Source organism: Artemia franciscana, chromosome 5 (assembly GCF_032884065.1).
Source record: "Artemia franciscana chromosome 5, ASM3288406v1, whole genome shotgun sequence".
NCBI lineage: Eukaryota > Metazoa > Arthropoda > Branchiopoda > Anostraca > Artemiidae > Artemia > Artemia franciscana.
In genome coordinates, this window is record NC_088867.1 from 34,873,018 (window position 1) to 35,017,196 (window position 144,179).

The 144,179-nt window shown below is 35.5% G+C and overlaps 2 protein-coding genes across 4 annotated transcripts; both read left to right on the top strand.

Moving 5' to 3' along the window:
• The first annotated feature begins 7,681 nt into the window (after positions 1–7,681).
• Positions 7,682–58,868, top strand: LOC136027324 (uncharacterized). 2 transcript variants are annotated; one of them, XM_065704451.1, is made up of 9 exons: positions 7,682–7,746; positions 28,543–28,629; positions 30,772–30,867; positions 34,390–34,455; positions 38,535–38,719; positions 43,853–45,435; positions 50,803–50,937; positions 54,411–55,127; positions 58,541–58,868. In XM_065704451.1, exons 1-9 carry the CDS (start codon positions 7,732–7,734, stop codon positions 58,600–58,602), a joined length of 2,946 nt encoding a protein of 981 aa, XP_065560523.1. In that variant the 5' UTR covers positions 7,682–7,731; the 3' UTR covers positions 58,603–58,868. The 2 variants fall into 2 exon arrangements, with proteins under 2 accessions (XP_065560523.1, XP_065560524.1); XM_065704452.1 differs by lacking the exon at positions 50,803–50,937.
• Positions 58,869–62,901: 4,033 nt separating this feature from the next.
• On the top strand, positions 62,902–94,111 carry LOC136027325 (uncharacterized). Of its 2 annotated transcripts, none has more exons than XM_065704453.1 (2): positions 62,902–63,039; positions 87,978–94,111. In XM_065704453.1, the coding sequence occupies exons 1-2, from the start codon at positions 63,013–63,015 to the stop codon at positions 89,427–89,429; spliced, it is 1,479 nt and encodes a 492-aa protein (XP_065560525.1). In that variant the 5' UTR covers positions 62,902–63,012; the 3' UTR covers positions 89,430–94,111. The 2 variants fall into 2 exon arrangements, with proteins under 2 accessions (XP_065560525.1, XP_065560526.1); XM_065704454.1 differs by having other exon boundaries at positions 62,992–63,094.
• The last annotated feature ends 50,068 nt before the right edge of the window (positions 94,112–144,179 follow it).

Consider the following 144,179-nt stretch of genomic DNA (forward strand, 5'->3'; position numbering starts at 1 on the left):
CTCGATGAAGATACGCTTCTTTGAATCAAATGTATGGTTTGCACACATTTGTTTTGCACAATGTTTGATGAAGATAAGCCTCTTTGAATCAAATGTGTGGTATGCGAGCTTTGAGCAAATCAAATATGTGTACTCTGTTTTGTCCAAAGCTCGATGAAGATACACTTCTTTGAATCAAATTTGTGGCTTAAAATGTGCTGCACTCTGTTTTGCACAAAGCTCGATGAAGATACGCTTCTTTGAATCAAATATATTGGTTCAAAATGTTTTTTACTCTGTTTTATGCAAAGCTCAATGAAGATACGTTTCTTTGAATCAAGTGTGTCGTTGAAAATGTTTTGTAATCTGTTTTGCACAAAGCTGGATGAAGATACGCTTCTTTGAATCAGATTTGAGAGAGAGACAAGCAAACAACTGCTCAGAAACACAGGCAAAGAGAGAGAGATATGCAAAAACACCTACAAACACACAGAGTCAGACACACAAGCACACAAAGACAGACACGGGGACAATCAAACATCCACTCGGACGCACAGGTACAGTGAGAGAGACAAGCAAACAGGCAGTCAGACACACCGGCACAGAGAGAGAGAGAGAGAGAGAGAGAGAGAGAGAGAGAGAGAGAGAGAGAGAGAGAGAGAGAGAGAGAGAGAGAGAGAGAGAGAGAGAGAGAGAGAGAAGCAATCACCTACACACACAAACAGAGTCAGACACATAAAGACAGACAGAGAGACAAGCAAACATCCGATCGGACACACAGGCATAGAGGGAAAGAGAGACACAAACCCATACAAACACACAGATTCAGACGCACAAACCCACTACGCCAGACACGGGGAAAAGTAAACACCGGATAAGGCACATAGACGCAGAGAAAGAGAGACGAAAACACACAGATTCATACATACAAACAGACAAAGACATACACAGAGACAAGCTAACACCCATTCAGTCACATAGGCACAGAGAGACCGCTTAGACATACAGTCGCAGAAAGAGAGAGAGGGACAAAAACACATACAAACACAAAGGGGCAAACACAAAAATACACAAAGAGAAACAAGGAAACACCCGCTCAGACACATAGGCATAGACAGTGAGAGGGGCAAAAATACATACAAACGTACAGATTCAGGCCCACAAACACATCAAAGACTGACACGGAGACAAGCAAACAGCCGCTCAAACGCACAGGCACAGAGCGAAAGAGACAAAACCATCTACAAGCACACAGAGCTAGACACACAAAGACAGACACGGGACAAGCAAACATCTTCTCAGACAGACAGGCACAGAGAGAGAGAGAGAGAGAGAGAGAGAGAGAGAGAGGAGAGAGAGAGAGAGAGAGAGAGAGAGAGAGAGAGAGAGAGAGACGAAAACACATACAAACACACAGAGTCAGGCACACAAAGAGAAAGAAGGACACTCCCGCTCAGACACACAGGCACAGAGAGAGAGAGAGAGAGATAGATACAAAAACTCATACAGAAACACAGATGCAGACACACAAAGACAGACACGGGGATAAGCCAACACCCGCACAGACACACAGGCACAGAGAGAGAGAGAGAGAGATAGATAGAGAGAGAGAGATAGAGAGAGAGAGAGAAAGAAAGAAAGAAAGAAGCAAACAGTTGCTCAGGCACAGAGAGAGAGCGACGAAAACACTTACAAACACACAGTCAGACCCACAAACATACAAAGATAGACACAAGGACAAGCAAAAATCCGCTAAGACACACAGGTACAATGAGAGAGACAGGCAAACAGGTATTCAGGCACACATGCACAGAGACAAAGACAAACAATCACCTACAAACATACAAAGTTAGGCACACAAACACACAAGGACAGACAGAGAGACCAGTAAAAAGCCACTCAGACACATATGTACAGAGAGAGATAGCCAAACACATACAAACACACAGATTCGGACACACAAACACACAATGACATACACGGGGACAAGCAAACACCCGATCAGGCAAATAGGCACAAAGAAAGAGAGAGATAGAGACAAAAACACATACAAACACACAGAATCAGACCCACAAACACACAAAGACAGACGCGAGGATAAGCAAACATCTGCTCAGACACACAGCCTTAGAATGAGAGAGACAAAAACACATACAAACAGACAGATTCATGCACGCAAACAGACAAAAACAGACATGGGGACAAGCGATCAGCCGCCCAGACACATAGGCACAGAGAGAGAGAGACAAGCAATTGAGTCGCTCAGACACACAGGCACGGAGAGAAAAACAGTGACAAACACACAATAAAAGCAACAATTGAAATTAAGGATTAAAATCAAAACTTAAGGCGAAGAAGGCTACCCCTTCCTTGACTCTTGCTCCTTACACGAAAGTCTTCAAGTTCTTTAAAAATAATTCTGATTTAAATTCAACGGCCGTTGTGTTTGCGCAGTTATTCTTAATAAAATTGTGATGAAAATCAAATTTTAACCAAAGAATTTCAGCCATAAAAAGCCAAATTTGATGTTCGAAGAAGGGACAGCTCTCCTCATATACGGAATAATTTCCGTTTGTATTACTTTTAATGTTGCTTCCTACTTTTAGTTGAAAAAAACGTTTTTTTGCTTAATTTCTAACCATTTTTAAAATCATGCCAGGAAAAGCTTTCCCTGGGAAATTCCCCCATAAAATATGCTCCCCATAAAAATCCACTCCGCTGCGAAAAATCCCCCCAAAAAATCTGAAAATTTTCCAATAACGAACACTATATGTGAATATATGGAAAATTGCGTAGCTTACAGCCTTTTCCACAGGGACCGTGGAGGTTTATGCCATACCCAAAGGCATAGTTCTTGCACCTTTCAAATACGGTGAACCAAATAGTTATCTCAAAATTTTGATTGACTATCATTGGGGAAAAGACGTATGGGGAGAGTTGCTCTCCAATCTTTTTGGTCACTTAAAAAGGACGCTAGAACTTTTATTTTCCGTTCGAGTGAGTCCTCTTTTGATCTTCTAAGACCATTGGTTCAATACGGTCACCCCTGGGAAGAAAACAAAAATAAATATGTTTTTGTTATCTTTCTTCTTGAAAACACATAAAATTTCATATTTTTTAAATAGGAGCTTGGGACCTTTATGTAAGATTCCCTCATGTTTTGAATCTCATGGTGTGATTTTCGTTAAGGTTGAATGACTTTAGGGGGTGTTTCCCCCTTTTTCAATAATCAATCAAATTTTCTGAGACTCGTATCATTTGAGTGGTAACCTTAAATTCAATGAATTTTATGTATTTGGAATAACTATAAAACTCCGATTCTTTTGATGCATCTATTGTTTTCAATATTCCGTTCTTTAGTTCTTCAGTTAGGCTACTGTCGAAACGAGTCGCTCCTCACTTACGGCCTGTTACCAGGAACTGTTCGATTACTGCTCATGCTTTCATTTGCAGCCTTAAAATTTGAATTTTTCAAGGTAGCAGGGAAAAAAACATTTTTTACTTCTAGTACATTAGGAGTAAACAAAAAAGTAAAACATTTTTTACTTCTAGTACATTAGGAGACAAAAATCATCTTTTTTTAAGTTGTTTTCTCATTTCTTCGTTTATGTGACATAGACCAGCTTTCATTGTGCAATTAACCCCCCGTTTGGTGACATGCGCTGAAACATAAGCTTATACCCAAGCTAAGACAATTGTAAGACCCTTTTGGAAGTCGTTTTTTAGACTCATTTCTGTATTTGAGGCTAAGTTTTTAAAATTTGAACTGATGAAAGCTTGAAACAACATTTTCTTCCCCATTTTGATTTTTCTATTCTGTATGGAAGTGTTGCGTTAAAATACAGGAAATCTATATATACAGATATCGGCTTTTATTGGTCAACATGTAACTGGCGGTGAGCTGAGAACAACTAATAAATTCATAGAACATCAATAACTGTTGAAATGACATTGCCAGCTCCAATAGAATATATTTTGACTCTTTACCACAATTCTGCTTTTTAAAACAATTAAAAGCTTTAGCATAAAGAGCGAGGGATTGCGGAGGGGACAACCCATTTCATATACGGAGTAATTTCTGTTCGTTTTAAGTTTTAATGTCGCTCCTTACATTCAGTTAGAAAAATTAGTTTTTTTATGTAATAAATGAAAAGAATTTGCCTTGCTTGTTTTGCTTTTCACTATTGATCAATTAATCACCTGTCGATGCCAACTTATAATGAATGACATTGTTTTAGTTTGTCAAAAATGTTTCTATTTTGACTCTTTTTTTTCTGTGGGCTATTTCCACAGCTTGCGGTCCTTGTCCCCGGGATTCTTCTAATCAGGTCACCCCTGGGGGAAAATTTTTCATCTTTGATCTGATTTGGTTAAAGTTGCTGTCTTAAAATTCTGATCGAATGCAATATAAAGTCTGGGGAGGAGAAAGCCAGAGAAGCATGGGGCGGTAAGGGATTTCAAATTGCCCTTGAGTTCATTTCAGCAGATAAAACAGCACTGGGGCTCTGAATTAATGATTGAATGAGTCCTTCCCTAATTTTCTTATTGACATTCATTTTAAATGATGACCCCCTGGGGAAATACAACAATCATAATGCATGTGTGACGGTCATGTGTTAACTGCAAGTAAGGAGCAACATTAAAACTTAAAACGAACAGAAATTATTTCGTATATGAAAGGGGTTGTCCCCTCCTCAAAGCTTCGCTCTTTACGCTAAAGATTTTTTATTGCTTCAAAAAGTAGAGCTGTGACAAAGAGTCAAACATTAGTGTAAAGAGCGAGGTGTTGAGGAGGGGACAACACCTTTCATATACGGAATAATTTTTGTTCGTTTTAATTTTTGATGTCGCTCCTTACTTGCAGTTAAAAAAAACTTTTTTTTTGTTTAATCAGGATCAAAATCCATTTATTAGTCATTATTTAAACTGGGATTGGTCATAACATGTTAGGAAGATAGGAACAGGTAAAACTTAATAATTCAAAAACAAATAAAAATGAATAAAAAATCCTTTTTTTATTGTTAAACTTCAAAATAGTTTTATTATTATCTTCTTCTTGAAAGCTACTGTAAATTTAAGTTACAAAATATGCAAATATTTATTACAGAAATTCATGGATTGATACCGAGTCGAAATAATACTGTTTTAAGTGATCACTGTACGTCTTTTCTTTCTGGGTAGAATATGTGTTGTATCCTTAAAGACTTTCACTTTGCTGATACTTGTGACAAATATAGAAGGGGGCGGGAGGTGGTAATTAAAATTATGTATTGATTTTAAGAAATTTAATTTTTATTTAAAAAGTGGATCTAGGAAAATTTCATCAAGCCATCCAAATGATTTAAATGCTGAAAGTAAAAAAAAGAGAAAAATTCGGCAGGTAATCTAAAACCGTGAAAGGTGGTCCTTTGGATTTTTAGTTTGGTTTATTCAATGGGAACCACTAGCGCAAAGGTTGGTAAACTACAACCTACCAGCCACCAGAGCATTTTACACCGACTGCATAGAAATATTACATGCTAGAATCTTACGTCAATTTCATTTTAAAAACTTTTATTATGCTTGAGATCAAGATCTTTAGGTTTTTAAAGCGCTAATACTTGGATTTAAGATAAAGATGTCCATGTTATTGAAATTAGGACTATAGAAAGATTTCCACGTGTTTTAATAAGGAACTAAATTAGCTAAAAGAATTTGAAGTCAGCTTCTCTGCTATGTCTCTATGAGTCGTTCCGAGAAGCAAAATGTTATAAAAGTAGCATCTCTTCAGAAACAGAAGCTCCAGGTCAGATTTTGAGCTTTCATTTTCATACGTTGGCTTTGTTAACAGAGCGGATAGAAGAAAAAAAATCCCAGATACAATGGAACTTATCCCCTTCTCTTTATTTTTTACCAAAAGTTACAAATTTAACACCATTACTTAATATTCTCCTAAAATGTAACTTTAATTTGCAGTATTTCTTCTTAAAGACATGCCAAAATCATTTTGTTTTAAGAACCACAGGAAAGGCAATGAGAGACCATGGAATCAAATGAGGAGGAAAAACTCTCCTTGACTTTTTTATGCTGACGATTTAAGCATCCTAGATGAAAGTGTGAGCAAAATGAATGAACTATTAGAGGTTTTGCGAGTTCAGGGTGCTAGAATAGGTTTGAAAATTGATGTTAGAAGACTAAGTCCTAAGACTAGGAATAAGTGAAGATAGAAATGTTACGCTGGGCAACGAAATAATTGATCAAGTGGACACATTTACTTACCTTGGTAGTATTATTAGTAAAGAAGGTGGGAGCATTGAAGATGATAAAAGTAGAATAGCCAAGGCTCAGGGGTTTTCTTGGCAGTGAAAAAACGTTTGGAAGAATAGAAAGATAAGTGTACAAACTTAGCTTAGAATATTGGAAGCTACAGGGATGACAGTTGTCAAGTATGGTTCTGAAGCATGAGCGCTTCGAAAAGCAGATGAAGATTTGCTAGATGTTTTCAAGAGAAATTGGCAACGGATTGTGCTTGGTACCCGGCTGGCTGGTGACCGTATCCCATTTTCAGGATTTAACGGATGAAGGATGATAAATTGTCCTTTTCGGCAAACCGTCTAGGGTTTAAACGGAAAGCAGGTTGTCTGTATTTGGGGTGGAAGGAAGCCATAAAGAAAGATTTGAAGAAAACGGGAACCTCCTGAGAGGGAATAAAGAGGGAGCCTTTGAACAGATTGGGATGGAGGAGGAGCGTGCACAGCTGTGTTTTCCTCAGGCAGCTTGGTGCTTTGGTGATTTGTTTATAGTAGTAGTAGTAATAGCACCTCAATCTGAATAATTTTCTAATCTGAAATTTTACCAGATCTTATGTAATCATGCATTACATACAATAATATATCATTATTATATTGGTATTATATAGGATATTATTAATATAGGGATTATTTTATTGAGAACAGAGAGGTTAATACAGATGGTCAAATTCTGGCTAAGGTTATTGTGTGATCCGGAATACAGGCTAGCTAGAGCTATGTATGACGAATTACTAAAGCTGATTGTAAAATCATTCCAAATAACTATTGCTTTACGAAAGTGATCTCTCCTATTTATGGAATAATGGCCAAGGCCCCAAAGAAAGAGAAGATGTTATTCTTAAAAATTTAAGGACTAGGCAAGAAAATCCAGATATACAACATTGAACTGCTGGCGCAAGTGCTTCGACTGTTACTTTTTCTATATAAGTGTTAAAGAAAGTTTTGGTGTTGAATATTATTTCAATACCAATTAAATATGTTAGAATTTCGATCAAGATGCGAACTAATTGTCCATAACTTGTAACAAATTGGAGGGATATTAATTCTCCAAATAGAACATAAATTTGCCCGCTATGCCATATTTTGGGGGATGGATTGGGGTATTTTATTTTTAGCTGCAATGACATGACAAATCTCAGATGAGATTTGGTTAATGGTGGAAGTTATGAGCTCTTACTGGGGATCATTAAAACGACGTCACCTAATTATAAAGTGGCTAGAGGTAATTTTATTTTCGATAGTCTAAAGGAGTTTGAAAAGATGGTCATCGAAATTCTTTCTTCAATGTTTTATTTGACAGAAATATTAATTTTTTGACAAATACCAGGGCAAGCATGAAGCAAGCTACGTAAGTAATGGAAGTTTTATTTTCTTCTAATCTAAGCATTTTGATTTAGGTAGCACTAGTTATAACACGAACACAAAATCTTTCTATGAAGAACTACCACAATCTTCTGTCGGAATGGATGTTTTAAATGTAGGCTTAAAAGATTCGAACTATTTCTTATTCACATTTGGCCTATATTAGAAACTTATGTATATATTACAGTAAAAATGTCTGATAAGATGCAAAATTTCTTTTCTGCAGAGTAATGACTTGGTTTCTCATAGGCCTACTGCCGTAATATATACCCTAGCCTATTAAAAAGTCATCCTTATGACGTTTTTTGGCTATTCTGTAATAATCAAAGGTAAAAAGTCATCTGTAAGACTCTATTTAGGACAATATGCAAATGCATCATCCCTTGCTCTTTGTATTGAAGTTTAGGTAAATTTATGGCAGTTCATATTATTGATATCAATATGAGGTAAAATTCTAGTTAATTGACTTCTTGCTATCTTGGAAAGGGTTTAGGCTATCTTGGAAAATTTAGGAAGTGTATTTGCATATCTTTAAAACTTTATAAAATGGAATTGAGCAGTTATGAAGCTGAAAAAAAAATGTTGTATTTCAATTAAGCCAAAGATCTATTTTGCAAGATTTCACTTTTATAACACACATATTTTTAAAGGTCATCAAAGGTTAGGGCCCTCTAGAGAGAGAAGGAGTAGAGGTAGCCTAGTTGCTTCAAAATACCTTCCTGGGAAATACTTTAGTCTGAAGACCCATCTCTGAAAGTTTAATTTTCCTAACCTAAACCTTTCTGAGATAGCAAGAAGTCAATTAACTAGAAGTTTACCCCAATATGGTTATACAGTAAAATTCTAGTTAAGTGACTTCTTGCTATCTTGGAAAGGGGTTAGGTTAAGAAAAGGGAGATCATCAAAGATCAGGGCCCTCTTGAGGGAAAAGGAGTAGAGGCAGGTACTTCAAAATACCTTCCCCAGACACACTTTAGTCTGTAGAACCATCCCCTAAAGTTTCATTTTCCTAACCATACCCCTTTCCAAGATAGCAAGAAGTCACTTAACTAGAATTTTACTAATTATACTATATTATTAATACCTTTTATTACCTTATATTTCTGATAACTGATATTATTACCTTAAATTACCTTAAATTGCAGCTTGGAGCAATATAAGGATTATCCATCCTTGTGATGCTCCATGAAAAAAAGAATTCATTTGGTGTAGATTGTGGTTGTTGATCTAGACTCTTGTGGAAGACTCTACAGCTTCCCAATTGTAAAGGAACTCCTGTCAGAGCCATTCCCTATCAAGGTGGGACTTGAACATGTCAGTTGAAGTAGCAAAAACTGTTTCTTCAGAGAGCTGGTTCCACATATTGATGATTCTTTGGCTGAAGAATTGGCTTCTATGTCTACTTGTGGAACACTGCATGGAGAGCTTCAATGAATGTCCTCTAGTACCAGAATGCAAGGGCTGTGCAAAGAGACCAGGAAGGGTATTTTTAGAGAGGATTTTTTTGGTTAAAATAATGTCACCCCTTTTCCATTGGTATGTCAGCATTGGCAGCTTCAAACAATGTAGTCTTTCTTCATATGGAAATTAATTCATGTTGCTAACCATCTTAGTGGCATGATGCTGGACATCCTCAAGCAACTTCTTATCTTTTTTGAAGAAAGGGGCTGCCAATGACATTCTTACCTCCAGGTGTGGACATACAGGCACCTTATATAACTTCATAAGAACTCTAGGGTGTCAGCTGGAGATGGTTCTTTTTATGAAATCAAGGGTTTTATTTGCAAAAGATGAAACAGACTTAGCATGGCTGCTAAACTTAAATTGGGGATCTACAATAACCCCAAGATCTCTTTCATCAGAAACAGCAGAAAGGAAGTTGTCTTGAAGTAAATACTTATGATGCTTGTTGTGTTTGCCAAAATGGATTACATGGCATTTGTCAACATTGAAAGTCAGAAGCCACATCTTATATTATAATATCTTATCTATTATAATATATTATAATCTTATATATTATATTCTTATATTATAAGATTATATTATTTATAGCCTACCACATGATTACCAATAAAGTGAATATGCCACTTGATGCTCATTTTATGCTCTTTATGAATATAATAACTGCTTCTATTGCAAATTCAAGCACTTTTTGACCCAACCTTATGTTGTTGAAAACAACCAAGAAAACAGCAATGAGAAAACATAGCCTAGTAGTCAGAGCACCAGATTCTGTATCGTGCACCCACCCATGTTGGAAGGTATAAAAATTCTGAGGACAGATCCTAGGGTAGTCGACCATGCTGAAAACAAATATCATAGGGCGCATGTTCGCCGTTGGGGCGTTTTTAAGATATAGGCCAAATTTAGCCTATAACTAAGTGTGACAATTCAGGATTTTTTTGCAAGTTATTGGGTTGAGGAATCCGGCGTAATGTTATATCAATCAAAAGAAGAGATCTAGATCTAAAAGAATATGAGTTTTTTTTCTATTTACTGCAGTTTCAAAATAAGTGCTGTAAAATTCGATAAATATCTCAAAGAAAGGCTAAAAACTTGAAATTTCTTCAAGGTAACAAACTTTTTTTCATATTCAGAAAGAAAGTTCATTCAATTCTGTACAATGTGAGCTAAAAAATATAAACTATTTTTATTTTAAAAGGTCTACAATTTTTTTTGTTGTGTCACTGAAATGATCACTAGCGGTATCATGAAAAGGGACATAATTTTTTTTCTTCCTAGGGTAGGAATACTTTAAACTTCCTAACTGTTTAAAATTTTCAACTTTTACTTAAAAATAAAAATAGGTCTGACTAAAAAAAATGTTGATTAAAAAATGTGTTTTTTTGTTTTGGAATGGACAAATATGTTTTCTGGGGTACTAAGGTGTCTACAATTACCTTTTCGGGACCTGATTTGCCACTGATATGACTGAGATATTTACTACATGAAAGAATTCTGCTTTAGATGGATTCAGTTGGCACACTGGAGTTGTCTTACTTGGCCTGCCCGTAAAATTGGGTAATAGTAACAGATTAGGGACCTGTTGTAATTAAAAGTAAAAGGTATCAAATAAACTTAAAAAATATTCCTCATTTTCTTCTTCCAAGAATTCAGATGGGGCAAGGACTCCCTGCATGCCCTCCTCGTTCCACAGCAGGAGCATAAGCTGCAGCATCCTTTCATTTTTGAGCAGCTACAGTCTTTCCTGGATCTTCCACTTTTGCATCTGCAGTAAGCTTCCAGGCTTGATGCTTCTTTACAGCTTGAGACGACCACATCTACTCCCCCTTCAGCCATCTTCCATCCATGGAGGAGTAGATCTGGAATGCTTGGCTGAGCCTGTACTGATGACAAGGTTATCCATGTAGGGAATGGCTCTTCGTATGCGTGGCTTGAAGGTGTCATCAGAAGGTGGCAGTCTTCTCACATCTTGTTTCTGGCACCAAATGTAAGCCCTTACACTGGCCAGTGAATTGAATCCAGCCTGTTTACCGTACATTTCAATGACCAGGGATTTTGATAGGTTGTAAACTTCTCTAAACATGTCAACTGAAAGCTTCCCTTCTGCATCCTGGATCTGCTCCATCACAGACACCATTTTCAAGGCAAAAATTGTAGACGCCATGGTGTTTAAGAAAGAAGCTTTCCTGATGCCAAAGAAAAAGTTTGTTGTGTCACACCCTGACAGACAGTGCATAAACGGTAACACAATCTGCTCCTCTTTGGACAAGTGGTCTCCATCCGCCTGCTTGTGTACTTGGATAATGTAAGGCAGGAACTTCAAGAAAAGTTAGCTAAGTCCTTCAGCTTGAAGCTCTTCAAAAAAATGAACACAAGCTACTGCCACTTCTGTGTTGTTGGCATGCACATAATGCTATAAGTGTAATGGCTAGCGTGCTTGGCATGTGTTGTAAGGTGTTGGTCAGTCTCTTCATGGCTTGAGGACAACCATTCCTTGTAGTCACAGTCTTCTGGTAAAGTTGGACTGCAGCCATGCTTGACTAGAGACACTTTGAATCTCTCCTTGAACCCACCTGAGAGAAAAATTTTGAGTGTGTCCAGGAGCTGATCACCCATCTGCTCCCAGGTTTCATACAAAATTTTGAGGAGCCAGCTTTTTAGATGCTGAGCTTGCAAGTAAGGCATTCATTCTTCAATTGTGCTAAGAGTGAAAATCTGGAGGTTTTTCCCTTTCTCTCGTTGGTGTCTGCACGCTGATTTCAAGGAGATCAACTCTATGGTGTCAGTGAGCTTCCCAAACAGCCCGTTGTACCAATCTGCAACAATGTGGACTTCAGGAATACCCACTGGAAGATCATTCAGCAATGATAGAAGCAATCTTTCTGCAAAGGATTTGATGATTTCAAACCTTGCAGGCTGATATGACCTCATCTTCAACATTAGGTTAATGTTGTGTACTGTAGCTGATGTTGTTTCTTTGGATTTCCAAGTCGCCGGCCAAGCTGCAAGTCCTCCTTTTTTCTTAGCCAGTTCAACAGCACAGCTTTGTTCCCCGTCCTCATTTTCCAGCCAGAGGAGGTCTTGGTTGATTGTTGTGGAAGATGTTCAAAAATGGATGGAGGGAAAAGAAGAATCTTTTTTGTGAGGATCTTTGCAACTGCAATCTCCTTTTCTTTGCTGTAGCTTGACTGAGCAGTAATGATTCTCTTCAAGGCTGTTGCTTCAGAGCTCAGGAGATTGGTTCAAGGGACACCCTTCACTTTCTGAGTTTTTCTCTCTGAAGGGAAAGTTTGGAGTGCAACCTTTTTCACATTGTCTTTCCTGTTGCACAGAAAGTCCTTAACCACCTCTTTTCCTTTTGTGGCTATGCAAGTAATATCAGAAACAATCTTCTCATCGTCTACAACTTCTGAAGTCACAATATTCACTAGGTCAGAGTCCACTCTGCTGAACTGATTGCCACTTGTAGTGAAAATGTCTTGAACTCTATCTTGCAAAAGTTGTAATCGCGTCGTTGTCAACTGAATGTCTTCGTGATGTTTCAATGTCTTTGTGGATACATTGATTACTTGCAGGAAACCATAGCTAATGGCAGCAGAAATTGGCAAGGTGAGAATCCAAGCTTCAGTCTGTCTCTCATCCATTTGTTCTCCTATTATTCCAGCCGTCGTTTTCGCATCCTTGTTCACTGTACATTCCAGTATCTGATCAGACCAGGTGGCCATGAACCTGGTGTGCATTCTCTTCACTGTGAAGTATCCTTTCATGAACTTCTTATGTACATCAGGAAAGGTTTGTGGTAAACTTCGCATGTCTGATAGGTACTTTATGAGACATATTGTATACTGAGGATGGTCAGCTGCCGCCAAGTATGGCAACATCCAACCAGTTACTGTCAAATGAGACTCCCAGTCACAGTCTCATTCAGCATGAATGAATTGCATTGCTATTTCAAGTATTTCCAAGAACTGTCGCCAGAAAGCAAACTTGGGCGATGCATTTTGCAGGGTGTTGAAGGCATTCATTATGGGAGCCAAAGTAATTAAGGTATCGTTTGCCTCCTGAAGTGTAGTTTGCGCATTAGCACCATTTGCCAATGAAGTCCTGAATAACTCAATGACACTACCCAGCTGGTCCAGATGGGATAAGTCTTCTTGTGCTTCGGAGTAATACTCTTCCAACAACTCCCAGTAGAGGGCTAGCAAGACCTCGTACAGTATGTAGTAGGCATTGATAGCTTGGTAGTAGCTTTCACATGAAATACCTTTTCGCAAGTACCAGGAAGCAGCAGCTTTGCCTGCACTATAATCTCTTTGAGTCTGGAGCTGTCTTTTATCTTACCAACTGCCTTGAGATAGTTGAGCAGGAGGTGGAAGCCTCCCATCCATAGGATTACGTTTTTGAAGTCATCTGGGTATTTGCTTTTCACTCCCTGGCTAGCTGATAAATGAAGAGATTTTGCGTGACCACCATATCATCACATCCAACAGCTTTACTTGTCACCATGAACGTTCGCAGAGATTTTTCGACTGTTGCATGGTTGTTTGGTGCTTCATGAAGGAAAGGCAAGTAAAACACGTTGCTTTTAGGAACATTTTCCTTTGAGACTTCGAGACCATTTTCCTTTGAGACTGTATTTCATTATGAAATGATACATTAGATTCATAACTAACTTTTGTTCTTAAAACACACATTTCATCTGTGGAACATGTATTGCATTTTTTTAGAGTAAACACAGGTCAAAAAATATACATCAACTGGTCAGAGGTACAGCATAGATCATGTACCTTTGGCCACTTTGTGTTGTAATTTTGACTACTTTCATAAATAAGTACAAAAACAAACAGGAACACATTTACTACTTGTTCTCCAGCCAGTATCAACTATTCTAGATTATATATTGACAAATCAATTTCAAATCACAGATCTTCTGTTTGAGAGGCAGTCCCATGGGTTTTCACTAGAACTGGAAGTTCCAATACTAAATCTGATTGATCAATGTAACATGCCTTTTGATCAGTCCTTATAAATCTAAAGGAGTCATTATCACCTAGTTTCTTGTGATATTTAATTTTGTAAATTACTTTCATTAAGGCTCTTATTTCTGCAAAAAAAAAATTTACACTCCTTTTGCCAGCCTACTTTACAACACCAAAAGTGCTTTTAAAATTTCTATTTCTTTCAATTTTTTTTATCTTCCAAATTTGTGTCATATTCTTCATTATCATCCATCAGCAAATCAGTATTTGCGTCAGAATCACATGTTGAATCAACCTGAAGTAAATGTTTTTGTTTGTTTTTTTATCTTGGCCTACCTGATTCACTTTTCGTTTTCATCTTCTGCTTAGCTTATCAATCAGCTTCCCGCCAGGTAGCAGGTTACTAAACAAAATTCCTATTATCAGGTACACTCGCTAAAAAAGTTGCAGACCCCCCAGATGCAATAATTTAAACTTTTTTTCTTAGCTCAATGTGTTACCACTGATAACCAATCATCTAATTGGTTATCAGAAGCGGATATTCCTATTATATGATATTCCTATCTCCAATATCCAATGATGATAGCCTGAATGAAACCATGATTACTGTCTCTGAGTCCCCAATCCCTGAAACTGATAACCTGCCAAATGAGGATTTTCAGACAGTGGGCAGAAAACAGAAATGAAAAAAGCCTTCTATGAGTCCTCCTGAAATAATTCGACTCTCAAACTCAGTCCCAGCTGTGGAGATAAAGGACAAACCCATTATCCTTTTTACTCCAACAGTAAAAGATCAATCTTTCTCTATCAAAAATATTGTTAATATTAGAATGGATCTTTTCCAAGCTTTTAGATGTAGCTTCACTGTGAATGTGAACAGAGATGGTTCACTAACAGTTATGTCTCTAGACAGAAATGAAGCCTGCAAAGCACTTAGCTAACAAAAAATTGGCACTATCCCTGTTACACCTGAATGGTGGAAACGAACCCTGAAAAATTCTCAGAAAATAGTGCTGTACAACATACCCTTAGAACTGTCAACTGATGACTTGAAAAATGGTCTTATGAACAACAAGGGGGAAATGCTGGAGGTTCTGGATGTTCATTGTATGGGCAAGCTAGATTCTAAGGGAACAAGAAGTAGTAAGAGTGTCCTCTTTATCTTACCTGCTAGTTCCCAATTTGACTCGGTTTTCCTTTTTTGGTCAGCAAAAAGCTCATAAAATATACCAAGAAAAACCTTTCCAATGCTCAAAATTTTTTAAGCTTGGTCACTCATCTAAGTATTGTTCTTCTTCTGAACCAGGGTGCCCTAATTGCCTTGGTAATCACTCCTTGTCTACAGAAAGTAGATGTTCTGAAGTGCCTATATGTACAAACTGTGATGGTAGACATCAATCAACAGATCGCAATTCATATCCTAAATATGTTCAACGAGCTAAAGTTTTAAGGATTGCTCTTCAAGAAAATGTCCCTTTCCCTATAGCTGCAATGGAGCTGGCCAAGCTCTCCAAAGTACCATCAGGTCCAAGAGTTAATGAGGCCAAGGAAGTGAATTTAGCCCTTCCTCAAAAACCTTGGCTAAAGGTCCACAAGAACAACCAAAATCAAGCACTCATACCTCCTACTGAGACTTTTTACCCTCTGTTGGCTAAGGAGCATCCCAAGGTGGCTGAAGCTAGTCCATCTTTCAACAATCCTAAATCTTGGTCTGAAAGAGTGGCAGCTTTTCCTAATATTTCTACTCAAGCCATCACTATGCAAGATAGAGTCGGACCTCATATTACTAATTTAATTAAATATGTTGCATCAGTGGACTTAATCTTACAATCAAATATGGCTAAAGATAAAAAAGCCAGTATAACAAAAGAAATTGCAGAACACTACTTTTCCAATTCTATTTTCAATGAAATAGGAACAGAATTATCATCCATTCTCTCAAAGTATCATGCATGTCACCTATTCAGCTCTTCCTATGTTAGCTAAGCTGCAGATCCTACAATGGAATTGCGTCTCTTTAAATTCAAATAAACTTGCTGATCTTATCCAATGTGCAAATGATAATAGAATTGGAATTATTTGTCTACAAGAGACTAATCTTCATCAGTACAAGAAAATCAAAATGCCTGGATACAAGTGCTACAGGAAAGATAGATCAACTAACAGAAAGGGAGGGGGTGTGGCAATCTTTGTTCATGTTTCAATCCAACACTCCCCTCAACCCTTAACTATCTACAGAGATGAAATAGATGTAGGTATAATAATTACCTTAGCCAATAGTAACCATCTTGCCATAAAATCCTTTTATAATCCATGTGGGAGTAAGGACATCCAAAGTATCTTGGAAGCAGAATTATCAGTTAATAATACCTTTATTTTTGGTGATTTTAATGCCCATAGTCCTCTCTGGGAACAATCAGCGGGTAGCAACAAAGCAGGAAGAGGAATATGAGTACATATTATCCAATTTTCCAGACACCTTGATTTTCACTCCGTTTGACTTTCAGACCAGGTATAATATTTCTTCTAACTCTTTCTCAACTATAGATTTGCTTCTAGGTCCTTCTTCATATTATGATCTAGTTCAAATGGTGAAGGTGTCGTCTCTTCAATCTGATCGCTGCGCAATTCTTCCATCATTTCAAGATTTATACTACACTCCCAAACCCTATGTCCCTACATCTATTAACTCCAAAGGTAATTGGTCCCTTTTTCGTGAGATATTAAATGAAGTAGATTTTTCCTTTGTTTCTCCTAATTATGATATTAATGCCATTGAGTCTAATTTGAGATCAATCCTGCTGGAGTCAGCTAAATTGGCAATTCCAATGACAAGGGTGCATTTTTACAATGGCTCCAAAAGACCCAAAAATTGGTGGAATGATGAGTGTAGGGTTGCAGTTCTGGCAAAAAGAAAGGCTCGTAAAATGCACCAAAATTTCAAAAGCACCCATCTCAGTCAACAGCAATCTCTTATAAGCAGTCATGTGCTAAGGTGAAACTACTTTGCAGGAGAGCTAAACAGAGTACATGGCTGAATTTCAGCTCAAGTATCAGTTTTAGAACCCCAATTTCAAAGGTTCACAATTTCATTAGCCAACTAAATACTGGAAAGCAGGCTAATGATGACCCTAGATATGATATCATTCAGGATGGATATCCAATTGTCTCAGATAAAAAAAAAGACAGATCTGTTTACTGGTATTTTTAAAAATGATAGCTCAGATTTTCATACCATCCGACTTCCTTTTTGTAATCTTCCTCTTACCTGTTCTTACAAGGGTACTCTGATGAAACCTTTTTCCCAAGATGAATTTTGTGTAGCACTTAATTCTCTTAACATCAAGTCTTCCCCAGGTTATGATGGTATTTATATGAAGTGGATTCTTGAGTCCCCAAAGGTGGTTCATACAGCCCTCTTAAGTCTTTATAATCTTATTTGGTCAAGTCAAAAGTTCCAGATGCTTGGAAGATTGCTCAGGTATTTCCAGCTTTAAAACCTTCTTATTCATCTAGTGACCTTAAGTCTTACCGTCCTATATCAGTATTACCTTCCTTTAGTAAAGTTCTGGAAAGGCTTGTCTTATCAAGAATTGAGTGGTTTTCTGAAGTCAACAATCTCTTTCCTAGTGAACAAACAGGTTTCAGAAAAGGACATTGCTCTTTAGATAACATTACCCGGCTAGAAATTGATGTTTGTAACTCTCTTAAAATAAGACATGTCACAATGGCTGTTCTTTTTGACTGGTCGAATGCCTATGGAAACGTAGTCCACAATAAATTATTGGAAATCCTAATAAATCTTGACTTCCTGTATTCTTTTATAAGTTTTATAAAGTCTTTTCTAACTGATAGATATTTTTATGTTCAAGTAAATCAGTCTAGAGGTGAGCAATGTCCCATTACGAGAGGACTTCCTCAAGGTGCAATATTGAGCCCTCTTCTATTCAACTTGTATGTTTCTGAATTTCAAGTATCTCATGCATCATTTGGCCTTTATGCAGATGATTTGATTATTTGGAAGTCGGGAAGGGATATTGGCCTTCTTCAAAGCCTTATTCAACAGGATATAAGTTCAGTCCAGAGATTCTCTTTAGCATTTGGCTTCCCAATCTCAATCAGTAAAACTAAAGCCATTATATTTACTAATGGTACTGCAGATCCTCCTAATCCACTGACAATTTTCTCAAGGGAGATCCCGTATTGCAATTCAGTGAAGTTACTTGGTTTATTAATGGATTCTAAAATGCAGTGGTATGAATATATTAATTCTTTGAAATCTCTGATTATTCAGAGACTTTGTATTTTAAAGAGACTTGCTGGAAGTAAGTGGGGATGTCACCCAAAAATTATTTTGGATTTTTACAAATTATATATTCGTTCAAATATAGAATATGGGATTCAAATTTTTTCAGCTTGTCCTCCATCCTCATTCAAAATCCTTGAATCTTTACAAAATTCTGCTATTCGAATAGCTTTGGGTGTGCATAAGCATACTCCTCTGTCAAAGTTAAGAATACTGTCGGGATTGGTGTCCCTAAGTGAAAGAGCATCCAGTCTAAGGATAAAATATTTCTCGCAAATCCAGGCTTATGGAGCCAAGCATGCTGTATATGCACATACCTTTGCTGAGAAGTCAGCCTGTCCCAATGCCCATTCATCATGGAATCAGTTTCAACTGGAGGTCTCAAACTGGAATCAACATTCGCTTTATGCATATCCCTTTACTGAGTCCCCCCATGGGAAATGAGTCCTCCAAGCTGGCAAGTAGAACTTATTTCTATTAGTAAAGATTTGATTCCTAATTACGAGATCCAGACTATTTTGGCTGAACACATCTCAAAGGCTTACCCCAACTATAGAAAAATATATACAGATGGATCTGTCCAGAGGGAAAGAGCTGGAGCAGGAGCATGTATCCCATCCCTGAATTTGAACATCTATTCTCCTCTCCAATTGGGATCTTCTATCTTGTCTGCTGAATTATGTGCCATCCGCCTGGCCTTGGATGCACTTATAAATTATAACATGGAATCTGAAAATATACTCTGTCTCTCTGACTCTACATCAGCATTACTATTGATCCAAAATATTAATAGAATTGCTAATGACAAGGATTTATTTAATATTAGAAGACAGCTTCTTAATCTTAAGATCAAAGAAACTGAAGTTTATTTTCAACATGTTCCTAGTCATAAAGGTATCAAATATAATGATATGGCTGATTCTCTAGCAGCAAAGGGTTCCATGTTATTTCCTAGTCCTTCCTCTGACCTCAATTCACGAGATATTATCAGGCAAAGATCCAAAGTTAATCACAGTAAATTAATGTTATCTCCATTTCATACAAGATTAAATACAGTGCTATATTACCGGCTGAAATCAGGTGCCCTACTTCTAAATAATTTGTTATTTAATTGGAAGCTACATCATTCCCCTTTATGCCGAATCTGCTTTTCAGCAGAGGAAACAATCCAGCATATATTATTTGATTGCCAGGCTCAGAGTGAGGAGACTGTTGCTCTTAAGCGTTTATGCTCCTTGGCTAAGATTCCAAATACTTATACAGCTATCCTGGATTCTAACCTGCCATGGGAAATTGATCGTAAGATATTTAAGGCAGCAATTGATACCTTAAAGAAGAGAAATATTGTTTAATAAAGATTAAAGCTTGAAGAAGTCAATTTTTAAAAGGACGTGGTTTATCCATAGTTTTTGATTGTGCAGAAGAGAGCGGAAATGAGTAGGAAGAGCTGTATTGGTACCGGCCGGCCTAGTGGCCTTAAACTGCTGGGGAGTCAGGTAGCTCAGGTACTCGCACTTCCCACAATCAATAACAGTGTATTATTGTTCATTATTGCATATATTCATTGTTTGCAGACTGGAGGAGAATAGCGCTTTCAGTGGCTAGTTATTCTGGAGAAGAAGTCAAAGAGGTGAAAGGACTTGTTGTTAGTCCATATACCTCCCTACAATTTTTGGAACTGGAACTGGTGTTCGGAATTAAACGTGCTTCCTTTTTTAATATAAAAAAAATACTTTTTCTTGAAAAAATTTTGAGTTTAAACTTTTCTGTTAGAAATTTGTTGACAAAAATCTAATTTTTTCTGAAACTGCAGTAAAAAGTGTACAATTTTTTTTTATGAAACAAAAATCATGTTCGTGTAGCCCCAAGTCTCTTCTTTCTATTGATATAAGAGTACGCTGGATTTGACAAATCTTATCTGTAAAAAAAATTTTGAATTGTCGAGCCCCATTATAGGCCAAATTTGATGTTTTTGGCCTATATCTCAGAAACGCCCCAATGGTGAACATGCGCCCTACGATATTTGTTTTCAGCATGGTCGACTACCAGGGGATCCACCCTAAGCATTTTTGTACCTTCCGGCATGGGTACTAATCGAAATAAGCGAGATACAGAATCTGGCGCTCTGACTATAGTATTATTTGTATGGCTGATAACTAATATTTTAATTAGAAATTTGTCATTTTTAAGAGCTCAAAAAGTGCTTAAATTTTAATTTGCAATAGAAGCAACTATTATATTTGTAAAGAGCATAAAAAAATCCATCAGGTGGTATGTTCACTTTTATAGTAAGTCAGTAATATGAACTGTCATAAATTCACTGAAGTTTAATTCTCATTGCAATTTTTCAACCTCATTTTTCACACCACAAATCTTTAAAACATCTGACACCTTTTTTGAACTAGATAACCCAGACTTCCTTTAGTTTAGAATCAAATAAAATGCAGACACCTGTTAGCATAATTAAGAGAATAAATATTCCACAAAGCCTAGGCTAATTGAAAACAGAATATAATTTAAATTGACACATTAATAAAATCTTAAAAAATTGATTGATTGCTTGATTTGACTATTGGATTCACCCCCCATGAAACTTCAGTGTTTTTGTAAACTATTATGCTTATGAAGCTCATTTGTTCAAGCTCCTTTACAGGGATTCTCATCAGGGGGTCATTGTTGACCTCAGCTGGATTTTCAAAAATATTTAAGTAATTATCATCTTTTTTCTAGAAATAGAAATATATAATTACACACCTACAATGTATTAAAAGTCATTTGTATGACTTTATTCATGTTTGTTCTATAAAAATGTGATGTAGGCTGTAAAAAGTTGTCTTTTTGACTTTATTCATGTTTGCTCTGTAATAGTATGAAGCATAAAAAGTCATTTGTATAGCTTTATTTGCATTTACTCTATAATAGTGTGAGGTATAGAAAGTTAGAGAAATCACGATATTGTCTTCTGTTTAACTTTATACTGCATTCTAACTAGTAGTAGGCTAATTGATAAGATTCTAATGCTGAAATATGAACATTTTTTCTATTAAAAAAAAGTCATCTGTAAAACTTTTTGTTGTTTTCTCTATGTATCAGTGGGTTAATATGATTTCTTCTGTATGACATTTTAGTAGATCACTTAAATTAAAGGAGAAAAACAAAAAATCATCTGTATAACTGTATTTAGGTTGCTCTATACATGAAATCATATGGGCATAGGCTATAAAAAGTCATCTGTATGATTTTTTGTTTTTTTCTCTATGTATCAGTGGAGTAATATAATTATTCCTGTAGTAGATCATATAAATTAAAGGAGAAAAACAAAAAGTCATCTGTATAATTGTATTCATACTTCTCTATAATAATTTGATGTTTGAAAAATCATATTGAAGTCATTTTAAAATTCTCCATGTTTGGAGGAAACATAATATTGTCTTTTGTTTGACTTTATAGTGGTTTCTGTATTAGAGCAAATGACAATATTTGCTGCTTAGTACATAAAAGACCAATGACTTTAACAGTCAAAGGTTGCTCACCTGTTTCCCATTCAACACTCTTTCCAACCATTTCCAGTTCCAAAAATTGTAGAGAGGTAAATTTGTCTATCATCAAGTCCTTTCAACTCTTTAAATCCCTCCTTCAGACAGACTAATACATAACACAGACTTAACATAACAGCATTGTTAAACTGCAATCTAAGTCAAATCTGACATACATTCTGAAAGGGATTGATCTATCATTAATAAGCTATGCAGACGATGTACTTAATCTGAGCTGCCTCCTTTGTGGTTTAGAGGAGAATTTTAGTTTAATGAAAGAAATCAGTTTAATGAAAAGAAATCAGATGTGTTGTTGTTTAATGCTAAGCAAGGGTCTGCTGTTGATGTCAGGCTGGGTGGTGCTACTGTTCAGCTTGCCAAACACATAGTTTATTTGGGGATCCTTATTGGTTGGTCTATGCTTGAAATGCATCATCTTTTGCAGAGTCATCTGCAGAAATGGATCTCTTGAGCATATAGCCATGTTGTAGTTTATTGGCAGATTTTGACCCATCTGTATAAAGCAATGGCACTACCCCATTATCTTTATTTACGTCCCTTTTGGAGGATATTCCAAAATGAAGATAAGAATGAATTGTGGTCTACATATTATAAATATGCAAAGTGCCACTTACAGCTTCCACCATGGACAAGTAACCGTATTATGACAAGTTGGTATGGGATTATGAACCCTAATGAAGCGATAATAGCCCAGATCGCCGGATATAACTCTAATATTGTTACTCATCCTTGGGCAATTGTTTTGAGGAAATAGGTTTTGTTTTTTGTAGTTAGATATCCATTTGTTCTTTATTTTTCTTGTGTTTGTGTATTCTTTTGTAGTGTGTTTTTTGCTTTTTTGTCTTATACTCCATCTGTTTCTTTTGACGGGAAATAAATTTATACATACATACATACTAGCCACTGGAAGCACTATTCTCCTTCAGTAGCAAACAATGAATACACACTATTATATACAATAATATATTATTATTGATTGTGGGAAGTGTGGGTATCTGAGCTACCTTTCATCAGTATTTTAAGGCCACTAGGCCTGTCAGTACCAATACAGCTGTTCCTACTCACTCCCATTCTCTCCTGCACAATCAAAATCTATACATAAATCATCTTCTTTTAAATTGACTTCTTCATTCTCTAATAATCACTAAGCAATGTTTCTCTTCTTTAATATATCAATAGATGCCTCAAATATCTTACAATCAATATCCCAAGACAGGTTAGTATTCAGCATAGCTGTATAAATATTTGGAACCTTAGCCATAAAGCAGAAACGGTTTAAAGCAATAGTCTCCTCACTCAGAGCCTGGCAAACAAATAATACATGCTGAATCATTTTGTCTGATGAGAAGCAGACTCAGCATGAAGGGGAATGATGTAGCTTCCAATTAAATAACAAGCTATTTAGAAGAAGAGCACCTTATTTCAGCTGGTAATATAGCACAGTATTTTAATCTAATATAGAACAGGGATAAAATTCGTTTATTGTAGTAGATATTAGATCTTTGCCTGATAATATCTCATGAATTGAGGTCAGAGGAAGGACTAGGGATTAACATGGAAGCCTTTGCTGATAGAGAATCAGCTATATCATTATATTTGATGCCTTTTTGACTTGGATCATGTTGGAAATAAATCTGATTGCCTTTAGTCTTAAGATTAAGAAGCCGGCTTTTAATATTATATAAATCCTTGTCATTGGCAATTTTACTAATATTGGAGCAATAGTAATGCTGATTTGGCATCAGAGACACAGAGTATATTGTCAGATTCTATGTTATAATTTATTAGTCAATCCAGGGCCAGTTGAATGGCACATAATTCAGCAGACAAAATAGAAGATACTAATGGGAGAGGAGAATAGATGTTCAAGTTCAGGAATGGGATACATGCTCCTGCTCTCTCCCTGTGGACAGATCCATCTGTATACATTTTCTATGACTAGTCTATGCCTTTGAGATCTGTTCAGCCAAAATAGAGGGTGATGCTCTAATAATTATATCAGCTGTTGAAAAGTGTCAAACCTGCCAAACAACCCATGCACAGCTAAGAACATTTGAAGAGCAAGAATCCCATCAAATAAAGACGGAGATAGATGCTATCCAAAAATACAGACATCCATTCCAAAAGTCTGAAGGTACATCAACACCTAGGAAATATAAGGAGTGCTATTTTTGTGGAGGAATGTACTCGCCCAGCCAAGTTTGTCCTGCAAGAGGCAAAGCGTGCTCAAAGTGTAAAAAGCTAAACCATTTTGCATGCGTGTGTAAAAGCAACAAATCTGTCAAGGCAGTAACAGAGCTCAAGGATAACCCAACCAATAACTGCGATGAAGATGACAATGTCTTTTTATATGCCATAGAAAACGAAATCCATAATGACATTTTTTTTTCGATTTTTTTTTTGAATAAAAATTTTATTCAAAAAAATATTTTTGAATAAAAAAATTTATTCAACAAAAAAAAAAAATTTATTCAAGAATAATTCCATAAACATAGGTACAGGGGAATTTGGATTGAATTCAATTTATGATAATTTACTGAGGTCAAATAAAGGAAATATCTGAATATGAAACTGATCATCTGAATATCTGATACTGAATATGGAACTATATTACAAAGAAATAGAAAGCACCTATCAAATACACTATTCTCAACACTCATATAGGAACAGACAGTAGAGAGAGCATGATATATTCACAACACTTACAAACAATCCGAAGTCCATCACATCCCATGCAGATGCTTCACCACCTACCACATTATTCAGTACAGCCTCACCAAACAAATCCATTGCTGGTACCACTGATAGCCCACCCCAGACGAAGACATTGAGTCAGAGGAGAAGTCAGTGACCAAAACCGGATACTGACGGCAAATCAAGCCACCAAATAAGCTAAACCTGTGAGCTTATGAAAACGTGTAATTAGTGCCCCAGTTTTTCTCAGTTCCATGTTCAAGCAGTGCCATAGTGGAGCTCATCACATACATGTTATTGGTTATGTGTTGATTATAGAATTTCGAGAAGCAATCCTAGCGCCTTCTCTGTTGGCTCTTTTATAATTAGTGATAATAAGTGACAGTGGCTCTAATATAGGTGAAGGAGGATGTAATATCATGCCTGTGGGTTATGCTAGCGCCAGCTTGCTTTGCTTGTGTTGCTTGCTTGCAGTGCTTTATTATGCTTTTTGTTATAGGTGCCCGGGGTCAATAAATTAATCATCCAGTAGAATCATACAGTCCTGTGGTGAGTTTACTAGTAGCAGTAACAATTCAATGGAAAACTGACAAGCTTATCCATCTGGCTAAGCCCAGAAGTTATTCCATAATGAAATAAACTTTCAGGAATAGATTTAATCTACATCAGGTTTTTTCTATTGTTACAATCATGACACCCAAGTGTCTTTGGGCCCATGACATGAACAGCTTTGTTAAATTCAAACATGCAAGATACAGAGGTAAATTATTGTTTTTAATAGCTAATTTTGCATTGAATCAGCATAAAAAAGTACTCCCATTAGAACCAACCAATGATTAAAGGCAATTTCATTTGAGTCAACTTTTTTATGACTTCTGATAAAACTAACTGAATTGCATTTTCAAGTGATATTGTTTTTTTTTAATGTGGGCTAAATCAAATAGGGTTGGTTTATAGGGGTCCGAGTTGCAAAAGGGTTGAGTTAAATGAGGATGGCAATGCACAGGGATTGATTTGAATAGAAGTTGAGTTAGATACAGGTTAGATTGCACAGGAATTGAGTTTAATGAGGGTTGAGTTGTAGTGGGGTTGAGTTAAAAGGGGGTCGAGTTGCATGAGAGTTGAATTGAACAAGGTTTCAATTAAATGGGTTGACTTAAACAAGGGTTCAGCTGTATGGGAACTAAATAACGCTTCCAAGAATGGATTTGCAGGCCAAAGTGTGTTCTAAGAAGGTGTACTAAAGTTTCTACATCTACAACTTTCCTTCATGTATAATACTGAGAAGGTCGCTTCTTGTTCTTTCATATTTTATCCTATATTGATGCTAAAAAATCGGTATAGTCTTGTCTTAACAAATTAAGCTTTTTATGTTTGAAATAACTTACTAGTAAAATTCTGGATTTGACCTTTAACAAACTCTGGCATACTTTTTGTTTGTAGCAGACTTGAACCAAAATTATGGTTTAATTATTTTTTTAAAGGCCAAATTACTTTTGACTGTCTTCCATGCAATATGCTTAGCCTTGGAAATGGAGAAAGAGTAGAGATAGGAGCTTGAAAGAAATTCCTTGTGGAGCATAATTTAGGGTCTGAATTCATTCTGGAGTATTCCATCTCATAACTGAACTGATTTTTTAGATGCTGGGAAGCACATCATCTAGAACTTTGATGACCTCTTGCCAATGTATTTATATAGAGGTGGATAACACCGAGTCCCCTTCTAAATTAGATGCAGTTACAACAAAATTCTTACTTTATTCTTATTAGAGAAAATCTATTTAGTTTTTTTTATGTTTTTATCCCCGCTCCTCTCAAGGCTTGAATAAAGCCTTAGTATATATTCAAAAGCCTTTCATTTTACTTATTTTCTTTCTTTTTTTTCGCATTATGGCGTTGTTTTCAACAAATTACATTATATGACAAACTTGTGTCTCTTGCAGAACGATTTCCAAAATATTATTTAAAAGTATCCATGTACCTGGATTACCAGGGTATAATGGACACTTGGTACTGGTAATCTTGACAATGGTGCACATGATACCCTTGGTTGTTCAAACTAGAAATAAAAGAGTAGATAACTGAGTATTTGTTTGGTTTATATTGAAATTTTCACAAATATATTTAAAAAATAGGTTTGGTCTGACAATTTAGTCAATATTTTACTATAGGCCTAGTGTGGCCACTTTGAGCAATTGCAACTGTTTCATATCAAAGTGGTGCAAGTTCTGTTGAGAAGCAAGCCATTCTGCTAGTTGAATAGTGCCACCAGGAAAGGATGAGGCTCGTTTTTCATTTTTATTCTGGCGTTGTCGAATATATGGTTCTGATCCATGTGCAGGAATTCCATGAATGGCACAACTCTTTTCAAATAGAATATCCTGTAGTAATATTCCTCCTGTGACATAATTCTGCCGACTGAGTAGGTGGGAATTTTCCCTGCTTTTCTCTTAAAGACAAGGACTTTGTCACCAGTTTTATATCATCGTATTCGAAGTTATCTGTAATCTCTGCATGCATGCCTCAATTATACAAGCGACCTAGTTTGGACTCTTCTTCTCTTTTTGTCAAAACTCGAGGCTTATTTACCTTTTTCTTGGTTTGCTCTGCCTTCTTATATCTCATCTTTTTCTTTTCCTTGGTCTTTTCTGTCCAATCAGCAAAGTTTTCATCAATTGATTATTTACAGACGTGTCAGCAGCTATAATACTTTCGGTCCTATTGTACTTGTTAGCATTGCTTATGGTACTGATTCTAGGATAAAGAGAAGTCTGTCTAAGACAGACATTTGCACACACAGACATATCTCCTGCTTATTCTGGACATGGAGAAGAATATGTGTTTGGTGGAGATAGATTTTCTTTTTTCAAGAGGATTTAAACTTGGTGGAGCTGATTCTGTTTTAAGGTTTTGGTTGACCTTAGATAAGTTCTTGCCATTTGAAACAGAATTATATGTTATAATCTAAGTGTAGAGCACCGCATAATCTCGTCATCTAGTCAAATTGTTCTGTGGTAGTTGGGGTTAGAGTCAGATGGTTTCTGGTGACTGGCGTACTGAAAAAAAGGTTTGCTGAAGTCCTTTATTATGCCTTTATAATTTTTTTCGCATGGTTATAAAAATGAATTTTCGTGTAAGCATGATTTTTAGGAAACAGTTGTCATTAAAACTATTATAATGGGGGTGAAGAAAAATTACAACGGTTGAATAAAACATTCAAATGATCTGATTAGTTTACTATGGAACATCCTTGGTATTTGTTAAGGTGATAATCAGACACATTTCTCTTGGATCATTCAAGGGGATTGATACATCATCAATTTTGAGTGTAAAGTCACATTACAGTGTGGCATCATTGTAACTTTCTCATGGTTATAAGAGTAGATTTTACATAATCATAAATGTTGAGAGGAGATCAAAAATTTTTAGAAATTGCCAAACTCTGACTCCATGCTGTAAAATTGGCCAGCTGTTAAGCAGAAAAATAGACTAATTTCTAACAGACTTGACATCTTGCCTGTTGTACTTATTTGTGTATCATTACCCTATGAGTTAAGAGGATGTTAATATACCAAAATCTACATACAAGCCATTGATGTGAGCATAAATATACAATTATGATGAATAATATACAAAAAAATATATACAAAAACTATATAATAATAAAATAAGAAATATATAAAAAATATATAATTAAGTATCAGCTGTATTGACTCATCAGTACTTTGAAAATATTGAAAAGTGGAACTGGACGCAATTTACGGAACCCTTTTTTTCTTGTTATACATAGGCAACAGCTGATTACTCACGGATGAATTTTAGGTGACAGTCTGTATATTTTTCTGTTTAATTTCAAAATTGTTTCAATTTAACAGAATTATATCTATTAATGAATTTTGTTTTTCTTTTAGTTATCTAAAGAAGAAAAGGAAAAGATAGTCAATGAGAGAATCGAGGCAATTAGAAAGAAAAACGAGCTTTTAAAGAAGCGTTATGAGGTAAGTCTTTTTTCTTTTTTTTTTCTTTTTTTTTTGTGAATATACAATTTTTTCGCATGCCTTCCCTAGGTTTGGTTCTAGAGGCAATCATAATTTTTTCAATTTTTCCCTTTATTCATGGAAGACAAATATGGACCTTGTATATCATTGGAAAATAATTTATATCCTCCCTGCTTATGGGTTGGTTTTAATGGAAGGTATGATATTATTTTGTTAATGTATGAGCAATTATAAATATTCCACAAAGCCAAAATAGGTCTCAATTAATCTGTTTTCTTTTATTCCAGTTGTAAGCTGAGTTTTAAAATTTACCAAGCAATTTAATTTTTTGTGTTCAATAGACCCTATTCTGGCCTGTAGAAAAGTTCACTTTATTTTTGTTTTTTTCACGGGGTTATTAGCAATGTTTTGCAATGCTTAATTTAGTTTCTTTAACCAACTTACGTTATTTCTTCACGGTACAAAATGTTGAGCCTTTTTATAGAAGCACAATCAATAGGTAAATAATGATTTTCAGGATACCCTGTTGGGGAGGGTGGAGTTGATGCCCTCCTTATAATAATGTTTGAGATTTGCTTCGAAGCTTAAAATTTTCAGAATACACCACTAAGAAAAAAAAAAAAAAAAACTAAAAGCAATATGAATATATCTCTTTTATTAACACTTGTTGATAAAGTGGATGTGGAAGATGACTGGTACCCCTCATGTTTGACACTCTAGTGGAAAGAGTGATTTAAGTGTTTTGAAGTCCTATAAGTAGGCTGTAAATAAAAAGCAAAAAATAGAAATGAGGATGCGATAATATCACTGAAGTAAGCAAGAAAATAAATAAGTGATTAAAACGTAAGTATGTAAAATAAAAAAGCAGTGAAAAAAGTAAGTAATGTTTTTAATTAAGACTCATGAGAGCCATTTTGATTTCATGCAACCTTAAATTGTATATTTTTAATAGAACTTTGTTCTGAATTTTTCTTCAAACTTTTGGAAATTCTATAGTAGCCTATTAAAGAAGTCTGGAATTTTTTAATTCCTGTATTAATTATTTATGTTCGCTACTTTGAATTTCTTAATGAATGCTTGCCTTATTGATTACTAATTCATTAGTTTTTAGGAGCATTAAGACCTATATAGAGATTCGGCCAATTCAATGAATTACTTTCCAGTGGAAATTTTACATAAGGAGAATTTGCCAGAATTCATACACGAAATATGTTTTATTTGTCTTTCTTTCTCGTTGGCGACTTCATTTTACATGTGGAGATGCTCTAGGGAAATTTTCAGCGAAGTTGGAATTCTCTGGAGGATTTTTACGCCAGGGGGATTTCCCACGGGAGAAATTCTCCATGGGGGAAATTATCACCAGCAGAAATTACCCATGGAAAATTTTTCCACGAGAGAGACTTTCCATTCGGGGGCTGAGGGATTTCTAGGAAACATTTTCCACACAGGGGGAATTCTGCCATGACCTGAAAAGCGATCAGAAACTAAATAAAAAAGGAGTTTCTTCAAATGAAAGCATGCTAAGGAGTATTTTTCAGGCAGAATCGTAAGGAAGAAATTTTCAGGGGAAGGAAGGTGATTCGTAACGAGGAAGGAATAGTCCAGGGATAATATCCAAGGGGGAGAATTTTACGTGGGAGGAGCTTTCTATGGAGGAATTTTTCATGGAGAGAAGAATTTTCCACGGAGGGCAGCGGATTTTTTTGGATTTTTTTGAAAAACGATCCGAAATTAAATAAAAAACAAGTTTTTTCTTCTGAAAGTAAGGAGTAAAGTGGAAACTTAAAACTAACCGGAATTATCTTTATTTGATGGGTCTCCTCCCCCCTCTTAATCCTGAGGTTTGACCTCTTGTCCCAATTCTTTAAGGACGATTCCTAAAGCACAAGAGCCGTGTAATTAGAATCGAAACCTTTTTTAGAACTACTAAAAAAAACTTTAGCATGAACAGAGGGGTATTGAGAAGGTCTCCCCCTCCCATCATAAAAAGCATAGTTTTGTTCGTTTTAAGTTTTAATGTTGCTCGTGACTTTCAGTGGGAAAAAATCTTGTTGTTTTTACTTAGTTTACACCGTGGGCTTAAGTGGCCAAAAATAGGATTAAGAGGTTTAATTAATATTCACATTTTTTCTCATTTCACAGGAAGTCCAGAATGATAAGAAACAATTTGACTCGTCGAAAAATATTGAACGTAACGGAAGTCCTGATCAAGGTGGACAATATAAAGGAAAGCTTGAGGTAAGAGAAAGAGAAACATGACAGGACTCAGGGATATTTGAACCTTAAATATGCAACACCTTAAATAACTGACTTAGGTATGCACTTGGGGCATATGAAATTTGCGAATATGATTCCCTGTTGCCTTACTCTTTTTATCTAAAAGCATTTGAACTTCACTCCCTTTTTGTCCGTTGTGAAAGACTGTGAATGGAACTTGGTTCAACATCCTCCTCTGTCCCATCTAGAACCCTTCCACTCCCACCTCCCTTTTTACCTCCCCTTTTCCTACTCTCCATCCACCTTTGTCCACCTTTTCCACCTCCCTTTGTCCCTATTAGATCCGAGCCCTGAGAGAAGTGGCTATGGAAGTTCCAACTTACTCAAGGTTTACTCAATGGGTTTACTCAAGGTTTACTCATGGTTTACTCATCTGTTTACTCAAGGTCACCATGTTGTTCTTGAAGCTTTGTGCCAAGTTTTGTTTGGGCTTTTAATAATTCGTTGCTTGTTTGTTTTGATAACTCATGTGCTCGTTGACAAATTTTTCTTGTATTGACTTTATTTGAAATATTTTTGTTTTTTTATTGTTAATTTATTGATTGAACGATGCCATATTTTGGCCATGCCTATGAGAGTTTATGCTGTTTACAGTAAATGATTTGATTTGACATATTACCCTACCAATAACTTCCAAAGCGTAATGATTAGAAATGTGGAAAATTCCACTGATTTCTGATTTTAAAATTCAAAATATTTGTTTTCCAAAGTTTCAGTGCAATTTCATTAACTTGACGAAATGATCCACTATACCACCTCTCCATTATTCAAGTTTTTGTTTGCTTGGTTCGACGTCCTTTAAGGATAGTACAACGATGTCATTCGATTGTAATTTGCAGCGGTATTCAACCAGGGACGTCGGACCAGGGAGGAATATTATACAGCTAATGGTGAAACGAAGGAGTATTGTTGTTTTCTAAGCACTTACAACAAAAGTGTTAGCAGTAGTTTTTCAACTGAGTTTGGCTCAAAGACTTGTTAGCTTAAATATCATATCATCATAAACTGTTAATTATATCATAATATTAATATTATATCATATCATATGATTCAATATCATAGAGTCAATATGATTCCCTTTTTAGGCATATTTACTCTAGGATTGTCTTAAAAATATTTCTTTAGTCTTAAAATATCCACTCTAGTCTTGGATGTTTAATCCCGACCAAAATTTTCTTGTTCTTCTGTTTTATCAAGACTATGATGATGAGATGCTCTAATTCCGCAAAAATTTAATATTGACTCTTTAGTGTTTATCTAAAAGCATAATTATATCATAATGTTAATTAACATCATAAACACTTTAAATAACTGACTTAGGTATGCACTTGGGGCATATAAAATTTGCGAATATGATTAGAAAAAACTTACCAATTGAGGTTTTGTACATTTAAAAAGAAATCTATGGACTGATTCCATTATTGTAAGATTACCGTCTCAACCATGTCCTGTGGCTAACCCATTTCTTGAATTAATAGCACATAATGTCTCAGTAACACAGTATTGATTTAGAAACTGTTCTGACTCTAAAGAACTTCAAGAAAAAGTGCTGGCAGTCTCTCTTCAGGAGAAACAACGAAGGACATTATTTCACACATCATTTCACACAATCACACGATCATTATTTCACACAAGTGAGATAAGACTATTTTGTCATGCCAATTTGGTAATAAAAACGTGTAAATTTAACACGCTTAAACACAAAAAGCTGAAAGGACCGACAATTCACCATGTACTGAGCGACTATTTAAAGTTTATCAATGGGGAATAACTTTTCCGGAAACAGAAAGCATAGTTGAAATAAAATAGGTTTCTTATTTCCATTAAGTGAAATTGTTCTTCTTACAACAAGCTTCGTCAAACGTCTTGGGGTGGTGTTGCTTCAGCTAGTGCTGGCTAATTGGGGCTGAGTGTTTTCACAACGGCTGTAGGAGGAGAGAAATCGGCAGACCAGGTAGGCATATTTACTCCAGGATTGTCTTAAAAATATTTCTCTATTCTTAAAATATCCACTCTAGTCTTGGATGGTTAATCCTGACCAAAATTTTCTTGTTCTTCTGTTTTATCAAGACTGTGATGATGAGATGCTCTAATTCCGCAAAAATTTAATTGCAGCATAGCTGAACAGAGACCAGAACCTTTTTGGGCACAGAGGGCATTTAAAGAAGAGTGGGTCAAATGCAAAAAAAAAATAAAAGTAAATGATCAGTTTCTTATTTTGTGAGGGTGGTACCCTTCCCGCTCATCCCTTATAAACTGATGACTCAAGGATTAAGGTAGTTTAGTATTTACTGTGTCTATGGTGGAACTAGACACTTGCTAAAAACAATTCAATGAATTGTGTAGGAAAATGGGATTTTTTAGCTTTTTTCTTACTTTCGTTTTGCTTTCCTTTTTCTTTGAATGAAAAAATAAGTTTATTAAATATAATCATCAAACGTTTGATAAGTTCAATTATCAAATTTGCTTCAGACTATTCTCTATAAGAAAATATTTTGGTTGAGGGAAGAAACCTAACTGTCAAACGTCTTCGCCATTTTTAGACTGACACTATTTGTTTTTATTATTATTCTCACACTGACACTTTATTCTGACACTTATTACTCTGACACTATTATTCTTAACACTATTTTGAAACTGGTGCTTAATTGCTTGCCTACTAGAACAAGGTTTTCTGCTATTAATTAAAAAGTAGAAACCAAGCTCGAAGTATGTGATAGTTAATGGCAGCACATTCGGGCCCATTAAGAAATGATCCTTGTTGGATCTCTTAATTCTGTTACCATTCTAAGACGATATTTTGAGGGTGGAGCCAAGGAACTTTCAAGCATCTCGAGTATTTTTAGACCCTAATCTAGCTTCAACTTGAACCTGGTGCCAGATCTCCTGCCTGCTAGAACGGAGCTTTCTACTAGAAAGCAGAAACATGACTCAAACAAATGATAGCCCGTCAGAACTTCTAATAAATACTCCTCTCTGGTTTAAACTATATAATTCCACTTCATGTCATCCATTGTAGACTGTTCCTTAAGCACAAGTGAAAACCTTGCAGGATTTATGCACAGCTGATCCAAAGTGTAGTGTCATGTCGATCAACCTGGATTGAGGTCCAAGTTTCCGATAAGAACTTCAGAGGTTAAAGCCTTACCACTTTCTCGTAAGTAACTGGAATTTGAGGGATAAAAAATAGCATGTACAAAGAAACAAAAAGAGGGCAAGACCCAAGCTTTGCTCATACAATGTAATAGCCCAGGGAAAAATGCGTCTAGAGTTTGATTCTTCGAGAATTCTAAGGTAAAACTAAAATGTTCTTACACTAAAGCTGTGTTAGATTGTTATAACACGTCAGATTAGGTTGCGTCATCTTAGAGGTGTGTTGATAATATTTTGCTATTTTTTTTTTAAAGTGATGATAAGGAAATTTGACCTTGGGTAATTAACACAAGATACTTATGTTTGATTTCAACTATTTTCATTTTTCAGAGCGACAGAGCTTCAGAACCCCTGAAAAGCGATCGAGCCTCGGAACTATGGAAAGGCAAAGGACGGGTAAATTATCCGTTTAATTTTTTTGTTTTTGAAGGTGTCTTCTCAGACACAGCTCATAGGCCACATTCTTAAATTTGTATTTATTTTTTTGTAATTTAGTCCGAAGTAAAAAGAGTGCGTATGTATATGTACAAACATCTGAATCTTGGCTCAATTTAAATGTTTTAGTCTTCAACGCGTGTTTCAATAAGATGTATTTTTACGTACGTCAACAAGACTGCTTTGTCGTATTTTTCTTGGACTACAAAAATACAATGAATACTGCCCCTTCTGAAAGTAATTGTTATCCATATATATACAGAATTGGAATAAGGAGTGTGAGAAATATTTTTACAGGCTTAAAAAGGCCAAAAAAAAATATGTCAAAGTTGCTGGAGAAGTGAAAATTTCCCTCTTTTTGCCAAAAATTTTTGAAATTGAAGCGAAATAACTATATTCATATGCTTACCTGTGGGGACTGTAATCTACCCCTTACCCCTAGATAAATATTTGTTTAATCTTCAAAAATTTAATACCTGAAAATCCAAAATAAAAAGAGTGAAATCGAAAGAATAGGAAAGCATATGAATATAAAGAATAGGAATAAGAAGAAAAAGGGACGTTGATTCCTAGCTAAGTTTAAACCGTGACATATAGACAATACCTAGAAAGCGGATCGCAGATTTCTTTAAAAAATCATTATACATCTTAATTTTTGTTAATATATAAACATTTCCTGCATTACATAAATGTGCATAAATGTCTGCAGTTGTTTCATTCTGGAATAAAACAATTATGATCATACAAGCTCTGGTGCATTAACAACATTCTTAGGTCAGGTTTGTTTTTATCATCTTCTGGTCATCGTTTTAGTCTCTTTTTTGAAAATCTCTGTTTGCGTTGACCCATCGAACATGGGGCTAAAATGCGTCCAACACCCCTCCTCCTAACGTTTGGATTTGATTATCAAGGCTATTTAGAGGAGCAAAAACACTAAACCCATTTTGAATATCCTTGGGTATACTTTAGAATACTATAGACAACAGGTAATCCTGTTGGAGGCACTCCATATTTTGGGGGGGGGGACTTTATCCTTAGAAATCAGTTCCTCCAGTGCCCCCAAAGGCACACAGGGTGTTAGAAAGTAGCTTTCAGTCTTTGACATGATGAACTGATGCGTCGATGATGTCCCCCCAATATGGGATGAAACTTGTTTGAAAGGCTCTTTTGTCACGTTTGTACGTCCTACGAAGCATCCTTTCACAGCTTCTACGAACAAACATGGCAAGCTAATAAGATAGGCTCCTAAAATTCGTTTCTCTCTAATAAAGTACAAGGCAAATGTATAAGAATGGTAATTCTAAAAAAGTTTTGGAGAAAAAATAGAAAAAAAAATCAGTTTAGTATTGTGCTGCTAAAAAGTCCAGAAAAAACTTTAAAGTTTGTTATTTGTTGTTTTTAGCTTTTATTTTGAATTTTTCAGAAAGTAAGATAACTGGTTTTGCCAAAAAGGTATAATAGCTATGTTTGTGTACACTCTTTAAAAACTAACCTATGTTCTGCATATTGAATTTGACCAAATCATTATACATTCAACAAAATGGATTTAAAACAGTAAGTCTGCTTATTTTAAGAATGAGGTCTGAATAGGCTTAAAAATGCAGTTCAATATAAATGTTTATAAGTTAAATTTTAGTTTGGTTTAAATCTCTCCAATCCTGGGGTGTAGTGCTACACCGTCATGGCCACTAGTGATTTTGAGTTCTACTAAATCAATTGTTGAGCACCCGTGTGACCTCTCTTATTGATTTACCAATTAATATAAAAAAACAGCCAAGAGAATAATGAGGTGGTGTTCACTTGCGGGTTATATATTGAAAACTATTGGAATGATACCCCATTACATCTGAAATTCTGTATTTTTCAGTGTAAGTATCAACTAAATTATTAGTTTTCTCCAACTATATACTTTACCTACTCTACTAACATAAGCCTTTTGTTGTACCTCCTGTGTTCTTTAAGATCTGAATTTTTATCCCCTGTTTACTTGTATTTGAGAAAAGGCACAGGTTATTAAGCCTATCTCGGTGCCAAGAACACGCTGAAACATATTCTGCCACTGTCTTTGATCTTCTCTGGGGGGAGGGGGGCGAATAATGTTTGACCATAATTTACTCTTTATGTGTCCGTGCTTTTGTGGAATCCCGAAAGCTTCGAAGTCAGTCTTCATTTTTGCATGCCAAGACTTAGTTTGACCTCCTTGCTGTTTCTTCCACTTGAATGGGGGCTTAAATACATGGGGCTAACGGATCAAGTTCTTATTTGGGTGCCACTTAATGTGCTTGGAGAAAATGAGCCTTCTGCTATTGGCGATCTGCTCTTGACTAATTACATTTGTAGATACGTAACTAATCATGAGGAAGTAAGGGAAGTAATTGCAACTCAAAGTCTTCAATATTTTTAGCTTCAGGATTGTGTGACTGAATTTTCTATATTATATATCAAGATGTTGCCATCTTATTTATCCGTTCATTTATGGTTACATATCTTTAATTGCTTTTATTTAACATGGTTTGTTTAAAGCAGTGACTCTCAAAGTGGGCACTACCACCCACTATTGGGCACTTGGGTAATTTAGGAAGGCGGTGATAGCTACCGGTGCATTTTTCGTTATTGCAAGCAATGCATTGCAAATGGTGAATCATTTGAAACAGTGACTCCCAAAGTAGGCACTACCACCCACTATTGGGCACTTGGGTAATTTAGGAAAGCGGTGATAGCTACCGGTGCATTTTTAGTTATTGCAAATAATGCATTGCAAATAGTGAATCATTTGAAACAGTGACTCTCAAAGTGGGCACGACCACCCACTATTGGGCACTTGGGTAATTTAGGAAGGCGCTGATAGCCACCGGTGCATTTTTAGTTATTGAGAGTAATGCATTACAAATAGTGAATCTTGGTGATTTGGGATCACCTATGATAAAAATAGAGCCGGTTACTAAATTGTTAACAGTACGTTCATCCTCAACAAGGTTATTTCGAATGTTTCAACTTTTTTTTGTTTTACTTTTCTATTCTGAGTTTCAGTAACTTCAATGTAACTCGTTTACATTTTTCTTTACTATATTTTACAAAAAAAAAAGAAGCAGAGACATTAACACTTATAGGCTTCTTTGTATTTGCTGTTATAATTTAAAAAGAATTAATTTCTAGGGGTGCTCAGTAATTTTATTTTCTGGAAAGGGGACGGTAAGCTTAGGAATCATATTTAGTATCATCTTCATTAGGGGGCTAGGAGTTAAAATATGGCTTGAAATTAATATAAGATTGAATATTTTTTTCTAGGAAAGGGATCATTTTATTTCGCATACTAGGCAGTGAAAAGCGCTAATATAAAGTAACAGACCTTTTACTGGTAGTTCCATATGACCAGCCACTACCTTATGCCTGGTTCTACCTAGTCAGTGGTTCTGCCAACCACTGGCAATATAAGTGCCTTTTTGGCTGTTTTCTTTTTTCAATTTACTTCTTTGCTAAAGTTTTTTGTAGTTTTAGAAGTCAACCGATTTCTTCTGTAAGATTTCTGCTTTAAGGTCCTATGGAACTTATATATATGGTTAAGTAGTAAGTAATAATACAAATCAAAAGATACTTTATGCTGCCAGGTTGTCAAAATGGTGCATCTGTAGCATCTCAGGAACAGCTTAGAATATTGAAAGTTTCAGGAGATTTTTATGAGGGCGAGTGAACGTTGAAATATGACTTGGGGAAAAGGGTAGAGCTAAATTAGAACATATTATGTGCATCCAAGTTATTGAAATACCATATTCGTAGTATCCCGGGGGATGGGAACATCGCGGGCAAACCACAGCTTTAGGACGAGCGGAGAGCTTTCATGGACGCCCTGTGTGCCATCATTGGCTCTCGAGGTTTAAGTCCCAATGGTAATTAATATCCTGGGAACGTGGATGTGTTTTTCAAACTGGAAATCTAAGGTTCTAGTGACCTTTTTTGAAGTGTAGAGTGGTTTAAGGGCAGCCAGCCCCTTAAAACCAATGAGCCGGTTCTCATCTGGCATTTTACCTAAATTTTTTTAGGGTCGAGGAAGGGGTAAGCCAGTGTACAATCAGAGAGAGGCTGTCATTGGTCGTCAATCAGGGTCTGATACCTACGATTCTTGGCGGGCTGAACGTGAAAGGATTGACAAAGAGCGCCTGAATAGGCAAAAAACCACAGATGGTAACTGGAAGAGGGAATGGGATCAGGATAAGATTATTCAAAGGTATGTCAAAGCAGTGTTGCCGCTACCATACGTACCACTATGCTATACACTATGAATCTGACATTTTAGATGATGTACCACCAAAGAATAACGATTGTAGAAATAAAAGTAATATAGGAAAATGTGGGGTATATGCCTAGGGTTCAAGCAGCACATAAGTAAACATGTTGGGAAAACAATTCTTACTTCATAATATGCAGAATGATCTTAGTTAACATATTTTGCAAATGAAGAACCTTTTCCTTCACTATATTCCTTATATTTCCTGTTTTTCTGTCGCATTTTTAAATATTTGTGTCTATTCTCCAAGTCTTGAAAATCGTTTATAAAAAAATATCCAACCGCCATCTAAGTAATTTAACCTGATTCATCAGTATTAGTCTATGTTTTTGTGAAAAATTATTAGATGGCATTCTTGGTGTTTAGTTAAATATATAGTCTATATAATATTTGAAAATGGAAAAGTGCGGTTGAATCAATCAATTATTTTATTAATACTAAAAACTATTATAAATGTAAAAAAAGTTATTCGGTCCAAGAAGCTTTGCTTGTTATGGGCCATACAACACAATAATAGAGCACTAAAAGAACCATAAATAATACCCCAAATCAAACAATATATATGAAATAAAGATGAAGGAGAATAAACACCAGCATACAGTATAAAAAAAATTGGTAGTAATTATAATAATAGAAATAAGTAGTAACCAAGAAAGTAGAGAAACAAGAAAGACGAAATTGGGATTAGAACATCAGAAGAAAAAAATCAGACAAAAGACAAATAAAGCAGGACTTTAAAAGATAAGAAGATACCTGAAAACAATTTTAAAAAGAATAGGAGAGAGATAAATCAGTTGGGAAAGAATTCCAAAAAGGAGAAACAATAAGAAAAGAGAAAACAGGAAAAATAAAAACAAAGGAGAGAGATAGAAATCATTAAACTGGAAAGACCCGACGAATAACGGCCTTTGCAGAAAGAGCTAGATGTACATTGCATGGGCAACGTGAGGTGTTGCAGCAGCCTTTGTTCGGCTTCGCCGAGTAAAGTGTTGCAAGAGTAATACTTTGGTTTTGTTTCCTCGCTTCGATTAAACGCTGAAGTTGTTAATCTGTAAGGATCTTAAAATATATACTATGTACACCAACTCGCAAAAGTTGCAAACTCCTCATTACAACTAGCAAAAGTTGCAGACCCTTCATCGCTGAAGATTATTGTAGCCTAACAGCCGATTATTACTTACAAGTCCCCTACATGTCTTACCACTGGTCCCAAATTGGTCTTACCATCAAATACACCGGAAACAAATAATAGGTACACCAACTAGGCGAACCCCTCATTGCAGAAGATGATTATGAGCTAACAGCTGATTGTTGCTTGAAACTCCCCTATATGTCTCACAATTGGTATCGGCCTATTTTTGGTTTCACTATGTACCTTACTACTGAAGTTGTCAACCCCTTTAAACTTTCAAACTGGTATATCTCATGAAGGAATTTTTTACTAAAAAATGGATAACCTATATTTCGATCAGCTCATAGAGAGCTATCGACTGCCGTAAAAAAAAATCTATCTGTCTTAGTTCAAAAGTTGACTCTTTTGCCGTAGGCTAAGTTTCTAACGTCATCACTTAGAAAGGAGCAAAGGATAAACTCTTTTTCGATTTCTTTAGCAATGAAAGAACTTTTAAAGTTTAAGAGACACATCTGCTACCATTTCTCTACCGCAATCCCAAGTGCAAAAAACTAATGATAAACTCAGCTGAAATCACGAACAGAAATGGGTAAAAACAATAGATTTTTGCCCTGAGGCAAGATTTCTACAAAGCTTTCCAAAATGCAAAGTCATATTCATCAATCCAGCCTAAGGTTCACACTTTCTGTAAGAGCCGCAGAGGTTAGACCCTTACCACTTTCTAGGAATAATCTGAAATCGGGGCACTAGGAAAAAAAAACACGACAAAACCAAAGTGTTGCTCTCGCAAAACATATAGAGGGACATCCGGAGGGATGGAGTTTCATAGTAGAATTGATTAATAAACAGGAGACCTCTGGACTGCCGTAGATGATCCTTTGGTTAAAATAAATCTTGGAGAAGAACTACGTAAAAAAGAAGAGCACCTAAATGAGCCTGTTCGGGATAAAAATTGCTGCAGAGGTGGTGGAAGTGTACCTAGAAAAGCAGAATGCGCTAAATGAAGATTACTTTTACCTACTATACAATCTAACGGATCTATTGCAGTATCATTATAAAGATCAGAGGAAGGGTGAAGCTGAGGGGGAAGAAAAGTAGCCTTCACTGCCCTATTTTGGGCTCTTTGAATCCATGTTTATCTTTCAGGATTTTGTTTTAAATAATTGTACAACAGTAAAAGACGTAAAGATAAAGGTTCTTCTCCTGCAAAATATGTTAACTAACATTATTCTGCATATTATAAAGTAAGAATTATTTTCTGAACATGTATCCTTATGTACTGCTTGAGCCATTGGCTTATATAAAATATAGAAATAATACAGTAATTTAAAATTTAGATTAATAAAGAAAAATAATGATGTAATAATATAGAAAAATAAATATGGTTGTAGAAAAAATAACCCCATTGCCTTCAAGACGAAAAACTGAAGATGCCTCTTTCTATGCTAACTATAAGATGAATTATTAAATATACTTATCTGATTCTAATTTAAATAGTTATACTATGTAACTATTTATTAATATTCTTTTTAATTATGGTCCAGTGCTGTCTTGTCTTTGTGTACTTAAGATTTTGTGCTTTGAGTGACCAAATTGTGGACTCTTTAGACCGATCTTTACGGAGGAGGTGGTCTGCCCTTCTCTAAATAGGTCTTCCGTGTGCATTAATATTAGTATATGACCAAAAAGCTTTCGGATAAAGTAATTGTTGCGGCAAAAAAAGATGTTTTATGGAAAGTATTTCCCAAAGGTTTTGAAATTCAGTTTTGAAATATTTGTTCACCTGAGCTTAAAGGAGAAAAGACGAAGAAAGAATTGAGTCAGAATTACGCCAGAATATGAATTAAAATTAGTTTAGAATTAAAATGAGTTTAGAATTAACAAATACTGAGTGTTCGAAGTAATTATTATGCTCTTTGTACTCTCTGCGAATATTCACGTATTCATACTTTTCTTTTCAATTCATGGACTTACGCAAGGGGGGGGGGGAGTGCCCCTTTTCCTGAAATTCTAAATTACTTTAATTTATGGGCACTCTTATTCAAACTATCAAATCAAATTTATTTTGTATTTTCCCTCCTCCGATTTTTTTTTAGTGCCATCTCCTCTCCGAATTTTGTATTATTACACCATCCCAAGAAATAAAAGTTCTTCCGTACGTGCCCGCTTCATTCAATTCGGTTCTGAAAAATTATATCACTTGTTCTCTCAAGAGGATAGACGAAGAAGGACTTGAATCAAAATAATGTCAAAATGCAAAGCAAAATTAATTGTAAAAGAAATTAAATTAAAATTAATAGAAATAGGGAAGTTAATCCTTCAAAGTAATTTTTATGCAGAAAAAAGGGTAGAATTAGAAGGATCGGGTAGAAAGCTGCCGAGAAAATGCCGCTGAGAAGTTTAAACTTTATAAAGACTGAATTACCAGAGTAACGTTAGGTTCTAAAGCTGTGCTTGCATGTAAAACAGCTGTGTTTTGCGTATCATATCATGTTTAGGCCATCTTTTGCTATAAGCTCTTGAGTATTGAAGGTCTTGTAACTGTGTTGAAGCACTTCAGATGAGCTGTTAAAATTGTCTATCTTTTAAAAACAAAAGGACCTTAAAATCCAATTTCATTTTCCCAGTTTTATTCTTTGCATATCAACGGAACGTGTCTAACCCCTGGTTCCCACTGCTGCGTCAATCCAGACACGAATTTTTTCTGGCGGAACAGACGTTCGACAGAATCGGATGGAGGTTCACAAAGAAACGTAGACTTTTGCGTCGCTGCGACAAACTCTAGAAGAATTCAAATCAGGTTCTCAAACTGATTTTTTTTTTTTTTTTTTTTTTTCACTTTTCATTTTTTTTTTTTTAATCAGAATAACGCAGGCGATTTGTCGTTTGAGTAGAAATTATTCAATGCATCCGACATTGCAGCAAAACGGACGATTTTGCGTCGTGTGTCGCACGATTTGTGTCATTTGTCGCACGTCGCAGGATTTTGCGCGAAATCACAGCAGTGGGAACCAGGGGTAATACGAAAATTTTATGTTTTTGTTGCATCCGTATCATGGGCTGTTTAAGATCAGAAAAATGGTGGGGTGTGAACCTAGGGTAAGCGAACATTTGATAAAAAAAAATAGTTTTAAATAGATAATGATCGGGAGCCAGAACATGTATAGGTAATATTCTTGTCGACATAAACCCTTTGGAATAGGGTGCGTGGAGAAGGGATTAAAGGGGTTCTGTTACTGCAAGCTCCAATCGTCGTTAAAGTTGCATTGAAAAATCAGAGACGGGTGTATGTTTCTCTTGAAAGAATGGGCATAACGGCTTTTTTTAGAACTAATGTGAATCCGGGAAATGACGAGGCTTCGTCTTTAAGTGGGCATGTGTATGGGTACTGGACAACATGGCACAGTTTTTACCATTTTTTGTACAACTTAAAGATCTAGTTCGGTGACCTATTTTTACTCCAAAATTTTTTTTTTTAAGGCAGCCGAAAAAAAACTAATTATTAAGCAATCTAGTTTCAACGAAGATTCGATGTCTTATAAAAATAAACCTTTAAAAACATCAAAATTTGTATATAATCATATTTGTTACGTTTTGACAAACATTGATTCGGACAAGCATTTCGGCGGGGGGCGGGGTGTAAACCACCTAACTTCCCCTAGATTCGGCCTTGTTGGGAACAATCAAATGGTTTGTTGACAAGTCGATGATTTTTCACAGGTACACTAGTCATTCATGTATTATGGAAGATTTGGTTTTAAAGGAGATAGTATTTGAGAATTTCAGTAACCACAAACAGAATCCATGGGTCAAATAATTATTGCAATTTTTTTCAATAGTACATCGTCGCGACAGTGATTAGGGATCATGTTGCTTGAGGGAAAAAGGAATAATCATTGGCAAATCATTTCTAGTTAATGTCTTTCCCAATCTTTTTTTAGGGAAGACTATAGAGAGCCTCAAGGATTTAATGGAGATGACAGATATCAAGAATATACTCGCCGACCATCAAGAAACAAGACATTGGGGGATTACATGCCACAAAACAGAGGCGAAGAGGGTGGCAAATCGTTTTACCGTCGAAGACAGCGCAGCAGCTTCGAAGACAGTGAACCTATCTCACCAGAAAAGGATAATGAAAGAGACAAAGAACTAAATGAGCATGATACACGTGGTCGAAACAGTGACCTAGCTGATGAACGAGGTCCAAGAAACAATAGACGTTGGTCTAAAGAGAGACACGAAAGATCTCCTCGTAAAAATAAAAAGGTACAAGGAAGAGAAGATAAAACTGTCAAAATTCCGATGACTGATTTACGTGATAAACTGAATAAAATGAGATTGAACAAGGAGGATGATCAGGTTTCAAATGTCTTAGAACGACAAGAAGTTGCACGAAAGGCTGTGAGAGCAAAAATTCCTAAAGTAAGCAAGGAAAAAAGAAACGAAACCACTAAATCTAAAACCACTCCCCCTCCTGCACAAGCCACTCCTATTTTTGATCTGAAATCTCCCGTTCAGAATACCAGTATGGCTATTGATCCACTTGTAGCTGTGCTACACAATGAATCTCTCAATTGTTTTGAAGAGCCAGTGAGCTTAAATGGCACAGAACAACCTTCTAGTATTGTTTTTGAAGGGGAATTTTTCGAAGATGACTATTTGCATGAACATTTTGGTGATAGTTTTGAAGATACTTCCAAGTCCTGGCAGACAGAGAGTGATGATGAATCTGAAGGAACTGATGATGGCAAAGCGAGCATTCCAAACTTAGTCGTTAAATCAGCTGCCCAGACATCAAAGGATCGTCAGTATGATGAATCAATTGTCTTAAAATCTGTTAAAGAGATGATGGTTGACACCTTTAAACAGTTTGGAGGTGATACAACTCAAGTTTTGCAGTATGGTGATTTGATAGGTTTAAAATCCCCAACGCTGTCCTATGGGTGGGGGGCTCATGGGGTCGAAGATATCCAAACATTGCAACATTTCATGTCATTCCCATTTTTCTATTATCATTCGAAGGATGAATATACTCCAGAAGGAAAATTTCCAACTGTAATCAAGCAGGAAATGGCTTTGAGTTTGGTTGACTTTAATCAAGCATTTTATGTAGATAATTTAAAAATCAAAACGGAAGTGACTCGAGAAGAAATTATGAAGTTTGCTGACGTTGCTGCACAGTGTTTTTCTATTGGCTCAGATGTTGTCCGACCACTTTTTGAGCTTCTTAATAATGGCTATATTCTCGGCTATCAGCGTGGACACTTAGCTGGGGGTGTCGTATGTACAGTTATTGGTGAAAGTAGTATTATATACTTTAATTCAGTGCTACCAAAGTATAGAGGGCAGTCTATAAGTAAAGCTTTAATAGCGGAAGCTGTGAGACTGGCTAAAAAACAGGGCGCTAAACAGATGGTACTGTTGTCAACAGAGATGGGTGAACCTGTGTATAAAGCTTTAGGGTTCAAATATGTCAGAGAATGGACAGGAAGTTTAATAAATCCAATTCAAGTGGATTCAGGTAAGATTTTTTCTTTTCCTTAACCTCTTTGTAATGTGTTAGGGGTCAACCATGTCAAAGAAAGGACAGGAAGTTTAATCAATCCAATTCAAGTGGATTCAGTTTGTGTTTCAATTTTTGTTTCTTTAATTTTCTTCTTTTTCTTTCTCGCTTTTTATTTTTCTTCTTTTTCTATGATTAGACTGTACTTGTGTCAATGTTATGCTACTGTGGTGACTGGAGTGGTGTTATGCAAGACTTTTGCAAACACTAGATTTGCAGTCCAACCCCCAGGGGTGAATCTAAAAAAAATTTTATAGGGGGGCAAGAGGGGTCCATATCCTGATAGTCAGGGGGCATAGGACATGTAATATTTTTTCTCCACATTATTGAGGGGGTAACTGCCCCCTTCAAACAACACCCCTACCAACCCCCATTCTGTCAGTTGGTATATTCCATTTTTTCCTGTCTTATTTAGCTCTCAATGTATTTAGAACTTTCCAGATGTTCCTTATAAGATTTTTTTTATATCACCAATATCACCATATATTAATTTGACTTGTGTTGTATCATCGAAACAAAAACGAAAAAGATATATTTTTTCATATTTAATGTATATTTAATGTTCAAATTTTTTCTTTTTAACGTTTCTCTTTTATTTAATGTGAAACTTAAGTATCATATATAGGTATGTAATACTTAACACATATTTATTTCAAATCTAATCAGATTCATTTTTAATACTTGCTACATCTTAAACGTGGACCTTATATTTAATGGTACTTATCTATTTAACGTATAATGTAGCCTATGTCTTTTTGCACGGAAAACTGAATTATATCAATGTTTTATCGAACACAGTGATCCAAAAGGTATTATGTCATCAAGGTTTTCAGTTATTTTGGGGGGGGGGTTTGTCCCCTAGATTGACTCCCCTCTTGATCTTGAAGAAAACCTTTTTTGTATTTTTCTTTAAAATTTCACTTTTTGTACTTTCGATGAAAAATTGAACAAAACAAATTCCCTCCTCCCCTTAACTGTTAAAAATTATATTTTGTCCCCTCTCCTTCATTTTATGAATTGACACTACGGTATGGGACGGAATTTTTGTACAACCAACATATACAGCACCTCCCCTTAATCTAAGCATGCCTGTTGTTTGGTATGATTGGTCATTCCCTGTACTATTACTTTTTCCTGTCCTATATGTTTTCCAAAGCGCCTTAGATTTTCTTTTTTACTCACAGAAATAGCTGTGAAATTGTTTTATTCACGTCGTGGATGCCTTTATGTATAAAACTAATTTTGTTTACAACTGAATAGCTTGCTCATACTTATTTGTGTTTTCAGCTGGACTAGGAGTCTTCCACCTCATTTGACGTCTGGAATTTTTGTTTGGGGGAGAGGGAGGGGGGTCAAAAAGAAAATTTTAAAATATACATCAAAAATTGGTTTATATGTATTTTTGTTATGTTTTTGTGAGTCGGACAAAATTTCAGAGGGTTTGGTCAAATCTAGTCTCCTTTCCTGGATAGAACAGGAAAGAAAACGAATTGTTTATATGCATTTTGTTATGTTTTCAGTTTCAGTTCAGCAATCATTATCATTTCAGCAGCTAATGTAGCATGCATTAAAAATAAACTAAGAAAATAAATCAATGTTTACCGATTTACTTTGCACTATCTTTCGGATACGATATATGTATTTTGCTCCTTCCTTTTTTTATCTTTTTTTTGGGTTGGTTGCAGTTTTGATTTACGCTGATACGAAGTCGTCAATAGCGAGACGGAGGAAAAGGACTATCAAAGTTATGAGTTACGCTAAAAGTTCCTGTTTTCTAAAAAAAAAATGTCCACAAGTTATTCTTTAAAAAGATTTAATTTTAAAAAACAAGAGTTTTTACTGAAAGTAAGGAGAAATAATTAGAAATTGAAACAAACAGAAATTATTTTGTATTTAAAAGGGGCCATCCCTTCCTCAACTCTTTACGCTAGAGTTCTTTAAAATACTTCTCATTCAAATTCAACGGCACTTGTGTTGTCCTCTTCTTAAAGAATTGTGACAAAGGGACAGCCCTTTCATATATTAAATAAAAAAAACAAGTTTTTTCAACTGATAGTAAGGAGTGACATCAAAACTTAAAACGCACAGAAATTACTTCGTATATGAAAGAGGCTGCTTCCTCATCAACGCCCCGCTCTTTACGCTAAAGTTTGACCCTTTCTCTCAATTCTTCTTTCTAAAACAGTAAAAAACTTTAGCGTAAAGAGCGGGGCGTTGATGAGGAAGCAGCCTCTTTCATATACGAAGTAATTTCTGTGCGTTTTAAGTTTTGATGTCACTCCTTACTATCAGTTGAAAAAACTTGTTTTTTTTATTTAATTTCTGAACGTTTTTGAATCAATGCATGTTTTGATTTTGGCTCTCCGCAGAGGAATAATCAAAACGAAATTTGCATATTTTTTTTTGGCTCAATGGCCTTCTCATAATTTTGATCGAATGATTTTGAGAAAAAAAGAGCGGGGGACGAAGCCTAGTTGCCCCCCGATTTTTTGGTTAATTAAAAAGGCAACTAGAACTTTTAATTTTTTACGAATCTTTTTATTGGTAAAAGATTTACGTAACTTATAAATTAGCTTACGTAAAGAACTTTTGTATTCTCATGTTTTTATTACATATATGAGGGGATTCGCCCCATCGTCAGTACCTCGCTCTTTACACTAAAGCTTAAATTTTATCCCAATTCATTAAGAATGACCCCCTGAATCACAAAAGCCGTAGAATAAGTAGTTGAAATTACCGAAAATACTTTAGCGTAAAGAGCGAGGTATTAGAAGGAGGTGAGCCCCTCATATGGGTAATAATTTCTGTTTGTTTTAAGTTTTATTGCTGTTCCTTACTTCCAGCTGAAAAAGCTTTTTCACTTTTATTTTTTAATTGTTTTTTTTTTTAATAATGCTAGTAAATCCTGCTCTCCCTTCATGGAAATTTTCTTCTTCCATTACAAATTCTCGAAGGAAAGTTCCCCCAGCATATCCCCCTCTTCTCAACCCCTCCCCCAAACCAAAAAAATCCTCTTGAAAACGCCTGTATACTTCCCAATAACCATTACTATATGTAAGCACAGGTCAAAGTTTGTAACTTGTTGCCCCTCCCACGGGGACTGTGGGGGAGTAAGTCGTCCCCAAAGACATAGTTATAAGGTTTTTCGACTACGCTGAATAAAATGGCTATCTCAGAATTTTGATCCGTTGACTTTGGGAAAATAATTAGCGTGGGAGGGGGCCTAGGGGCCCTCCAATTTTTTTGGTCACTTAAAAAGGGCACTAGAACTTTTCATTTCCGTTAGAATGAGCCCTCTTGCAACATTCTAGGACAACTGGGTCGATACGATCACCCCTGGGGAAAAAAAACAAAAAAAAACAAAAAAACAAATAAACACGCATCCGTGATCTGCCTTCTGGCAAAAAATGCAAAATTCCACATTTTTGTAGATAGGAGCTCGAAACTTCTACAGTAGGGTTCTCTGATACGCTGAATCTGATGGTGTGATTTTCGTTAAGATTCTATGACTTTTAGGGGGCGTTTCCCCCTATTTTCTAAAATAACGCAAATTTTCTCAGGCTCGTAACTTTTGATGGGTAAGACTAAACTTGATGAAACTTATATATTTAAAACCAGCATTAAAATGCGATTCTTTTGATGTAGCTATTGGTATCAAAATTCCATTTTTTAGAGTTTTGGTTACTATTGAGCCGGGTCGCTCCTTACTACAGTTCGTTACCACGAACTGTTTGACAGAACAATTTCTGTTCGTTTTAAGTTTTAATCTTGATCTGTACTTTCAGTGTAAACACCCTTTTTAATTTAATTTCTAACCGTTTTTAAAATAATGCCAGGAAATTCTTTCCCTCGTATAAAATTTTTCCTTTAAAATCCCCCTGGAAACTTTCCCTTCCACCTAAAATTATCCCCGTGGAAAATTCCTTCCGCAGATAATCCCCTCACCTAAAAATGCCGCACAGACGCGGCATGTGAACAATGGGCAAATTGCGTAACTTACGGCACTTTCCCCTGGGACTACGATGGGTCGTGTCATCCCCAAAGGCATAGCTATTGGACTTTCCAAATGTGCTGAATCAAATAGCTATCTCAAAATTTTGATCAGATATCTTTGGAGGAAAAAGCAGCATTGGGTGTGGGGGGGGGCTAATTTCAATCTTGTGTCTTTGGTTACCTAAAAAGGACACTAGAACTTTTGATTTCTGTTCATTTCTGATGTGACTTTTGAACAAATCGTACTCTGAACAATCTTGTCAATTTCTGTAATTGAAAGAAGTAAAAAGAGTAGCCTATTCTTTATTTCATAAAAGGATATCCTAGCTAGTAGGGCTTGGATAGTGGTGTAATGTTGCCACTAAGATTACCTCTACACATTTTGAGACAGATTATTTAAGTTAACGCAATGCATTTCTGGGCCTTGAACATGAACTTCCTTCTTTGATGCAGTGATTTTTGACGATCTTTTGAACTCATTTAACAATTTATTTATTTGAGGGGGGGGGGTATCAACTCTTTAGGATGAATTTACATTGTTGTGGTTTAGTTTATTCATAGAAGAATAAAAAGGTAACTTCAAAGATTAAAGTTACAGAATGGAATCGAATAACTTTTTTTTCTTAGACTTCAATGCAGAAACTGACAACAAAAACCCGAAAATTTTCAAAAAAAATTTATTACAAAGTTATAAGTAATTATAAAATTCCATGCTTTAGGATACAAATTACTCGTAAATAGTAATTCCACGTTTGAAGATTGGTCAAAAAGAAATGTTGATAAAGCCGCATGGGATCAAAAGAAAAAAGTGTTTAAAGGCAATTTGTTTGATACTTTGCAAGTGAATTAAATAAAGCAATAGGATTTAACTTTATTTGACTAATGCGTTAGAAAAAAAACAGATTAAGCTTATTATTTTGAAGAGGCTATAAAAATGCGTTCCTGATTTGTCTCGTATTGTATGAGAGGCTCCACAGAGGTCCAGTAATCTTTTTATTATCAGGCTAGTTAACAGATATCCGACCTATGGGGAGGAGATGGGCCCATCTCGGAGACCGTTTTTTCAACGGCAAGTTGAATTCTTACACTCAGAAACTAGCAAAAAAGGGATTAAGAGAAAAAAGAAGTAGAAATTTCTGATTTGCTTCCGTTAAGCATTCGAACGTCTCTTACTCTCTCTCTTTCCCTCTAATCCCTAACTTTCTCCTTCCTATTTTTTTTCTTTTTTTCCATATTTGTATAGTTTGAATTTTGATTGTCGTTGAAAAAGAGTATTCCTGAAATACCCTGTAACTAAATATTCATTTACTTTATTTTTGTGTCTAATGTTAGATTTTCCTACTGCTTCAAAAGATGACATCCTTGTCGTAGAAGGTGATAAATCTGGTGAAACGTCAGTGAACTCCCCCCAAGTGGAACAGAACCCAGTAGTAGAGCACCCCTCTCAAAAGGAGGAAGTGTTTGAGGGTAAGTTAATTTAACTGAAAAATGATCCATGATAGTTGTCAAGCCTTTCAAATTCCATTTGCCCAAATCTCTGTTGAATGCGATTTTTTGAGTTCTTCTTATTTTAAGTAATTACCAGACGCTATTATTGCAGTGTTGTCATGCGATAACTTAACTACACGTCATTGCCATAGCTGCCGTACTGTTTGGCAATTCTAGCTGCCAGCGGTTTGTGCTCACTTATCTATGATTTCTGTCCAAATTGCATAGATGAAAAATCAAATGCGTAATGTCAGTAAGCCATATGAGTATTAAACCAAAGAGAAAAGAGAAACTGCTGTCCTATACCCCGTGTTAAAAACAGTTCTTTAACTCTATTGGTTTATTTTTGTGACGTATTTTTGCGAGCCAATAACATTTTCCTCATTTTTTGAGAGATAATAGCCCTTCCCTTTTTTTAGGCTGTGTTAACTGATGCTGAGTGACAAATTAAGGCTGAAATCATAGTGCAATATATGGAGAGACAAATAGCTCCCCCTTTTTTTTAAATCTGATTCGCTCTTTTGTGAGAAACGGGATTTTTTTGTGAGAAACGGGAAATCGTAGTGCAATTTATGGAGAGACAAATAGCCCCCTCCCTTTTTTTAAATCTGATTTGCTCTTTTGTGAAAAACGGGATTCTTTTTTCTCTGGAGATATCAGTAATACAGTTCTCATTTTGATCTAACGTCATTTTTGCGGGGTTTCAGCCCTTTTTTGAAGTTTATATGAATTTGTTTTCGTAATTACTTTTACCATTAAGATTAATTAAATGACAATTCTTGAATCAGCTTCACATGGTGATTCTTCAGTTGACATTTTTTTTGTATATATCATGTTTCTAAATTTTTGGTTACTATGGGGTAGGGTTCTTTACTAGGTTACCCCTAAAGGGGCAACCGTGGTGTTAAGCCTGCAAGAATAACGAAACGTTTTTAAGTCACCGTCATTTTTACAAGGAAACTATTTCTCTGTAATCAAACTAAAAAAAGAAATAAATTAGAGTTCAAACTCAAAATACTAATTTTAATTAAATGTTACCCATTTTGTCTGTTCCTGTACAATAATAGAGTCTTTCCATCGGACCGTGAACAAGAAGGGGTGCAGAAATGAGGACCTTTAAAGGCAGTGACTAAAATCATCCCTAAAAAAGATTTTTATGTATTTTGATTGAAAATCCTTAGTAATCCAAAATTGTTAGAACCAAGCTTTTTTGGAAAAACAAGCGTTGCCTGGTATTTGGAACTTACTGAATAGACTACTTTACTGTGTATTATTGTTCTGAAATTCCTCCCTTAGCAGTGAATGATTTTTGAGTTTAATGCCATCTACTTTGAAAATGAGTTATTGATAGATAGCGTTTATATAATTAAACAAGCAGTAAAGGGATGAGTACCTCCCATAACCACAGGTGTATTTGCGGGGAGTTATCTCTCTTAAATTGCGGGAATTAAGTGAGCAGGATCAGACGTCTTCATTGATAATCAAAATTCTGCTTTAGCTACCTTCTTGTTGACAGCCTAAGGAATAATATACCCTTTCTGGAATTATCGCGTAATGAAATGGTAAAAGAGAAGCTTGTATTGAATCCCACTTGAAGCTTTTATGAATTTTTCAAGTCCACGTCCATTTTGCGAGTCAGAATAGTTGGTCATATGATAGACCCGGTTTCTACCTCTATAAGGCAGAAAAAATTATCGATGTTAAGAAAGTTTTCTGGGCTCAGAATGTATCAACGTGACCGACTGATCGACAGAAAGTATGCGACAAATGCCGAGATATTGTACGCGCATTTAATATGTATGGTGGACAAAAGATGACTACCTAGATTTGTCAACCAGATTAACTGCCAGTGGTTCTGGGGGTAGCTAGTGCGACACTTACTCGCAAGTTAAACGAGTTCAATGTGGAATTTCAAAGTTTTTCCCAATAAGGGTGTCTCATGGCCTTCTGTATATACGATAATAACTGAAAAGTCTTCTAATGCTATGGCTGTTGAAAACCTTGACAAACTGTATGTCAGTAAACCCTTTCCGGACTCTGTAGATGGTAACTCAAGTTCATGCGAGTTGTCACTCCAAAACCCGGAAAGGATAAATGTTGTGGTGTCTCATTTGACAAATCTGATTCAACTGCATTTGTGGAAGCTATAGCTATGTAAACAAGATGCGAAAGAGAAGCCAAGTTCATATTTTGGTATTATACAGCTTGCTCCCACTGGAACGTCGACCGCTGACATTCAAAGTTGTTAAGAGATCTGTACTGAAGCCAGCTCGGGCTTCGTCAAGGTGTGACCGTTTGCCAAACTTTGCGATATGACCAAAAAAAAATAAACGTTCAGTGACGCCAAATTTTGTGTCCAATTTAAGTTACTGAGTGTCCAAATTTTTAATGTGACTAAATGATTGCCCAAAAAAATGTACTCGCTCTTTAACAGGCGTTTACTAATCTTTTTTGTTATTCTTTAATATACTTCCGTCAAATTTACTAACGCCATGAAGACGTTGATGATAAGAACTTTAATGTCATACTTGCGTGCAGGGAAGAACGAAAGAAATTTCCTGATTTTTGTCCAGAAGACCCCTTGCAAAAAATTGTTGTTAAAAATGTTTCTCGTTAAAAAAAATTCTCTCTCTCTTTCTCTCTCTCTCTCTCTCTCTCTCCATATATATATATATATATATATATATATATATATATATATATATATATATATATATATATATATATATATATATATATATATCTTCATTTTTTATCTCATTCTCTAATTTCGTCTGTCTTTCTAACATAACAAATTAATCGGTCAATTGTAACATGATAACAAAAATGAAGCTATGAAAATATGAAAGTAATCATGAGTCCAAGAGCGCTATCATTTCCGTCCCTTTAGAAACCCTCTATGTTTCTTTTTTTGGAAGAAGGGGGAGGTGAATTAAGGCTAATGAAAGGGTCTTTGGCCCAATGTTTAGATACTTGTTGATTTTGTGTCTTCTGGTAAAATTTTATTTTATGGCTATAGCCCTTGGATGCTGCTTATCAATATTTTGGTCTCTTTTTATTGTTTTGGTCTGTAAGTAAAATGGTATTGGTCTCTTTTTCCGTCCATTGACATTAAAAGAATTGGGAGTTGTTTTCATCAGTATGCTGAATTATTTACTTCGGCTGCCTGTTTAATCTAGTAACGACTCCTTGTCTCTATTATATGGAGCTACTGATCCAGTGACCACGGTGCAAGGAAAAACGAGAAGTACTGGTGAAACACCTACGAAAGTCTTCTGTGCTTTTTTTTTTTTTTTTTTTTTTGGTACTAGTTACTCTTTTCTATTTTATTGATTACTACACCATTGTCGTAATTTCACATTTATGATGGGAAACCAATCCATAAGTCAAAAAGTATTTGGCTTGGATTGTTTTTCTTCATTTATTTACTTTTTCTTTCACTTGTTTTCTAGGCTTAGAAATGACAAAGAACGAAGAAGCTATAGATCCGCTTCGAATGTCCACCACAGCCGTCGACCAATTATTGAAACTGAATGGTTGTACCGCCACTAAGTATGGTCCATGGTCATGCCTTTTCACGCCAGAATATTTTGAAATGGTTGAGGTTATTTATAGTAGATTTTCACCCACCCAACTCGACGTTCATTTTCGTCCAGATGAAATCCCCAATTGGGCAACAAACTTAAACCTATCCACCCGATATTCCATGACATGTGATTTAGCTAATGTCGATATTAAAGATAATGACGAATTTATCACCGTACCTGTTGAAAATCCTGATCAGATAATAATTGCTGCTCAAATAAGTGCTCAGAATTTTAAATATGATGCGTCTCTGCTCAATGCACTTGAAGATATGTATTTAGCAGCTATTGATCGGAATGCCACTGTGCTCTTGGTTCAAGATGGCGTGGAAGCTGTTGGCTGTGGTATTGCTGAGTATGAGGGAAGTAGAGCCGCTGTTTATTTCTTTTCTGTAAATGAGAAGTATCGACGAAGGGGAATCGGGACTAAATTGATTCGTCGTATTGTTTGCATCGCTAAGTCAAGAGGGATGACCGAAGCAGTGTTGCTTGCCGAAGGGGATGATGCGAGAAGAGTCTATGAGAAAGCAGGATTTAAAGTCTATGACACGTGGTCAACATGGAATTTTCGGCAGGTGCCTGAAGGTATTTAATCACAGGATGACCTGTCTTTCTTTTTCTTTTTTTTCTGCTCTATTTATTGGCTATGACATTGCCGAGTAGTAGGGTGGTAGGACTGCTAAACTTTTGTCTGTTAAAGAAAATTGGCACTAAATTAATTCATTGTATTATGAAGAGTATGATATAGCAGCTGAATTATTTCAAGTCTACCATTCTTATTGCACAATTATCGTTTACTCTCCCTTTCCTTGGGCTAGCAAAGAATTTTTTTTCAGAAACTCTTCAAAGGATGAATGTATTTTCAGAGTTTGATCAAGCCTAAAATTACCTTTTAATTTCAGGGCAGATGGGGTGGCTTTTGGATGTTGAAATACTATTTTAAGTTAAAATACCTATACCTTGCCTCATAAGTGCATAAAGATTCAACACTGTGGGGGAGAGGATGTAAAAATAAGCTTTCCAGGGAATGGAGGAAAATATAAAGCAGTTGGCATTCAGGTCACTTTGTTTTCGATTTTGAATATGTTTTATCTCAATGCAATAGACTAGTATATTCTGGTGTTATGAAAAGTTTATGATAAAATAGCGATAACATTCATTTTACTATAATATTTTCTATTTTACTTAATATTCTATTACTATGCGTGGATGTCTCTCAGCATTTAAAATTTTTTAAGGCTCTTGTCTAAGCTTTTATGTAAACCATATTTAAGGCGCTTACAATTTAAATTGAAAATTAAAATGTTGATTGAAAACTTATATTAAAGGTACTCAGAAATTCAAGAAAATTCTGGTTCCTGCTTACATCCCTGGCACTCAGTACTTATTAGTTCAGCGAAATATGTAAGTCATAAATGTACAATTAGAACTTCTGTAGTTTAGAAGGGTTTAAAGCTTATGCGTGGGAGGGGTGTACAACTGGGACGAAGTATTGTTCTAATACTATGCGTAGATGTCTCTCAGCATTTAAAATTTCTGAAGGCTCTTGTCTAAGCTTTTGTGTAAACCATGTTTAAGGCGCTTACAAAGTAAGAGGCAAGGTAGATGGCGGTTATTAATTTTGGAAGTTTATCATTACAATGGCACATTAGGTTGATACTGCTCTGAACTTATCTGAAGTCAAATTATTGTAAAACTTTCTCGTTTAAAATAACTCTATTTCTTATTTAGAAAGGAGTAATAGTCCTTAGCAGAAACTATAGGATGTAAAACCACTGGTGGAGGAGGGCTAAGAAATTTTTGTTCTCGTGGGATCCATTTGATCAAGAGGTGTTTTTGTTGAGAACTTGTGTAAATCTCTGCAGATTTTACTTCATTTTTCGTTCAAATCTTTAGGTTTGTTCTAGCGAGTCCTTGAAGACTTGAAGGGACAGACTCCAACCCCCTTCTCACCCTTCGGTATAATATGTATCTTGTATTCGCCGTGATAGTTTTTAAGAAAGAGGGATTCTTTATATAGATTTTTTGATGGACTTTGTCTTAAAGAGCTAAGGAAAAGCAATGGAAGACCATGGAATCAAATGTGGAGGAAAAACTTTTCTTAGTTTAATTTATGCTGATGATTTAAGCATCCTAGATGAAAGTGTGAGCAAAAGGAATGAACTTCTAGAGGTTTTACGAGTTCAGGGTGCTAGAATAGGTTTGGAAATTAATGTTAAGAAGACTAAGTCACTAAGGCTAGGAATAAGTGAAGATGAAAAGGTGACGTTAGATAGCTAAAAGATTGATCAGATGGGCAGCTTCGCTTACTTTGGTAGTATTATTAGTAAAGACGGTGGGGCAGTGAAGATGTTAAAAGTAGCACGGCCAAGGCTTGGAGTGTTTTTTTTTTTTTTTTTTTTTTTTTTTTTTTTTTTTTTTTTTTTTTTTTTTTTTTTTTTTTTTTTTTTTTTTTTCACTGTCAAAAAAAGTTAGGAAGATCAGTCTTTGAACCAAGATTAGAATATTGGAAGCTACAGTGATAACAGTGGTCATATATGGCTCTGAAGTATGGGCGCTCCGAAAAGCGGAAAAAGATTTTCTAGATGTTTTACAGAGAAATTGACTACGGATTGTTCTGAATACCCGGCTGACTGACGGTATTTCAAAAATAGGCTTTACGAAAAATGTGGTTCAATCCGGTTTTCTAGGGCTATAGTGAAAGAAAGGTTGAGATGGCTAGGGCACCTTCTACGGATGATGGATGACAGATTGTCCATTTTGGCCAATCGTCTAGGGCTAAACGGAAAGTAGGTCGTCCTTGTCTGAGGTGGGAGGATGTCAATGAAAGATTTAAAGGTAATGGGAACTTCCTGGGAGGGCGTAAAAAGGGAGGTTTTGAATATATTGGGATGGAGGAGGAGCATGCGTAGCTGTGTTTGCCTCGAGTGGCTTGGTGCTGCAGTGAGTTGTTAGTAGTAGTGGTGGTAGAATCTGAACTCTGTTAAATTGTACTGAGGACCGATTGAGTCAGGGGATCCCAAAGTGGGCAATAACCACAAAAGGGTGTTTGAGACTTTATGGGGGAATCTGCAATTAAAAGAAATAAGTTTCTTGAATAATAATCTGTATTTGTATATTTCTGACTTTAAGGGAGTTTAATTTGTAGGGAGTTATATGTAAATACTATTGAAAAACGGGCTAGTAAACTAAAACAAATTTAGGAAATTTATCTATGGGTTATGAAATTTATCTGTTGAAGGTAAACAGGAGACATATTAATATTACTATGAACTAGTCTCGCTGTGCCAACGACATTCTCTTGCTATGATACTGAATATTTTATTAATGAGTGTTTTTTTTTTTTTTTTTTTTTTTTTTTTCTTTTTTTCTTTTTTTTTTTTTTTTTTTTTTTTTTTTTTTTTTTTTTTTTTTTTTTTTTTTGTCTAAACTATTGGATGTTTCCAATTTTAAGTTCAAGCGTAACAGCAAGTCATTTTCTAGAAGGGATGAACTCAGAGCAGCCATGTACATAGGATTTGTAAAGTATAGGGTTTGTTTCGGAAAGCAGGGGAACAATAAAAATAAATTTGATCAGGAGGGGGGGGGGGTAAAAAAACATTTTGATTGAAAATTTGTGTAAGAGGTGCTCAGAAATTCAAGAAAATTCTGGTTCCTTCTTACATCCCTCGCACTCAGTACTTATTAGTTTGGCGAAATATGAAAGTCATAAATGCGCAATTAGAATTTCTATAGTTTAGGGGGTTTTGTTGCTGACTTACGTGAGGGGGCACAGCTGGGAAGATCTAGTCTGGCTTTTCGAATAAGTATGCTCTTTATGTTCAAATTTGTACATTTAACGTGTTTTATCACGTTATTGGAAAAAAAATTCATGAGTAAATTGATTGATTGGTTCAGGCTTTTTTAGGGTCGTTGGAAACTTCTTGGAGTGTTTTAATTATATTACATATGTTTAATGATACATAGGTTTAATTATATTATACAAGTTTTTTTTTCAGATTCGTCTGAATATTCTGAATGTTTGGAGCTAAACTGTTCTATGGAGGAAGCCTTATCATAGTCAGGGAACACTACTGTTATTTCCAGTTTTCGTATCTAAATTGTAATTACATATGTTATAATTATATATATATATATATATACATATATATATATATATATATATATATATATATATATATATATATATATATATATATATATATATATATATATATATATATATATATATATGCAATTATTAAGAGTTTGGGAAGTATGTGTTTCTTCTTTCTAACCAGTTTATTGTTTATGACGGTTGATATAAATAAATTTTTAATAGCCTAAGTTACAGTTTCTTGTTTAGTATTGTAGTTTTCGTATACAAGGGGGCCAGGAGCATGGACTGGAGGGTGCTCCTCCACCCTCTCGCCTTCAGAGATCTTAAATTATTCCCAATTTATGAGATTTTTATTCAAAGTATAAAAAAAAACATCATAGGGCCCCCTCCGAAAAGAACTCTTCAGACGTACCTGAAGTAGGACGGGGATGTTTCTGGAATTCTGTTCTTAGTAGGATCTGTTTGTGTTTTCCCTTTTAAATTAGGATCGCTGCATAAATTTATATACGAACAGTAGCGAAAAGTTTGTCCAAAAATGACACATGATAGCCCGCTGACTGGGGAGTTCCCAGTGCATCACAGCATTAGTTTTAGTTACTTCTTGGCATTCAGTCAAATCTGTAATAACTGATCGCAGCGTATGTAACACGGTAAATACTTGTCATTGCGCGTGCGCGAAGATGTGGAGTCATGAAGAAAAGGCTAGATTGATGTGTTTCAAAAATCTCCAATGAAGAGTATAGGAGTTTTCGCCACTGTTCGTGTATATATACTTATACTGTGATTAGGATAAAACTTTTGTTCGAATATTACTCTATAATAGACAGGATGTGTTTTTGTGAGCTCTTTATGCTTTTTCTTCAATACCGCCAACAAAGGTTTCTTTCTGGTTTTTGAAATCCTTGGTTCACACTGCTATGTCTTCAAGATAAAACGATTGTTTTGGTTTGATCCACCAAATTCTATATGTTTTTTGCTGTAACTGTATGTGTCGCAACGTTTCAACGGCTGGATCAAAATATTTCCACTGAGGCGTTAAAAAACACATTCTTTATTTTGAATTGACACCTTTTTTAACCCATATAATAGAAATAAATGAAAAAGTAATCATTAGGGGTCGTCTATTAAAATATGACTTAATATATGATTCAAAGAAAAATATAATCCTCGAGGCCTGGGAGGGGACATTTCCGGAGAAATGAACATAGAAGATAAAAATCATGTAATTAAATAAGCATATCTAGCATAGGCTAGGCCTTTCAATATATTTGTCTTGGCTCTTAGAGACGGATTTAGCCTATGCCTGTGCTGTATAAGTAATGTCCTACTAGTTTTTGCAATTCAACACCTGCATTGAACAATGCAGTGATTTTGTTACATCCGTTATTCGTAAGGGTTTTTGCGTTAAAAAATTACATCGGCATGAACTGAGTGTAACAGACAAAACTTTGCTTAGATCTTAAAAGACTATGAAACCGTATTGGCTAAACAGGTCGTACGAAAAAAATGAAGAAAAGACAAAGCCAAGAAGGATAATTTTGAACTAACAACATTATTGATTTTACAGCAATTTTATTTGAAAATGCTTCAATGAAGAGAGAAAAATTTTAGAATAGTTTCGGAAAATGAATGGCTAAAATTCTAGCTAATTGACTTCTTGCTATCTCAGAAAGGGTTTAGGTTAGGAAAATGAAACTTTCAGGGATGAATCTACAGACTAAAGTATGTCCCGGGAAGGTATTTGAAGCAACTACCTCCACTCCTTCTCTCTCTAGAGGGCCCTGACCTTTGATGACCTTTAAAAGTATGTGTTATAAAGGTGAAACCTTGCAAAATAGATTTTCTGTTTTATTGAAGTACAACAAAATTGTTTTCAGCTTCATAACTTTGCTCAAATCCATTTTATAAGGTTTTAAAGATATGCAAATACATTTCCTAAATTTTGAAAAAAAAACAAAAAACATTGATATGGCTCAAAATTCTACTTAAATAACAGGAATTACATTTTCAGAACTAAAGGCAGAGAAAAGCAACTAGTAACTGAAAGTTCAGGTAAAATGTTGTTTTGTCAAAATTTCAATAGACCTGTCATGTAGGAAAATTTCAGGGCCCTCAAGAGGGAGAAGGAGTGGAGGTGGGTACTTCAAAATGCCTTCCCGGGACGTACTGTTGCCTGTGGACCCATCCCTGAAAGTTTCATTTTCCTAACCTAAACCCTTATTGAGATAGCAAGAAATCAATTAACTATAATTTTACCAATGAGTGCGGATAAAATGAAGAGGTAAGACTAAATAGTCAAGAAAAACTGGTATACCAATTCGTTTAGTTTTTTATTTTATTTATTTTACTTGGAAATATTTGGTGAATGATTGATTTTTCCTCTATGAATCGAGAACTGTAAGGAGCCCGGGTTCAAAATGCCCGTAAAAAAGGAATAGGTTTGAAACAGGGATCACCAAGCTAGTGCCTTTTAGTCCAGATTTTGCTCAACATGTATGGAGATTAGGCTTTGAGGTAATAACGCACGAAAAACATAAGAAAAAAAAAAGACAGTTACTTTGGTAACTGTAAAGACTATAGGAGCAGTGTAGATGTTAGAAGTAGAATAGCCAAGGCTCAGGGCCGCAGTTTAAAAAAAAATTAAAAGAATAGGAAGATAAGTCTGCTAACCAAGATTAGAATATTGGAAGCTACAGTGATGAAATTGGTCAAATAAGGTTCCAAATCATGGGCGCTCCGAAAAGTGGATGAAGTTTTACTAGATGTTTTCCAGAGAAATCGCCTGTGGATTGTTCTGGGCACCCGTCTGACTGACCGTGTTTAAAACAGTAGGCTGTACGAAAGGCGTGGTTCAATCCTGCTTTCTAGGGCTATAATGAGAGAAAGGTTGAGATGGCTAGGCCAGGTTCTGCGGATGAAGGATGACAGATTGCCGAAGATTGTCCTTTTCGGCCAACCGTCTGGGGCTAAACGCAAGACAGGTCGTCCGCGGTCGGGGTGGGAGAATATCATAAAGAAAGATTTAAAAGAAATAGGACCTTTCTGGGAGAGTGTAAAGAGAGAGGCTTTGAATAGATTGAGATGGAGCAGGAGGCTGCGTTGCTATGTTGGTCTCAGGTGGCTTGGTGCTGCGGTGAGTTGTTAGTAGTAGTAGTATTGAATCTATGTATCAGCAAGTTACTACACCACCACGTTTCTGTTGGAATGGAATTACGAAGCTGCAATGTTTTAGTTATTCGCAGTTGTGATGGAAAAAAAATTACAGGGCTAAAAAAAAGAAATTAGAATCGATACCCTGGTGACCTCAAAATTACATAAATTAATTTTCCATTTTTGGGCACCTGCTATGGGAACTCATTTGGATGTCCAATTTTCTGCTAATTATTGTATTCCAATAACTTATATATTTGCTTTTCTTTCTCTTTACTGTTATTTTAACCCCTTTTGAGTTTTGTATGATAAAAAAAACAGATGTTTTGTATGCTATACCAATCCGCCTTTACCCGACTCTCCTGAAAAGTTGATTTGGAGCTATCAATTCCTCAAAATTTCAAGATTTCTATTATTATTTCCGATTTTTTTTTTCTTTTTTTAGCTTATGAACGCTCAAGAGTAGCTTGAAATTGTGACACCAAGGAGATTAACTTGTCTCAAAAGCATTTCTGGTGAGATATAGTCTAGAAAAACAGAGGTGGACTTAAGGAACTTTATAGTAACAATATTTGATTTAAGAATATTTATTTAACATCCCTTGATGATCTTTGCCCGATGACGCAGGTGAGGTCACCCCTGAGAGGCATCGTTGCAGCCTTATGCACTGACCGGCGTGGGAAGGCCTTAGTAAGGTAGGAAGTCTATTTTCATGTTTAGATTCTAAACTTTAATGTTAGATTCATATTACGATGTCGCAAAACATTTCCGCATAATTCAAAGACCTTTTTAATACTGCTCATAATTCTGATTTCTTCTTTCAAGTCACGCTTATTTCAAGCTCGCTTGGCGGCTATCAACTCTTGCTTGAGTCCATTTCCTATTCATATTTTCTTTCATTTTAATTTGAAGCTATCCTTTTCCTTCAATGCAGGTTTCAATTCCATTTCTTTCATAGAAACATCTCAAGATAAAAATCCATCCCTAAAGACCATGCGCTGCTTATTTTGAGCTGTTTAATTTCTCCCCCTTCCATTTTTAACTACTGCGGGACTTCGATCCATTTTGAGCCAAGATAGAATTTTCTCTCTAACTCTTCATTCGCTCCCTGGAATTCGAACAGGGAACGTCACTCTGTCCTGATAAGGCAAGATAATTTGTTGCTAGTGTCGTCGCAAACTCAGTCTAGAAAAAGCTCATTCGTAATAAGGAGCTTGTGGAATGGAAAAAAGTTTTTCTCTTTCTGAAGTGAGTCGTTTTGTTTTTCAGAAGCGAGTCATTTTTCTCAAGTTTTAATTTCATGGTTCGTATTTTAGAAGAAAAAATAAATTACCTTTTAGTGGTCAATCAAATTAAAACTATTGTCTTGGCTTCATTTTTCTCTGTCTGGGCTCAACCGAGTTGTTCCCACCCGACTTTGGGTCATGCCCCACCCAGGCATTTCTAAAATCCTGATCCTCCCCTCATGATATTTAAATTTTGTTGTTAGAGGCTTTACATTTATTCACCTGGAAGCTTAAAAGTCTATTAACTTGGTATTTTTTTTTCAGTTAGTCATCTAAGCAAACTTTATACTAAAGAAAAATATTGTCTATATAAAACATCTTTTTTTTACAATAAATGACGTTTTTCCAAAGCTACTGTGTATCTTTTTTGCTCTTTAAATGCATACGAATATGACATTTTTCACATGAAAGGTGTTTTTTTTTTCAAAATGAAGGCTATAAAGTATAGTCAGCCAAAGTGTGCACATCCTGCGCATGACCCACCAAAATGTTGCCATGTCCCACCGGTAGAGCCTGCACCCCAAGTTTGGGGTGCAGTTGGGGTCACGACCTTAACTTGAACGTCCACCGTGGAACTTCAAAACGTTCGTCTCCAATTAACATACAACTCTTTAGTCATTAAGTATAAATACATTTTTAGAAGACAAATTAACTAGTTTTGTACTAGCAGGCCAAATAATAGGGGGGGGGGGGGTCCAGGCGTAAGGTTTTCTCAAGATGAAAATTTAACTTAATTTTTTTTTGCTATCTCAATATTTTTTATTGCAAGATTCTTCATGACTAACTTTTTGCTAAATAGATAATTTGATCGTTCTGAATTCATCATTGGTGATTTTTACATTATATTTACATTATTACATTATTTAAATTTGGTTTTACATTATATGCCTAGCTAAAAGATTAATACAGCATTTAATGCCTCCCTCCACACTCTTTTCAAAAATACATATTGCCATCGTCATAAATGCACCGGACCTCCGAACCTCCCTCCCTTACTCTCACATCAGCTATACGACCAAAGGGACTAGATTTTCTTATTTCTCATAGGGTAAAGATGTACAAGGTGTGGGGGGATAGTTGAAAAAAAACTAAAATAGGGGAATTAAACTGAAAGCAGCAGTAATCATGCGGGCACCTATGTAAACCTCGGGATTTTAGAGGGGTTTGAAGATGGGCGGGTAGCATAAGCCTGACCACCCAGAAGTTCAATCATTTTTTGGTACCTATAAATCCACTTTCACCCTCCTCTAATAGCTCTAGTCTAAGTAGAAAAGTTTGATGATTTTTCGCTTTGCTTCATTTGGCATTATTAACCAACTGTTGATGAAAAATAGCATCAAAACAATGCCACACCCCCCATAACCAGCTGATATTTGTATATAACCTTATGCTGTATCGAGCCGAATTAGGGGGTAGGACTGAAAGGCGCATTTGCGACTGTAATGATAAAAAGATTTGGAAAGAGTGTTAATGCTCATGGCATGGTATATTGATCTTATGGAATGATGGTATATTGATATATTGATCATGGCATGGTATATTGAGCTAATAAATTGTATATCAAGAAAGCTGAGGCTATTAAATAAGCTTTTAGTCATATTGAAGGGAATGTTGAAAAAAATTTTGAGTGCAACCATTCCCTCTCCCATGCCCCTTTTAGCTGCAATCTCTACAAAGATATCAAATCAAAATTGAGCAATCTCTCCGAAATTCAGAAATATCTCCAATTACATTTAACCTGATCTAAATTTACAAAGTTTAAAGAATTTCAACACATATGTTTATTACTCAACGTTCAGGAAAGGTCTGGTTCATCTGAAAAAAGGACAAAAAACATGACTGTAATGGCTTGCGACGTCTGATTTTCTGTTTCTTTTTTTGAGACAACAAAACAGAGCTTTTTATGAATGATCTTGACAGGCTTTTATATCATGACTTTAAAAAACAATTCAAACAAGGTTGAACATGTAAAGATGCTAACTTGTGTTTTGCCCCTTGATATTGCCTCATATTTGTAGATTAGTGTAAAACTGAGTTCGGGGGCTCAGATGCACGAGGGTTTAGTTACACGAGGGTTCGGTTGCACGACGGTTTGGTTGCACGGGGGTTCAGTTGCACCGGACTTCAGTTGCACCGGAGTTGAGTCGCACGGGATTTCTGTTAAATGGGGCTGAGCTGTACGGGATTTAGTTCCATGGTGGTTCAGTTAAGTAGGGTTCAGCTGTACGAGAGGTCAGTTACACGAGGGCTCAGTTGCAGAAGGGTTACTTACACGGCAGTTCAGGTAAGTGGGGTTTCAGGAGTACAATGGTTCAGTTACACAGGATTTGTGCTGCACGGGGTTCAGTTGCACGGTGGTTCGGTTAAATGGGATTCAGTTACACGAGAGGTCAGTTGCAGGGGTCAGTTGCAGATCCCCCGTGCAGCCTAGCACAGGGGATCAGTTACAAGGGGGTTCAGTTGCTTGGGTTTCAGTAACAAGGATACCATTTTCTTCCGTTTGAAAAAGGGGCTTTTGACAAAGTAATCAATGCTTGTTTTTAGGTTTTATAAGTATATAAAATAAACTTTTTGTAAAGATATTTGTCTAACTTAGACAAAGAAACCAAATAAGTCAACATGAATTTTTGTTAAAACAGAATATCAAATGTATGTTTTTTTTCGCACTTTTTTTAAGCTCCCCCCTTAAAAATTTACTGTTCTGTAACATAAAGAGTATCAAAGGTATATTGGAATCCCTTGGTACCAGAGATATCCTTGGTATCTTGAGGAGTTGGAGATAAAAAATTTGAGATATTTGTGAAATATTGTTCTATAGGAAATATAAAGAGATTTTAATAAACTGAAGGACATTAACAAAATTTTAGGTGTGTAATTTAAAATAATTTTGGGAAATTCATCTTTTTGCAGTTTTTCTCACGCAAAGAATTTTGAACTTCACACAAGAAACTGTACTATCATCTTTTCTGCATCTAGAACTTCCACATATTAAGAGAACTGATCATTCGAATCATACTATTATGAAGAGTACGAGGTTAAAACAATGAAATTCTCTCAAAGTGGGGGGGGGTCAGTGCCTGTCCTGTAACACTAAACGACAAACTTATGCGTGACAGAGTTTTGACAGGGTGGGTGGAGAGTAAAACCCTAATTACAAAAATTTTGCATGGCTAAACATTTTAACACTCCTATGATGCCCAAATGCTCCGCCAGAGCTGGAAAGAAAAAAAATAGGGACACAAGGGATTTAAGCCCTTTTTCAAAATTTACGAAAATGTGTTTCAGTACTTAACCCTTAACGTTACGATAAACATAAATAGTATTTATGATTATTCTTGAATAAGGTTTAGACTTGAGTGAAAATATTTATTCACTAAGCAGTGCTTTGTCATTTCTTTCATTTTCATTACGAAGTGGACTGGGAGGGGGAGTATTGAAGAGGGAAAGCATCTGGATAAGAATTTTTTTATGGATATTTCAATGGAACACGACGCAATAAGTACCGTTTTTTGGTGTTTTGTGGTGGGTTTTAGCAAATTTATGCTAAGCACGTAGAGTAATAATTGACTTCTCTTAGACAGTTTTCTACAATGTTTAGATACCCTGTGTTGGAGAAACTAGAAAACAAAAAAGTGACATATCAGCGTTTTAAACTCTTCTATGAAATTAAAAAAAAAAAAAAAAAAAATTCGTAATTAGCTTTTGCTGTTAAGATAAACATGAATAGTTGTCGTAATGCCAAATTTTAATGATTTGCTTCTTTTGGCAGTTTTTTTTCAAAGAGTTTTTAGTTTTTAATTACTAAAGGGGGCTGGAAGGGGGAAATTAGACGGTAAGGATTTTTACATCTCCAGCTAAGAGTTTTCACCCGAGGAGATTCTAATAAAGCTTTTCTTGCACTTTTTAGGGCCAAGAAGTGCCATATTGGTGCCATATGGCACTTCAAAATTTTACTTCACAAATTGCAGTCAATTTTAAATTCTTGGTCAACCTGCTTGAGACTCTAGGCAGGCGTGACTAACTAAAAAATAACAAACAAGCATTGGTCCAGTAAGAGAGGCACACTTACTCCCGCCGTTTACCCATGTCATTTAACCAAACACTTGGAAAAATATAGGTTCTACGACTATCTTAGCTCTATGACTTTCAACCTTGGTTCTACAGCCCTAGTAATGACGCATGGACGGATAACGGATAGACATATCTATTAGCAAATGGACTAACATAGTTTTTATACAATCCTAATAAGGTGGGTTAAAGCCAGATTTGCCTCTCACTCAATTGGACTATTTTCCTTGGCTTTTTTCTACAATTAGCCATGACTTGATGCCCACAACTATTCCATTTTAATTCAAAAATCGTTAACAAGACGAATCAAAAAAAGGCACGTAGATATAATTAAGAGCTTTGAATTTCATTATTAAACAACTATTTACGATGGTGCATTAGCCTGCTAGTTTACCTATACACCAGACAGTATGAAAATTACTGAGGGGAGTGGGAAGGGAAATATACAAGAGAGGGGGTGGACGTGTCAACCTCAAATTTAGATTTCTGACCAGGGAATTTATAATGGTACCCCTTTCATACTTTCCAGCCCTTCTATCAAGGATTGGCACCAACGGGTGCCATAATCGGTTCTATATTACAGTTTATGATTATAGTATAGGATGCTTCTAGGAACATTTGTGTAGGTTTTTTTTATTATTTTTTTTTTTAATTTAGGATGCCTTTAGGAATGTTTATGTAGTTTATAGCTACGCATTAGCAAAATTTAAATTTTTTCCTATTGTAGTGATTTATATCTGTAAAAGTTTATATTTTTGTTTATTATGTAAACAAAAAGTCACAAAAAAATAAAAAAAATATGATGGTATTATGAAGTCGAATTCATAAAAACAGAGCCATCTAGATACAGAGATCAGCTTCCGCTTGAGCCCTTAAATAGCTCTTTATGATGCACCAGTGGTCCACTAGCCATGAAGAAGAAGAAAAAGCAGAAACACAGGAAACACATTAGTTTTTCCATACAAAAAGACAATTTCCTTGTTCTTCAAGATGGAGGAATGTAATTCCCCTCTAAAGGGTATTCGACCACGGTGATTCCAACGGTCCTTTTTTTCAAGAGATTTCAAGCTCTTTGTCGAAATTACCATAAATTGGTTTTCGCAGTATGCTTCTACTGTCAAAATTACCCAAAATAACAGTTAGTATTTCTTAACAGCTTCAAATGGCAATTCGTTTCCATAGACAGTTGTTTTTTTTTACACATATTTAAATTCCCAGTTACTATGGGCTGCGGTTAGATCTTTACTAGGTTGCAGCTATTGCTTGGAACCATGCTTTTTATTTCAGCTCACACGCTTTAGGCATCTGGCTGACAGACAAGCGAAAATTATTCTTGCACCCTTTATACATTTATTGTCTAATGCCCTTCCTTTGAAAAATTACATAAGGGTTAAATCCTTCGACTGTAGAAGATATGCACTACAACAGGTATGGCAGTTATTGCAAGTTGGGTAAACACCAGGTGCGGACTTTACGTACCCGTAACGGAGGATGTCGATGCGGTAGCGAAATCGATGTTATGTAGATATGTGTAATCTTGTTCTCCGAATGCGAATTCAGAGTTCATGTCTAATTTAGATCAGATTTCTCTAAGGTCAACATACGATGGAAACACAGTTGACGATTTTCTCAAATCCCGGGTTTGAAAACTGACCACTTAAAGAATATGCTTTCGACAATACAAGTTAGTTTGTAGCATGTCGGCGAGGTTGTATCCAAGGGGGGGGGCTAGGGGGTTTGAACCTCCTCGCCAAATTTCTGACTCTTAAAAACATCACAAAAAAGAATTTAAAAAATTTGACACATTTTTTTTTATTTTTTCTAGTTCCCCCCTAAAAAGTCCTGGATACGTTCTTGATTGCTGGGGAGTGTACTAAAAAGAAAGTTTCCTTCAATGCCTTCAGAAAGAATACCAAAAAGTTTTTTTTTAATATAAAAGAGGAATACCGGTAAATTAGTCCTCTATAGGTCTTAGCGTCGTAAACAATTGCAAACAAATATAACATATTAGGTGATGGAGGAATTTACTTTTTAGGACCCCCCCCCCTGTCAATAAGAAATGGGGGTTTGTTCATTCGCATCTGATCTGCCAACAGAGAATTACTTGGATCGTGGTTTTATCATCTGATTTGAGGTATTGGCGCAATGAGGTAGGGCATGAGGCAAGAACATGGAGCAAAAAGTCATCCGCAGTTATGACACAGAGTGCTAACCTCCTTCGACTTGAACCCCAAATGACCTTTGTAAAATTGTAGAGTCCGGAGGAGAGGGAAGTAACTCTGATATTTATTGTTTAAATAACTGGCTAAATAATTAATTAATAATAAATAATTAAATAATAATTAAAGAACTGATTAGAAGAAGAATCAAGTTTGTTTATTACTTTTTTGAAAGGCGTAAACTTTGCTGAACTCATTAAGTCTGTAATAAACAAGACCATCAGCCCACGTGAACTAAATAAACATTATGATTCAACTCCTTTTTGGATTTTTCTCCTTGTCTGCTTTCTCTTCTATTTTTCTTTCATAAAGTAAAAAATCCTGAACTACTGTATCTAAAGGATATGCTTCAAATAAGTTTCACATGTTTCCATGGCCACGTTTTTTATTATTTGGCTTCCGTAAACTATTCAAATCTAAACTATCTTATAGATTTTAGGATATCAGATATGAAGCCTTTTTAATTAATTTCCACTGTGATTAAGAAGTTAAGCAAATATAAACAATGAGTTCGGGGTGCTAGAATAGGTTTATAAGTTAATATTAAGAAGACTAATTCACTATGGCTAGAAATAAGCGAAGGTAAAAAGGTGACACTGGGTAACGAAAAGAATGATCAGGTGGACAGCTTCACTTACCTTGGTTGCATTATTAGTAAAGACGGTGGGAGCAGTGAAGGTGGTAAAAGTAGATTAGCCAAGGCTCAGGGTGTTTTTTCAAAGTTAAAAAAGTTTGGAAGAATAGGAATATAAATCTGCAAAACAAGATTAAAATATTGGAAGGTACAGTGATGACAGTAACCGTGTTTTACTGTCAGTTTCAAACAGTAGGCTATACAAAAAGTGTGGTTCAATCCCGCTTTCTAGGGCTATAATGAGAGAAAGGTTGAGATAGATTGGGCACGTTCTGCGGATGACAGGTTGCCGAAGATTTTCCTTTTTGACCAACCATCTAGGGCTAAACCTAAAGCAGGTCGTCCACGGTTGGGGTGGGAGGATGTCATAAAGAAAGGTTTAAAGAAAATAGGAACTTTCTTGGATGGTGTAAAGAGGGGGACTTTGAATAGATTAGGATGGAGAAGGAGCGTGCGTAGCCGTGTTGGCCTCTGGCGGCCTGGTGCTGCGGTGAGTTGTTAGTAGTAGTAGTAAATATATACTTAAAGACTAACTGAAGACAGTTGAAATACTTTAACTGATCAACAGCAAGGGCGCAGGCAGATAATTTTCCAGGGGGACTAGACGCCAAAATAGCAGTGGTGGCTGGGTGAAATTTGAGTGGTTTAGGGCACCAAACTACAACTTTACTCCGAATAGGACGAATTTGCAATCAACTTATAATTATGAGAAGCTAATTGATTTAAAAGTATCAATAACTATATTTCAGGCTTCCCAGTTGCAAAAGAAGTAATGCCAAACTGTGGTAGTACTGAATTCAAACAAGTTGATTCACTTTATCAAACAGTTCGTGGTAACGAACTGTAGTAAGGAGCGACCCGGCTCAATAGTAACCAAAACTCTAAAAAATTGAATTTTGATATCAATAGCTACATCAAAAGAATCGCATTTTAATGCTGATTTTGAATATATAAGTTTCATCAAGTTTAGTCTTACCCAACAAAAGTTACGAGCCTGAGAAAATTTGCCTTATTTCGGAAAGTATGGGGAAACACCCCCTAAAAGTCGTAGGATCTTAACGAAAATGACACCATCAGTTTCAGCGTATCAGAGAACCCTACTGTAGAAGTTTCAAGCTCCTATCTACAAAAACGTGGAATTTTGTATTTTTTGCCAGAAGACAAATCACGGGTGCGTGTTTATTTGTTTGTTTTTTTTTTTTTTTTTTTTTTTTTTTTTTTTCCCAGGGGTCATCGTATCGACCAAGTAATCCTAGAATGTCGCAAGAGGGCTCATTCTAACGGAAATTGAAAGTTCTAGTGCCCTTTTTAAGTGACCAAAAAAATTGGAGGGCATCTAGGCCCCCTCCCACGCTCATTTTTTTCCCAAAGCCAACGGATCAAAATTTTGAGATAGCCATTTTGTTCAGCATAGTCAAAAACCATAATAACTATGTCTTTGGGGATGACTTACTCCCCCACAATCACTGGGGGAGGGGCTGCAAGTTACAAACTTTGAACAGTGTTTACATTTAATAATGGTTATTGGGAAGTGCACAGACGTTTTCAGGGGGATTTTATTTTGTTTGGGGGTGGGGCTAACGAGAGGGGGCTATGGTGGAGGATCTTTCCTTGGAGGAATCTGTCACGGGGGAAGAAAAATTCAATGAAAAGGGCGCAGGATTCTCTTGCATTACTATAAGAAAACAATGAAAAATAAACATGAAAATGGTTTTTCAAATGAAAGGAAGAAGTAGCATTGAAACTTAAAACGAACAGAGATTATAACGCATATGAGAGGTTTTAAAAATACTTTAGCATAAAGAGCGAGGTATTTAGGAGGAGATAAATACCTTGCTCTTTATGCTAAAGTATTTAGTAATTTCAACTATTTATTTTACGGCCTTTCTGATTCAGGGGTCATTCTTAAAGAATTGGGACAAAACTTACGATTTAGTGTAAAGAGCGAGGTATTAACGAGGGTACAGAAATTACTCCGTATATGAAATGGGTTGTCCCCTCTGCAATTCCTCGCTCTTTACGCTAAAGTTCGACTCTTTGCCACAATTCTGCTTTTTAAAACAATTAAAAGCTTTAGCGTAAAGAGCGAGGAATTGCAGAGGGGACAACCCATTTCATATACGGAGTAATTTCTGTTCGTTTTAAGTTTTAATGTCGCTCCTTACTTTCAGCTAAAAAAATTAGTTTTTTTTTTATTTAATTTGTTATAAAATTAGGCTACGTTTGGTGATCTGTAATTGCGTACCAGCTATAATGAAGGGGGGCGAGTCATTATGCAGGTGGGGGTAGGGTAGATTCCTACAAAAATGCATTATAATGGACAAACTGCTTACACTTCCAGAGGCTTTGGATAAATAGGTACATAGGTGGAAAAGGCAAGGCAGGTTATCATCAGCCCCGCCAGGAAATTTCTTTGGGGTGGCATATACTGCTAGGAGCTTAGTTTTCTTTTCCTATTTATATGAAGTACCTCAATGTATTTAAACGAATGTATGTAATGTATTTATCGATAAGAAAATTCTATTGTAGAGGTTGTGATGGCTTCAGTTATATAAAAGATCAAACGTCTCGCAGAATTCCCATCCATAAAAACAATAATAATCCTTTTCATCCAAACAAAATTCATAAGTGGTAATACTTTTTCTCCAAACATCAAAGTCCAAACTCCAGACTTTTCTCCAAACTTGAAATTGCAAATTTAAACGTAGGACGGTAGTAATGAATGTACAATTATTGATTTACTCATCTTAAAAGCAATTAACCAGGGATTAAAGGGACTGGTACCTCAAATTATATCTTGGTTAGGCCTGGGTATGATTTGGAAAACAATCAGAAATTAAGTTAAAAAAAAAGAAGAGCTTTTCAACTGAAAGCAAGGAACATATTTGGAAATATGTGAACAGAATATTCTTTGTATGAAGGGGGCCGTCTGCTCCTTAGCTCCCTACTCTTTACTGTGAAGTTTGGCTTTTTAAGATTTTTCAAAGCACAAAAAAACTTTAGTTTAACGAATCAAGTTTTGGGAAGGGGACAGTCCCCCTTATATACAGAGTAACATATATTTATTTTAAGTTTTAAACTTGCTCATTAATTTAGTTGAAAAACCTTTTCTATTTGTTTAATTACATTTCATGAAACTGTAAAGATTTATGAATACAATAGCGCAGAAAAAATTCAATATTTCAATGATCTTTATTTGGATTTTGATGGATAATCAAACAGTTCGTGGTAACGAACTGTAAGTAAGAAGTGATCCTGCTCAATAATAACCGAAACTCTAAAAAACGGAATTTTGATACCGAGAGATATATCAAACGAATTGGCTTATAATGGTGATTTAAAATATGCAAGTTTCATCAAGTTTAGTCTTACCCATCAAAAGCTGTGAGTCTGAGAAAAATTGTCTGATTTTCGAAAAAGGGGGACAGACCACCTAGAAGTCACTTTAATGAAAAACATGTAATCGGATTCAGCGTTTCAAAGAACCCTACTGTTTAGGTTTCAAGCTCATATCTGTAAAAATCTGGAATTTTGTAATTTTTGCCAGAAGAAAGATCACGGATCCGTGTTTATTTGGGTTTTTTCCGAGGGCTGACCGTACCGACCCAGTGGGCCTAGAACATCGGGAGATGGTTTATTCTAGTTCTAATGTCCTTTTTAAGTGATCAAAGATTCCCCTCCCACATCATTTTTTCCCAAAATCGTCCAATCAAAATTTTGAGATAGCTTTTTTTCAGCATAGTTGAAAGGCCTAATAACTATGTCTTTGGACATAAAATGGCCCCCTAAAGCCCCTGGAGAAAGGTTTTTAAGCTATAAAATTTTCCCATTGTTTTATTTTTATTAGGAAATATGCATATATTTTCGGGCGGGAGGGGAGGATGAATTTTCCGCTGAGAGAATTTTCCATGGAGAGGGAAGTTTCCAGGGGGTGAATTTTTCCGGGGTAATTTTACACTGGGTGAATATGCCAGAATTCCCATACGAAATTTCTTTATATGTATTCTTTCTCTTTGCTAATTCAGTTTTAACCGTGGAGATGTTCAGGGTAATTGTCCGAGGTAAATCTTCACTAGAATTGAATTCTCCAGAGGATGTTTCTGTGGGAAGGGGGATTCTTCCTCGGAGATGGAGACAGGTATACTGACATTATTTAAAAGTGATCAAAAATTAAACAAAAAGAAAGAGTTTTTTCAACTGAAATTAAGGAGCAACATTAAAATTTAAAACGAAAAGAAATTATTACGTATATGAGGGGGTTACCCCCTCCTCAACACCTTGCTCTTTACATTAAAGTTTAAATTTTGTCCGAAGTCTTTAAAAACGACTCCTGAAACATAAGGGTTGCTTAATTAGGACAATAAAAACTTTTTTTTAAGTGCCAAAAAACTGTAGCGTAAAGAGCGAAGTGTTGAGGAGGGGCCGAACCCCCTCGTATATGTAATAATTTCTGTCCATTTAAATTTTTAATGTTGCTCCTTATTTTCAGTTGAAAAAAAAAAACCTGTTTTTTTTTTCTTTATTTCATAAAGCTTAGAGACTAACATTTTTCTAAAGGCATTGGGAAAAGTATGTCAATTAAAGTAAAAGTGTATAAAAATGAAAAAAGAAAATAATTGCAAAAAATACACAAAACAATAGTCTACTTACAAAAAATAAAATATAAACTCCCAGCATTCATCTCTGTTGAGCAATTCCGAAGCGTTTTACGTCTTTTTTTTTTTTTTTTTTTTTTTTTTTTTTTTTTTTTTATATATAACAATATCAACAGTTTTGAACGTGTTATCAAACACAAAAATATTTAATGCCTTTAGACTCAATTGTTTATAAAAAGTAATGCATTATCAACGTAGTTTGTTGAAAGTAAAACACTAAAACTAAGATTAAGAAAATCAGATAAAAAATTTTATGTCAATATTTTTAATTTAATTTTGAATACCTAAAACCAATATATTTGACACCTTTATACTTCATGACTGTAAAAGATTAAATCTTTTTCAAAGTGACAGCTAGATAAGTACAATCACTCCTGGAAAAAAAATGATACAAAAACGCATCCGTTCACGGGAAAAATACAGCGGCTTCATATATAAGCTCATGGGTACTCTTGCAATGCAAGCAAAAGTTGACGGCATATTTTTACCAAAATTGCCCCTTTTACCGAAATTGCCCCTTATTAAGTTGTTTTCCTTGTGTTTTCTATAATTATACGAACTTTCTTGTGTACTAATAACTGCACTAATTACTAATAAACAAATATATGCTTAGGATCACCATAAAAAGCTGATTTTTTTATTGAATGTCATCAATAGTTAGGCTCTTATGCTTTCGTTACTGATAACGATCGTTATTTACTTACCATTCATTACTATGAAGAATTATAATTTTTGTTGCTCCAACAAATCATACAGAAAAATATTTGTGGAAAACTGGAAAGGGGCCGCTCAGTCACAAATTATAACTTGTCCTTATTAATGGTCAAAATCTATTGGCAGGCAGCCAACAATTTTCCATGGCTTTTTCCTTATTCTGCTGTCTCTCTTTTGGTTTCCTTATAATTTATTATAGTCCCAAGTTTCCTGGGGGATCATCACCCCTCTGCCAACGCCCATGATAAACAGGGTAGACATTTCTGTAGACAATATTCCCTTGCTCTCCCAATGTTAACAACTAAAAAATATGTGCTAACACAACAAAAAATCCTGAAAGTCAGCATAAATGGGTCATAAGAAAAAGAGGACATGTTGAACCAGGGACGTTAGCGGAAAATTATTTCAGGGTGGGTGGGGTCAGGTTTAATAGAATTCCAAATAGAACGTTCAAATAGTGTCACCCGATTTTTATAATAAGTGTCATCCCATTTTTATAATAAGGGTACAAATTCATACACCCATATTTTACTTGGAGGAAGTATTGGTTTTTCTTTCTTTGGGTCAAAAAAAGATTGTAAATTAGAAAACAAGGAGTGAATTATGTTACAAAACAATAAATCACGGATAATAACAAAATGCTTATCGTAAAGTTATTGCAGGGCTACAGTCTCGAGGCCTCCTGAAAACAATTTTAGTGAAACATGGAATTGAAGTTCCTTTAAAAGGACGCGGTACCATAAACACATTTTTTTTATTCTCAGCCTTCCTGTCTTGTCGGCGAAATAGCTCAAAGACAAAGAGTATATTAGTCAACTCTCCAGGGGAACTAGATTATCAAAATCAATCAGTAATCTATGGTTTGGGTAGTAAGAAAGGCCCATATTTTCAAATTAATGTTTTAAAGCATTTTTTCTGTGCGAATGCATTGTACCTTGGCCGGAGAAGAAACAGTACAAGAGAGGGGATTTTAATTAAACTTGTAATTTTACCAATTGAGGAAAATTTTATACAAAAGGAGGAATTTCCAGTGGGTAACCGTCTAGTGGGGGAATTATCCGGGGAGAAGATACTGTAAACGTATAAGCAACTAAAAAACATTGAAAATCAAATTTGAGACTATTTTCTTTTAGTAGGGGAGGGTGAACTAGATATATATATAAATATACATGAATAACTTTAAAAAATTTTCGTCCAAAATAAAATTTGACGCTGTGTTTTTCTTATCGTTTGCTCAAGACACTCGTTCTAAGAAACTGAATTATGTTTAACAAATAGACTGGGTGGGGGGAGTTCACTATAAATCCACAAACAACTAAAATCAAAAGAAACTTTCAGTAATTCTGAACAAAACCTACCAAGGTCTTATCCTAACCTAAATAGGAAAATGTCAATGTTAGGGACCACTGAAAATGTATATTTATACACAATACACAGCAACAATATACATATGGGTAAACCCATTCATTTTTAGTACTGGCGGCTTTTTTAATACGTGGAGTATGTAAACCTTAATTCTAAAATACATTTTCTTTGAAGCCATGTATGCAGTTTTATTTATCTGTCCGGCTTGTTTAGAAATGCCATGTGGATTGCCATTTTATGTCTCACTCTTCCGTCCACAATTTCAGGTAATACTATAATTAGGTAATACTCTTCCAGAAAAATTCTTTGAGAATTTCGTTGAAAATAAAATTTGAAAGACTGTTTTTCGGGGTGCCCATTTGAAAGCTTTTTTCAATTGAAAAAAAGGATCAATATTAACACTTAAAATAAAAATAAATTATTCTGTATATGAGGGGGGCAGCCCATTCCTCAGCTCTCACTCTTTACGTTAAAGTTATACTTCTTGTCCTGATTCCTTAGGAAAGACTCCGCAAGCACGAGGGTCATTGATTTTGAATAAGAAGTATTTTTAAAGAGCTTCAACACTTTTAGCCTAAAGAGCAAGGGTGGATGAAGGGGCATCCCTTCCCCTTCCTCGCTCTTAACTTTATATTTTACCAAATGTAAACTCACGTACCAATTAATCTTACATTTACAGAACATGCAAAACTGTAAGCTCGTTGGCAAAAGAACATACCGGAGTCAAGATTAACTTTCCAGCGCTGATTATTTTTATGTAATCCGGTATGAATAGGGATTGCAAATTGTATCAGCCTTTCAAAAATGCTTGAATCTGATCCCCAGTCACACGCCAAAAATCACGGTGGAGTCTTTGTGGATTAAATATAACATTTACAAATTTCATGTGACTATTCGCAAAAAATTTTCCAATGATATAAATCACACTGGCATCAGCCAAATCAGCAATTTCACAACGGCGAGGAGGTTTTAATGCTTCTTAACTGGAATCACAATAAAATTAAAACGGTTATACTTTATTAACCCCGAGATCATTATCTTAAAGGCTAGGGGCGGATTCAGGATAGATCAAGGGGGCTAGGTGTCTGGAGGGTGAAAGCACAGAGGTGTCTGGAGGTATGGAATACCCCTAGCAAGGCGGGGGCTCGGAGGCTTTCTCAGGGAAAATTTTCAAAATATAAATGTTAAATGACACATTTTTAGGCCGTTTTTACTCTTTATTAACAAGAGTTTAGAGGCAAAAAGATATAGTTTGACTCAAGAATATTGACTAAAAAAATGAAGGTTTTGAAGTCATTAGGATTTTTGCATTAATATATTATATCTGACCCATGACCATTATAACTTGAACGTTGAAAGCTATTACCTTTTTATTTCAAGCACAGATATATTTTTAATTATGATTTTACTATTTTTTCAAATGATTAAGTTTTAAAAATAGATCTGTATGTACATTTTTAGTTATTCTACCTTATAATAATTTCCTGCAATGCATTAATACAGTACCTATTATTCCTTATTATAAAAGGTCTAAAGTAGAAGTATTACCTATTATTATATACGTTATTATTATTATATACCTATTATTCCTTATTATAAAAGGTCTAAAGCAGAAGTATATATAAAGAAACTTTAATATTACAACTTTTTTTTTAATAGTACAATACTATGAATAAGTTACCGTATTCGATAACCCAATTTGACAAACACATTCGTCTTGGTTTCGACTCGCTAAAATGATGTAAGACTTTATCTACATCGATTTGCTTTTCCTTATGAATATAAGCCAGTGCAGTCCCGTTCAATCGGTTTTCTGTCATGGTTGACCTGAGATAAGTTTTTATTCTTCTCAGTGAAGAAAAAATCCGCTCGATCCAGGCTGTTATGACCAGTAACGTAGCGAATACCTGCAATAAAATTGCTACGCTTGAAAAGACATCTCTATTACAATTTGAAAAAGCAATTTCACAGCTTTGTGGAAGATTCTTGGGCATTGCCGATTTCTAATGTTCCCGCCAAAGTCCCATCTCTGCAGATAACTCTAATGATGAAGCAGAATTGTCCTCATAGTATATATTAGCAGCTTCCAACACCTCTTCTGTGATTACAAAAAATAGATGGAATTAGTCCCTCCAGATGTGAAACTTCATTTACGAAACTAAATCTAATGTTCAACTCAGAAATAAAGGAATCCAAAAATGTAATATGTATTGCCACCTTTTAATACTGTTCTGCATGTTGACCTGGTAACTGGACATCAACTCTTTGAGTCTGTCGACTGCATGCTCGGGGTAAGATTATTTCTTCTCCTAGTTGCAATGCTTTGGTTTGTGAAGATACAAATATTTTCTAGAAGTCAATGTCGACTTACGGTCTCATTTTTTTGAATTTGCTTAGTATTGTAAATACATAACGAGTTTTCTATGAGTTTTTTACTGTTTTAAGAAGTAGAGTTAAGAGAAAGAGTCAAACTTTAGCTTAAAGAGCGAGGCGTTGATGAGGAAGCAGCCCCTTTCATATACGAAGTAATTTCTGTTCGTTTTAAGTTTTAATGTCACTTCTTACTTTCCGTTAAAAATACTTGTTTTTTTATTTAATCTGTCAAAGGATTACATATTCCTAAGCTGTGGCAATTAACTCATCATGAACATCAGGCGTGAAATTGCATAAGATTCAAAGTACCATTTTTTGTCATTTGTTGTCCCCTTATCTCCTGGTTGTTTTGTAACTAACTCGCTTTCTTACATAATTTTGTCATTTTCAGACACATATTTCAGATCTATTTTTGTGGTAAAGGGAAGATTTTGGATATTTGTTTATGTTTGTGTGCACGTTCGTGTGGGTATTGCATGAGCAGTAGTGGTGTCGTTTGGTGGGAGGCAGGGAGGAATCTAAGAAAACTTAGAAGACTTCTTTCGTGCCTGAAAGGTTTCACATTTGCCCATAACATCAATGAACCATTACTAAACGTTAAACAGCCTATAAAGACGCATGTGTAGTTGCGTGTCTCTTTTTTCCCCTTCGGACCTTTTGAATATGGGTTGGATAATCAAGTCATATCAAGTTGACTATGGCCACCGACAGAGGCACTATTTGGGTTGAGTCTTGGGGTGGACAAGAATTTCATCTGCCCCCTGCCGATGATTCCCTCCGTGTCGTGTAATGAAAAATGCGGGTTTTCGCAGTACATAGGTCAAATCCGTCTGTTGCTTGGAAATGTATTGTAACTGAATGTGGAACTCAGCAACACTGACCTCTAAGATTAATTATAACAATGAAGATTACAATCAAAGAGGGTAAATGAAACTTAAACTGAAAGTAGAAAATTCAAACAGACTACATGCTTCCCTTCCTTAGTGAGAAACTTTCTTATTTAAGTTAACATTACATTGGTGAAAGCATCTTTGTTATTATGCTTAGGGTTGTAACCAAAATCTCAGTTTTCCTTCAGCAAAAACTTTCTAGATCAAATATATTTACAATAAGGAAAAACATAACAAGAGCAAAAAATATTACAAGACTCAAGGTAACAAGGGGAACCGCCGAGGTTTCATCTTTGTAAAATCGTCAACAAACTGGTTGTAATCAAAACTTTCCACTAAATCCTTCTCTGTAAATATTACAAGGAGATGACTGAGACAACCATCTCCTATTATAGACCGCAGGTAGTTATTTTTACAATTTCTAGGCCAGAGAACAAACATTCATTGCTAGCTGTTGTGGCAGGAAGTGTCACAGCAATATGAAGTACTTTAATTACTTCTTAGTAAGCCAGTGGTAATGCCTGAAGAAAGTTTACAACGTCAAGAAAGTTTTTTGGGTTTTTTCACCTCAACAAGCAAGAAACGCTTGGCAATACAAGTTTGAGATTTGAGAAGAATGTCCTCGATATCCAGCTCCCCGTAGAGCGCAGAGAAACACTTAAACAATTCTGTGTCCATAAACTTGGTTGATCTTAGATCCAAGGCTTCGAGTGTGCTCAGCAATGGCCTATTTCCTTTTTCAATGGAGTTCTTTCCTAGCATTGAAGCTGTCAAAATTGTTTCAGATGCTTGTTGATCTTTTGAATTTTTCGAGGTCATCCTTTCGAACCAACAGAGGAGAGTCCAGTTGCAGTTCATTCATAGCAGGTAATTCAATTTCAAGATCTATCGCGAACTCTTCTGCCTTCTCAAAATGTGATACGAATAAAGTGTCTGAAGATACGTCGGCGAGTTTGCTTCTTTTGGCCTGAATCAGGGTACGTGAACGAGAAATAACCAAGTCGACGGCCTGGAGCTGCTGACACAGCGAGTTCGTCACTCCTCTAATTGGTTTTATGTAGTGCAACTGAAAGATAACAAGGATTAATTTCACTTTCTTCTGGAACCCAGCTGCTTCTATCCATGCTTTGCAGTCGGCTACCTCACGTACAGCAGACACTACAACTAAAATGCACTCATGTCGGAGTCAAACCTTCAATGTAAATCGATACCAGTAAGACCACCGTCTGGCAGCACTTCTTTCAGCTCCAGAAATAGCACTTCATCAGCTTTCTGGACCTCAAGAAACAACTGATGTCGAGTGTTGCTGTTGGAAATGAATGTATATAGAGTCTGGACCAGTGAGAAAAAAAGAACCAACAGATTCAACACAGCTCGCAATGACCAAATTCAACTTATGTACATGGCAATGAATGTAGATTGCCTGTCGTGATTTCAATCTCAAACAAGCTTGAACACCGAAGAATGGTCCGCTCATTATGCTCGCTCCATCGTAGCACTGTGCGAAAGAGTAGTTCCAATTGAGTCTAATTCTGGTCACTGTGTCGTGAATGAAATTTTCTGGACTTTCAGTATCCAGGCTCTTCGTGTGATAGCATCTAATTTGTCTTTGTTTAACTTTTTCTTAGTCGAACTGACTAAGGTGAAAGTCAAACAGACCAGAATTCCACCCAGGAATTCCTAAGCGTCTGAATGGGCCCTTAGATCTGGTTTATAAGTGATTATGTTTTCGGAACGTAAAATAAAGCGTTGTTTTACAAAATGTAAATAGTATAATGGTTATTTCTTAGTTTTATGCTGCTATTGTCTAAAAAAGGCTTAAAACAAGAAATAAGTGGCGGACTTGTGTTTCTTTGCCTGTGTGTGAACCCAGGATTACGGAGATTAACATGTGGTTAAAACGCGATAGATTTGCTGTAGATTCAGTCATGTCCGGGTTACGTTATAGGCTTATTTACGTTCTTGCAGCGGCATTCTACTATGAGGTTCGAAGACATAAGTTTCTCTACGTTACAGAAACAACTCTTTTCGGATATATCTAAGTGACGGATTGATAATCTGACCACTAAACACATTCAGAATGTTGGCCAAAGTGGCCCATACGTGTGTCTTGACTACAGCAACTTGAAACTAGCCCTAGTTTCACTGCAATCAGTCACAGAAATCGATAAATTGGGACGCAAATTTGCCAGAGTTGGATGGCTTGTGGTCTAAAGTAGCTAAGGACGGATTCTCTCCGACTTGAAAAAGGGATTATCTAACTAATAAAAGGTGACCAAGATATAAAAAAAAAGTTTGACACTAAAAAATGCTCACGATAAAAAAAGGCAAAACTCTTAGTAAAGGGAGTAAGGAACTACTGAAATAGTAATTAAATATTTAAATATTTATAATTAATATTAAATATTATTATATTATTATATAATAATATTTAACATTATATTATTACATTATTATATTATATATTAGGTTATATATTATATTATATTATATATATATTATATCATATATTATATTATATATTATAACATTATATTACTATATAATATTATACAATATTATTAAATAATTACTAGCTGTTGGGGTGGCGCTTCGCCCCCCCCCCCAAGCCCCCCCGCGTGCGTAAGTCGTTACGCGCCATATTAGTTAAGCGCCATTGTAGTTGTGTCCCTATGTCCCACCTGTGAATATAGATAGATATATATATATTTGTTTTTAACTACGTAAAACTTGCGAATATACAACATTCTTTGCTGTCCCATTGTCTGTGCATATAAATATATTGTCAGGTTTACCGACTCTTGAACAAGCAACATATAATGGTCCATGGGAAAACAATCCGTATTCAGATCTATACCTCATGATTCTAATGATTGCCCTTGAGCTTTGTTGATGGTGATTGCTAATCGACGATTCCCTGTGTCGCCGTCGCCATTTATATATCCCCCTGTGCCCCTCGGCGTCCCCGTTGTAGTTGTGTCCCTGTGTCCCGGTCGTCATTTATATTCCCTGTGTCCCGGTCGTCATTCGTGTCCCGGTGTCCCAGTCTGTGATTTTTCTTTGAGGGACCTGGGCGTCATTTATATTCCTTGTGTCCCGGTCGTCATTTGTGTTCCGGTGTCCCGGTCTGTATATACATTCGTTTTTGAATTGGTCTTTTTTTAGGTTTTAGTTAATTACCTTTTTTTTAGTTTTTTTAGTTATGCCTCATGATTCTAATGATTGCCCTTGAGCTTTGTTGATGGTGATTGCTAATCGAACATTCCCTGTGTCCCCGTCGTCATTTATATATCACCCTGTGCCCACCGGCGTCCCCGTTGTAGTTGTGTCCCTGTGTCCCGGTCGTCATTTATATTCCCTGTGTCCCGGTCGTCATTTGTATCCCGGTGTCCCGGTCTGTATATACATTCGTTTTTGAAATGGTATATGATGAAATAAAGTTTTGTATTTTTTCCCTTTTTTTTCTTTTAAGTTTTTTTTTTGGTTTTTACTTTTTTTTAGTTTTTTTTAGTTTTTTTATTAGTTTTTAGTTTTTTTCTTTTTAGTTTTTTTGTAGTTTTTACCTTTTTTTTTAGTTTTTTTAGTTTTTTTTTTACTTATGCCCTGGTCGTCATTTATACTCCCTGTGTCCCAGTCGTCATTTGTGTCCCAGTGCTTTGTTGATGGTGATTGCTAATCGAACATTCCTCGTGTCCCGGTCGCTTTCTCTTTGAGTGTCCCGGTCGTCATTATATTCCCTAAGTGCCGGTGTCCCGGTCTTCATTTGTGTCCCGATGTCCCGGTCTGTAATTTCGTCAGTCGAAAACATGACGTCAGTCGACACACAAACATGACGTCACTCGATAGACACACACACACACAGACAACTTATTTTTATATATATACTAGCTGTTGGGGTGGCGCTTCGCGCCACCCCAACACCTAGTTGGTGGGGGCGCTTCGCGCCCCCCCCCCAAGCCCCCCCGCGCGCGTAAGTCGTTACGCGCCATAATAGTTACGCGCCATTGTAGTTGTGTCCCTATGTCCCACCTGTGAATATAGATATATATATATATATATATGGTTTTAACTACGTAAAACTTGCGAATATACAACATTCTTTGCTGTCCCATTGTCTTTGCATATAAATAGATTGTCAGGTTTACCGACTTTTGAACATGCAACATATAATGGTCCATGGGAAAACAATCTGTATTCAGATCTATACCTCATGATTCTAATGATTGCCCTTGAGCTTTGTTGATGGTGATTGCTAATCGACCATTCCCTGTCCCGGTGTCCCGGTCGTCATTTATATCCCCCTGTTTCCCCGGTGTCCCCGTTGTAGTTGTGTCCCTGTGTCCCGGTCGTCATTTATATTCCCTGTGTCCCGGTCGTCATTTGTATCCCGGTGTCCCGGTCTGTATATACATTCGTTTTTTAGTTTTGTTTTTCTCCTTTATTTTTTTCCTTTTTTTTTTCTTTTTTAGTTTATTTAGATTTTTAGATTTTTTAGTTTTTTTTATTAGTTTTTAGTTTTTTTTCTTTTTAGTTTTTTTGTAGTTTTTACCTTCTTTTTAGTTTTGTTAGTTTTTTTTTTTTACTTATGTCCTGGTCGTCATTTATACTCCCTGTGTCCCGGTGCTTTGTTGATTGCTAATCGAACATTCCTTTTGTCCTGGTCGCTTTCTCTTTGAGTGTCGTCATTTATTTTTTCTTTTTTAGTTCTTTTAGTTTTTACCTTTTTTAGTTTTTTTTAGTTTTTTAGATGAAAATTTTTTTTAGTTTTTCCTTTTTTTCTTTTTAGTTTTTTATTGGTTTTTACCTTTATTTTAGTTTATTTTTCAGTTTTTTCCTTTTTTTTATTTTTTTTTTATTTTTTATTTTTTTTTTAGTTTTTTACCTTTTTTTAGTTTTTTTTAGTTTTTTTTAGTTTTTTAGCTTTTTTACTTTTTTTATTAGTTTTTAGTTTTTTTTTGTAGTTTTTGCCTTTTTTTAGTTTTTTCAGTTTTTTTTTTTTTTTTTATTGGTTTTTACCTTTATTTTAGCTTATTTTTCAGTTTTTTCCTTTTTTTTAGTTTTTTTTTAGTTTTTAGTTTTTTTAGTTTTTTACCTTTTTTTAGTTTTTTTTAGCTTTTTTATTTTTTTTATTAGTTTTTAGTTTTTTTTGTAGTTTTTGCCTTTTTTTAGTTTTTTTAGTTTTTTAGCTTTTTTATTAGTTTTTAGTTTTTTTTGTAGTTTTTGCCTTTTTTTAGTTTTTTTAGTTTTTTAGCTTTTTTATTTTTTTTATTAGTTTTTAGTTTTTTTTGTAGTTTTTGCCTTTTTTTAGTTTTTTCAGTTTTGACGTCACCTGATCCAGTTTTTTCAGGTGACGTCACCTGATCCACGATCCACAGATCCACAGACAACTTATTTTTATATATATAGATATATAGATATAATAATATTAAATAATTAAATATTTATTCAAAATAATATTAAATAATTAAATATTTATTCATTAGCACAAAAAATAGGAATTCAATACAAAATATGTAATATTCGGCGTAAAATTCTTATGACTTAGCTTGGGGGGGATGATGTGAAGGTAGTTCGTTGATTGAGATATTTTTTTCCTGATTTCTTGTATATGGACTTCTGTTTTATCAGGATAATGGTCTTAGAAAACGGTGTCCTTTCCTGGTGGCCTCCTAAAATGGAAGCATTATCTTGTCATCTAGATTACTTTATTGAATCTCTTGTGCACCGTATTAACATTAAGCATCGAGTTTTTAGATACCTTTAAATTTTTTTGAGCACCGAAGTTTTTGTTTACCTTGAAAGTAAAGTGAACTTGAAAACTACCTTGAAGTTTTTGTTTACCTTGAAAGTAGAGTAAAAAGAGTAAAAGACGCTATATGAAAAAAAGAAAAACCTTAAAGAACCAATATCTGCCAAACTTAAGGGGTTGCTTAATACAAACAAAATTTACTTCACTGATTCGCTGGAAAACTATTTCGCAACTAACACTAACCTCTTTTTTCCTCTTTTCTTTTTTTAATTTCTTTTCTCTTTATTTAACCTCTTACTTCCTCCTCGGTATCCCCACGTCGAGAAAAATACATAAAGAATGTGTAATATAAGAATTAGATTAAGTGATAAATTGAACAACGCAAATAATTTGTCTAAGATTATTGGTAAATTCAATTAACCAAGTTGAATAATTCTGCTAAGAAATTAAAAAGTTCTAAAGATATTACCTTAAACATAAATTTTTGCTTAATTTGTTTTCCAAGTACTGCTTTTTTCTTATGGATAACTCTGCATTTCAAGCAGTGATCCCCCCCCCCAAAAAAAAGATCTCTTTACCTCGAACTCGCATCTAATCAGACTATTGTCGTATTAAAATTAATTCCAGATACTCGAAATTTTCTGATTGCAGCTTTTCCTAAAAAAATTTTAAGGTAGTATGCTCAAATTTCCTCAGTTTTTCCTAAGTAACAACGATTTTCATAATAGTCGACAGAGCCTGCTTAATTTGAGAGAGTTTTCGAACCGTGTTGCTCATAAATGACAAAAATACGGAAAATCCTTTTCCGCGCAAATTCAGTTCTTTTAGTCCGCGAAACTGTGAGTGGCCGTTCACACGGGGCTTAGTCGTAGTCGCGAAAACGACTACAACTTGGCAAAAGAAACCCAAAAGGTGGCACAGAAAACTGAAACCCAAAAGAACAGAAACACAAACTTACACTTACTTGCTGAACTGGTTCACACGGTTTCTGTGTCTTAACCCACCTACTCAGGGAAGACTGATTTTCTACTTCTTTCTCCTTCTTCAAGGCTGCTTTTAAGCTCCTGACATACTCATGATAACAAACAAATAAGGTGTTTAATCAACAAGACTAGTTCCAATTCCAACTTTTGCCCGACCCAGTTTGCACAAGGATAATGACTTTATGCTAACTAATGTTAATGTCTCATTAATGTAAGCAGGTTAAGTAGGTTAATGGTGGGGAGTAATTTCAAAATAATTGAACAGAATGGATTATGTTATCAAAAAAGGACGGCGTTGGGCCCTTTTTGGTAGAAGCTTTGGTCCCCTGGAAAATTAGGGGGTGGACAAATGCCCACCCCAACCCCCCAAAAAATGGCGCCCCTGGCTGCCAGGCCTTGACAACTTTTTAAATTTTATCATATAAGACTTCTTGTAGATCGTAACTGCATTGCCATTTTACAGTTTATCCTTGTAAACATATTAAAGCTGTTGCACTGAATTATTAGCGATCCCCAACATCCCCAGAAGGGTTTCAAACGTCCTAAAGAGAATATCTCCCACTTTAAAAATGTTTGCTCTGCTTGTTCTGAACACTATGACTTCAACCCTTGGTTCATCTGGTTCAGCCCACTAGCCCAAATCAAAACACGTTCCCTGCGAAAAGTGGGCTTTGAGTTAGGTGCATTTTAATGGTAATCAGTCTTACTATACTGATAAGTGATTTCGGCAAAATAATTGTCCTATATGCACTATTATTTGTAAGGAAAAAGTAATATGGCATATTTCCCGGTGCGGCCTTGCAAATTTGGAACTGCATTACTCTGCAGCATCTGTTTTATTCAGGGAGCGTATTTGTTTTTGTTTGCCCCTCTGTAATATGGCACAGACTGCCATTTTCGGTCAACCATCTAGGGCAAGACGAAAAACATGTTGTCCCCAAATTTTGTGGGAGGAGGTTATAAGGAAAGATCTAAGAGAAATTCCCAGGAGGGTTTAAAAATGGTGGAGCAACATAAAAGTGGTTATACAGTCAATGAAGCCAAAACGTATTACTGTAAATTAATATGGCATAGTTTCAGGTGCGGCCTTGCAAATTTGGAACTGCATTACTTTGCAGTATCTGTTTTATTCAGGGAGCGTATTTGATTTTGGATGCCATTCCCCATCTATCTTTAACATCCCTCTTCTAGGTTTGGCAATGTTTTGGTACTGGAATATATTTATAATAGCTGTATTATTTTTATTTCAGATATCAAACGTGTTGCCTGTAACACCGTCAAATAGTTTAGAAGAAATTGCCTTAGAGCCAAAACTGTCATACCCTCTTCTTCTTGAAACAATTCTAGAGAAGCAAGAAGATATCGTCACCATCAATCTTGTGAAAGAAGACGAAGTCATTTCTGTTAAGATTAATGCTTGTCTTGGCGTCTCCTGGAGTGGAATAAAAAAAGGTTCGAACCCGAGTGAAAATTTTAATGTCAATGGATTTCCGACTGAAGAGTACGTGCTTGAACTGCCATCGCTTGACGAGACGACGAACGTTCCTCGAGAGACTATTAAAATTGCTGGTTACGGCGACGAAGATATTTTAAAGATCATATTTGAGGCTGGTGAAGAAGTATCTAATCTGCTGACCATCGTACATAAAATGCAAAATGTTGAAATTTTCATTGCTAAACACGAAGAAGAGGCAAAAGGCCTTGGAGTTTTTACATTTGAAAAACATGCAGCTCTGGTCTATTTTCTTTATGTTAAAGAAAAGATGAGAGGTAAAGGGATAGCAAAATCCATTATTTACGAGGCTGGGAAACATGCCAAGAAAAAAGGTCTTTCGGAGATTCGTGCCTTTTCTACACCAATGGGGGTCCCTGTCTTCCAGAGCCTTGGCTTTAGAAAAATAGCATTGTGGAAAGCCTATTTTCCTAATAAAAAAACGGATAAATTGGCTGGGTTTTTTTTCGGCTTAAATCCAATATTTGATTATCGAGGATATGTCGAACTTGAGTTGGAGTTAATGAAAAAATATGAAGGAATAGCAGGATTTTCGCTTTTCCACAATGGTAAAATAGTCGCATTCAAATATCCATATTTGGATATTCCAAATTCCAAGCAGGCGTATGGTGTTCGTACTACGGAAGAAGTAAGTGCCGTCAAAAGTTTTATGGGCGATGAAGAGTTTAAACTCTTTTATGAGCCTGGTTTAGTACCTGAGTCACTGAAAAATGAGCCTAGTCTTTTAATTCGTGAAATGCGTTTGAAAATCTGTGATTTTGATTTTAGTGCCCATGTAAGTTGCAAGGAGGTAGTGTTAAAAATTGCAAAGACTTCAATTGATTTTGACTTAGTTGGTGATATATTTTTAAGTGTTTACAATATTCCAAAAGCTTGCTCAGTTGGACACTGTGAAGCCACAACGCATGCAGTGAAGTTACTCGCAACGATTGAGGATCAAGCAGTCGCTTGTGCTTTTCTTGAGCCAGTCAGTTCCCTATGCAAAATTAGCTACTTACAAGTGCTGCCTGATTTTCGTCGCAGGAATATAGCAACTGTAACAATGACTTTCGCAGTAGAAGTAGCTAAGAGTTTAGGCTGTTCCGAGTTGTTTCTCAGGTGCATGCCCAATGCTGAGCCTTTGTATAGGAAATTAGGCTTTTCTTATGTAAAAGATTGGTATAGGATTATCGTTAATCCTCGGAAATAACGTCTTTCTAAATAGAAAAAGAGAGATTATTTTCTTATAGTTTCTGTGTCAAAAGTAGGCTTTGAATTCATTGGTTTATGTCACTGATGTAAGCCATATGTCAAAAACCAAGGCCAAGTATTCCCATATTTGTAAAAAAAACCTTTTGGTCCTCTTATTTTCTTGTGAGAAAAATTAAACCAGTTAAAGGAATGGAAAGTTAATTCCGTTTAATTGGTTCTTCTGTGTGAAATTTTAAGCCAGTAAAAAGAATAAAAAGTTTTATAGTCGCAAAAATTATTGAAAGTAATCTCTCTATTTCTTTATGGTCTTTATATGCTTCTCTTCTGACCATTTACCTTAGAAATAGGTAGAGTTAAGCAATGTTTATAATTTACGTTTGTCATTTCCTGAGCACTTTCAACCAACCTATAGAAAGTATTTGATTGAAGACCAAAAATGCAACCTTGAAAAATGAAAGCGCTGAAAACCTTGAAAAATGAAAGTACTGAAAAATTTAAAAATGAAAGCGCTGGCTATTAATATATATATATTTTCTTTTTGTCAAAAGTAAAATCCTGTTAATACCTTGTCTTTCAAACTGTAATTTAATGTATCGTCCAGAATTTTCAAGTTCCTAAAATCTGTTTTTTCATAAAGGTGTTTTCTTTTTAACAAAATAGAAAACAGACATATTTGCTATCTTACATTTTACACTATCTTGGCATTTTTTTTCTATCTTACACTTTTTCACGGGTTTTAGGAGCTTTAAAAAATTCGATTCAAAGTTGGTAAAGGATGCGTTAAAAAGCTGAAATCTTAGGTGTGCTCAGAGGATTTAATACCTTAAAAATCATTCTGCAAGCCTCAAAGTCGGCTGATCGTCTCAAAGACAAAGGGACGGTTTGACAATTAAATTTGATTGAAAAAACGTGAAACTGGGATGACAAAGTTTTTAATCTATGCAAGTAGAACTACAAAGAACTCCTAAAGCTGGAAAATTGATCATTTTTCTAATATTTCTGGAAAAGTATGCGTGTACTTTTAGTTTTCTCTCGTTTATTTGGATCTCTTATCCAAGCCCTACAAGTTAAAGCAAGACCACCCAACCAATTCTAAATAGTTGGCCACAAACACTAAAAACCGTTTATAATGGACAAGATAAGCCACCCTTTCAAGTAATTGGTACTCGGTAGATCCTTAACTTCGTAAGTACATAATGAAACTCCGCATTAATTCCCCCCCCCCAAAAAAAAAACAAGTACTTTCAAAAATAAAATAGTAGATGTTTATTTTGCGATTCAAAGCGATTCTGACCTCGAACATATTCATAAAATTTATTTTTTGTAATTAGTCAAACAAGGAAACCTGACAATATTCTAAAATGGATTATTTCCAATCATTTACTGTACTATGGTCGTGTATAGTGCATAGCGCATATGGTCGTGTATAGTGCCATAATGCACGATGGCACTATGACCATAGTGCATAGGCACTATGGTGCTGTGGTGGAGTTTTTTTTCTATTCTCTTATAATTTGTCTATTCTATTCAATGTAATTCTTTTGTCACTTAAATATAGACAACTTTGCAACAACTTTGAAAAATTTTGATTTGTAGAAACAATAATGATCCTCTACATTTATGATTTTTATGCTCTTTTATATAGCTCAGCCTTAGATGAAAAAAAATTATTTGTCAGGGATAGGATTGAATTTAAAAAAAGGGAATAGTTGTGGGAAAAGTCAAAGTCATGGCCAATTGTAGAAAAAAGCCAAGACAGATTGTCCAATTAAGTGGGCAACCCAGTCAAGGTTAATTTTACCCCTTTGATGGCCGTTGTTACTGTCTCCCATTTATGCTACACCTCTCCGTGCATGCGTGTCCCTTCACAATGCCGAACTAGAGTTGTACCTGTTGGAGGCTCTCGCTGGGGAACACACGCAGGTTGACTACGGGTTGACTTACTTGAAAATTTTCCTCTCATGGCTATCACTCGACAATGCTGAACTAGAGTCAACCCTCTCCTGCTAATTCACGGTGGGATGGGTTCAACCTGTTGGAGGTTCTCTCTCAGGTTAATTCACGGTCGAGGAAGGGGGAAGCAGTATATTGACAAATTTGGCAATCTATTTACAACTGATTACCGCCAAAGAAATGAATATGAATGGAAATAAGAGTCCAATTCAAGGCCTACAAGGGCCTCCTGCAATCTGCCTCGACTCTTATGCAAGTGAACTTGCAATTATAAGCCAAGGGATTTGGGCCAGAAACAGAAAATTCAACTGTCTGTAATTGACTAAAAAAAGTGGAGTAGACAAGTCTAGGGATAGGACATGATTCGTTATCTTGATACACCTCGACCAGAGTAGTTAATGTCCTCTAGCTTTGCATAGGATCGTGTCTGGTGACTTAAGTCTTTTTCCGACCTCTTCATTTGTGACATGCTCAGTGTGTCTAACCTTCGCTATCCGTCGAAGATGTCTAATTTTGATTGCGAGAACGATGAGTTCATTTTCGGCTTAAATTTTACATATTTTCACGTCTATACAGATCATTGGGTATGATCAGACTTTTAAAGAGATGGATTTTTTGGCGGTTCGAAATTTAGCTGGACTTCAATAAATTTGAGAGCCTTCTAAAGCCAAAGCTGGCTAGGACCAGCGGCGTCTGACGTCAGTAGTGAGGTAATTATCCACTGCTAACAGACTGTCGAAGTAAACAAATCGTTCCAGTATTTCCAATTGCTTACCATCAATTACTATAGTTGGAGCGTTTGAGGTGCTCCAGAATGAAACAACCATGACTAAATTCTAAATGAATTAATCTGCACCCCAAACAATTTTGTTGCTTTTTAGATGCTGTTTGCCTGTCTTTGGTAGTCTTGGGTTTTCGTAGCTAGTTGAACAATATCACAAGCATACGCCAATTGTGTCCAGCAGGATTCCACCTATTTTTTCCATACTTGGGTGACATCAGGGAGATGATGGCATGTAGTAAAGATTAATCAAATGCGGGGCGAGGACGTAACCCTGGAGGACTCCTTGAGATTTGTCCCAAGATCTTGAAATTTCAGTCCTGAGCTCGGACTGGTGGTATGTTGTTATTTAGAATACTGGGAACTTTTTCGGACCTTGGAGTTTTTCATCTGTAAATCTTGGAGTGTTGTTAATTTCACAGTAGCAACCGTGAACACGATGAAATGGTCCAATAAAATTAAAAAAAATTGAAACATAAGTTCAAAAGAATGTACATCAGTTTTTTAAGGCAGCGGAATAACTGGAAATGGGGTTTAGGTTTTGCAACCATCATTGATAAGAGTTCTTTGTAAAGCAGGATTTTTTCTTTTTAAGATGTTCAAAGGTTTTTTTTTAAGTCATCCGGAACAACAGAAATGATTTTGATGTTAAAGGTTCTGCTTTTCAATTGTTACTGTCAGCGAGAAAAGAGGTTGCAAAGTAAAAAAGCATTTGGAAAAATAAGATAGACAACTTTTAAGATTAGTTAATGTTCGCCAACAAAATTATACAACAAACACAAGCCATTAATCCCCAAAACAAATTATTTATGACCTATAAAGAAGGGAGAGACATACTATTTAATCGCTATAAAACGAAAAATAGATAAAAGAGAGAGAGAGAGAGAAAAAAAAAACAAAGAAAGAGCTGGAAATATTTCAGCGATCTGTAAGAATTTATTCTGGTCATACAGTAAATTGTCTATTTTACATCCTCCAGGATACCCGTATTTTTAGCTTTCTTCTTTTCTTTATGTTCAATGAAAATATTACAATGACATTCATGCTGAAGCTTTTATTGCTCAAACACAACTAAAGAATGAAAATCTCCCATATCAGACACATTCGCATGAACCTATTCCATCAGGTTGAACATACCAAAAGAGAGAAAATTAGAAAAAATTATGAGTAAGGCAAATCATTGTAAAAGTTTCCAGCTATCAGCCTAGTATCTTACCTGTCTTTAATTATAAGCGTTAAATTAGTATTCAACTACCCCATCTTTAATTAATTTATCAATAACAATTCATCATTTGCAGTTTAATTTATCAATGTCATTTGTTAACATATCACGGATTTATTTTATCTGCATGAACATGTAAGCTCATGGTCTTTTGTGCAATGACCATAAAAAAAATTTCATGGTTTGTGTAATGTTAACTGTTTTGCATACTTTAATCTTCCTCTCTACATCCACCAGAGTCAGGAGTTTCATTATCAATGTTGAGATAAGTTTTCTGTAGAGATAGAAAATTCAGGGATTAATTATTATGCTATATTGAAATACTTTTTTTTTTTTTTGTTTTTTTTTTTTTAGATCGTATGTCTACCTTGAGATGGCCTTCCCACTGCATTATTCTGTTGTTGTTTTTTTCTCGTTGTTTTTCATGTTCTTCCTGTTTCATCGCGTAAAGCAGTTTGTAATTTCAAATTAGGGATTTCAAAGTTTCTTTTAGCAGGTTGAAAAAGCCTTGGCGAGAATACGTACAGTTTGGATAGGCTCACATAGAATTTCTTTTTTTTTCATAATTTAATCTTATGTATAATCCCAATTAGGCTTTTATAATGAGGCTTTATTATTAGCGTATTCAAATTTTAATCAATTAGAGTTCTTCGTTATAACCTTATTTTATATTTATTGATACTACAATATTATATTCGTTAGTATTAAACAAACTTTTACGCTTTTTGGTTCTACTATTTTTTTAACGAAATATATAGTCTAGAAAGTTGTGCATTTTCAAAGATGCCATAAAAAGTCTTTTCACACCCCACCCCATATGAGGGGGGTAGACACTCGAGTCCTTTGGAGGATTCGACACTAATCCAATAAACATTTCTCCTGTGTTGTTCCATAATCGTGACAGACACGTCATCGTTGCTGCAACTCGTCACAGGTTCTTGGAATTGCAACTGCATTTTCTTCAGATTGTTAAATCTTCTTTTTAGGAAACATTCCTAAAAAAAAGTGATGTGTTGTAATCCTTAGCATTATCCACCGCCTTCGTCTAACGAGATTTAATTTGAACTAAGTTTATTGTGCACTCTAAAAAGCTTTATTCAATTTTCTGTCCAAAAAAATAAGCATTAAACTAATTTATACCCCATGAGTGTATTTTAAAAGAAAATTTATTTTTGGCTTATTTTCACAAGGATGGAGTTGAACTTATGCTCCCCTCCCATCCTCATGAACCAGCCACCTCTTGAACATAAAGGCAAATTTATCCACCCAGTTCCACTCGAGCCAAAGTAAGGTTGAACTAGTGCTCTTCGTTGAGTTCAACAAAAGATGGAGGAGAGGAGGGAGGAAGGAAACACCAACTTTTTTGAATAAATCATTACGAGAACACAAGTTTACGTAGATGGATGACTTCCATTCAGCTCACACGCCTCGTGGTAATGAGACCTACACTCGGAGCTTTTTGTGTTTCTAACCATAATATAAATGAAGATAAGTAGCCAAGGTCTTTCTTTTCTTCCTTTGTTGGAGTTCACTTTTGATAAAGCTGCTAACTGCATTGCATTTTAGGTAATAGTAATATGTTTGGTTTTAGACATATCAATGCATAAACCTTCAATCTTGATGAAAATATATCTCTGAAATGTCACATTTTAAGTAACACAGGATGAAAAATGTTATATGTTTATATGTTAATATGTTATATGTTAAACGTTTTAAACATAAAACGTTATAAGAAATCTTATAACGTTTTAAAGCGTTATTGGTGCACAGAACTTGATCGAAGATTATTACCTTAAAATCACAGTAGCGAGTAACAATTTTGTCATATCACTGATGTCGTTTTAATTGTGCGTCAATGCACATAATCAATCAATCAATCAATCAATTTATTTAAAAGAAACAGGGAAAAAATTTACAAAACTTTTCATCCCCACAAAGGCTCTTTGGCCTTTGAGAGTGGGAGACTAAACATAACAGTAATAATTGCATTGAAATCAAACGGAAGGACAAGAAGGAGAAAAAAAAACGAAAAAAAAAAAATTATAATCAAACAACAACAACAAAAACTACCATTCCAATCAAAATAAATGAATGAAACAAATTGAAAGGAAAGATAGAGCGGAAAGGAGAAGGGAGGAGACAACTAACTCTCTAGGCATAGGAGGTGATCGGTTAGCTCTTTTTAAATTGTAAATTATCATACTGGAGTCTACCAACATTTTAACTTCCCAGGAGGTAGATTAGCTTCCAAAATTTCAGCTTTAAATGAACCCTAGACTTTACTAGATGGTGATTTATCAATAACAGCGCTCCTATATCCCCTAATATCTTGTATTGATCCTACCGGTCTTCTTCGGTTTACTATAACATAATCAATAATATTTTCCGTCTTACCATTATGTGAATACACTTTTAACTTTTGGGCAACTTTATGACCCAACTCTGTATTGGTTGTATCTAGATTGTTATACCTGTAATCTAGATGTTATACCTGTATATCTAGATTGTTATACCTGTAAAATTGCAGCAGTCTGTAACCATTACTATTTTCTTTTCTTACGCCAAATTCACCTAGGAAAGGATACCATCTGTCCCTATTTCTACCAGCCGGGGCGTTAAAATCTCCTCGTAAAAAAAAAACATTTTTCTAACTGGGGCCCTGGCTATTAGCTCCCTTAACTGTAAGTAAATTCATCTGATTCACAAGTATATCCGTGAGTCGCTTCAGCAGGGGCATATACTACTATAAATGGTACCCTGAACATTTTACTCATAAAGTGAGCGATTAGTATTTTATTATTAAGACAAGAATTCCTAGCCTAAACAAATTCCATATAGTCATTCCATAATGTCACGCTTCCTGCTCCTGGGATACGAGTTTCCGAAACTCCTTATAAGTCCAGTTCAAATCTTCTGAATTCGTCGGTCAAAATATCGACACGATAATCATTGTTAAACGTCGTAACATTACAAGCTCCAATGTAATGTTGTTTAAATCATTGAAATTATTTTAGCGTTAGCAAAGGCAATGGTCCCAAATGCCAGGGTAAGACGGGGACCATCGTATCTTCTTAAGTCTTCACCGAAGCTCTTAGGTCAGCTTAGATACGGAGAGCAAGAAGTTCCTTTGACCTCCAGTATGAATGGAGGCTTTTTGCAATCCTGGGCCCGTCTTGGTCAAAACATGGTTTTCAGCACTTGGCAACGCTCATCTAACAACAAGAGTCAAAATCCAGCACAAAAAAAACTCGAGCCCATTACCTCAGATTCATTATATATTCAAGCCTACAAATATAATTCTATTATGGGGATTCTAGAATAGGTTTTAAAATTAATTTTAAGAAAACTCAGTCGCTAAGGCTAGGAATAAGTGAAGATGAGAAGATGATACTCCGTAACGAAAAGATAAATCAGGTTGATAGCTTGCACTTGCCTTGGTAGTATCAAACAGTTCGTGGTAACAAACTGTAGTAAGGAGCGACCCGGCTCAATAGTAACCAAAACTGGAATTTTGATACCAATAGCTACATCAAAAGAATCACATTTTAATGTTGATTTTAAATATATAAGTTTCATCAAGTTTAGTCTTACCGATCAAAAGTTACGAGCCTGAGAAAATTTGCGTTATTTTAGAAAATAGGGGGAAACACCCCTTAAAAGTCATAAAATGTTAACCCTATTATCCTATTATCAGAGAACTAATAACCCTATTATTAGAGAACCCTTATAGAAGTTTCAAGCTCCTATCTACAAAAATGTGGAATTTTGTATTTTTTGTCAGAAGGCAGATCACGGATGCGTCTTTATTTGTTTGTTTTTTCCAAGGGGTGATCATATTGACCCAGTGGTCCTAGAATATTGCGAGAGGGCTCATTCTAACGTAAATGAAAAGTTCTAGTGCCCTTTTTAAGTGACCAAAAAATTGGAGGGCATCTAGGCCCCCTCCGACGCTAATTATTTTCCCAAAGTTAACGGATCAAAATTCTAGGATATCCATTTTATTCAATGTAGTCAAAAAACCTTATAACTGTGTCTTTGGGGACGACTTACTTCCCCACAGTCACCGTGGGAGGGGCTACAAGTTATAAACCTTCACAAGTGCTTACATATAGTAATGGTTATTGGGAAGTGTACAGTCGTTTTCAGGGGGATTTTTTGGCTGGGGAGGGGCTGAGAAGAGAGGGAGATGTTAGAGGAACTTTCCATCCAGGAATTTGTCATGGTGGAAGAAAATTTTCACGAAGGGAGCTCAAGATTTTCTACCATTATTAAAAAAAAAACAATGAAAAAATAAATATGAAAAAGTTTTTTTCAACTGGAAGTAAGGAGCAGCATTAAAACTTAAAAGGAAAAGAAATTATCACGCATATGAGGGGCTCACCTCCTCCTATTACCTCGCTCTTTACGCTAAAATATTTTTATTAATTTCAACTATTTATTCTACGGCTTTTGTGATTCATAGGTCATTCATAATGAATTGGGACAAAATTTAAGATTTTGTGTAAAGAGCGAGGTACTGACGAGGGGGTGAGCCCCCTCATATATATAATAAAAACATGAGAATACAAAAGTTCGTTACGTAAGCTAATTTACAAGTTACGTATACCTTTTACTAATAAAAACATTCGTAAAAAATTGAAAGTTCTAGTTGCCTTTTCAAGTAATCCAAAAATAGGAGGGCAACTAGGCTTACTCCCCCGCTCTTTTTTCTCAAAATCATTCGACCAAAACTATTAGAAAACCATTTAGCCAACTATTCCTCTGCGGAGAGCCAAAATCAAAACATGCATTGATTAAAAAACGTTTAGAAATTAAATAAATTTTTTTTTTAAATTGAAAGTAAGGAGCGACATTAAAACTTAAAACGAACAAAAATTACTTCGTATATGAAAGGGACTGCCTCCTCATCAACGCCCCGCTCTTTACACTAAAATTTTTTACAGTTTTAAAAAGAAGAGTTGAGAGAAAGAGTCAAACTTTAGCGTAAGGAGCCTGGCGTTGATAAGCAAGCAGCCCCTTTCATATACGAAGTAATTTGTGTTCGTTTTAAGTTTTAATGTGGCTCCTTACTTTTTGTTAAAAAACTTGTTTTTTTATTTAATTATTAGTAAGGACGGTGGGAGCAGTGAAGATGTTTGAAGTAGAATAAAAAAACGCTTGGGTTGTTTTTCACAGTTAAAAAAAGTTTAGCACGTACAAAATCAACAACTTAAAGAGTATTAACTTTATATTTAGTGGAAACATTTAGTTAGTTTGATACTTAAAAACGAATAAAATTATTCTACGACTTCGTCCCACAATGATGTTCATGCTGTGGCTTACAGCATCTATAATCAGTGTGGGTATGACAAGTGTAGCTAGCTGCTTTTTCCCAGTTTCTATCATCTTTTCTGTGACTTCTTTAATAGCCTCTTCAGTAGGTAGTGTTCTTAGGTTTGGTAAGTCAAGTTTTGATATTTCATCTTTCAACTTAGCAATTTTTTTGTCTGAGAATGACCATTTTTCTCTTGTTTTACAGCCAAAAGGCTGTGGTCCAAACTCTATGTCAGTGAAAATGATGCAGTGAACAGAGTCAAGATGAACGTTTGATTAGAGAGTCAGGTCAGTTGCTAGCTCAGTAGATACAATAGTCAAGTCTTGTGTTGTTGTTCCCCCAGTTGTCTTATTTAGTCTAGTTGCAAACTTTTTGGTGTAGCAAGATCTATCTGTTCTTCTGAATCAATCAGTATCTCTATTAATTCTTTAGCATTTCCATCTTCATTGTGGCTATCATTCCATAGAGTGTGATGAAGATTAAATTCTCCAAGTATTATCTTTGGATGTTCTGTTTCTTTGAGCATATTTCTAACCTGAGAATTGCTTAAACTTCTTGTTCTATTATTATAATATTTAACTATGTTAATTGCCCTACTTTTAGTTTTTGTTAGCTTCACCCCTCCAACTTCGGGAGATTCATCTGCAACTAATTTTTTTCCTCTGCAGTATATCTTTCACTCACCATTGTTAGAAGACCAACTCCTTTTCCTGATTTTCTGTCCTATCTAAATGACGGGTATCCTTGGTAATGAGCTTTATCAGCAGCTCTGTGGAATGTTTCCTGAACGCACACTACATCAGGTTTTTCTCTTACAAGGACATTTTTTAATTCTATTCTTTTTGATTAAGAGAGACAGTTGGCATTAATCTAAGTAATCTTCATGATCTTCTTAATTTCCCTTTTCTTAACAGTAATAGTTCCCTTTTTAAGAGACCGAAAAATTGGAGGGGATCTAGGCACCCTACAACGCTAAATTTTCCCCAAAGTCACCAGGTAAAAATTTTCAGATAGCTATTTTATTCACCATAGTCGAGAAACCTAACAAGTATGTTTTTGGGGATGACTTACTCCCCCACAGTCCCCGTGGGATCGGGCTGCAAGTTACACACTTTGATCAGTGTTTACACATAGTAATGGTAATTGGGAAGTGTAAAAGCGTTTTTAGGGGGATTTTTTTTGGGGGGGGGGTGGAGGAGTTTCGGGGGGGAGGGTTACGCTGGAGGATATTTTTATGGAGGAATTTGTCCTGGGGGAAGAGAATTTCAATGAAGAAGGCGCAGGATTTTCTAGCATTATTAAAAACACAATGAAAAAATAAATATCAAAAGTTTTTTCAACTGAATGTAAGCAGCATCATTAAAACTTAAAACGAAAAGAAATTATTACGCATGTGAGGGGTTCACCTCCTCGTAATACTTCTCTCTTTACGCTAAAGAATTTTTAGCAATTTCAACTCTTCATTCTACTGCCTTTGTGATTCAGAGGTCATTCTTAAGGAATTGGGACAAAATTTACGCTTTGGTGTAAAGACCAAGGTATTGACAAGGGATGAACCCCCTCATATATGTAATAAAAACATACGAGTTTAGAAGTTCGTTACGTAAGTTAATTCGTACTTTACATATATTTTTTACTAATGAAAACGTTCGTAAAAAATTAAAAGTTTTAGTTGCCTTTTTAATTAATCTAAAATTCTAGGGCAGCTAGGCCTCCTCCCCCACTCTTATTTTTCCCATAATCTCCCAATTAAAAGTGTTTAATGAGAAAGCGATTTAGTAAACCAAATGATATGTAAATTTTCTTTTAATTATTCTTGTGCGGAGAGCCAAAATCAAAACCTGCAATAATTCAAAAACATTCAGAAATTAAATAAAAAAAAAGTTTTTTTAAATCAAAGTAAGGAGTGACATTAAAACTTAAAACTCTACTTTTTAAAACAGTAAAATAACATTAGCGTAAAGAGCAGAACGTTGAGGAGGAGAAGCGAAAAATTTTTGAAAAAGTTACAAATGCTTATTTATTTGTAACATTTTCTTGTGTGTCAGAGGGGAATGATTTTTTAGACACTAACTGTGGGAGGTCAATTTCATCTTGAAAATTTCTGAGCAGTTGCAATTGTGCTAATATTGTTTTTCTTGCTTCATGCACTGGCAGGTCTTCAAGGATTGCTTTTTCAAGTATATGAGCCCTCTCTTGTTTTATTAGGCATTCTTTTGAGTTTGCTGTATGTTCTTACCACAGTTTACACATTTTGTTGTGCTCATGTCTCCACTTGTGGTACAGTCCTTGTTGTTATTAAATAAAAAAAACTAGTTTTTTTAACTGAAAGTAAGGAGCGACATTAAAACTTAAAACGAACAGAAATTACTCCGTATATGAAATGGGTTGTCCCCTCCGCAGTCCCACGCTCTTTACGCTAAAGTTTGACTCTTTGCCACAATTCTACTTTTTAAAACAACTAAAAACTTTAGCGTAAAGAGCGTGGGACTGCGGAGGGGACAACCCATTTCATATACGGAGTAATTTCTGTTCGTTTTAAGTTTTAATGTCGCTCCTTACTTTCAGTTAAAAAAACTAGTTTTTTTTATTTAATTTCTGAACGTTTTTGAATTAATGCATGTTTGATTTTGGCTCTCCGCACATAAATTATTGAAATGAAATTAGTATATTAATTTTTTTTTGGCTAAATGGCTTTCTCTTAGTTTTGATCAGACGATTTTGAGAAATAAGGGGTGAGGAAGGAGGCCTAGCTTTTAATAGAACTTTTAATATTCAACGAACGTTTTTATTAGTAAAAAATATACGTAACTTAAGAATTAACTTACGTAACAAACTTTTATATTCTTATATTTTTATTATGTGTACGAGGGGGTTTGTACCCTCGTTAATACCTCGCTCTTTACACTAAATCGTAAGTTTTGTTCCAATTCTTTAAGAATGACCCCTGAATCAAATAGGCCGTAGAATAAATAGTTGAAATCACTAAAAATATTTTAGCATAAAGAGCGAGGTATTTATCTCCTCCTAAATACCTCGCTCTTTATGCTAAAGTATTTTTAGAACCCTTCATATGCGTAATAATCTCTGTTTGTTTTAAATTTCAATGCTATTCCTTACTTTCATTTGAAAAAACGTTTTCATGTTTATTTTTTCATTGTTTTTTTTTATAGTAATGCTAGAAAATCCTGCGCCCTTTTCATTGAATTTTTTCCCCCATGGCATATTTCTCCAAGGAAAGATCCTCCCACATAGCCCCCTCCCTCAACCCTACCCCCAAAACCAAAAAAATCCCCCTGAAAACGTCTGTACACTTCCCAATAACCATTATTATATGTAAACACTGGTTGAAGTTTGTAACTTGCAACTCCTCCCCCAGGGACTGTGGGGGAGTAAGTCATCCCCAAAAACATAGTTATTAAGATTTTCGACTATGCCAAACAAAATCTCAAAATTTTGATCCGTTGACTTTGGGAAAAAAATGAGCGTGGGAGGGGGCCTAGATGCCCTCTAATTTTTTTGGTCACTTAAAAAGGGCACTAGAACTTTTCATTTCCGTTAGAATGAGCCCTCTTGCGACATTCTAGGACCACTTGGTCGATACGATGACCCCTGGGGAAAAAAAAAAAAAAACAAATAAACACGCACCCGTGATTTGTCTTCTGGCAAAAAATGCGAAATACTACGTTGTTGTAGATAGGAGCTTGAAACTTCTACAATAGGGTTCTCTGATACGCTAAATTTGATGTTGTGATTTTCGTTAAGATTCTATAACTTTTAGGGGGTATATCCCCCTATTTCTCTGATACGCTGAATCTGATGGTGTCATTTTCGTTAAGATCCTACGACTTTTAGGGGGTCTTTCCCCTATTTTCCTAAATAAGGCAAATTTTCTCAGGCTCGTAACTTTTGATGGCTAAGACTAAACTTGATAAAACTTATATATTTAAAATCAGCATTAAAATGCGATTCTTTTGATGTAGCTATTTATATCAAAATTCAATTTTTTAGAGTTTTGGTTACTATTGAGCCGGATCGCTCCTTACTACAGTTCGTTACCACGAACTGTTTGATGAGCTCCTGCAGAAATCATGCATCTCTCTTTTCCTCTACATTCTAGAGCAAGGGTGTCCAAACCTCTTACATCTAAAGTACCGTGGGTGCTTTAAAGCACTGGTTGTGGCAGATACTGAGATGCACGTTTTCTGATATCCCGGACTCCAATACATGTGGGAAGTTCTTGATCACCCTTATAAGCAATAATCACACCAAAAGTGTTTCTCTCCTCACTTGGTTTGCCCATAAGGCATATCTCTGATACATACTCATATTCAAGTGGTTCTTACTCTGTTTCTTCATAGCTTGCAATTTTTTGATTCATATTCATCACTCCTGTTTCTTTTGGATTTTGCTTCTAAACATTATATCTTTGTCACCCTTTTCAAATACAATCATCTCTTCATTGGACTTTATTTCTTTCACCTCAAGAATCTTTTGTGCATATGATTCATTTTTTACATGAACCACTGTGGAACCTCTTCATCACCTCATCATAGCCCCCTTTTATACCACTTGCCTTCAGTAGAACACTGAGCTTCTTTGCTATATATCCTTTGGCTGCTTCAAGGATCTTTCCAGTTTGCTTTGAACTATTAGGCCCACTTCCACCTTTAGTCAGATTTCCTTCGTTTTGTGTTCGTTTCGTTTTTGAGTTCGTTTTGATTTCTATCTGATACTATTTTTTTTATCTCTGGCAATGTCAGATTTTGGCTGGGGTTATTCCCCATTCCTTGATATGTTGTCCTATCTAGTCCTAATCTACTACCTACAAGCTTGGTTCTTATTAACAACATACACACAACTATTCTACGAGATAATATAATCAAAACAACGCCAAACTACTGATTTTTGTGTTAGTAATTTTATAAGATTTTTTCTTTAATTTAGAAAAACAATTCAAACATCTGTCCGTTTTCTTCCTAAGGTAGACTTAAGAAGAGGTATTGGTCCCAGTCCAGCCTTCATATCCGGGACCACTACTTCTTCTGAGACCAAGACGACTTGAATGATTTGAAGGATACGATAATTGGAACTTGGAATGTTACGACGTTAAAAAATAACTATCAAATCAAAATTTGGACTGACCTACCTAGACGATTCAAATTGGACTGATTAAGAGTTTCAGAAACTCATATTGCAGGGGGTAGGAAGCATGAAGTTGGCTGATATAGAATTTGTTTTTTCGGTAGAAAGGATTGGGCACATAGACGGCAAGTTGGGCTCATGATGAATATGGCAAGTTGGAGCTAATTCTTGCTTTGGCTGTGAAGGTATTAATAACCCGTATCGCTCATTTTATGACTGAAAAGTTTAGGGCTTCAATTATAATAGTATATACCCCTGCTAAACCGACTGACGGAGATACTAGTGACTCAGATGAGTTTTAATTACAGTTACAGGACCAAATCGATAGGGTCCCAGGTAGAAATATGGTGTCTTTGTCGGAAAATTTTAACGCCTAGGTCGGTAGGAATAGGAATCGATGGTATCCTATCCTGGGTAAATTTGGCGTAGGAAAGAGAAATAGTAATGGCTACAGATTGCTGCAATTTTGTAGGTCTACCAAACTACTTATAAACAATATAGGGTTTTGTCATAAATTTGCCGCTAAGTTAACATGGTATTCACGTAATGATAAGACAGCAATTCTTATTGATTATGTTATTTTCACACTGAAGATGGGCAGGATCGATACAAGATACTAGGGTGGTTAGGACTGCTATTATTGATGTTAAAAATAAAGGTCACCATCTAGTAGTGTCTAGAGTTAATTTAAATCTGAAATTTCGGAAGGTTGATTACCTCCCAGAAAGTTAAGATGCTGATAGACTCCAAGATGAGAATTTCAAAGAAACTTTACAGGAACAGTTGAATGTTAAACTTGAAAGTTTAAATATTACAATGTAAAAGGACGATGGAATAATTTTAGAAAAATAGTTTGTAATGTTGATGAGGGTGTCCTAGGGAAGAAAGTTAGGAACGCAGCAAGGAATATTACTGACAAAGCCATATGTTTCATAAGAGGAGAATGGGATTGTACGAGAACAATCTGAGTGATAGATACTGTGATATCAATAGAAATGTAAAGAAAGTGGGAAAAAAACTTTAATTTATGAACTAAGGAGGTGTGAAGAGGGAGCCATGCATAGAATTGAAGAGGGTCTGGAAGATGCAGCTGGACGGCATAATATTAGAATATTATAATTCAATGTTTTTGTGATAAATTGTATGTAGCAAGGGCGCAATAAAATTTTGAAAATGGACTGGAGCAACACCAAAAAGCCATTGACTGTTCGCTAAAATATAATCAAAAACCAGAAACGTTTGAATCAGCTATAACAGAACATTTATTTGACTTTCCTCGTAATAATATATTGTTTAACTTAACAAAACTTTAGGAGCGTCTATTGGCCTCGTACAAAGCTTTAAAGAAATTGTTGAAATTAAATAAATTATTTATGGGGGAGGGGGGTAGAGTATAGATAAAGGCAATGGGGATTTTAGAAACAGTTCATTTTATAATAGTTTAAGTAGGGGACAGGTAAAATTTTCTAACAGTGGTAATTTACATGATAGTCCTCTAATAGCTGACAATCGTATAAGAGATAGTCAGGATAACGTCAAGACCGCAGGAGTCAAAGATGGCAGCTAAACTTGTGAATGAAAATATTCACTCTAGATATATTTATTTATTTTGTCCTTTTTTCTCTCTCTTTTGTTTGTTTTGTTTTTTTTGCTTTTTCTCTAAAGTAGTTATTAACGTTTTTCTTTTTTTTTGTTGATAAAGGATCCTGAAGGTAGAGTCAAAATATTTGGAATATTTTTATTAACTAATGTTTTTTGTTTCTTTTGTTGTTTTTTAAGTTTTATTTTTAGTTCATTTTAGTACGCCTTTCACTGCTTTATTTAAGTTACACCCGGTTTTCTCTCTTATACTCTCTCCAGTAAAATTATTTGCTGGAATGTTAATAAATTGAAAAGTGGTAGTCAATCCAGCCTGTTCCCAGTTAAAGTTAGCAACTGGGCCACAATTAGTGATAAGGAAAGAGTTAACGAGAGACGGGCATGAAATTTTGGGACTGTACTTAACTGAGTTAGAGTTGCTGGAAAAAATACAGAGGAATCTGAAAAAGTTTATGATAACTTGGATGTGATCGAAGATTTGTTTTGTGAAGAAGAATTAGCGACAGCACTAAATGGATTAAACAACAATAAAGCCCCAGGTGCTCATACTGTGGTAAATGAGTTTCTTAAATATAGTGGTTCTGAGGTTAGACATAAGCTACTGAAAATTAAGAACATAATTTTCAAAAGGAGGAAGTACCTAGCAATTTTGGGAAAACTCTAATTAATCTACTATATAACAAAGGTGATAAAAGTGAGCGTGGTAATTTTCAAGGCATTACTCTGATCGCTGTATATAGCAAATTACTTGGCAAAATGATACTTCTTAGATTGAGAGAGGCTGTGGAAAAAGTGATAAGAGATGAACAGTGCGGTTACAGAAAGGGTAGAGAATGTGTCAACCAAATTTTCACTCTTTGGTAAGCATTTGAGAAGTGCTTGAGCTATCAAACACCTTTGGTTGACAGTTGTATATATATGAGCAAGCTTTCAATTCTGTTGATAGAAGAGCTTTAGCAAAGGTCTTATCCCGGTATGGTACAACAATGAAATACAATGATGTGATTAGGACTTTTTACGAGAATAGCAATGCTGCTGTTGAGGTAGGAAATGAGATTAGCGGTTGGTTTCATACAATATCAGGAGTTAAGTAGGGTTGTATTTGATCCCCCATATATGGATCATTTTGATGGACTTTGTCTTAAGGAGCACAAGTAAGGCAATAGGAGAACATCGAATCAGATTGGGAGGAAACACTTTCCTGGACTTGTGATTAGTATGAACATATGATAAATTATGCTGATGATTTAAACATCGTGGATTAAAGTGTAAGGAAGATGAATGTAATTCTAGAGGTTTTGCAATTTCTGGGTGGCAGAATAGGTTTGAGAATTAATATTATGAAGAGCAAGTTGCTAAGGCTGGAAATAAGTGAAAATGAAGAAGTGGCTTTGGGTAACAAAAGATTTATCAGGTGAACAGCTTCATATCCTTCGGTGATATTATTAGTAAAGACAGTGGGATGAGCGAAGATTTTAAAAGTAGAATAGTAAAACCTCAAGGTATTTTCTTCACATTTGAAAAAAATTAGGACATAATAAGAAGATAAATCTGCAAACCAAAATTAGAATATTGAAAGCTAAAGTGATGATAGTTGTCTAATATGTCCTGAAGCAAGGGCACTCTGGAAAGCCAATGGATATTTGGTACATATAATCCAGAGAAGTTGTCTATGGATTGTTCAGGGTGCCCGGCTAACTGACCGTATTTCAAAAAGTAGGCTCTACTGAAAGAGGGGTTCAATCCCCTTTCTAGGGTTATAATGACGGAAAGGTAGAGATTTCTTGAGCAGGTGGTGTGGACGAGGTAAGACAAATTGCCGAAGATTGACTTTTTCGGCCAACCGTCTATGGCCAAACAGAAGGCAGGCTGTCCGCAGTTAAGGTCGCCAGGATGTCATAAAGAAAGATTTAAGAGACATTTGAGCTTCCTGGTAGAGTGTAAAAAGGGATGCTTTGAATAGATTCGGGAGCATACGCTCCTTTTTGCGTATGCTGACGGCTCGCTTCTGATTCGCCGTTCCAAAAAGGGTCTTTCCCAAATGGTCTCTATAGTTTCTGATGCTTTCTCTGATACTGGCCGTTCATTTTAATATAGATAAATGTGAGTTTCTTCCCTATAACTCTACTACTGCTACTCCTTTTCACTGTAAAAACTTCACCATCCTTCTTGCTGATTGTATTCATTAGCTTGGTATCTCTATAACTAACAATCTTTAGAGCTTACATCAGCGTACTGTTTGTGATATAAGTAGAAAAATTCAGATTGGCTATGCAAAGATTTTTGCAAACAGAGGGAAGTATAAGTAAAAAAATTCAGATTGGCTATGCAAAGATTTTTGCAAACAGAGGGAAGTATAGACGTGTGCTGGCCAAACTTTGTTCTAATTTCTGTGATCATTCTGTCCTTTATGCTTAGGTCTTTTCCCCCTTCTTAAAAATAGAATTTTAAAAAGAATTCGCAAAAAATATTTCAAATTTTGCAAATTTCTTCTGTATCTCTCTCACCTTGGACAAAAAACCAGACTCTTGTTAGAAAATTTTCAGTTCCTGATTCTTCACAGAAAACTCTCCAGTACAGCTTCTGTATGCCCATCCCCTCACCACCGTCTTATCTGTTTCTTTCGTTGAGTTTGTGTGTGAATTTGTTTCTCTCTTTTTGTTTTTTAATTTTTTTTAATCACCATATTTACTTTATGTATCGTGTGGGTGAAAAATAAAATAAATAAATATCAATCGAAATTTTCATATTGTATTGCAAGATGTTTGATAATATCAAAAAGGATTTCCATGGTACCACACAACATTTTGGTAGTACATGAAGATATTTTGATAATATTGACAACAGCAGAAATGATTTCATTATACTCTGTAAAATTTAAGTAATAGCGGACATGATTTTGATGAAACCATTTTAGATTTTAACAATATCAGACGTTTTTTGATAGTATCGTGCAAGATAGTATCATGATAATAATAGATACAATTTTGATAATATCATGCAAGATTTTGTTAATAGCTTCCATTATTTTGATAATACCTAGTAAGGTTTTGATAATGCAGCCAAGGATTATCGCTATGTCAGGTGAGCTTTTGAAAATTTAGTGCTAGTTTAACAATATATGGCAAGATTTTGATAATACCACACAAGACTTAGAATCACTCAACAAAATTTTGAGATTATCAGACATGATTTTGATGGCACCACGTTAAATTTTGTTAATAACAGACATGATTTTGCTAACACCATTTCGTATTTTGACAATATCAACCATGTTTCAATAGTTCCAGAAATTTTTTTTTGTTAATACCTGTTAGAGAATTCTCATCACGTCAGATAACACTTGTTATGATTTTGATAATAACATACACGAAGCTCATGTCATCATGCTAGATTTGAATAATATCAGATTTTATTATCAGATAATAAAATATATTTTGTTTTAAACAAGTACACAGGTAGAATTAAGCTTCTTGCATAGATCCTCTTGATCAGAAGGACACGAAGAAAACATCTCATTTGAATCTAAAAATAGCCAAATAAACCACGGGTGTAGCTAGTGTAAAGGCTATTATTTATCCTTAAAATCTCATTTCCCCCTAGCAAAATCCTAAATACTGAGTTTTCCAACAAAAAAATCTAATCAAGAAACAGAATAGTAACAGCCATAAAACAGGAACAAAAAAAACAAAAAAAAAATGAAGCTATATTTCATATGGGTACGAAAAGTTAAATTTTTTTGTTCCTTTGAAACCCCTCTAGGGTTTATTATTCACGTGGACCAATCCATTTCTTACTGTTTAATAGTGCTACTACTCCAACCTGAATGGAAACTAGCATTTTTTAGTTAATTGTGGAATTAAGCTATAAATCAAGTTTTGTCCAAAAATGATCAGTAGCTGAAGGGTTTAAAAAAATATTTGTTTGAATTTTCCCCTTGGGAAATATTTCTGTAATAGCTGTCTTAGATACTGAATATTGACATTAATGAATAAGTATTATTAATGAACATTAATATTAAGTATTATTTAATTAATTATTAAGTATTTATTAAATTAATTAAGTAATAAATACTACCTTATTATTAATTACAAAATGTTCTCTATACAAACAGGGTGTCGATTTCAGTCGATAAATATCTTTGGCATAACTACTTAAATGTCAGTGCCGTGACAGCATAACTTTAAACAGATAGCCGCACAGAGAGCACCCTAAAACTAACAAGAGCTAAGAGCTCATATGGCACTTTTGACGAGGTTGGAAGAGCCAAGAGCTCATATGGTATGAGCTCTAGCAAAATTTTAGGAAATAGGTGTAATGCCGGTCGGGATTAGAAATAAGAGCTCTGAGTCACCCCCCCCCCCAATGACACTGGATCTGGTCAGGATTTAAAATAAGAGATCTGAGTTACGAGGTCCTTCTAAATATGAAATTTCATAAAAATCCGATGATTTCTTCTTAGGTTAAAAATACATCATTTTTCAATGTTTTACAATTAATCCTCCCCCCAATTCCCCCAAAGAGATCGGATCCGTTCCGGTTATGCTAATCACGCATCTAGGACATGTGTTTATTTTTTCCACCAAGTTTCATCCCGATCCCTCCACTCTAAGTGTTTTCCAAAATTTTAGGCTCCCCCAACTCCCCCCAATTTCACCAGATCCGGTCAGGATTTAAATAAGAGCTTTGAGACACAATTTCTTTCCAAACATCAAGTTTCATTAAGATCTGATTCCTCCTTCGTAAGTTAAAAATACCATATTTTTTCTAATTTTTCAGAATTAACCCTCCCCCCTAAACTCTCCCAAAGAGAGCAGATCCACTCTGGTTATTCCAATCACGTATCTAGGACTTGTGATTATTTTTCACACCAAGTTTCATCCCGATCCCTCGGTTCTAAGCATTTTCCATGATTTTATGCTCCCCCCCCCCAACTCCCCCCAATATCACCGATACGGTCAATATTTAAAATAAGAGCTCTGAGACAGGATATCCTTCGAAACATCAAATTTCAATAAGATCCGATCACTCCTTCATAAGTTAGAAATACATAATTTTTCTAATTTTTCAGAATTAACCCTCACCCCAACTCCCCGAAAGAGAGCAGGTCCATTCCGTTTATGTGACGTATCTAGGGCTTGTGTTTTTTTTCCCATCAAGTTTCATCTCAGTCCCTCCACACTAAGCGTTTTCCAATATTTTAGGTTTCCCCACCCCATCTCCCCCCATTGTCACCTGGTCCGGTCGGGATTTAAAAAAACACCCATCCTACCGGAGAAAAAATCGCCAAGGCTCTCATTCCTCGGGAAATCTGATATGAGCACACTTCCTTATTTACATTTTAATATATAAAAAATAATCCCCATGCAAAAGCTAGCAGGTACGCGCAGAGGACCCCCGAATCTGGGCTCTTTCTCTCCTGGAAACTTGAGGTTTCTTCTCTTTATTCGCTTGCATTTTCCTTATAATGTGTCAATTTTACCCTTTCCCCAAGGGTTTACCCTTCCCCAAGAAAATTTCTCTGTAAGCATCTGTTTCAGAGTTAAAACACTTTTTGCCATTTTTGGTAGTCCTTATTGACTGGGAAAACGTACTAAGTAGACTTCCCTGAATTGGTACCTCGGAAGCAGACTTATTTATAACAATTTTAAAGAAAAGTAAAGAGTGCTGTTGAACCTAAAATTAAATGTTGAATGGTTAAAAAATACCTATTTAAGAAATTATGTCTTAAACAAACAGTAATTACCATGAATTAAGAAGAAACCTCACACAACATGCCAGTTTAGGCTACAATAAAAAACAGAAGTTAGACTTTAAGTAGTTCAACTTCACAAGATTAGCAGTTGCTGTATCATTAGCAGATTACACACACGAACACCATTTCACCACTAGAAAAAGACTAATTATGGGGAGATGGCTATAGCAGCTTCAGAAGTAATGTCATACAAATTACAGCCTGAAACCAGGGGCGTAATTTCGACGAAAATTTTGGGGAGAGGCAAAGTAGTAGAGGCAAAGTAAAGTAGTAGCCTGACTCCCCAAGTCAGGAGGAAATGACCAAGTGAAAAATGAGCCACATAGTACCAAAAAGGCAAAGGTATACTGAAGTAAACTGACCTGTTTCTGTGAATGCTAAAATTGTGTATGCCTAATTTAGATTTCAAAAGATTTTTGAAGACGCTAAATTTCAGCTGGGAGACAGTTGCCCCCCTCCCTCTCCATATGGTGAATTACGCCCCTGACTGATGCCTTTGACCTGGCATTGTGCTGCAAATTGGTGTTACCGTGTTTCTTCGTACCTCTGCATCAGAGCAGACATACATATATACAGCGAAAACTTGCTCTCCAAAAATGATACAACATCAAAGCGCGCAAGTTCGAGAAGCTTCCTAAGCCGTCAGAGCAATAGGTCCCATAAGTTCGTCGCAATGCGCTTATCATTTGTCATTGCGCGTGTAGGGGAGCAGAATCATGAAGAGTGGCTTAGGTTAATGTGTTTCAAAAATCTTTAATGTAGAGCATACGACTTTTGCTACTGTTTGTTACATATATTGCTGCTGTGGCATTCAGTAAGATCACAGCATAAGCCCGTCGTAATGCGCTAAGCATTTATCATTGCGCGTGTGCGAATAGGCGGAGTCATGAAGAACATAGATTGACGTGTTTCAAAAATCTTTAACAGAGAGTATAGGACTTTTGCTACTGTTTATATATGTACTTATGCTGTGCTCTGCATTCCTCTTTATCCCCGAATAATCCTGGTCCAAAAGAATTCTGTATAGATGGGTTTTAGGCACGAACTCAAATTCTAGAGACCAGAGTGGAGCTCTCAAATTAAAAAGACCAAGTAACTTAAAATGGTTTACATGGCAACCTTTTAACTGAATTTATCTTTGAACCGTGATGGAAAAGTTGAGAGCCATGGCTAATTGGAAAAAAACCAAGGCAGATAGTCTGAGTGAGAGGCAAAGCTGGCATAAGCCTTTTCCAGAATTGTATAAAATGATTTCATTTGACTTGTTGATAGATAGTCTATTATCCATCTATCCCACGGCAGAACTAAGATTGATAGGCATGGAGTAAGTGTAATTCAAATAGTATATGAGTTCTATAAGCCAAATAAAGGCAATTGGATACCCCAAATAAAACGAATTCCAAAACTATGACTGAGCATGTCCACTTGACTTGCAGGCAATTGAGCAACTGATATTGTTCATATTATCTATGCTTTGCCTACTGGGAAAGCTCACTGGAATTGTAATGAGAATGATGCAGTGATGTCCACCCCGCCTTATAAAAATCATTACTTTACATACGGTTTCTTCTATATTTTCCCTTTCCAATTATTTGCTTTTTGTTCTAGATAAATAAAGAGTGTTGTCGTTTTGTAGATAGACCTAATTTGAGTAAATCTATTCCTAAAACGCCAATCCATGACTACAAGGCAAAAAGTCAATTTATAAATAATTCTTAAATAAAAAAAACAAGTTTTTTTAAACAAAAGTAAAGAGCTATGCCATGTTTTGTGCAAAGCGAAAAAACCTACCAGAAACTACGATGATTATTGATACTACTACTAAAAACTCACTGCAGCACCAACACGCCTGAGCACAGCTACGCACGCTCCTCCTGCATCCCAATATTTTCAAAGCCTCCCTCTTTACATCCTCCTAGGAAGTTCCCATTTCCTTTAAATCTTTCTTTATGGCATCCTCCTACCGCAACCGCGGACGACGTGCTTTCCGTTTAGACGTAGACGGATGAACAAAAAGTTAAAGAAATAGGTAATAAAATTAACAAAAAATTAAAACAATAATGAACTTATTATGTACCAAAAACAAAATAGATATTCAACTCAAACGTAAAACACACAGAAATTACAAAAGATATGAACTTGGAGTTCATCCCCCTTTCGCTTCAGTTTTAGCGCGAGTGTCGTTCGCGCGTTGCTTAAAACAACACATATTTTAAGTTTTTTTTTTCTTTTTCATTACGGCATTGGGAAATAAATAGATTTACGAAGGTTCTCCAAATTAATACGATTACATTTTATAATACAAATCTAGTTTCATCAGGTTGATATACACTTAAGCTCCATTAACAGTTTCTTCATTCTAAACATATTCATTTAAAATACATAAAAGAGCCAAATAGATTTGTCATTGCAAAATTTCACTTCAAAGAAAGAATGGATATCTTCAAAAATTAGAACTATTAATTTTCAAAATGTAATTTAGAAGAAAAAAACTTGACGAAACACATCAAAATTTGCTTATTTACATTTATTACGACTATAATTTGGTTTTTGGGTGATTGGGACAGAGATGAGCTAAAGTCCGGTAAACCCTTCACACTGGTTACGCCCTTGAGTTTTTATTTGACAAAATATAAAGTTTGGTATTATTTTGCTCTTGCTCTGGGATCACTTAAACTATACATTGCTTTTAGTAGAACACGAATGATACTCGTGCTATAATTGGGGTCCAAGGGGACGACTTTACAGATCATATGTCTAGTAATTTCTGCTCGTTTTCAATTTGGGTTGATTAGCGGTTTTATTATTGGTACATTATAAATTTACTATTGGTTTCGTATTATTATTAAGTCTAAAATATGTTTTTTTAACTTTTAGTTCGTTGTTCATTATAATTTTAGTTGTTTTTGTTTTGCTGTGCTCAAGACATAGTTTTACTCTTAACTTTTGTTTAAAAAGCTTGTTCTTTTTCATGTGACTTCTGTTCGTTTTTACTTCATTTCTGTAAAACTGAAAAATAAAAAAGAACAAAGAAGAACGAAAAAAATGCCTTGGATATAATGATTGAACAATTTGTAATTTTATTTGGAAGCCTTAATTGAATAAGCAATTAATATTGACCCATCCCTAAGGGCTAAAATTAAAAAATATGAAGATGTGCGAAAAGTAAATTTCTTAATGTTTGTTTGTATGTATTTATAACCTTTTTTTATTATTCATTATATTATTTATATATATATATATATATTATTATATATATATATATATATATATATATATATATATATATATATATATATATATATATATATATATATATATATATAAACAACAAAGAGAGATAAAACTCTACAAAAAAAAAACTCAAACGAGACGACGGCCAGTAGAGAGGAAAGACTAAAACAACGCAGATATTTCGCCTGTATCCAAACAAGGCGTCCTCAGCACAAGATAAAAAGAAAACTAAACTAAAAACAAATAAAAACCAACACCAATAATAATAAATGCAATTGTCGCTACTTATCCAGTTAGGGAAAAGAAGCTATTCGAGTCTTTAATAAGAAACATCAAAGAGCAACTGAGGAAAATTTATGAAAATTGAAACTTAGTTAATTATTCTGTTGCGAAATAATCCTCTTGTAAGCTAACATTGAAGCAACTCTTTTTGGTCTAGTGGGTAATCTTGTACCCTGGTGATTGTGTAAAAAAATTTTAATTCCCCCATCGACTATTGGTTCATTTTTTAAAAGAATATCATAAATTGGATCAATATTTAAATTCCCTGTGTCTCTATTTATTGAAAGATTAGCAAATATATGTTTTTTTTTATTTCTATGGCCTCCCGCGCCCACTGAGAAAAACCTCATTAATGATACATAATACAGCATATCATTAGATATAGCTGTAGCCTCATCAAATTGTATAAAATGTTCGGGATGAAAGAATGTATGTTCAGCTAGAGGCGAAACAAAAGTTTCCGGAGGCTTTCTCAATTGTAGGATTTTTTCTATGGAGTTGCGATGCTCAAAAAATCTTTCAGTAAATTGTTGGTGAGTTCTACCAATATAAAACTCTCCACAAGAACAAGGAATTTTATACACCCCACTAACTAAATCTCCCCGGGTTAAATCCTTCCCAGAATTAAGAAAACTACCTAATGGTCTCATTGATTGGAAACAAGTATCAATGTTATGTTTACCTAAAATTCGTTTAAGCATCTCCCCCAAAGTATGAGGCAAAGAAATGAACCTTTTCGGTAAGTTTAATTCTGTGCACTGTGAAACCCCAATAACCCTATTGTTGTGTTTAATGCCTCTATTTTTTATTATTTTATCAATGAATTTAATAAGGTGACTATTACAAAATAAAACATCCCTCAAATACAACAATTCAGAATCTAAAAACTCCTGGGAACAAATTCTAAAAGCTCTATCCACCGGTGCAATCACAACCCCTCGTTTCACTAAAATAGGGTGGCACGAGTGAAAGTTCAAATACGTATCACTGTGTGTAGGCTTTCTATATACTGAAAAAAGTAAATGGAACTCATTTTTAATCAATAAGATATCAAGAAAAGGTAGTTTGTCATTTTCTTCAAACTCCACTGTAAGTTTTACATTTTGTCAAAACTATTTAACTGTTTATGGAAAAGGTCTAAAGACTCTAAACCGTGTTTCCAAATGCAAACCAGATCATCCAAGAATCTGCCCCAGAAACAAGGGGAGAGCCTAAGACTGTGTATAGCAGAGGTTTCAATAGATACCATGAAGAGATTTGCCAACAAAGGGGAGAGAGATGCCCCCATAGCCAAACCAAACACATGTTTGTAAAATTCACCTCTAAAACACGGAAACTATGGACCTCTGGTCGAATAGATGGGTGCAGTAATAAATTTTGGAAAGTGGCGGATAATTCAGACTTTACCCGTAAACGCGTGGCACCTGGTTCAAAAAGGAATCATAAATGGATTGTTAGAAGCACACGTGAAAGCATAAAGTGGGCTCACGGTCTTTCAAACATCCTCGCTGCCCTTTCCAAGCCTTTTTTTTTTTTTTAGAAAGATAGGTTTTCCATATTACAAAGTTGGTCCACAGCCCTACCAATATCCCAGCACCCCCAGCTCTTGCAATTTTTCAGCAAAAAGCTCTGTATGTTACATCTTGTGTGAAATAAGATAGTACAAAGATATTTATTTGTTTACGATTCGAGAATCAAAGCGCATAAAAGGCCTTTCAATTTTCTCTGTCTTCTTCTATTATCAACATTTAAGAGCAAAAGTAGGCATCTCGCACTTTTTTTTACTGGGATGTTTCGGCATGAAACTGCCTTCTTTGAGGTATCTCTCTCCCTAACTACATACAACACAATGAGAGAACCCTATTGTAGGAGTTCAAGTGCCTTTCTAAGTTTAGTAATTTGTTCATTGCATATAGATAGTATTTGTTATTGGGAAATATACGAATATTTTTTGCGGTGGAGTTTTCTGCAGGGAGAAGGGATTGTCTGAGGAATTTCCAGTAAGAAGAAATTTTAGGAATAATTTTCTTTCAGCGAAGATGTATCTTCCATGAGGGGGTACTTTTCGAGAGGGGAGATTTTCCAAGGGGGATTTTCTTCTATGGGTATATTCTTATGGGGATAAATTCGAAGGGGTTATTTTTGGGAATGGTGTATTCCAGGGAGATATTTTCTGTCGGGGAGGTTGTTTTCCAGGGAGGACGCAAGGTAAATGCCTATAACCAACGGCTCCCCTTGATTCCAAAGATGTGTATTTGTATATCTGCTAAAAATGTTCCGTTTCTCCGTAGTTTCGTTGGAAAAAATAATTTTTTTTTTACATAAATGTTGACAAGACAGAAAAGTTTGTCTCTTATATTTTGAATCGTATGTTTTAGCAAACCTCCCCCCCCCCCTCCTACGTTTCATTTAAAATAATGATTGATTTTAGAGGTTCATTCCAATGAATACTTATTGATCTAGTGCTCTTTTAAGTGAAACAATTTCATAGAATTAAAGTTGTTTTAAAATAAATTTCATCAGAGAAGCATTCCTCACCTTTTTTTATCAAATACGACTATGAATTCGAAATCTAAAATTTGACAAATTAATTTGCTTGCCATACACTACATTAGTAAATCTTTTAAAATACTTTTATATGTATGATAAAGATTTTATAAATAATTAAAATGATTAATAGTATAATTTTAGTCCTCTATGTAAATAAATATATTTTTGTGTAAGGCTTGTTTCTGAGCCAAATGATTTAGAAGAAAAAATTTAAATTGACGGGAAGGCTGTCTACACTTTGAAGCATGCGAAAGTTCCTGGTTTTTTAACAATTTTCGAAGAGCTCCCAAACTGGATCTGGTCAAAGCCGGAACCTCTAAATGGGAGCACGGAAATAGATCAAAACCAATTTCACCGGAAGGAATTGTGTTAGAATAGTTAAAACAATAATTAAGAAAGCGTAGTAGTCATTGCAAAAGACTTGTGAGCCATATAAACATAGAATTCATATAAGAAACCAAATCCATACAGGTTTACGTTTGCTACCTTGGATGATTTTTTTTTCGTTTGGTTTGGTGATTTTACTCTATTTAAGTTCAAAATACAGTGAGGCAAATTATGATGAAAAATGCTATTCAACAGGCTTGATTGTCAGTGGATAGCAAATTTGAACTGCATATCAGGGCAGCTGAATTAAACTATGCTACCTATATTAATAAGGAAGGATATTCAAAGACAATTTAATAGAGAGTAGTTACTAGTTGTAGGATCTACGACACTCGGCTTGATTTTATGTTTGTTGCAGGTTCAGAAAATATATTATTTCTATTTTCACATCCTAAGTATAAACATATTTCTAGCCTTCAACTACTATAATAAGCTGATATGGGATAAACTCTGGATGAGATTTTTTTTTTTTAAACTGAAAGTAAGGTGCGACATTAAAACTTAAAACAAACAGAAATTATTCCGTATTTGAAACGGGCTGTCCCCTCCTCAAAGCCCTACTCTTTACGCTAAAGGGTTTAAGTGTTTTAAAAAGTAGAGTAGTTAGAAAGAGTCAAACTTTAGCGCAAAGAGCGGGGCACTGAGGAGGGGACAGCCACTTTCATATACGGAATACTTTCTGTTCGCTTTACGTTTTAATGTCGTACCTTACTTTCAGTTTAAAAAAAAAACTAGTTTTTCTATTTAATCTCATCCAGAGTATATCCCATCTCTGCTTATTATAGTAGTTGAAGACTAGAAATATGTTTATACTTAGGATGTGAATTAGGCTAAAATAGAAATAATATATTTTCTGAACCTGCAACAAACATAAAATCAAGCCGAGTTTCCTAGATCCTACAACTTCTCTCTATTACATTGTCTTTTAATTTCCTTCCTTATTAATATTAAATAAAAAAAACAAGTTTTTTAACTGAAAGTAAGGAGCGACATTAAAACTTAAAACGAACAGAAATTACTTCGTATATGAAAGGGGCTGCTTCCTCATCAACGCCCAACTCTTTACACTAAAGTTTGATTCTTTCTCTCAACTCTTCTTCTTGAAACAGTAAAAAACTTTAGCGTAAAGAGCGGGGCGCTGATGAGAAAGCAGCCTTGTTGATGAGGACTCTGCTTATTATAGTAGTTGAAGACTAGAAATATGTTTATACTTAGGATGTGAATTAGGCTAAAATAGAAATAATATATTTTCTGAACCTGCAACAAACATAAAATCAAGCCGAGTTTCCTAGATCCTACGACTTCTCTCTATTACATTGTCTTTTAATTTCCTTCCTTATTAATATTAAATAAAAAAAAACAAGTTTTTTAACTGAAAGTAAGGAGCGACATTAAAACTTAAAACGAACAGAAATTACTTCGTATATGAAAGGGGCTGCTTCCTCATCAACGCCCAACTCTTTACGCTAAAGTTTGATTCTTTCTCTCAACTGTTCTTTTTGAAACAGTAAAAAACTTTAGCGTAAAGAGCGGGGCGCTGATGAGAAAGCAGCCTTGTTGATGAGGACTTATGCTTATTTTTCCCACCAAGTTTCATCCCGATCCCTCCACTCTAAGTGTTTTCCATATTTTAGGTTTACCCCTCCCAACTCCCCCCCCAATGTCACCAGATCCGGTTGGGATTTAAAATAAGAGCTCTGAAACACGATATCCTTCTAAATATTAAATTTCATTGAGATCCGATCACCCGTTCGTAAGTTAAAAATACCTCCTTTTTTCAAATTTTTCAGAATTAACCCCCCCCCCCAACTACCCCAAAGAGAGCGGATCCGTTTTGGTTATATCAATCATGTATCTAAGACTTGTGCTTATTTTTCTCACCGATTTTCACCCCGATCCCTCCACTCTAAGTGTTTTCCAAGTTTTAGGTTTCCCCCTCCCAATTCCCCCCCCCCCAATGTCACCAGATCCGGTCGGAATTTAAAATAACAGCTTTGAGACACGATATCCTTCCAAACATCAAATTTCATTAAGATCTGATCAACCACTCGTAATTTAAAAATACTTCAATTTTTCTATTTTTTCTAAATTAACGGGCCCCTCACTCCCTCCCCAGACGGTAAAATTCGGAAAACGACTATTTTTAGTTTAATATGGTCCGGTCCCTGATACGCCTGCCAAATTTCATTGTCCTAGCTTTCCTGGAAGTGCCTAAAGTAGCAAAACCGGGACCGACAGACCGACAGAATTTTTGATTGCTATATGTCACCTGGTTAATACCAAGTGCCATAAAAAAGTTAATCGCAAAATTTGATTTGGGTATGAATTTGGAACTTTCAGAGAATACTTAAAGGGAAGATCGTCTGACCAAAAGGGAATATATGCACATTTCTGCTAATACTAATATTATTGTTACATTTACTACTACTATTACTACTACTACTTCCATCGCAATTACTTGTAAAGCTAACAGCATTGAGCTAGAAATTTCAAGAAGTATATAAACATACAGGTTATCAAAAGGACATATCAGCAAAGTCATAGGAATAGTTAATTTTATTGAGTTTAAACTTCCAGGACTTAATGAGACGGATATTTTATTGACCAAAAGGCAATATGTTAGTAAAACTGATGCTAGTAGTACTACCGCAATTACTATTAATACTATTGCTAGCAATAAAAAACAAGTTTTTTCAACTGAAAGTAAGGAGCAACATTAAAACTTAATACGAACAGAAACTATTCCGTATGTGAAAGGGGCTGTCCCCTCCTCAACGTCCCGCTCTTTATGCTAAAGTTTGATTCTTTGGCATAGTTCTACTTTTTAAATCAATAAAAAAGTTTGACTCTTCGTCACAGTTCTAATTTTTAAAACAATAAAATCTTAAGTGCCCCCTCCAACGCAAATAAGTACCCCTGAAAACGTCTGTACACTTCCCAATAACCATTACTTTATGTAAACAATGGTAAAAGTTCGTAATTTGCAGCCCCTCCCCCGGGAACTTGGGGGATTAAGTCTTCCCCAAAGACATAGTTACTAGGTTTTTCGACTATACTGAACAAAATGGCTATCTCAAAATTTAGATTTGGTTGCTTCGGGAAAAAATGAGCCTGGGAGGGGGCCTTCCAATTTTTTTGGTCACTTAAAAAGGGCATTAGAACTTTTAATTCCCGTCAGATTGAACCCTCTCGCAACATTCTAGGACAACTGGGTCGATACGATCCCCCCCTGGAAAAAAAAACAAACAAAGAAAAACAAATAAACACGCATTCGTGATTTGTCTCCTGACAAAAAAAAAAATACGAAATCCTATCTACAGTTCGTTACCACGAACTGTTTGATACTATTGCTATTAATATCAATACTACTACTATGACTACTATAGCAACTATCAAATAGTTTGTGGTAACGAACTGTAGTAAAGAGCAACCCGGCTCAATAGTAAACAAAACTCTAAAAAACGAAATTTTGATACTAAAAGATACATCAAAAGAATCGTATTTTTATGTTGATTTTAAATATATAAGTTTCATCAAATTTATTCTTTATCATCAAAAGTTACGAGCCTGAGAAAAATTTGCCTTTTTTGGAAAATAGGGGGAAACACCCCCTAAAAGTCATAGAATCTTAACAAACATCACACCATCGCATTCAGCGTATTAGCACTCTACTACAAAAGGTTCAAGCTCCTATCTACAAAAATGTAGAACTTTGTATAACTTACGTTATACATGGGATGTGGGAGGATCTTTCCTTGGATGAATATGTTATGGGGGAAGAGAAATTCAATGAAGGGGGCGCAAGATTTTCTAGCATTATTATAAAAAAACAATGAAAAAATAAACATGACAAAGCTTTTTCAACTGGAAGTAAGGAGCAGCATTAAAACATAAAACGAACAGTAATTATTACGCATATGAGGGGTTTACCTCCTCCTAAATACCTCGCTCTTTATGCTAAAGTATTTTTATTAATTTCAACTATTTATTCTAAAGCCTTTCTGATTCAGGGGTCATTCTTAAAGATTGGGACAAAATTTAAGCTTAGTGTAAAGAACGAGGAATTAAAGAGGGGACAAACCCCCTCATATACATAATAAAAATATAAGAACATAGAAGTTCGTTACGTAAGTTAATTCTTAAGCTACGTATATTTTTTACTGATAAAAACGTTCGTTAAATTAAAAGTTCTAGTTGCCTTTTTAAGTAACCGAAAAATTGGAGGGCAACTAGGCCTTCTCCCCCAGCCCTTTTTTCTCATAATCGTCTTATTAAAAACTAAGAGAAAGTTATTTAGCCAAAAAAAAGAATTAATATACAAATTTTATTTTAATAATTTATCTGCGGAGACCCAAAATCAAACATGCATAAATTCAAAAACGTTCAGAAATTAAATAAAAAAACTAGTTTTTTTAACTGAAAGTAAGGAGTGATATTAAAACTTAAAAAGAACAGAAACCAATACGTGTATGAAAGGGTATATTCCCTTCTCAACGCCCCATTCTTTACGCTAATGTTTTTTACTGTTTAATAAAGTAGAATTGCGAGAAAGAGTCAGAATTGAGAGATGTTTTTACTGTTTAATAAAGTAGAATTGAGAGAAAGAGTCAAACTTTAGCGTAAAGAGCGGGGCGTTGAGAAGGAAACAGCCCCTTTCATACACGCAGTAATTTCTGCTCGTTTTAAGTTTTAATGCCGCTCCTTACTTTCAGTTAAAAAAAAACTAGTTTTTTTTATTTAATACCTAAGAGCATGAAGGTGAAATTTCCAAAAAAAATTGATGGAAAGGTGAGCTGAATCATATCACGTCGTTTGTGTGCAGGTTATCAAAATTTGTAACAGCAATATCTTATGAACAGTTTGGTCTGTTAAGTTGAAACTAACAGGGCTTGTTGTGAGGGATGTTGAACTAACCAAAAGAAAATATTTTTTTCCTAATGAAATCGCTTCTACTCATATTACTACTGCTGTTACTATTACTTCTATACAACTTCTAATACTTCTAATACAACTTCTTTTGTTACTACTGCCACTGGACTGATGAAACTTTCAATACTGATTAAGCTGAAACTTTCAGCACGTGTTGAAGGGGATGTTGAAGAAACCAAAGGTGCTATGCGCATACTGCTACTAATTCTGCACAACAATTTCTTTTTTGCAAGCTAAGGGTAGTAGGGTAAAGGTTTTAAAGAATATTTCGGCGGATGCTGAACTAAATCAAAGCAAAATAAGGACAAGTGGACTTTCAATAAGGTGACGAAGTAATATCTCAAGTAAGTTATGCCTTTAAGGATTTAGTCGAGGGGTATTTTGAACTAGCCAGAAGGCGCTATATGAATACTTTCAATTCTACCACTACAATTACTAAAACTAATGATGATAAAGGTATTAAGTGAAACTATTAGGGAATGTTAAGGGGGAGTTACAATTAAATGAAAAAACAGTATGCATGTAGGTTTTTAAAAGGTCATATAAGCAATATCATAGGCAACACCACTCTATAATAGCTAGGAATGAATTTTTAATATTGAATTTAAAAAATTCAATATTGAATTTTAAATTTGAATTTTGATTGAATTTAAATATTGAATTTTTTTTAAGGAGTTAATTCGATTCAAAATGACAAGTTTTAGTGCTCTTTTTAAGAGTAAAAGGAGGTTTGAGGGCAAGCAGCCCTTTGCTCAAGCTCATTTATTTTCTGAAAACATCCAGTCAAAATTTTAAGACCGTCATTTCGTTCAGTATAGTAGAACGGTCCGGCAACTATGCCTCTAGTGACATTCAGCATGTCAAAGCCCCACAATTATGCAATTTGCTCATTATGCTATAAAACTAAAAGTTTCTTTAAAAATAAATCAAGTGTCTTTGTGTTTATGGTTGCCAATAAGCTACCTCAGTAATATACCGAGAATGACTGGGGGTATTAAGTTGAAACTTTTGGAATAACTCCTATTAGTGCTTCTGCTCTTACTATTTAAATAAATAAAAATATTATATGTGTATCCAGGTTGTCAAAGAGCATAGATAGAATCCTTTCGGGAATGATGTTACGTTTTATATTTCAGGTCAAGTTGGGGAGGCATAAACTTAAATTAAAAAACATTATTTTTGTCAGGATTAAAAATTGTAAAAAAAATTTTCCAACATACAAAAAGCAAAGCAAACTACATAGGTACTTTGGCTCAAAATCGTTTAAAAAAACAGAGATCAAATTAAAAACAAGTTTTTTTTTTTAAATGAAAGTTAGGAGCAACATCAGAACTTATAACTACCAAAAATTATTACGTATACGAGGGAGTTGCCCCCTCCTTCATAGTTCACTTTTTATGCTATTTTTTTACTTTTAAAAAAGCGTATTATTCTATTTAAACGGCCCTTGTGTTTAAGGAGCTGTTCTGAAGCAATTCTAGCAAAAAGTCAAATATTAGCATAAAGAGTGAGGTGTTTCGGAGGGCGTATCCCCTCTTATACGTAATGAATTCCGTTCGTTTTAAGTTTTGATGCTGCTCCTTACTTTCAGTTGAAAAAATTAGTTTTTTTTTATTTAATCGGCATAATAAACTCAATCTTTTGATGTATTAAATAGAAAAATTTTTTTTTTTTTAACTGAAAGTAAGGAGCGACATTAAAATTTAAAACGAACAGAAATTACTCCGTATATGAAAGGGGCTGTTCCCTCTTCAAAGCTCCACTCTTTGCGCTAAAGTTTGACTATTTCTCTCAAATCTACTTTTTAAAACAGTGAAAAACTTCAGCGTAAAGAGCGGTGCGTTGTGGAGGGAACAGCCCCTTTCATATACGGAGTAATTTCTGTTCCTTTTAAATTTTAACGTTGCTCCTTACTTTCAGTTAAAAAAAACTTGTTTTTTATTTAATTTCTGAACGTTTTTGAATTAAAGCATGTTCTGATTTTGGCTCTCCGCACATGAATACTTAGAACGAAATTTGTATATTTTATGAGTTAATGGCTTTTTCTTATTCTGATCGGACGATTTTGAGAAAAAAGGAGTGGGGGAGTAGGTTTAGTTGCCCTTTAATCTTTTAACTACTTAAAAAGGCAACTAGAACTTTTAATTTCTTACGAACATTTTTATTAATAAAACATATTCGTAGCTTCCGAATTAACTTTCGTAACGAACTTCTATATTCGTATATTTTTATTACGTATATGAGGGGGATTTCCCCCTCTTTAATACCTTGCTCTTTACGCTAAAGCTTAAATTTTGTCCTAGTTCTTTAAGAATGACCCCTGAATCACAAAGGTCGTAGAAGAAATAGTTGAAATTACTACAAATACTTTAGCGTAAAGAGCAGGTATTTAGGAGGAGATGAACCCCTTATATGCGTAATAATTTCAGTTCCTTTTGTTTTAATGCTGCTCGTTACTTTCAGTTGAAATTTTTTTTTCATATTTATCTTTTAATTTTTTTTTGTTTATAATAATATTAGAAAATCCTGCGTCCCCTTCATGGTAATTCTCTCCTCCCATGAAAAATTCCTCCATGGAAATATCTTCCCATATAAACCCCTCCCCTCAACCCCTTCCTTACCGAATAAAAATTCCCCTGAAAGCGTCTGTACACTTCCCAATAGCCATTACTACGTGTAAACACTGGTCAAAGTTTGTAACTTGTAGCTCCTCCTCCGGGGACTGTGAGGGGGTAACTCGTCCTCAAATACATAGTTCTTAGGTTTTCGACTATGCTGAACAAACTGGCTATCTCAGAATTTTGACCTGTTGACTTTGGGAAAAATGAGCGTGGGAGGGGGTCTAGGTGCCCTCCAATATTTTGGTCCCTTAAAAAGGGCACTAGAACTCTTCATTTCCGCTAAAATGAGTCCTCGTGCAACATTCTAGGACCACTGGGTCGATACGATCACCTCTAGGGAAAAGAAAAAAAACAAATAAACACGCACCCGTGATCAGTCTTCTGGCAAAAAATACAAAATTCCACATTTTTGTAGATAGGAGCTTGAAACTTCTACAGTAGGGTTATCTGATACGCTGAATTTGATGTTGTGGTTTTCGTTAAGATTCTATAACTTTTAGGGGGTATATCCCCCTATTTTTTAAAATAAGGCAAATTTTCTCAGGCTCGTAACTTTTGATGGGTAAGACTAAACTTTGATTTGTCTATTTAAAATCAGCATTAAAATGCGATCCTTTTGATGTAAATATTGGTATCAAAATTCCATTTTTTAGAGTTTCGGTTACTATTGAGCCGGGTCGCTCCTTACTACAGTTCGTTACCACGAACTGTTTGATATATTATCATCAAAATCCATTTTTAAAGCTACGATTACTATCAGCCCAAGTTACTCTATACTTAAAGACTGTTACCAGAAACTCATCAATTATTATGATGAACTTATCTCTGCTCGTCTGTAGCATAGTCATAAAATTGAAAATGCTCTCAAAACCCTATCTTCCGTGTTAAAACACATTGAAGGCGGAATAAAAAAAAGAAAAAAAAATATGTCTTAGAAATGCTATGATTTGAACAATCCAGTACACAGCCATCTTAAAAATTCCTCCAAATTTGCCTTATCTGGCAACCCTTGTCTTGTTTAAGGTAAAATTGCCTGAAAAAAGACGTCAAGCAATTACGTATGTGTTAATATTATGTGTAGAAAATGATTTGATTGTGTCTAATATGTTCGATAAATCTTTTAATTGTTCGAAATTTGGAGGGTGGATAACGGTGAAATCTCCTTGATTTGCTTACAATTAAATATTTTGCATGAACAGCACTTTTTCTGAGTCTTTTTCTCCCTTCCAGAAAATATTTTTATCCCACTTCCAGAAATCGTACACAGCCGGTATCGTGAGTAATATTTCACAAAGTGTGCCATGCGTGATGGAAGGAGGCGCAGTAAGACATATACGTCTGATTAGCAAAACTGGTGGCACTCAAGATGTATTCCAGAGCAGGTAAAGTGGGTGACTCCTTGAGCTTTTTGAAGTTTGTTTATTTACCTTTTTATTGTTTTTTTTTTTTTTGGTTCTTTACATGAAATGACAAAGTGGAATTTGCGAAATGTAGTCACACAGTACGGAAATGATAAAAGTAAAATCTACAGGACATATTAAATCCAGATTTCACGGTCGAAAGATCCCATTGAAATTTTGTCAAATTCTCCTTAGATGAAATTACCATCTTCAGTGAAGCAAGGTTAAACAAAAAAAGGTTCTTTCAAAAGGTCACGGCTGGTGAAATAGTAATCGCTTGACTCTTTGTCGATTAAATAGTATTTTGTGGCCAGAAAAATTGCGGTGATCAAGCAAAAACTGATTGAATGATCTATTTATCAAGATGACAATCAGTTTGAACTTTGCTATGGTGCTTTCTTTAGGCATAATGAAAGGTTAATTGCGGAAACTTTGGTTTGGGTAACATTTCATTAGATAAAGTATAGATTGCTTGTTCTTGTAATTTTATTAAATAAAAAAAAACAAGTTTTTTTTAAATGCAAGTAAGGAGCGACATTAAAACTTAAAACTAAAAGAAATTATTCCGTATATGAAAGGGGTTGTCCCCTCGTAAACGCCTCGCTCTTTACACTAAAGTTTTTTATTGTTTTAAAAACTAGAATTGTGAGAAAAAGTCAAACATTAGCGTAAAGAGCGAAGCGTTGAGGTGGGGACAAGCCTTTGCATATACGGAATAATTTCTATTTATTTTAAGTTTTAATGTCTCTTCTTACTTGCAGTTAAAAAAACTTCGTTTTTTTTATCTAATAATACAAAAGGGACCATGTCTTTCACTATCTATTAAATCACCTTAAACATATAAATAGCGGCCTCTTATTTTTAAAACTGGAACTGGCTTTAGAGGTTTTCAGTTATCTGTGGTTCCAAGTGTGTCAGAAATACTCAGGGGACAGGGGGGGGGATCTTCTGCGGAATTTATATAAACCACGTAGACATGAGAAATAGCTTTTAAATCAGCTCTTAAGCATCTCTCTATGATGTTTTAGTAACTCGCTAGGTCAGAAAAAAAGAGCGTTTTAACAGTTTTTAATTTTTAGTTACTATGGACTGTGAATTACTCTTTACTAGGTCGCAGCTAATGCTTCAAACCTGACAAAGAGCTCAGTGCACATTCTCCGCAGGAACTAGTTAACATTGAAATCTAATGGATGGTAGAATTTTTAAAAACCCATTCGATGAAACTAATAGCCTTTAAATGAGCCATTAAACATCTATCTACGATTGTGTGGTAGCAAGCTAATGTTTCAGTAGCTTACTGATGAGCAGACGATTTACGAAAATTACTAAGGGGGCTAGGAGGGGTTCTTATAAACCTCCAGTTAAGGGTTCTGGAACCTAACTATTACAATAGTACCTTTTTTGCGCTTCAAAGCATTTCCACTTTAGAAGTGGTACCAGAAGTGTTCTTTTCAGTGCTAAATCCCACATATAAATGGTAAAATTGATAATAGAAAAAGCACGTATATATGAGCAATAGCTTTCAAATGAGCCATTAAACATGACTCTTATCAGTTCCGCTAGCCCAATAGCCCCAGCTTTTCTGCTTGAGATACGGCACCAAGATTGCCGTCTTAGCAACGTTTGGAGCTTGTTGATGGTGGAATTTATATGAAGAACGTAGATATGAGCAATAACTTTTTTATGAGCTACAAGAGATCTGTCTACAATGTTCTGGTAGCCTGCTAGCGCCACCCCTTGAAAAATGACACAAAAATTGCCTAGTGAAATGGCACTTGCAGATTTGAAGGAGTGATTAAGCATCTCTATGATGTTCTGGTAGTTCACTAGGCCTGTTGAAGACGGGGGACAGATCAGTGCTACTTATGGAAAAATATGATTCTCCTTTTTGTTCAAGGAGGGGGACTGCAATTTCCCTGTATAAGGCTTTTGACAACGATTATTCCAGTACTACGCTTTTAATTTTAATCTGACGGCGTTTTCAGGGGTTAGAGGCTTTTTTTCGGAATCACCATACATTTTTTTCGGAATAAACTTTTCCTTTAAGACGAACCAAAAAAATAGTTACCATTCCTGAATCAATGTCAGATGGCAAAGCTTTTTCACTAGGCGGTTTTTTTCAAATGTATTTTTTGATTTTTGGTTACTATGGGCTGTGGTTCGCTCTTTACTAAGTTGCAGCTACCGCAGCAGCCATGATAAAAGATTCTTCTCCAAAACAATAGAGAAATGAATAAATGCTTACAAAGAAACCAAAAGTAACACATTTGTAGGGGTTTTACACCTAGCAGCTAAGGCAATAATTCAAATTGATTGCAGAGCCACAAATCTTTGTCACATAAAAGTATAATTCGCTGAAAATAGAAATACATAGTGTTTATGATGTATGGCCGCCATGTATGTAAACTTCTCTTTTTTTTATATTGGATTTTTCATATTGCCACATGGTTCCGACAGAATTTGATAGACAAATTTTGTTATTTCACGGAAACTGTGGACCTCTGGTCGAATAGATGGGTGCAGTAATAGATTTTGGAAAGTGGCGGATGATTCAGACTTTACCGGTAAACGCGAGGCACCTGGTTCAAAAAGGAATCATAAATGGATTGTTAGAAGCACACGTGAAAGCATAAAGTGGGCTCACGGTCTTTCAAACATCCTTGCTGCCCTTTCCAAGTCTTTTTTTTTTAAGATAGGTTTTCCATATTACAAAGTTGGTCCACAGCCCTACCAATATCCCAGCACCCCCAGCTCTTGCAATTTTTCAGCAAAAAGCTCTGTACGTTACATCTTGTGTGAAATAAGATAGCACAAAGATATTTATTTGTTTACGATTCGAAAATCAAAGTGCATTAAAGGCCTTTCAATTTTCTCTTTCTTCTTCTATTATCAACATTTAAGAGCAAAAGTAGGCATCTCGCACTTTTTTTTACTGGGATGTTTCGGCATTAAACTGCCTTCTTTGAGGTATCTGTCTCCCTAACTACATACAACACAATAAGAGAACCCTATTGTAGGAGTTCAAGTGCCTTTCTAAGTTTAGTAATTTGTTCATTGCATATAGATAGTATTTGTTATTGGGAAATATACGAACATTTTTTGCGGTGGAGTTTTCTGCAGGAAGAAGGGATTGTCTGAGGAATTTCCAGTAAGAAGAAATCTTAGGAATAATTTTCTTTCAGCGAAGATATATCTTCCATGAGGTGGTACTTTTCGAGAGGGGGGATTTTCCAAGGGGGATTCTTTCCTAGGGGTATATTCTTATGGGGATAAATTCGAAGGGGGTATTTCTGGGAAGGGTATATTCCAGGGAGATATTTTCTGTCGGGGAGGTTATTTTCCAGGGAGGACGCGAGGTAAATGCCTATAACCAACGGCTCCCCTTGATTCCAAAGATGTGTATTTGTATATTTGCTAAAAATGCTCCGTTTCTCCGTAGTTTCGTTGGAAAAAATAATTTTTTTTACATAAATGTTGACAAAACAGAAAAGTTTGTCTCTTATATTTTGAATCGTATGTTTTAGCAAACCTCTCCCCCCCCTCCTACGTTTCATTTAAAATAATGATTGATTTTAGAGGTTCATTCCAATGAATACTTATAGATCTAGTGCTCTTTTAAGTGAAACAATTTTATAGAATTAAAGTTTTTTAAAAATAAATTTCATCAGAGAAGCATTCCTCACCTTTTTTGGTCAAATATTACTATGAATTCGAAATCTAAAATTTGACAATTAATTTGCTTGCCATACACTACATTAGTAAATTTTTTAAAATACTTTTTCATGTATGATAAAGATTTTATAAATAATTAAAATGATTATTCGTATAATTTTAGTCCTCTACCTAAATAAATATATTTTTGTGTAAGGCTTGTTTCTGAGCCAAATGATTTAGAAGAAAAAAATTAAATCGACGGGAAGATTATCTACACTTTAGAGAATTTAAGAAAGTTCATGATTTTTAACAATTTTTCAAGAGCTCCCAAATTGGATCTGGCTAACGCTGGAATCTCTTAATGGGAACACGGAAATATATCAAAACCAATTTCACCAGAAGGAATTGTGTTAGAATAGTTAAAACAATAATTAAGAAAGTTTAGTAGTCATTGCAAAAGACTATTGAGCCATATAAACATAGAATTCATTTAAGAAACAAAATCCACACAGGTTTACGTTTGCTACCTAGGATCTAGGCTGCCAAATTGACACATTTTGTGTCAAAATGACACAATTTGATGTTGTGTGACACAATGACACATTCAGTCGAAATGATGACACAATCGAAGCAAATGACACATTTTTCCATAAAAAATGACACAATTGACGAAAATGACACATTTTCAAAAAAAGAAATGACACAATTTTGTAATCCAAGTCTTGTTTTTTAAATGGTAATAAAAGAAAAGGAAAATTTCAGTTTTCTAACTCAAGAAAAGCTACAAATTAATAGAGGGGAATAGCACTACCTAACGGTGGCAATAGTGCACAAACAGTGCGGAATGCAGGACAGATGCCATCGCCATATTTAAAATTTAACCACGAGAAGAAAACAGCCATAGGTGGAAATTTCAAACCAAAATGCAAGTTGAATATCTGAACTTAATTGGCTACTGGATTGAGTATGTGATGTAGCCAACTGGTGCGTACTTAATAGTAAAAAGTAAACAGCGTGCATTTTACCAAAGCTGTATGCATATGCAGCAACTCACATTTTTAAGAGTACAATAGGGGTATCCCACCTCGGACAAGATTACAAATTTCCAGAGAAGTCTTTCCTTCAGAATAGTCCATCTGGCTTAAAAAGGCACCAACAAATATAAAAAAAATACTAGATTTAAGCTAGTTGAATGGCTTACATATTGGGTTAATAAATATAGCTTCAAAATTTCTAACTGAACATACTTCTATTTTCAAACAAGATTACTTTATTCTAACTTTACCTTGTTTCACTTAAAAATAATGAAAAAGGTCAACAAAATCAATTGCTTGAATTTGGAGTTCCAGAGTAGTGGCACTCGCATTCACAAACTCAATTCCAGGTCAAGGGCAACCATGAAGTCTATCATGAAGTCTTTTGTCAAAACTGACATCTTAGAGAATGATGATGCTTTTGTCATGCCCATGATCTCAGGCTGTTTCAAGGAAATCTCCGAGATTTCTTTTGGTCCAAATACCGAAATACACGTGCTGAAATTCAAGGATGTGATACCCTCGAATTATCTCAAACAGTTTAGGTTGAACTGCCTGAACTTCCTTGTAGAAGTTATCAAACAAATGAGGAAATAAATTGATCATTCTGATGCCACTGTAAAAGCTCTGGCCTGTTTAGACCCAGTGACTGCTTTAAGCGGAAAGGTTGATTCATTGATGCATGCAAAGCAACTGGTCTCTTGTTCCTAAGGAACCGTACACGACTGGGAAATTCCTTCCGATATACGGAAGAATTTTATGGCCTGGTACAAGGAGAAAGAAGAAGAGACCAATAAGCCCTTCATATAGCCAGGGTCAAATATACTTGAAGTTCGGGGGAGAGGGGTCTGTGTTTGAGAGGTTACCAAGTTGTTCAGTGCTTATATATCTGATGTTCATCTGTAATTTTTAGTACAAATATGCAACTAATTTTGGCTTACATTTTTCCTCGGTCTCTAGGTCCATTAGAAGTATGATTGTAACCATTAAGACAGAAAGACGGCTTAGTAGTACTGTTGGTTCAAGTTAAGCTTTAATGAGGGCACAATGAACAACAGACAAGTTGATAGAAAGATAGCTGGAACTGTTTTTTCTGGGAACTAAGTTGCGATTCCCAAGTCAATGTCACATACTGTCCAAGAGAAGAAAAGTAGGCACAAAGCATGTTAAAACAAAAAGAAGCGTGTTCAAGCGATATACTTCATTTCTACGAATTTCTTCTCGACTGAATCCAGGTCTCGGACAAGTTTTATGCTTGCAAACTAAAAAGCTCAAATGCACCTACTGTGGTCTTGTATTTTTCCATTTTCGAAGGTGTCAACTAAAGCTTAGCCGATTACGATTGCGACGTCATGCGAAAAGTCTATAATTAACTGTCGGAATTGATTGTCCCTAAAACTTTTATAAATGTAAACTTGCCTTGTTGGCTGCCCAGACACAAATTCATAGTGTGTAACATTAATTTAATCGAATGTTGCTATTACTTTCATGACGTCATAAAAAAGGCCTCGATCCCAAGATAATAGTTTAAGGTTAAGTTTACTCCTTTTTGAACTGATTTGGAAAAAATTATATATTCAAAACTAAAAAAAAAAGATTCGACAATTAAATATGATACCACTTGTAGCAAAAAACTATGACACATTATGGTATCTGAGATGACACAAAAAGCACATTTTCGGAAAAAATTTGACACACTCCTTAAAAAAAAATTTGGCAGCCCTGCCTAGGATGATTTTTTTTCGTTTGGTTTGGTGATTACTCTATTACTCTATTTGAATTAAACAAAATTGTAGAAAAAAGCCAAGACAGATTGTTCAATTAAGTGAGCAGCCCAGTCAGGGGTTAATTTTATCCCTTTGATTGCCGTTGTTACTGTCTCCCATTTATGCTACACCTTTCCGTGCATGTGTGTCCCTTCACAAATGCCGAACTAGAGTCGTACCTGTTGGAGGTTCTCGCTGGGGAACACACGCAGGTTGACTACGGGTTGACTTACTTGGAAATTTTCCTCTCATGGCTATCACTCGACAATGCTGAACTAGAGTCAACCCTCTCATGCTAATTCACGGTGGGTTGGGTTCAACCTGTTGGAGGTTCTCTCTCAGGTTAATTCACGGTCGAGAAAGGGGGAAGCAGCATATCTATTTACTCGGTGGATCTCCGAGGTTTGAAGCAAATTCTAGTTCCTATAACATTGAAATACGCAACGAGATTTTCTCCTTTCTCATTGGCTTAATTGCTCTCTTGAGGGTTGTACCAGAATATTTAAATACTGTTGAATATTACGACCGGATTTAAAGGGAATTTAAATTTTTTTCACATGTCTAATTGGTAACAGCTGACCATTGAAATTGGGTTGGTTACAAGTCAGATAACAGTTTAGAATTTGAATTTTCACAATGGGCAGAAAAAAATAAGAACAAATAAAGGATGGGAAAACCTGAGACATTGGTAAGTTCCATTCCAACGTTATTGTAGATTATATTATTATTATTCATGTAAAAGTTACATTTTCAAACAGTTCGTGGTAACGAACTGTAGTAAGGAGCGAAGGGGCTCAATAGTAACCAAAACTCTAAAAAACAAAGTTTTGATACAAATAGTTACATCGAAAGAATTGTGTTTTAATGCTGATTTTAAATATATAAATTTCATCAAGTTTAGTCTTACCGCTCAAAAGTTACGAGCCTGAGAAAATGTGCCATATTTTAGAAAATAGGCGGAAATACCCTCTAAAAGTCACATAATCTTAACAAAATCACACCATCAGAGTATCTGAGAACCCTACTGTAGAAGTTTCAAGCCCCTATCATAAAAAAGGTGGAATTTGGTATTTTTGTCAGAAGACAGATAACGGGTGCGTATTTTTTGTTTTTTCTTTGTTGTTTTTTTCCTCAGGGGTGATTGTATCGACCTAGTTGTCCTAGAATGTCGCAAGAGGGTTCATTCTAACGTAAATTAAAAGTTCTAGTGTCCTTTTTAAGTGACCGAAAAACTGGAGGGCACCGAGGCCCCCTCCAACGCACATTTTTCTCCAAGGTCACCGGATCAAAATTTTGAGATAACCATTTTGTTTAACTCAGTCAAAAACCTAATAAATATGTCTTTGGGGATGACTCAATCCACCTCAGTTCCCGGGGGAGGGGCGGCAACTTATAAACTTAGACCATTGTTTACACATAGTAGTTGTTAATTATGAAGTGTACAGACGTTTTCAGGGGGACTTTTTTGTGTTGGGGTTAGGGTGGGTCGGGGGGGGGGGCAGGTTACGTGGGAGGATCTTTCCATGGAGGAATTTTTCATGAGGGAAGAGAATTTCCATGAAGGGGTCGCAGGATTTTCTAGCATCATTTATAAAAAGACAATGAGAAAATATTTTTTTTTCAACTGGAAATAACGATCAACATTAAAACTTAAAACGAGCATAAAATATTACTTAAATAAGGGGGTTTGTCTCTTCCACAATACCTTGCTCTTTACGCTAAAGTATTTTTAGTAATTTCAATTAGTTATTCTACGGCCTTTGTGATTCAAGGGTCATTCTGAAAGATTTGGGACAAAATTCAAGCTTTAGTGTAAAGAACGAGGTATTGACGAGGGGGCAAACTCCCTCATATACGTAATAAAAATACACACATATATAAGTTCGTTACATAAGCTAATTCGTAAGGTACGTACGTTTATTACTAACAAAAACGTTTGTAAAAAGAAAATAAAAAAATCTAGTTGTATTTTTAAGTAACCAAACATTTGGAGGTAACTAGGCCTCCTTTCCCAGCCCCTTTTTTTTAGCGAAATCGTCCGATCAAAACTATGAGAAAGCCATTTAGCTTGTAATTAACATAAAATTGCTTCTCCAAACTAAACATCCATATGATATATGGGTAGATTATAGCAAAATATATCGTGCAAAGAGTACATTCCGGCAGAATATGCTTCAATCTTTTGAGGATGCCAACTCAACGTGCAACTTTGGTGGAGATAATGTCGCTATGATGCTTCCACGATAGATTTGAATCAATAGGGAAGCCGAGGTACTGCAGTGATTTAACTTGTAAAATAGGCTTTTCACCTAATAGAACTTTACTACTTACATCAACAGAATCACCCACTCTACAGAATATCAGTAAGAATTTTTCTTTACATTCACACACAGCAAACTTAAACTTGTAAACATCTCTAATCTTTTGAGAGTAATATGAGCTTTTACTATTAAATCATCTGCGGGTTTTGCCAATACTGTTAGCAATTAAATAAAAAAAAACAAGTTTTTTCAACTGAAAGTAAGGAGTGACATCAAAACTTAAAACGCACAGAAATTACTTCGTATATGAAAGAGGCTGCTTCCTCATCAACGCCCCGCTCTTTACGCTAAAGTTTGACTCTTTCTCTCAATTCTTCTTTCTAAAACAGTAAAAAACTTTAGCGTAAAGAGCGGGGCGTTGATGAGGAAGCAGCCTCTTTCATATACGAAGTAATTTCTGTGCGTTTTAAGTTTTGATGTCACTCCTTACTTTCAGTTGAAAAAACTTGTTTTTTTTTATTTAATTTCTGAACGTTTTTGAATCAATGCATGTTTTGATTTTGGCTCTCCGCAGAGGAATAATCAAAATGAAATTTGCATATTTTTTTTTTGGCTCAATGGCTTTCTCATAATTTTGATCGAATGATTTTGAGAAAAAAAGAGCGGGGGACGAAGCCTAGTTGCCCCCCAATTTTTTGGTTAATTAAAAAGGCAACTAGAACTTTTAATTTTTTACGAATCTTTTTATTGGTAAAAGATTTACGTAACTTATAAATTAGCTTACGTAAAGAACTTTTGTATTCTCATGTTTTTATTACATATATGAGGGGATTCGCCCCATCGTCAGTACCTCGCTCTTTACACTAAAGCTTAAATTTTATCCCAATTCATTAAGAATGACCCCCTGAATCACAAAAGCCGTAGAATAAGTAGTTGAAATTACCGAAAATACTTTAGCGTAAAGAGCGAGGTATTAGAAGGAGGTGAGCCCCTCATATGGGTAATAATTTCTGTTTATTTTAAGTTTTATTGCTGTTCCTTACTTCCAGCTGAAAAAGCTTTTTCACTTTTATTTTTTAATTGTTTTTTTTTTTAAGTAATGCTAGTAAATCCTGCTCTCCCTTCATGGAAATCTTCTTCTCCCATTACAAATTCTCGAAGGAAAGTTCCCCCAGCATATCCCCCTCTTCTCAAACCCTCCCCCAAACCAAAAAAATCCTCCTGAAAACGCCTGTATACTTCCCAATAACCATTACTATATGTAAGCACAGGTCAAAGTTTGTAACTTGTTGCCCCTCCCACGGGGACTGTGGGGGAGTAAGTCGTCCCCAAAGACATAGTTATAAGGTTTTTCGACTACGCTGAATAAAATGGCTATCTCAGAATTTTGATCCGTTGACTTTGGGAAAATAATTAGCGTGGGAGGGGGCCTGGGTGCCCTCCAATTTTTTTGGTCACTTAAAAAGGGCACTAGAACTTTTCATTTCCGTTAGAATGAGCCCTCTTGCAACATTCTAGGACAACTGGGTCGATACGATCACCCCTGGGGAAAAAAAAAAAAAAAACAAAAAAACAAATAAACACGCATCCGTGATCTGCCTTCTGGCAAAAAATGCAAAATTCCACATTTTTGTAGATAGGAGCTCGAAACTTCTATAGTAGGGTTCTCTGATACGCTGAATCTGATGGTGTGATTTTCGTTAAGATTCTATGACTTTTAGGGGGCGTTTCCCCCTATTTTCTAAAATAATGCAAATTTTCTCAGGCTTGTAACTTTTGATGGGTAAGACTAAACTTGATGAAACTTATATATTTAAAACCAGCATTAAAATGCAATTCTTTTGATGTAGCTATTGGTATCAAAATTCCATTTCTTAGAGTTTTGGTTACTATTGAGCCGGGTCGCTCCTTACTACAGTTCGTTACCACGAACTGTTTGATATATGTATCCTTTAGATAAACGCGCATCTTGTTCACATAAACTGAATAAAGGAAAGGGCCCAGCAGTCCCAGCACAGACATTTTGCTATTTATAATGTTAGATATTGTCGTATGAGTGTCTACACCAGGTAACTACTTTACCCCATGAAATACAAGGCTATCAAGCATGGACTCCTGATCATAATTATCAAGCTTTTTTTCTATTCGACCGATTCTCTCCTCCAAATTTTCAATTTGAAATCTCAGACTAACAAGAGCCTGCTCAATTTTGCAAACTTTGGATTAAACTCGAGCGTGATTGAATCATAAACCTGGCTGATTATCAGTTCAGTACCTTCTTTGTTCAATGAATTTGGGTTATTGGGTCATTGGACGGTTAATTCGAAAAAATGAGGTATTTTTAAGTTACGAAGGAGTGATCGAATCTTAATGAAATCTCATATTTAGAAGGATCTTGCAACTCAGATCTTTTATTTTAGATCTGGCTGAATCCAGTTTCATTGGGAGGAGTTGTGGGGGGGGACCGGAAATCTTGGAAAACGCTTAGAGTGGAAAGGTCACGATGAAATTTGGTGGGAAGAATAAGCACACATCCAAGATACGTGACTGACATAACTGGACCGGATCCGCACTCTTTGGGAGAGTTGGGGGGGAGGGTAATTCTGAAAAATTAGAAAAACGAGGTATTTGTAATTTATGAACTGGTGATCAGATCTTAATGAAACTTGATATTTAGAAGGATCTTGTGCTTCAGCACTCTTATTACGAATCCCGACCAGATCCAGTGACAGTAGGCGGAGTTGGAGGGGGAAACCAAAAATCTTGGAAAATGATTAGAGTGAAGAGATCGGGATGAAACTTGGTGGGTAGAATAAACAAATATCGTAGATACGTGATTGACGTAACCGGACTGGATCAGCTCTCTTTGGGGGAGTTAGGGGGGTCTAGTGCTTTGGCGAGTTCGGTGCTTCTGGACGTGCTAGGACAATAAAGATTGGCAGGCATGTCAGGGACCTGCACAAACTGACTTGATAAAGTCGTTTTCCCCGATTTGACCATCTGGGGGGGCTGAAGGGATAGGAAAAATTAAAAAAATGAGGTATGTTTAACTTACCAGTGGGTGATCAGATCTTAAGGAAATTTGATATTTAGAAGGACCTGGTGTCTTAGAGCTCTTATTTTAAATCCCGACCGGCATTAATTATCTGATTTCCCTTTTCAATCAATCCATTGATTCTTAGAATTTTGCTAGAGCTCATACCATATGAGCTCTTGGCTCTTCCGACCTCGTCATAAGTGCCATATGAGCTCTTAGCTCTTGTTTTTTTTTCAGGAAGAAAAACTTGCCCGAACAAGAAAGTTTACCAGAACAAGAAAAATTTCCAGTGTCTCCAAATTGTTCCAGGCTTTCCGAAACTCCGAATCCGGCTTTAACTATTATAGATGATTCTACAGTTAGTAAAAATGCAGCATCTGGTAGCTCTTGCGATTTTGGTTCGCCAGGAGAACACTTTGGAATCGATTTGTCTGGAATTCCAGATGTAAATTGTATAGTCAACTTGCGTCATCTGCTTAGTCAGTTTATAGAAGCAATAAAACATCAGTTCAATTGCAAGGACGGGAAATCAAAGCTTCGCGTGAAAGAAATTAAAAACACTGGACTCCAAACAAAGCTCGTCATTATCTGCCAAGACTGTGGCTGGAAAAAGCAAGTAGAAGGTGAACCGGAAGCCCCCCTCACTACTGTAAAAGAATACCTAACAAATTTCAGTGAACAGTTATTAGGTAACAAAAAAGAGAAGATCAGCAATTTACGAGGCAACGTGAACGTGAAAGCTGTATGGGGTATCATGGGGACCGGAGGAGGCTACGCATCTTTGAACGAATTATTAAGTGTATTGGGAATAAAAAATATGAATCCGAAAACGTTTATGAATTTAGAACGCTTAGTTGGTAACGCATAGATGGATGCACTATCAGAAGTCTTAGAAGAAAATGGTCGCGAATCCCTGAAATTAGCCATTCATGAGGACAGGTTTATCAACGATTTTTTCTGGACTAAGGTCATCTGTGATGGTGGCTGGAATAAACGCAGCAAAGGACACGATTATACTGCAAAAGGTTGTGTTGGGGTAATCAATGATGCCTTTACGAAAAAATTATTATATGTAGGAATAAGAAATAAATAGTGTTACCTCTGCTTCAGCTCAAAGAAGGCAAACCAGAAAGTGAAAGATCATGTTAGCTTTATGAACTACAATGGTCCCTCAAAGAGCATGAAAACCGACATTCTTGTTGAAGGTTTTCACCAAAGTGAAGCCATGCATAACCTTCAGTATTTACAATACATCGGAGACGGCGATTCTAGTGTTTTTTACAAGCTAAGACAAAGTGTTTCATACGGATCATATATCCAAAAAGAAGAATGTGCCAATCACGTGACCAAGAACTATACAAAATACCTCCATAATGTTGTGAAGACAAAAAAAGGGATGCACAGCAAATTTCTTTCAAATGACATAATTCTAAAGCTAACCAAAAATCTACGAGGTGCAATAAAAAAGAACTCGGCTGATGGTGGGTCTGCCGAAAATCTAAGACAACTCTTACGAAGAGTCCCAGAGCATGTGTTTGGCAATCATAAACAGTGTGATTCTGGCTGTGCCAAAAAGAATGGGGTCTTAGAAACTGCGGAGAACCGCTATAATAACCTTCCGAAAATATTTTGGAGGATGTAAAAGCTGGCGTGGAAAATATTTGTAAAAAAGCGGACTTATTAAGAAACGATGCAACGACCAATCTTGCCGAGAATTATATGTCTGTTGCAGTGAAATTCGTCGGCGGAAAACAAATAAGCCGCTCGAAACGTTGGTCATACCATGCTAGGATAAGTGGAGCAAGCCTATCCTGCTCCTTGGGCCCGAAATGGCAATCTTCTACATGGAAAAAAACATTTGGCTAAAATCCTTTCAAAATAACAAAAGAATACACGGTGAAAACTTCTAATCTTCGGAAACGGACAAAAACAAATCAGAAAAGATATTACGCAACCATGGGTGGGAGATATCTGGCCAAAAAGAAAGAGAATCAGAGTTTGCCTGAAGGCGATCAAAATTACGGACCAAATTGCAACAAGCCTGATATGAATCCAGAGGAATTTGAAATCGCAAAAGCTGATTATGTTGCAAAAAATATGAATCTGGATGGAGCCAAACTGCAGGAGATCTACGTAAACACAAAGGGGCAAAATGATAACTGGATATTTGAGAGGAACATAAGGATTACTGCCACTTATTTTCATAGAATAGCTTCTCGCAAAAAAAATACTCCAACCGCACCCATAGTCAAGAATATCCGAATTAATTCTAATTTCAAATCTATTCCAATGCTTAGGGGAATTCAACTGGAGGCTATTGCACTGACGGCGTACGAGCAGAGAGAGGGAGTATCATTACTAAAAGGAGATCAAATGGGACTACTCATTCTTCCAAATATCCAGTTTCTTGGGGCTTCTCTTGATGGTCGCTTAGAAAACGGCACACCAGTTGAAGTGAAGACTGTCCATAATATTCCCAGAGGAATGACCATAAGGGAAGTGGCATCCCAAAAAGGATTGGTAAAGAACTTTTTCCTATGGTCACACAATTCAAAATTGGAGTTAAAGAAAAATCACAAATACTATATTCAAATTCAAGGTCAGCTAGAAATCACCAATCAAGAAGAATGTCACTTGGTGGTATATCACCATGAGCATGATGTGGAAATTTTAACTATTCCGAGATCAAAAGAGTATTTTTTGTCCATATTACCAAAGCTTCAGGAGTTTTGGAGCGATTGTTTACTTCCGGAGATATTAGACTCGCGATTGATTAGGAACATGCCACTTAGAGAGCCTGCCTTAGTCCGGGCTGCAGCAAATCGCGGAATGAAACGGACTTTGGAGCCAGAAGACAGTGGATGTGAGAAAATTACTTGGTCCGACACTGAAAGTGAATATTGAAAGTGGATTTTTCATTGACATGTGAAGAGCATTGACATGCGAATAGTATAGAGATTGTTTAGGGGTCATAATGTATTAGTAGCAGTATTGTTAACCTTAACCTATTAGGGTTGTTTGAATAATAGACTATTATAGGTTAACTATTAGTGTTGGTGAATAGCATATAAATATTAGTAAGTAAATTCTATTTGAGAAATTTCAGCATTCTGTCGAAGTCCAAACCATGTTGATAAATAAACTCTAATTACGTTGAGATTTAGTTGCTACTTTAGGCACTTCCAGGTAAGCTAGGACAGCTAAATTTGGCAGGCGTATCAGGGAGCGGACCAGATTAAATTGGAAATAGTCATTTTCCATATCTGACCATCTGGAGGGGATGGGGGCCGGTTAATTCGGAAAAATAATATTTTTTCGGGTGCCGGCAGTATTTCAGAAAAATTTCGGTTAATAGAAAAATGAAATATTTTTAACTTACGAACGGGTGACGGGATCTTAACGAAATTTGATGTTTGAAAAAATGTTGTGTCTCAGAGCTCTTATTTCAAATCCCAACTGGATCCGGTGACATTGGGGGAATTGAGGGGGGAACCTAAAATCTTGGAAAACGCTTAGAGTCGAGGGATCAGGATGAAACCTGATGGTAAAAGTAAGCACAAGTCCTAGATACGCGATTGACATAACTAGAACGGATCCGCTCTCTTTGGGGGAGATGGGGGGGTTAATTCTGAAAAAATAGAAAAAATGAGGTATTTTTAACTTAGGAAAGAGTCATCAGACCCCAATGAAATTTGATGTTTGGAAGGATATCGTGTCTCATAGCTCTTATTTTAAATTCCGACCGGATCCGGTGACATTGGGGGAGAGATGGGAGGGGGAACCTAAAATCATGGAAAACGCTTAGAATGGAGGGATCGGGATGAAACCTGGTGGTAAAAATAATCGTAAGTCCTAGATGTGAGATTTACATAACTGCAACGGATCTGCTCTCTTCGGGGGAGTTGGGAGGAGGATTGTTAATTCTGAAAAATTAAAAAAATAAGGTATTTTCGAGTGACGAAGGAGAGATTGGATCTTATAGTAATTTGATATTTGGAAGGATATCACGTCTCAGAGCTCTTATTTTAAATACCGACCGGATCCAGTGAAGAGGAAGTTGGGGGGGACCTAAAATCTTGGAAAATGCTTAGAGTACAGGGGTCGGGATGAAACTTGGTGGTAAAACTAAGTACAAGTCCTAGAAACGGGATTGACATAACTGGAACAGATCTGTTCTCTTTGGGGGAGTTGGGGAGGGAGGGTTAATTCTAAAAAATAGAAAAAATTAGGTATTTTAACTTATGAAAGAGTGATCGTACCTTTATGAAATTTCATATTTAGAAGGACCTCGAAACTCAGATCTCTCATTTTAAATCCCTACCAGATTCAGTGTCATTAGGGTGGGGCGGCATTACTGGCACGGATCCGTTCTCTTTGAGGGAGCTAGAAGTTGTTAATTTGGAAAAATTAGAAAAATTGAGGTGCTTTTAACTTAAGAATGGGTGACCAGACCTTAATAAAATTTTATAATTAGAAGACACTCAGGTCTCAGAGCTCTTCTTTCAAATCCCGACCAGATCTTTTGACATTGGGGGGGGGTTGGAGGGGGAAACTGGAAATCTTGGAAAACGCTTATAAACTGCGTAGATACGTAATTGACGTAACTGGACTGGATCCGTTTTCTTTGGGGGAGTTAGGTGGTGTGGTTCAGTGCTTTGGTGAGTATAGTGCTTCTGGACGTGCTAGGACGATAAAAATTGGTAGGCATGTCAGGGAGCTGCACAAATTGACTTGTTACAGTTGTTTTCCCCGATTCGACCATCTGGAGGGCTGAAGGGAGAGGAAAAATTTGAAAAATTGAGGTATTTTTAACTTACGAGTGGGCGATCGGATCTTAATAAATTCAGATATTTAGAAGTACCTTGTATCTCAAAGCTCTTATTTTAAATCCCGACCAGCATTAAGCCTCTGATTTTCCTTTTAAAGCAATCTATTGATTCTTAGAATTTTGCTAGAGCTCATATCATATGAGCTCTTGGCTCTTGGCTCTTCTTGACCTTGTCACAAGTGCCAAATGAGCTCTTAGCTCTTGTTTTTGATTAATAGTATATAAATATAAGTAGTTTCAAAAATTTATTAAATACCCCTAAGGGGTTTCCTTCCTCCCTTACCTGTATTTATGACCCCAGGGCAAGGGTGCCTAATGTTTATTATGTACCTTCAGGAACATATCACTTTAAATGACATTAATTTAATAAGTATATGCATTACTCCGTAAAGCACAGTATATGATTACCCCGGTTCCAAACCGGGGTAATCAGTCATTTATGAACGAGCTTATAAATCATCAACTATATGAGATGATGGGGAAAAACCAAAATATTCTAAGATACGGCACTATTAGGAATAAAATGAGATCCCGTGGAACTAAAATGGACGAATATCCTACAACGTTAGATTTAAAAAAATATTGTTCGTATATTTTATAGGCCTACAATCGGCATTTCTTTACTTTTAAGAGCCAATAATGTATAAAATAATGTGTTTTAAAGAATAACGTTCTTTTTAAAAATAATATTCATACATTTTATAGGCCTACAATCGATGTTTGTTTACTTTTAAAGGCCAATAATGTTTAAAATAATGTGTTTTTAAGAATAATATTCTTTTTAAAAATAATGTTCATACATTTTATAGGCCTACAATCAGTGTTTCTTTACTTTTAAAGGCCAATAATGTTTAAAATAATGTGTTTTTAAGAATAATGTTCTTTTTTAAAAATAATGTTCATACATTTTATAGGTCTACAATCGGTGTTTCTTTACTTTTAAAGGCCAATAATGTTTAAAATGATGTGTTTTTAAGAATAATATTCTTTTTAAAA

Excerpts from the sequence above, each read along its gene's own strand:
- LOC136027324 (XM_065704451.1), top strand. Across the intron at positions 30,868-34,389 it reads AATATAAAGGAAAGCTTGAG|AGCGACAGAGCTTCAGAACC; the intron begins GTAAGAGAAAGA and ends TTCATTTTTCAG. Across the intron at positions 50,938-54,410 it reads AAAGGAGGAAGTGTTTGAGG|GCTTAGAAATGACAAAGAAC; the intron begins GTAAGTTAATTT and ends CTTGTTTTCTAG.
- LOC136027325 (XM_065704453.1), top strand. The coding sequence starts at position 63,013 with ATGGAAAAAAGTTTTTCTCTTTCTGAA. Across the intron at positions 63,040-87,977 it reads AAAGTTTTTCTCTTTCTGAA|ATATCAAACGTGTTGCCTGT; the intron begins GTGAGTCGTTTT and ends TTTTTATTTCAG.